Raw genomic sequence first — 119,693 nt, 5'->3', positions numbered from 1 at the left:
GCCCCGCCATCACTTTCCCCCTTCTTCCACCTCTTAGTGCTTCCTCTCCACTAGCTTGGTGTTGCTCTAATACTCACAGGTTCTCTACCCTCTCCTAGATGCTGGTTCCACTTCCCTAGTTGTTCCCCTGTCCATGATGCCATCTGCTCACCACACCCTTCTCCCCATCTCCTTCTTCCCCCTCTACCCTCTGGGGCCATTGCCCCATTGTCTTTTCCCCAAGCTTCACTCCCATGTCCAACCCATATAATTAGGCAAGCCATCAATGTCCTAGTCTGAACAGTAAGAAAACATACGGTTGAAGAAAGAAAAGGAGAGAGAAAAAGATGAGGGGAGAAGAAAAAAAACCCAACATTGGTCCAGGTCTGTTTGCTGGCCCCCACAAGTTCCTCTCCCCTGGTGCTGGGGGACATCTGCGGGCTGCCCATCCTAGTCCGAAGTCCATTCTTGGGGCTCCTCAGGGGCTCTGTGGCTTGGCTTTACTCCAAGTGCTGATCTCTTATGCTCCATTCCCCTACTGTCTCCCCGCCGTGTGTCCCCATTATTGTCCCCTGTCTCCACATGCTCCAGTTAGGGGACGTGTCTTGTGTTGTTGGTAGTCCCACATGGTAGCAGCTCCATGCAGGGACCTCATCCTCTTGGATTGGTGTACCTGTATGGAGTCTAGGCCGACTGCCCCTTTTTCCTTCTTGGTTTGCTTCCATCATGGAATGGTAGGTCAGTTCCTTTCTCCAACCTGAAGGTCTAGTGTCGCAGAACCAAGATTTTTATGACCAAACCAACATAGTGTTAAATGACTACCACTGGCTATACAGAATGACCACTCCAAGTCTCCATTCTACTGATAGAGTAAAAGGTACTTAAATTCCCAACATTTGATCGGGTCCTCAGGAGCAATGTTGTGATTGTGGAAAATAATAGAGACAGACAGACAGACAGCAGGACACAGGGCTCCTTGTCCCAATGTCAGGATCAAGAGAGTGAATGTATTTTCTATTGAGTGTATGTAATGGGGCTTCCAGATCTTTCATAAGGCACGCTCGTCATACAGCTAACATATACGTAGTCAATGGGCAATATCTCAAGCAGGTAACATAATAAACAATCAGTGAGGGGAGTCACCATCTTGACCTAGTGCTAGTTGGCCTTGAACCACCCCCCTGAGCCCTCCCCAGTGGGAGTAATCTCTGATCAGTATCAGCAAGTGATGTCAAAACATAGTTTGCTACCTTTTACTATGGCTTGGTTATAGAACCTGATTGCTCCAATCTACAGATACTCCTCGGGCATAATGAAGTAGCCACACACAGAAATGATTCATCGATGATGGTGGTTCCTTTAAGCATGTTCCTTAATGGGGTTGGGGAAGTGGGGGAAGCTATTGCAGGGGGCACATTATTTGGCCCGGAGAATGTGTATTTGAAAATATTTCTATCTCAGGACAATGGAGGGCTTTCTCAAAATAAGGCTAGTTTTCTATACCTGTGGTGGCAAGCATAGAAATAAGGTCAAATACTTTCTACCAAGTCCTCAGTTTACCACATCACTTGTTGAGTGTAGTGGGTGGGGTAGGGGTTGGTTGGTGGTTTCAGGAGGGCATCTGAATTTCAGGGTCCGTCCTCCATCTGGTTCAACTACCCAGAGATCCTTGGTCTTTTACAACTGAGAAAAATGTACCCCAGATATCACAGCCTGTAACTTTGCAGCAATTTCGTTTGGCAATGAAACTGTGATAGGTAGGTTTATTGTGACAACCTGGCCAATAGGAACATGTGGGATCACTTTCTTGCTCTCTGGTGATGGGACCAGCGTGCGGCTGCTTTAGTTAGTTCTCTGCCTCAGCTTGTGAGCTACACTACCTGTGGGACAGCTAACCTGTGGATTGTGTAGCTAGAGCTTAAGGTTCCTTCGAGACCTGCTTTGTCACATTAATGGTGTATACATTGCTTGAGCTTGAGGCTGTCGGATCCTGTTGTCTTGCATGGCTTGAGTTTGATATCCCATCCCACTTGCTTCCCTAAGTTCTTGAGCTGCTGACTGTTATTGACCCACCCTGCTGTCTGTGGGCTGACTGCCTACATTGACCTCGGGAAGACTCAGCTGTCTGCTTTCTTGACCTTGGACCCAGCAGCCCTCGTGAGATGAAGGACTTCCAATATATTAACTGTTCCACAGTGAGTTGAACTGAGCCCTGTGTACTGCTGTGTGGACTAATTAGCTGTTATATTCCTTTGTGCTCTATCTATATACAAAATCATACATGTCCTGGTTTTATTTCTCTAGAGAACCCTGTCTGACACAGAAAACAAATAAGGACCCTTCCATCTCGGTGCCGAAGAACCCTTCGTCTGATGCCATTTCCAATATATAATCACCAGCCTCTGGAGCCAGCAACTTTCATGACTAGGAAAAGCATGTGCATAAGCAGGTTTTAGCTCTTCACTGCGCGCTTCAGCACATTGCATTAAATTGAGGAAGACTTAACTAGGCTACCAGAGACTACCATTGAACCAGAGACTATCGCATTGTAAGGAAGAGGGAAAATACATCCAGTCCCAATTCCAAAAGGAGTTCATTTGAGTACCAGGAGTAGATCATGGATTCTTGCGTGTAGTAGGTAGCACCTCAGGCTACCTTAGAGTTGAAGAGGCTGTAAGTTTAGCTAATTGAACCTTTATCGTTCTGAATTTCATTCTTTTGACCCATTCAGAAGATTGCAGGTGATATGGACCACGCAATAGATTTAAAATGGGGGAAACATTACCAACTCCTCCAGGACCTTGCCAGTAAGATGGGGACCTCTATTGCTCCAAAATCAGAGGTGCTGCATGTAGGGAAAATACTTTCTTATCGCTTTTTAGCAGCAAAAATTGCAGTGACAATCCAACATGGAAATGCCTCCTCCCACTGAGCATACGTGCATATCATCACTATAACATATACATCGCGAGCTGCTGTAAGAGCCAGCCGCTCCATTTGCAGTGCTGATGTTTGCTGGGGTAAAAGACCAATTGACAGTACCTCTGAGATAGCAGTCACTGCATAGCCAAGTTGATAATTGCTTGAGGTCATATTTGGGCTCAAATAAAACCACCTATGAATAGAACTAAGACCATCCTGAGGTCTTCTCTTGGGCTTATGAGCTGATCTGTTGAGTCAGACCAGTCATGTGGTATTCCTCCTTAGGGTAAAAAGGTAGTGGGATTCAAAGCCTTAATCACTCCATGTTTTCATATTTGTGGCAGCCAATAGCAAGGCTTCAGAGTCAGCCTGCTGGCAGGTAAATCCTGTGTTGGAGCAGACCTGAGATTGGCAGCCCCTTGGTACAAAGCCGATTTAAACCAGGTCAGCAGGTCTCTGCTGTTGCTGCTGCTCTCAGAGAGGATGAGCCCGAGCCACTGGCTCCAACGGAAGTCTCTGCTTCTGAGTTAAAGCCCCCACGAGCACTCTCATTTTGTCCATTTACAGTCAGAGGAGAAGCATCATTTGGGAGGCCCCCAATCAAGTGTGGTTGAAAGGGTTTGGTGGAGAACATGTACAGATTCCGTATCTCCATTGGAGAGAGGAAAGGGGTCATTTACTTCCCCCTCTACAAATGTTGGGACAAGAGTGAAAAATTAGGAGGGAAATTATGACAAGTATCCTCAGAGAGCTAGAGACCCCTTAATTGCTGTTGCTGCTGCACCTTCTTCTTGTGGTAGGCAAGGGAAATGCTAATATAACTACTTTCCTTTTTTGAGCTATGGAAATACCTGCAGCTGATTATGTAAGATATCCCAGGTATTTCACAGCAGATAAGGCAAACTTCAGGAGCCCTGGTGTCATAGTAGTTACGAGTTGGGTTGCAATCCCCAGGTTTAGCAGTTCAAAACCACCGGCTGCTCCTTGGGAGACAGATAGGGCTTCCTACTCCTGTAAAGAGTTACGGTCTTGGAAACCCACAGGGACAGTTCTATCCTATCCTATAGGGTTGCTCTAAGTCTGCATCCACTTGATGGCAATGAGTTTGATCCTTTGGAAGGCAGAGTGCAGTTTTTCTTTTGACATGCTGTGCCCACTGTTGGCCAGGTATTGTAACAACAGAATGGTGTCTCCAACACCATGCTTCATGAATCTGGGAAGACACCATGAGGTAGTCTCTACAACAGCGCTCATACGTGGTTCAACCGAAGTGGGGCCAAAGCTGAATGCAATATCTGTGAAAAGTAGAATGTCACTGTACCCCTGGAGTAAAACTTGCCAACAATATAGATTCTTCCACGTAAAAAGCAAACAAAAATTGGCTGTCCTCATGAGCTTGGATGCTGAAAAAGACAGTGCAGAGATCGATAACTGTAAAGTAGGCAACAACACTGGGCACTAGGACCAAAAGTAGATGAGGATTAGGAAAAGCAACTTCAGGAAATTGAGTAATCTAGAGAATCTTATTACATAGCCTTCAACTTAAAAGGGAAAACAGGAGTAAGACAGGGACCAGTCCAGGGGCCAAGCAAACCCTTCTGAAGGAAATCTTCTGACGGAAACAATGGGTGCTGAACTTGCAATAGCTTTTGGCTTCACAGGATATTGGGCTATTCTAGGCAAAGGCTTGGAAGCATCTGTTTGAACCCATATGGGTTCACCTTCGAAAACTCTTCCCACATTGGTGGCTGTCTTTCCCAAATTGCACAGGCACTCCTTCGAGTTATGCTCTTCCTCCAGAACTTGTCCTAGAGTCCCCTCTACTTCCAGAAATCCGTGAGAAGGCATAGAGCATCTTCTATCTTTTCTTCAGCAAGGGTCATCTGAAGCAGGAACGTTCGACAGGATGTGTCAGTACACTCCATGTGGCAGCACCACTTAGATAATAAATCTCCTCCCAGGAGATTAACAAGGGAATCACTGCTAAGGAGGAAAGGATGCACATCTTCAATAAAGATATTGGCACTGTGGGGAGGGAGGGGAAAAGAGGAGCTGATACCAAAGGGCTCAATTAGAAAGAAACTGCTTTGAAAAGGATGATGGTAACATATGTACAAGTGTGCTTAGTACAATGGATGGATGGACGTTTGATACAAAGCTCCCGCCGGTCTCTCGACCACCGTATCTTTGCCCGGGAGTCTCTAACGCTCCAAGGGCACCAGCAATCACCCTGGTGGTCTTACTGCTCGACCTGTCAGGCCTCAATGTTGTAGCTTCTAGGGGCAGAGCTTCTTGAAGACAGAATGATCTCCCCTCGAAGTTCCAAGCTAGACCCCAAACTTTAGTTGATCGAAAACAACCCTTAATTGTCACTCCTTAATTAACAGGATCAAGCAAAAGCCTAGTCCGGTCTCCTCAGTTGAAGCCACCGGTTTTCAAAGCAATATGCTGAACAAAACATAAAGAAAGCGTGTGTTTCCCAAGATCCCTTGCCCCAGGTGTTGAAGGACACGGACTGTGGACGAGCAGCGTGCAGAACACAGGTCCATCCGTCTTTGCCTACTGGGCTTCAATGCCCAGGCAGTTCGGGATCAAAGGGGGTGCGCTGCTGAAGAAAGTCCTGCCAATTGAGCCAGTGAAGCCTCCTAGCGGAAATCATCACCAACTTTAAATAGTGGAGGAAATTAAAATTTCAGTCTGCCTTTGCGGTGAGGAGAGGTGGGAAACGGGAAAACACACAGTCCAAGCTGAGTCTGAGGCAGTCCAAAGCCCCAAACTCACCAATCGACAGTTTACAGACAGGACTCCTGGTGGTTTGATCCTCTCATAGACGAGCGAAATACAAACAGGAACTTCTCCGAAGGTCTCGGTTACAGTAAAGACAGGAAGGGTCTTCTGTTGATCTCTCAGAACAGAATTAGGGAGGACCAAGGAGCTCCTCACTGCCCATGAGTCCATTCTGATTACAAGTTGGGCTGTGAACCACAAGACTAGCAGTTCAAAACCACCAGCCGCTCCTTGGGAGAAAGATGAGGCTGTCCGGTTCCTTAAGGAGTTACAGCATCAGAAACCCGCAGGGGAAGTTCCGCCCTGTCCTCTCAGGTGAATGGGAGTCAGAACAGACTTCTGATAGTGAGTTTGGAGTTTTACAAAAGGAGAGTGCTCTCCTCTGTTCACACATCTTCATCTTCAAAGGGACTCCTGACGTCCATCCTCCTCTATTTTCTGTCTCCCTGCTCGCCTGACTTTCCCATAGGCAAACTGAACTGCCTGGCCACCCTAGGTCATCGGGAAGACTGCTCAGATTTACTGCAGCTCCCCGTGTCCTTATGAGGATCCCTGGTGGCAGAGTGGTCATGAGTTGGGCTGCAAACCCCAAGTTCAGCAGTTCTAAACCACCAGCTGCGCCTCGAGAGAAAGACCGGGCTTTCTTCTCCCATAAGGGTTGCAGTCTTGAAACCCACAGAGGCAGTTGCACCCTGTCCTATAGAGACACCGTGAGTCAGCATTGACTCAGTGATGGCTGTGAGACTGCTTTTTTTTGGGGGGGGGGGTGGAGGGAGGTCTCCTTGTGACTCCACCTGGCTGTTTGGTAACAGAACATCAATGAGGGGCACTCACGATGGCATTGGGTCTGTGAGAAGGCTTAGGGTGAGAACGGGGCTCTGTCAGGGGTGCCTGTGCTTTTAGGCACTGGCACAGGGGTCTGCTCTTTTGAAAGGCACAGCCCTAGACTGCTGCCTATCGCCCCTCCAGGTGTCCATTATCTGCGGGTCTCCTCTGCACCCTTAAGCTTAGTACCAAGACTCTTCCTGAGGAAGACAAAAAGGCACTAGTTTCAGCCACATACATTTTGTTTGTGTACAATTGCTCCTCTGCGGGATTAAGATGTGTGACTCTTTTTGGTTGAGAAGAAACTGTGAAATTGAGGCAGACTAACAAAAGAAACTCCTTTTTTTTTTTAAGCTGCTGAATGACCTGCCTCCTTCCCCCTCCCATCTTGGAAAGTCCCACTAGTGGTTGATTTTAGAATGTACTCTCATGTACCCAGGTTCTGGGCATATTGTTCCTGTTGATATTGTACTCTGAATGGTGTAGTTAACCTTGTTATGGTAACCAGGATGTTATAGTCAATTTTGCCATTGTTTATTTTATGACAAGGAATGTGCCTTGTAATCCATGCTTGCTCTTCTTGAAGTTACCAAATTGTTATAATCAATGCTGTACCTTGTAATGCTCCCTAACCCTAAAGAACAATAACATTAATTTTGCTTTATTCATCTGTCCACGCTTGCTTAAGTCTTAGACAAAGGATAAATGAGTGTTTCGCCTTTACAGATGAACTGTCATGTGAACTTGGGGCTGAAATCAAAGAATCACTTTTAGATTCTAGCAGTCCAGTTACAATCAGATAAAGACTCTTCTAAATTATCAAGACATTATAGTGGCTATCATTTATTTGAACCTGCAACAAAATAAAAATCTCATTTTGTATAGCCTTGATTAAAAGGAAATATGTAAGGTCAAGAATGTCACATAGAGAGCAAACTGTCTCCCTGGACTCAGTTATAACTGAAACTGAAAAGAGCTTTGACTAGTTGAGTGTTCACTTGATAAAAATCTCTTTTTATTTATTTATTTTTTTAGTGAGTGAGAGAGTGAGTGTGAGTAAGTGAGAGAGTGAGTGAGTGAGTATGAGTGAGAGTGAGTGAGAGAGTGAGAGTCGAATAAAAATCTCTTAAAACTAAATTTAATTTCAACTCTGTGGTCCAGTGTGAACAAATTTCCTCTTTTGGTGTTTCTACTTCAAGATAAATAGAAAGAATTGTTCTTATTGTCAAATTGTTTTTAGCAACCAGATCATGTTGAGGAGTGTGGGATTATAAAGAGACTTTTCCCCAGCTTTATCTCCCCCAAAGACATGGGGGGAGGTCAGATGCTTACAGACATCCTTCCTAAAGGCAATCAGTCGCCAGACTAAGGTAAACCCCGCTCCCTGCTGCTGGGGACTATGGGCTAAGGCTTGCGACCATTAGCTTGGTTCCTGTAGGTGGGGATTACACTCTACTAATAACGGTTCTTATGGAGATCCAGAGAACAGATCAAACCTGCTCCATGACATCCAAAGTTAAGCTGCCATCTTGAATCTAGAATCTGTCCATCTTGTCACATGCATACCCCCAATACCTCCTTTTCCTATTGCGTGTATATCCCTAGATTGTCCCCCTCTCATTGCTGTATAACCTATAGTGCAGCCCCTTCCTGTGACCTGTCTTTACCTGTAATTAGGGGACTTGCACTGCCCCCAAATATATATAGGTCAGGGTTAGCAATAAAAGGCCCCTCTCTCTGGGCTCCTCCCTGGACCTCTCCTCCGTTCCCCCTCTCCTCTCCTGTACTCACTCCCCTGTTCCCCTTCCCCTTGTCCTCTTTCCCTTCCACCTCTCTCCATTTGGACCACCAAGCAGGGCTGAGGTGAGCATGCTATCATGACATGTGTCTGACTCCATTATTTCAATATCTTCTATATCTCATGCTCTCGATGACTTTAATATAATATTTATATATCGCCACCGTACAATGTGCCTATTGAACTCGTGATTAGTGGTGGGGCAAGGCCCCTCCAACCAGAGAGGAGCTCTGGTAGCATAGCGGTTATGCGTTGGGCTACTTCTCCCAAGGTCAGCAGTTCAGAACCACCAGGTGCTCTACAAAGTGACAGCCCTGGAAACTCACAGGGGCCGCTCTCTCCTGTCTTACGGGCTCGCGGTGATTTGGAATGACTGCAGGGCAGTGAGTGTTGTTTTGGTGTTTTTCGATTGCTATGAGGTGGCGTCCACTTGATGGGAGTGAGTTTGTCTGTTGTTCAGAGCATCTTCAATCACCTCTGAGGTTATAAAGCAGCAGTCATGGGGGAGGGAGGGGGAAAATGACTGACACCAAGGGCTCAAGTAGAAAGAAATGTTTTGAAGATGATGAGGACAACCTATGTACAAATGTCCTTGACATAATGGATGGATGGGTGGATTGTGATAAGAGCTGTAAGGGCCCCTAATAAAATGAGTTTTTAATAAAAGCAGTCATGACTGTTTTTGCAGAAGATATTGATAATTCCTCCACTAAACATCCATAACAATACCTGTTTTCTTTTTATTTTCTTTGCCCGGAATGGGAAGAAAGCTGTTTGATCTGCTTATCTTTAAGCAGCTGACAGTGTTTTGAGCGAAGAAGTGATTCTGCTTTGTTCTGATTCAAACACAACGCAGAGTTTGTTACTTTCACTTATGTACTCCTCCGTCCTCAAACTCGCTGCCGTCACGTCGATTCCAGCTCGCAGTGCTGGGAGAGAACAGAGAAGAGCTGCCCGTGCGTTTCTGAGGCTGCACTCTTTTATTTTTTTTCCTTTTGTAAAAACAACGAGACGGTACTCTTTACCGGAGTAGACAGTCTCCTCTTTCTCCCACAGAGCGACCGGGATCATTCTCTCTAGCCTTCAGAAATTTCTGTTCTGTGAGTCTCTTGCACCTGGATCACCATTGAGGTACCACCCACATCTTGCTCCATTTATGTTACAAATCCTGATTTTGTAGACTTCGGTTGGCAGTATAAAACCAATCATGTTCCCTAAAGTCCACTTCTGTTCTGGAGGGTGGTTTGTGGGGGTAAAAAATGACCTCGTCCTTCGTGGGCAGGATAGATCCAGGACCAGAATAGCTCACCCTCCACTACTCATCATTTCAGAGCCATGTGGCCCAGTTGGACTCCATGGATTGCTATAGGGGCCAAGAAAAGACCATAGTTTGAATATCATTTATAGCAACATATTGATTGACTTCAACAAGACAAAGATAATGCATTCAGTGGATAGCTGCTGAATGGTTGCACCCATGAAGGCAGCAAAAACTAAGTACGAGTTTAATGAATGTCAAGAGAGACTACGGACAGACACAGAATAACACGAATCTCCCTAATTCAGCTAGCCCCCAAGACGCTTCCATGTTAACATGGGACCCGCAGAGACATGGCCCTTGTCTTTTTTGGAGCCTCATTCCAGATTCAGCTTAATAGTGTTGTCAGCCCCCACATACCTGAACCTAACAGAGGAGAGCTTCAGGTTCCGTTCTTCAAACACGCCTTTACCAAGGGCAGGGGTGGAGACAGTCCCCGCCTTTACCAAGGGCAGGGGTGGAGACAGTCCCCGCCTTTACCAAGGGCAGGGGTGGAGATAGTCCCCGCCCACAGGCTGAATAAAGTCCCAGAAATCATCTATACCAGCTAATATCACAGATCTCACCAAAGAGGATCACTTCCAGCCATCACATTAGGGGTGAGTAGATTAAGTGTCTGGCCAAGATGGCCTGTGAATGCTGTTACCTAAATATCCCAATGGCCCTTAGCAGGAAAGAGTTCCCCATCCCTGACCTAGGGTGATGGAATGACCACCTCCTTCAGAGGAGGGAGTGTGCTCCGCCCCACTCAGACCCCCATCTAAACAGGATCTCACAACTACAGTTTAATTATTGTGTCGGAGCAAAACACAGAAACTCACCGCCATCAAGTCGATTCGGACTCATAGTGGTGACCCCACAGACAGAGAACTGCGCCTCATTTCTGAAACTTCATGGGACTGGAGAGCCTCATCTCATCACTTGTGCAAGAGATACAGCCATCGTCCGCAAATTCACGAGGTAGTGATTTTTAAAATTATTAAACCATTTTATTGGGGGCTCGTACAACTCTTATCACAATCCATACATCCATCCATTGAGTCAAGCACATTTGTACATTTGTTGTCATCATCGTTCTCAAAACATTTGCCTTCTGCTTGAGCCCTTGGCATTAGCTCATTTCCCCCCTCCCTCCCTGCTGCCCCCTCCCTCATGAACCCTTGATAATGTATAAATTATTTTATCATGTCTTACACTGTCAGACATCTCATTTCACCCACTTTTCCACTGTCCATCCCCCAAGGAGGAGGTTGTATGTAGGTCCTTGTAATCAGTTCCCCCTTTCTATCCCACCCTCCCTCCACCCTCCAGGTATTGCCACTCTCACCACTGGTCCTGAAGGGATCATCCGCCCTATATTCGCTGTGTTTCCAGTTCCTATCTGTACCAGTGTACATCCTCTGGTCTAGACAGATTTGTAAGGTAGAATTGGGATCATAATAGTTGGGGGTGAGGGGAGGGAGAGACAAGAAGGAAGCATTTAGGAACTAGAGGAAAGTTGTATGTTTCATTGTTGCTACACTGCACCCTGACTGGCTCCTCTCTTTTTTCTATAAGGGGATGTCAGTTGCTTACAGATGGGTCTTGTGTCTTGGGTCCCCAATCTGCACTCCCCCTCATTCACAATGATTTCATTTTTTCTTTGATGCCTGATGCCTGATATCTGATCCCTTCTGTACCTTGTGATCACATAGGCTGGCGTGCTTCTTCCATGTGGGCTTTGTTACTTCTGAGCTAGATGGCCTCTACGAGGCAGTGATTTTAAGCCATGGTCCTCGTTTACACGTGAGAAAGGCCACACATTCTGCAGCCAAGCGGAAATAGCATCCCCAGGGCCATTCAGACATCGGAGCAGTGACTCCTTATCAGCTTCAATGGCAGTGCAAATCAAAACGGACGCGCCTAACTCGCTCTGGAAGCAAGGAGCGCTCGGGACTTCCTTTCCAACAGGTAGGTTGGTTCTGCAACTGCTGGCGCAACAGAACCTTGGTCCCCCGAGCCCCGCCCCCTACATCCGAGGGGGCGTGGGCGTGGGAGGAGCGAGGAACCATAGAGTTGTCATTGTCTAGCGCGCCCGAGGCGGGTGGGGGTGAGGAAGGGACTGAGCGGCCGGAAGTAGCGGTAACCACAGCTCGGCCTTGATTCTGGGGCCGGGCTGCCGACACCTCTCAGCCCCTACCGCGACTCCTGTGTCCTCTCCTGGGGGTTGGCTGCCAAGGCCACGTTCCTCTGGGCCGGAGGCGCCGCGGGAGCTCCGGGTGAGCGGGCCGAGCTCGGGGCGGGGGAGGCGGGCGGTCCTCGGCGGGCGGCCGGGCTCGCGAGCGCCCAGCATCCCGGCGCTGAGCCCGGGGCGGCGGTGCCCTCCCGGGGGCCGGCCGTGACCGCGAGGCCGCGGCCGGCGGACGACAGCAGCTCCTCGGGGTCGGCGCGTCTCTCGCGCTGGGGCCGAGAAGATCTGTTTGTTTTGTTTTGCCGCGTTGAGTTCTGCTGCTTCCGGAGCCGGTTCCTCAGCTCTGGCCCCCTTGCTGCTCCGTCTTCTTTTGAGTCCGCTGCTAAGTAACGGCTCGAGAGACATCGCCAGAGTAGGGGCTCCAGACGGTTTTTTTGTTTTTTAAGGAGGGCCCAGTTGCCATCTTTAATATTAGCAAGCTAATGAACGTACACCACCCAGGCAACTGATACCACCACAGAGGACTTGAACGCCCAAGACCAGTAGTAAGACCATACACTCAGAATAAAGGCCCGGTTTGCATTTGGAAACCGTTTGAGAGCCGTCACAATGACTGTGTCACAGCCACCGCGAGCCGGTTAGAGTCGTGCCCGGTAGGGTTTTCAGAAGTAGAGCACTACCTTGGGCGCGGTTCTCCAGAGTGCCAAACCCCTGGGAATCCTGGCCCAGCCTCCTTGATTGGAAACCTTAATCAGAATAATCAGGACACGCTCAGCAGCCAACCCGTTTGTACACCATTCACCCCCCAGGCACTCTGAGCTCTGGACCAGAATCAAACCTGTTGCCAGTTGGGGCGACACCCACTCGGGACACGTGTGTGTGTGTGTGTGTGTGTGTGTGTCCACAACAGACCATCTTCATTGGGTTTTCTTGACTGTGACCCTTATGGAAGTTGTTTGCCAGCCCTCTCTGTAGGTTAGCCATAAAGAAGCACACACTGCTTGTAACACGGAAGCTTGATAGCAGCGGGCTTTGGGAGTGGGAGGGGGTGTCTTTATGAAAGCAGGTCTCCAGACCTTTCTTCCATGGCACCTTTGGGTGGGTTTGAAATGCCAACCTTTGGGTCAGTAGCTTGCTGCAAACCCGTGCACCACCCAGGGACCTCCTGCTTCAGCACTTGCTGCGACTGAGTCTAAGTTCCCTCACAGCCTCATAGGATAATGTTGAACTGCCTCTGGGGGTTGACCAGACTATCTCACGAAGAAAGCCTCACCTTTCTCCTGCAGAGCACCTTGAACTTGGCAGCCCAATTCATAACCCCCTTTACCTCCAGGGCCCCTTTCTCTATCAGTACAGCAGTGGATCAGTTAATCTCCGATGGCACAGCTGTACAGCAATACCCTATAGCCATAAGAAGGTAGGAGAGGCCATTCCTTTTAAGTACTGGCATGAAAGATCTCTAAGGTGTATTGAGAAAGGTGCCACACGTTATTCGTGGTCTTCTACCTTTTGTGGGAAAAGTGAACTCTCAACTAACATTTGTACATATTGTCTACAATGTTCAGATCTGAACATAAGAAACTAAAGGAGAGGAAAACTTAACACAATCTGTATTATAATTTTGGATTTTTGAACAAAGTGAATTGATTACTGGTTAAAAAAAACACAACCCAACAAGTAGAAAACAAGGGAAAATGGAAAGTGAAAACTCTTTAAATAGTTGCTCCTTGCTTAGAGGAGGAGACTGCTCTCCTTGTTCTGATTCTTTTGACCTCTCCACACACTGACCCCAGAGGTTCTCTCTGAATCAGAATCGATAAATTGATGCTTGTGAGTTGGGTTTTTAGATCCTCCTGCTATAGCCTTGCCTCCAATGTTTCCTTCCTTCCTCTGTGTGCAAAGCACAATTCTTCTTCTGTTTCATTGGCCCTTCATCCACATGTCATATCATTCAATGATTCAGTCGTATTAAGAAGAGTTGTACAATTGTCATCAACTTCAGTGCTAGAATATATTCTTCCTTGTACTCGTTGTGATCCATGTAATTATTTTTTTTCTAATTGTGGCAAAAATATACACAATGAGACACTCTCCAATTCAACAACTACTATGTATAATTCATTGCCATTGACTATACTCTGTTTTGTACAACCATTATTGATATCCTTTTCCAAATTATTCCACCACCATTAGAATAAACTGAATGCCCCCTCAGCAGCAGATCTTCCTCCTTCACCTATGGCCACCATTTGTCATGTTTGGTTTCTTTGTTTTTTTTGTTAGTGTTCTTGATAGAGTATTCAAATATCATAACTTCCATAATTAAATTGCTTTTTTAAAAGTTGTGCACACATCATCACAATCAGTTCTTATGCTCCCTCCTGCCTTCCCCATTCATTGTTTCCTGCTGAAATCCCTTTGCCCTTCCCGACCCACCTGCCCACCATCCCTCCTAAACCACGCATCTGCTATTGTCTCTGCAGCCACTCCTCTGCTTCTGAAACTGGGAAACCCAACAGAAACAATAAAAAACAAAATGGCATGAAGAAAATAACAACAATATAAAGATAAAAAGAAAGAAAAGACCACCATCAATATTTTAAAAGCCAGAGTAGAAATTTCTGCCATGAAATAAGCAAGAAATACTTGAGCCTAGTGCAAATTCAGATTGAGTCAAGGGGGAGGTCAACTGACCAAATATCATATTACATCAGGTTTCAGCCACCCTGATCAAGTTTACCATATCCTCTGATAGTAAAGCTTTTACTTACTATCAGAGTCCTGTCCTCCTTGGCTCTTTCAAAATCCCTTTTCTTCCTGGAGCAGTGTTGCTGACACTCCAATGATCGTTTGGTTTTTCTCTTAAAGCTCAATCCAGGTCACCTTTTTTCCTCATCCATTCTGTGCTCGCTCATTCTCCTATTCCGCGTTCTATTTAAGTGGTGGTTTTTTTTTCTGCTAGGTTATAAGCAATCTTAGAAAGGGCCCGTGTCTGATGTCAACTTGAGGGTGTTGTCATCTGTTGCTGTTGGGAACAGAACTTTTATAATCAGCAACGTTTAAAAATAGCTATGCCCTTCAGCCCAACTATCTTTCTTCTTGGAGTTAATACCAAAGAAATCAGCAGTGATGTAACCAATACGCTAGCAAGGGCAGTCACTCTGGCCTCACTTGTAATAGTGGGACAGTGAGGATGTCTACCAACGGGGGACTACTTGAAGCTTGATCACTGTAGTACTTAAACCCAGCAGTGTAGCGGGAGCCTTGGTGGCCTAGCGGTTATTCATGGGCCGCTAACAGCCAAAGCAGCAGTGTAGTCAGTTGAACATGCTCACCTCATGCTGATGACTGAGAGCTGAGTGAGGTCTGGGAGAGCTTGACTATTTCTCTGGGCTAATTTTAGCCATGATTTCTTGAGCTCTTGTAGATGCTGCTGCCCATACGATAAAGAAGGAGTCAAGGAGTGAGGTTGGCCCAGAGAGGAAGGAGACTTCTTTGGAATGACAACAATGACAAGAGAGAACTGGACCCACAATGCTCCGAGACAGGAGACCCTTGTGAAAGGGAAGGATGACGTCTGCAAGTGGGGTGCCGGCCTCCCAGGGAACAGCTGCTCTGTGTGGGAGACCTCCCACTTACACTTTAGACAGCTCCGGTACCACGAGACGTCTGGGCCCCAGGAGGCTCTGAGCCGTCTCCGGGATCTCTGCCGCAGATGGCTGAGGCCAGAAGCGCGCACCAAGGCCCAGATCCTGGAGCTCCTGGTGCTGGAGCAGTTCCTGAGCATCCTGCCCGGGGAGCTCCGCACCTGGGTGCAGCTGCATCGGCCCGGCAGTGGGGAGGAGGCCGTGGCCCTTGTAGAGGAACTGCAGAGGGATCTTGATGGACCAGTACTAAAAGTAAGAAGTGGGGGTGGGGGTCCACCTGGGACAGAGGCAAGGAGACAACAGGCTGGTCTGAAGAGTGATCTTGTGGATTTTTTAAAAAAACAATATCACATTAGCAAGCCCAATGCTAATTAAAGTTGGCGCATGAGCCATTGGGACCCTAGAGTATCTGCAGAGAATAGATTTATGATGAGAGTCTTTGGACCCAACTCAAAATCAGCAAAAAGACATCGCCTCAGCGATGTCCATTCCCCTGAGTGATGCTCTCTACTGCAGAGGCTGGCCCGGAACGGGAAGAGCACGATGTTTATAGTGTTCCCTAAATAGAAGCCTTTGTATTGCTGTGTAAGCCCATTTGGAATGGTGATGTCAGCCCAGGTCTGCTAAGACCTCACCTTGTGGCCGGGTGCCCTTGCTGGAGATCCTGGGAGCCAGGGGATTGAATGTTGAAATGTTTGAATCTGAAACAATTTCATATCCTTGACCATTACGTGGGAATCTTAAGATAGCCTCTGGTATTGGAGAAAGATCCCTCTCTGCCAATGTGTAGGCTCGCTAGAAACCCATCTATAGATAAAATTTGACCCGTAACTTACACTTGGGAGTGGTACCAAGGATGGGTGTATTTGCTTGCTTTAATCGTAAGAATGAAGTATTTTAAAGAGCCAACCTCTTCCTCCGTTGAGGGTTAGAAAACAGGCAGGAAGAGGTGAACGAATTACTTCAGGTTGGTCAGACAGGTAACGTGCAGCAAGCAAAGTGTGTAAACTCCTGGTCCAGTGTTGGTTCTACTGGGGCAGGATGGGCTCCTTAACGGGGAAAATCGATGAAAGAGTTGGGCTTGAACCCAGGTCTGACTCTAAAATCCATGCTCTTAATTACTGCTCGTTACTTCCCATTCCCTCCTTAACTCACCCCCAGGTCTGGCTCTGTCCCCACTGTTCTGTCCACTGTCCTCTGGGTAAGGTCACCCGTGCCATAGGGCATAATGGCAGCTCCATTGTGCTCAGGGCAAAGCTTTACTGCTGCTGTGATGCCCCCACTGGAGGTGGGTAGCTCCGATCTCACAGTTCTGCACTGTGGGTAGAAGGAGGTCCGAGGTGGTTAGGTGAGTCCGTTTTCTGGAGGTACCAGAAGAGCCAGCTTATTTTGTCTTGTGTCCAGGTTCCGGTCCTTACGCAGGAGGGGAGAAGCTCTTCAGGAACACCACTTCCTCCTGCACAGGCTGGCTGTCACCGATCAGGGGGAGCGTGCCCGAGTCCTCTGAGTGACCCGGTGGTGTTTAACCCCCAGGATCTTCAACATGGTACTTACTCAGTGGCCCTGGCTTTGGACTTTCTTAGGACACACCCCTGCTCCCAGGTGGCCCTTTTCCGGGTCTCTCTGCCCCTTGACCGCTGGTTCTTGCTGTTCATTGAGTTGCTCTGGCCCTTCACTCGGAGTCCCTCGTAAATATGTGACTTGCGTGTAGGAGCTAAGGGGCTTGTGGCGGTGAGCAGGGCGGAGTCACCTGACATGCAGCTGTTCTCCTTCCTTAGAGCCTCTTGCCGCCGAAGCGTCTGCCCGTTCCCAGGAAGAGAACCCAAGAAATCAGTTAATGGCCCTCATGCTCCTCACAGCCCAGCCCCAGGTAAGGTCTGTGTCCTCGTCTCTTCCTGACGGAGCCCTGGGGGCAGAGTGCTTACGAGCTGTCCTGCTGACCAGAAGGTCAGCACTTAAAACCACCAGCCACTCCTCGGGAGAAAGATGAAACTTTCTACTCCCACGGGAAGTTGTACCCTTCCCTACGGGCTCGCTGAGTCGGCATTGACTCTGTGGCAGTGGGTTTAGCCCTCTCTGGACTTCCCAGTGGTCCCGTGTCCTCTTGCACCGAGTGCTTCAGAGTCCTGGTGGTGCCAGCTCGTACACAAGGTCTGTGCTGCTGGATGACAGACTACGTGGGGACTCATTTCTTATTTTTAGTTCCTTTTTCAAACCTTTTGTGAATTTGGTGGGGTGTTTAGATATCAGATCATTGTTCTTACATTCAGCAACTTAACTTCTCAGACCTTTACATTGCTGGTCTTATTAACCCAGCCCTCCCGCCTGCTTTTCCCCTAACTCTTTCTTACAGTGTAATATCTTCCCTTCACCCTGGGGACACCTGTGTGTCCCTAAGCCATGCTTGCTCTTCTCTCCTACCTCTCCCTGCTAACCACCAAGGTCTGAGTTTCGTTGTGACTCACTTCACTCGGCACAATGTCCTCCAAATCCACCCACGTCATGAAATGTTTCAGAGTTTCATCATTATTCTTCAATGATGTGTACTATTGGGCCGCTAACTGCAAGGTCAGCAGTTTGAAACCACCAGCTGCCCTGTAGGAAAAAGATGGGACTTTCTACTCCCGTTAAGAGTTCCAGTCTTACAACTGGATTATTAGATCCAAAGGGATAGACAGGAAAGGTTGCCAGGAAACAGGGAGCTCACAAATGCAATAAGGAAGAAATGTACTGGAATTTATTGTGGTGATTTAGCGACTGGTATGAATGTGATGGAACTATTGAAATGCATATGTGAACTCTATGTTGGTAGAGCTTAAAAATAAACCAATTGAAACAAGGAGAGTTACGGTCTTGGAAACCCATGGGGCTTTCCCACCCTGCCCTATAGGTTTGCTGTGAGTCGGCATCACTCGACGGTAGGAAGTTGTTTTTTTTTGCTTTATATGCCAAAGTTTGTTTACCCCTTCTTCCACCGATTGGCATTTAAGTTGTTTCTATCTTCTTGCCATTGTGAGTAGTACTGCAGTGACCATGCATGTGCATATGCCTGTGTATCCTGTGTTCTTTATTTCTGGAGGGTATGTGCCAAGTAGCTCCATTGCTGGAGCCAATGACATTTCCATTCCCAGTGTTCGTAGAGGCACCAGACTGCTTTCCACAGTGGCGGGACTGCAGGGCGGCGTGGGAGGCGTCCAGTCCCACTGCACCTCTCCAGCCGGTGCTGCTCTTTCTCTTTTGAGTGCTACTATCAGTCTGGGTGAGGAGGTAGCTCCTCATTGCTTTGATCGCTAATGATTCCATACTCTCCTTCGTATTCTGTTGGCAGCCTGAGTTTCCCCTTTGATGAACTGCCCCTGCGCCCTCTGCCCACTTCCTAAGTGGCTTATTCATTTTCATCTTGTTGAAGCCTTCAGCTTCCTCTTTTTGAATTGATTGTGGTTTTACTACACCATTCCGTAGTTCAGTCCCATCCAGGAGAATTGTGCATTTGCTTCCACAATCAGTTCCCAAACATTCTGTTACTGTGTGGACGCCTTGACGCCATCACAGGTTCACCCCGCCCCTCCCTCTGTGCCCCCTCCGCCCAAACCCCTATTCCACTTGCTGACTCTGTAGGTTTATAGGTACTGGTTTCATACACCCAAAACCGAAAAAACACATATTGCAACTTCAAGAGGGTGACCCCCAATGACATAACACTCCTGATATACTCCCTAATATGTACAACCAAAAGCCAAACATAGCAATAGAACCCCAAACTACAAAGGATTTTGGAAACCAGGTTAGACCCAGCACACATCCTTGGGGGAAACTACTGGCAAGTTGTAACTATTCAAGTCACTCTATGCCTTTGACCTTCTGCACTCAACGCTCCAATGCACTTCAGGGAGTTCACCAGAGGCCTCTTTCCTGTCTAGCTCCACCAATGAATGTGGGCTCGCACTGTCGTCGATAGCCTCCTGCACAGCGGACTCCCAGACTGCAGTCTCTGACACTCATCCTCCCTTCGACTCGGGTTATATGCTTTACAACCCTTCGGTGACTGATGATGCTGTGCTTTTCCATGTGGACTTAGTTGACATCTCGCTTAGATGGCTGTTTGTTTGGAGACAAGACTTTAGGACTCCAGACACTATTTTATCTGATAGCCGGGCACCATCTAATCTCTGCTGCATTTCCCTATAGCACACCTGTCTCCTCTGTGGTCCCTTCCTGGAGGCGAGTACTGAGCAGGGCCATGATGTAAGAGCTAATTGCTCTTTAGTTGGCGCTGGGATTTAGTGTGAGCCTGCGATAGTTTATTGTGCCAGCCTGGCCGATAAACACGAGTAGGATTAATTGAAGGGCAGAGAGATAAATGGCTCGGTGTGCCTTGCCTTGCTTGTTCTGTGCCTCAGTTTAAAGGGGTACACTACCTGTGGGATGCCTAGCCTGTGGACTGTGTCGCTGCAAGTTGAGGTCCCTTTAATCCCACATGATTGGAATGTTCGTCTCGAGCTGGGGACCGACAGTTGGTGACAGTTGGGGACCTGCCTTGCTGTTTGCTGCCTGGGTACATATAGCCCAACTCTCTACAGAAGGGGACTGGCACCTGGCAGTTCTCAAGCCTTAAAGAACTGCTAGTGTCTCACTGCTTTATAATTTAACTGTTAATTTCTTGTATCATCTATCTGTATATAATTTAAGGGTTCATTTCTTGTATTATATATCTATCTTTATAAATATATTTATATATAATTCCTTGCAATCTGGTTTGTCTCTCTAGAGAACCCTGTCCAACACAGAGCCCCAAACCTATACTTGGATTTATGGTTGTTTGTTTTTTCTTTCAATTTATCATTATTTTGGAATTAACCCATACGATATGTCATTGCATCATTCATTCTCATCAAGTAGACATTGTACCATTGCTTTCATAATCGGTTTCCAAACATCCGATTTCTCCCTGGGTACCTTAACATCATCTCCCTTTTATCGCAATCCCCGCACACACACACCCCACCCCTTTGTTCTACTTGCTGTCCCTATGGGTTCATTATTCTTGGGTTTCATTTACTGAAAAATAGAAAAACTTGTATCGCAACCCCAAGAGTGTGATCCGTGCCCCCCCTAGCATCTCTGAGATATGCTCTAATGTGGACAAAAACCAAATGCACCAGAATGATTGTCACAGGCTTGCAGAATAATACATATCTTTTTTTGGGGGGGGTATGATGTAATGTTATTTTATTATGATTGTTATGTTGAGATCTCTCTTCAGCAAACAAAGTCTTTTCTCTTCAGGTCATGGGAAGGGGAGTTCAGCAGCTCATCCGTGTTTCCCTCTTTCTGGGTCCTGGGCTGTTGACTGCAGTTGGTCTCAAGCCAGCAGGATAGAGCAGCATCCTGGGTCCCAGGCTGGTCAGCACAGACCAGCCCCTCCTAGACAGTCTGGGGTGCAAGCCCAAGCTGAAGCCAGAGAGGCTGGACCAGAGATCAGGGCTGGGAATGAGAGGGTGGCCACCCTGTTTCTAGGGAAGACTCTCTAACCAAGGCTAGTCAACAACCTAATCTTTTATTTGCTCAAGACCAGCTGTTGCCAGCACTGAGGCCCCACATTTCTCCAATTTCAGCAATGAGTGCAAAGGGAGGTAGTCTACATTTGGGCCATTGGACATCTCCCCAACGTCTAAATGGGCTAGTTTATGACTATAAATGTCCACACTGTGGTTGAAAAGGAAACTGAGGCACACTGACCCCTCCAGTCCTCCATGTGCTGGTCCAAAGTTCAAACGACTCCTTCCTCCTCCTCACCAACCGGCAGGATGAGTGGCAGGCAGCCTTTGGCTGGGGGAAGGTTCTTGGGAGCCCATCTGGTGCCCTGTGTTGGGTGAGGCCAGCCAGGGGCAAGGGCTAGGGGTCGTTGGGGGGGAGCAGGAAGAGGGGTGTGGGTGGAAGAGCAGCTGCTGGGTGGGGGTGGGGGTGTCAACACTGAATAAGGGACCCCAGCTGGGGTTCCATAATGATATTAGTGGGGGACAAGCAGAGCCCTCTGAGGTCTGGACAGGGAAACTGAGGTAGAGACTCCTCTGATCTTGAAGACGAGAGGGTCTTCTGCCAGTGCTTCAGTTGCTGGGAGAGGGAGCTGGGTTCTGTCCCGACCTGCTTCCCTGCCTGCCTGCCCTGCTCATGTGCATGTGAAAGACCTGTTTTTAGCACCTGGCCTCTTTTCCCTGCCTGGAGGGAGCTCAGGGGATAGAGCAGGGAAGAACGCAGCCAAGTGGGGCAGGGGGATGTGGAAGTAGGGCCCAAGGGTCCATGTGATGGCTCTGTTCTCCCCACTCTTCCGGTACCCAGGCGCAGGGAGGGGCCCTTAGCCTCCATGCAGTGTGGATATGAAGAGGACACTGTCCTGGTCCTGAAGCTGGTAGTCCAGCTCACCCAGCAGCTCCCAGTCAGCATCGTTAATCAGCACCAGAATTCCAGGCCGCACACTGTCTCCTTGGATGAACAAGTCTGGCTGTTCCCTTAGCAAGTTCTTCTTATTCCACATGTAGAAGCTTTTGTCGGTTTTAGACATTAGTACCCTGGAGGACTCCTTACCTCTGCTTGGCATCCCTTCCCCACTTCCTGCCTCACAAAGTTCCTTCCCGTTAGCAAAAGGGTCCTTTCAGTAGGAGAGCTCCTGAGCCTGGGTAGCTCCCACACACCTGTCGTTTCAGGAACTGGTGATGTTTGAAGAGGTCTCTGTCTGCTTCACTTCCGAGGAATGGGCCTGTCTGGGCCCGATTCAGAGGGCCTTGTACTGGGATGTGATGCTGGAGAATTATGGAAATGTGACCTCACTAGGTAAGCACCCCTTTCCCATAGCACTAATTTTTATCTTATTGATCTTTGCTTATTGGTTTTCAGACTATCATGGTAATGTGTATTTATGTTGGGAAAAAAAGACAATCAGAAGAAAACCATTTTCTCAGTGTTACTATTTCCAACAGCTACTATCAACATTTGACATTTTGAGTCAAACTTTTTTTATGTGTTTGTTTCGTGTGTGTGTGTATAGCCTACTTTCCTGTATTTTCTCCTTCCCTCAAAAAACCCCATTCCTGTAGAGGCTGTCAATCGTTCCAGGAGCAGACCGCCTCTCCTTCCTCGCCCTGAGGATCTTGGGTTCCATCTGCAGGCCTTCAGTTAGCAGGCCAGCATGGAACCAACTCGGCCACCCAGGGCTGCTGTGTGCCCCGTTGTCGTGTCTGTAGAATGCTGTGTGGTGTGTACCGTAATTCAGTCCGTGGTTTCCTTATTGTGATGGTAAGCACCTCTGCGCCGAGGCTTATTCTTTAGCAGTAGAGTTACTAGGCTAAGCATTTGAATGGTCCTAGGGCCCCTAATGCCAACAATGCTGCCCAATGCTCACTGTCTTCTCCCTTTACCTGTAGAGCACTACCTTGCTCCTTTTGCTCCCCCCTCATTGGTGAAGCAATTAGCCAGGCCAGTAGTTCAAATCCCCCAGCCACTGCCATGGTGTGTTTGCCCTTGTAAAGGGTGTTGAGTAATCCCGTGTCTGTGTGTGTGTTTTCGTTAATTTGATTATTAGCTCAGTTGAAATCTTTTTACATGTTTATTGGTCATTTTTCTTCCATTTATAAAATGTCTACAATTCTTGAGCAAGGAACTTAGTTTCTTTTATATAATACTCTTTCAGACTTTGCGTGTATTTTCCCCATTTTTTAACTTTCAGCATTAGCTTTTTATTGTCTTGTTTGCCATGCAGGGTTTATTTTAAAATTGTTATATTTTATAGCTGACTGTGTTTTAGATAAGAGTTTACAGAGTAAATTCAGGTCCTGTTCAACAGGTTTTGTACAAATTGTTCCATGACTTTGTTTACAGTTGTTTGCTTCGATGTGTCTGCATTCTCGGTGTGTCTGTTCTGTTTGTTCTGTCTCCTTTGGTCTAACTCCCTGCTCCTCCTTGCCTTCGCATCTCTACTGTTGGGTAAAGGTTGAGCATTTGGTGTCATGTCATTGACACTGATTATTCTATACTTTGGCTGAAAGGTGACCTCCAGGTGTGCCTTCTGGTCCCAGTTCAGAGGACATCTTAGGATGAAGTTTCCTTGGTGCTTTTGATCACAGACTGCTTGTACCAGCCAGTGTGAAGAAATGCCGCTGGTTTTGTGACTTTATCTTATAGCCTACATCTTGCTGAACTTTGTTACTTCTGCGATTTTTTTAGTGGCTTCACTAGGCTTTGCTATCATCAAGATAATTTTATGAGCGAGCATGGATCATTTTTCTCTCCATTCTTGATGGTTCAGTCCATTGCTCCTGCCTGGGGGCCCTGGCTGAAACCCTAGTGAGGAAATGTGGAGGTTCAGCACTTGATAACCCACCAGTCAGTCTGGGCTTCGAGCCCACCAGGGAGTCCGTGGGAACAAACATCGCAGGAAATCCTTTGTGGCCAGTTACCTTATCGTATAGGGGGTTATGACTTGGAATTGACCCTCCAGCATCATTGAATAGAGCTGGGAGCGCAGATGTCCTTTTCCGGTTGGCCCTCCGAGACGGATGCATGTAGTGGTTTCCCATTAAGTATGATGTCAACAACTAATTTTCTGTAGGTGTCCATTATCAGGTTGAGGAATTTCCATGTCTTCTATTTTTTGAATGTTTTTATCATGAATGTTGGGTTTTGTGGACTGCTTGCTTTGTTTCTATTGAGATAGTCGTGTGTTTTTCTCTATTGATATGGCGCATTCTATTCATGGGTGTTAGATTGTTCCGGATGATCTCCCACTCGGTTAATGTTGCATGATCATTTACTTATGTTGCTGGGTCTGCCTTGATAATATTTTATTGAGAATTTTTATATCTATTCATAAACTTACTCGATTGTAGTTTTATTTTTTAGTGTTTTTGCTGTTTTAATACTGACTGCATAGAATTTATTTTTGAGATACATGACACCTCTTATTTTGGGAAGAATTTGTAAAGAACTGGTATTCATTCTTTAAATGTTTGGTAGAATTCACCAGTGAAGTAATTGCCCATCGACTTTTCTGTATGGATAGGTTTCATCTTGTTTTGTTTTGCTTTAGCACTACACCTCAAGCTCTACTTGGTATAGGTCGATTCAGATGTGCTACTGATTTTTAGAGGTTAGTGGTTACACGTTTGACTGCTTACTATAAGGTCAGCAGTTCTAATCCACTAGCTATTCCTCAGAAAAAGATGTCTTTCTAGTCCCGTAAAGAGTTAGTGCCTCGGAAACTCACAGGGACAGTTCTACCCTGTCCTGTAAGGGTCTCTGGGAGTCAGCATTGATGTAGTGATAGTGAGGGATTTTTTTAGTTTGGGGGTTTCTTTTTTAGGGGGTAGTTGTTATATCTCCCTAGGAATTTGCCCATTTTGTCTCAGTTGTTTAATTCATTGTCACACAATTGTTTGTAGATTTCTTCCTTTATAAGCTATTGTTTCTGTAAGACTGGGAGCAGTTTCCAGAGGGGTGAGTTTTGAGCTTTAAAGATAGTGGTAGAGGGTCTGTATGGAGTTTGGAAGGGTAAGTGCAGTCAGGCAGAGAGCAGAGCGAAATCATGACTTCTTTGGATGACTGCAAGTAGACCAGCCGTGCTAGATTCATGGGCAACCACGTGCTGATAAGAAGTGATGTCAGAAAACCAAGCTGTGCTCGTCACTAGTGCTCTCTCCTGTAGGAGCCATCGGACTATTTTGTGCATTAATGTGTGTCTGAAGGTAACAGATGCAAGAGGAACGATGACTCTGACAGCAGAGGCTATGTGTCGGCTTGGCTGGGTCGTGCTGCTCAGTGCTTTGGCAGTCAGGTAATGCTGTAGTCATCCTGCATGTTGTGTGCTGAGGCCATCATCCTCATCGCCACTGATTTTCACATAGTCGCCTGGTCATGTTGATAAGTGAGGAGTGGGTGTATCAGGCACGTTGACTTATTTAGCGAGTGCTTTGTTATATGACGGAGGAGAGCTCTTTTCTAACAGCATCTATGTGTCATCTGTCATCGAGGGACACCGATGGCCTGTTTGAGTCCAGAGGACACTCCTTGATCTAATCACTATGGACAGAGAAACTAGATTTCACTAAGGAATGGGCCTACGAAACCTCCCAGTCCCTGCAGCCATGTGGAAGTGGAGTAGGGTAGTGTGATTAGCAGTTTACCAGAGTCTCCAAATATTAAAGCCTAACCAAAAATTGCCTATGGTTGAAGTTAATATTCATTGGGTATTGTCCATCTCTACCTTCTTGTGACCTGAAAGAAGTTTATAAATGAAATAAAAATAACTTCACTCCTTTCTTCTGCCTTTTCTCAACATTGATACTCAAATATAAGATACTTTTACATTTGTTTTTAATTTTTATCCAGGCATTTTACAGTTAAATTTTTGAAATGTTTTTAGAAAGTCAACTCTTGAAAAGCTGTTTGAACATGGTAGAGCAGAAGGCCCCTGAGATGGACTAACGCAACCTCACCGTCCGGCTTCTCCATTCAAACAGGGCAAAGAGCTGCCTCACTGCTGAGCTGGGAGCTATTACAGATACCACATCATTCCAGAGCTCAGTCACATCAAGCCATCGCTGCCAGTCAGTTGCAAAACATCCTCTTCCTTCTCGAACTCCTTGATATCAGCTCCCCTTTACACCCCTCCCAAATTAAGCTTCTTCTTGATGGATTTTTTTTCTCCTACAGGACAATTGCTTCCAATTAATTAAAAAGTACTCATGCACTTGACTCTTCAAATATTAGCAGTTGCCTTTCAGTCCTAAGGTATGTATTATCTCCATTAGGCTTTTAATTTTCCAGCACGGAGAAAAGAGGAAAGAAGTCTTGTTAAACCAAGTGGTTCTTCCACTTCCATCTAACTCCCTCATCCTCAGATCTTAACCACAGACATACGAGGAGGTATCCAAAAAAACCAGGAATTTTTTTTCCTCAAAGCTATGTATTTAATTTTTTTTCCCACAAAACAACCTTATCACCTTCAAAGTACTCTCTATTACACTTAATACATTTGTCAAATCTGCGATTCCATTCTTGGAAACATTTTTCAAATTTGTCTGTTTGGATGGCTGGCACCTCCCTCATTTTTTTCTTCTATGTCATCAAATTGCTGTTCTTTCATGTTCCTCTTTATTCATGGAAACAAAAAAGCCCCATGGAGCGAAGTCAGGTGAGTCAGGTGCGTGGTGCAAGAGAGGCCTGCTGTTTGTGCCAACAACTGGCACACTGAGATGGCTGCCTGAAGGGTGCATTGTTGTGGTGACAAAATCAGTCAGTCTCCTGTCTGCCACAAATCAGGCCTTTTCCAGACCTCTCATGAGAAAGCTTGATTGACAGTCTGACCTGGTAGAATGAACTCCAAATGCACTACGAGTTGACATTTTCGTCCATTCTAGAAGTTGGTGAATGTCCAGAATGAGGTTTGTTATCAATCGACATTTCACCGTTTTAAAATGAGAAAAACTCTTGTTTACTAGGGTTTTTCCCATAGGCTCTCCTTGTAAGTGTGTTCAACATAACAGTTTCTGCGGCATTTTTCCCAAGCAGGAAACAGTTTCACAGCTGCATGCTGTTCGTTTAAACCGGCCATCGCCAAGAATGAGGTTTGGTGAAACTGCTTTCACAAAGAAATTCATCGTGACCAGAGAATCTTCCTAGGTGACGCCACTTGGTGCACTGACTCAGAGCGAGTTGCTCGATGCTCGCCTAGAGGGAAAAATGCGTACTAAAAAGTTCTGTTCTACCCAGTGTAATTCCCCCTCGTAGATTCCATGTTTCTCTCCTGACCCTTTCTTGCATCTGTTTTCTCAGTAGCATTGGTATGTTTCTGTCGGCTCCCTGAAGACAGATCGTGAGCTCTGATAATGTATGTACCAGAGACTGTCAGTGTAATTCTGAGCTGTTTGTTATCTTCCTCTAATGAAACACGTCTACTTTTGTACTGCATATAAAAGTGTACCCTCCTAGGATGTTTTAAAGTTGTTTGAAGATCTTACTTTTTAAGAAAAATTTTTTTGAAGATCTTATTCTTACAAACATGGAGACAACACGGTAACATTTGTGTTTCCAATTCCTTTTACCAGAATGGGAGACCATGACTGAGGGTGAGGAGGTGACATCCCAGCCGGGTGTTTCTCCACGCTCAGACTCTCCTAGAGGAACCGCTAAAAGACTTCATCACGGTGTTTCCACGGCCGTTGACTCTGAGCAAGAGTGGGACTGGCAAGTGCTGGCAAGTCAGTGGGAAGACACCATGGGGGACAGGGCGGCCACAGTGAAGACAGGCTCCCAACGTGAGCGCGACAGGAAGAGAAGACCGGCACCAGACAAAGGGCTTCCAACGTGGAAGGAATCAGAAGAAAGCTTGGCTCTGGGTGCAGCTCTTTCTGAAAGTTTAATAGGCACGGAAGGAAAGAAGTTTTACAGCTGTGATGTATGTTGTAAACTTTTCAACAAGATCTCTCATCTGATAAACCACAGGAGGATCCACACGGGTGAGAAGCCCTATCAGTGTAAGGAGTGTGGAAAAGGCTTTATTCAGCGTTCAAGCCTTCTAATGCACTTACGGAACCATTCTGGTGAGAAACCCTATAAATGTAATGAATGTGGGAAGGCTTTTTCTCAGAGTGCTTACCTTCTGAACCATCAGAGAATCCACACCGGGGAGAAACCTTACAAGTGTAAGGAGTGTGGCAAGGGCTTCTACCGGCATTCCGGGCTCCTTATCCATCTGAGGCGCCACTCCGGAGAGAGGCCTTATAAATGTCACGAGTGTGGGAAAGTTTTCTCTCAGAACGCCTACCTCGTTGATCACCAGAGACTCCACAGAGGGGAGGAGCCGTATAAATGCAACAAGTGTCAGAAAGCGTTCATCCTGAAGAAGAGCCTCATTCTGCACCAGAGGATTCACTCTGGGGAGAAGCCCTATAAATGCGACGAGTGTGGGAAAACCTTTGCCCAGACCACGTACCTTGCTGACCACCAGCGACTCCACAGTGCGGAGAACCCGTACAAGTGCAGAGAATGTGGGAAAGTTTTCATCCGGAGTAAGAGCCTCCTCCTACACCAGCGAGTTCACACCGAGAAGAAGACCTTCGGCTGTAAGAAGTGCGGGAAGGTCTTCAGCTCCCAGTCACACCTCGCCGAGCATAAGAGGCTGCACAGCCGAGAGAAACCATACAAATGCAGCCAGTGTGGCAAGGCCTTCACCCAGAGTGCTTACCTCTTTGACCATCAGAGGCTCCACAACGGGGAGAAGCCCTACGAGTGTAACGAGTGCGGCAAGGTTTTCATCCTGAAGAAGAGCCTCATCTTGCACCAGAGGTTCCACACAGGTGAGAACCTCTTTGAATGTAAAGCCTGCGGCAAGGTCTTTGGCTCCGGGAGAAACCTCCTTGACCACGAGAGACTCCACAACGGGGAGCAGCCCTATGAATGTGGGGAGTGCGGCAAGACCTTCATCATGAGCAAAAGCTTTATGGTCCACCAGAAACTCCACACCCAAGAGAAAGCGTACAAATGCGCGGACTGCGGGAAGGCCTTCAGTTACAATTCCAGCCTGCTGGTCCACCGGAGAATCCACACCGGGGAAAAGCCCTTCGAATGCAGTGAGTGTGGCCGAGCCTTCAGCTCGAATAGAAACCTCGTGGAGCACAAGCGAACCCATAGCGGGGAGAAGCCGTACGAGTGCACCGAGTGTGGCAAGTGCTTCATCCTGAAGAAGAGCCTTGTTGGGCACCAGCGGATTCACACGAGGGAAAAGTCTTACAGATGCAGCGACTGTGGGAAGGTCTTTAGCTACCGCTCCAACCTGGTCGCCCACCAGCGGATCCACACCGGGGAGAAGCCCTATGCGTGTCATGAGTGCGGGAAAGGGTTTACTTACAATAGGAACCTCATAGAGCATCAGAGGATTCACAGTGGGGAAAAAACCTACGAATGCCACGTGTGCAGAAAGGTTCTCACCTCCAGCAGAAACCTGATGGTCCATCAGCGGATCCACACCGGGGAGAAGCCGTACAAGTGCAACGAGTGTGGGAAAGACTTCAGTCAGAACAAAAACCTTGTTGTGCATCAGAGAATGCACACCGGGGAGAAACCTTACGAGTGTGACAAGTGCAGGAAGTCCTTTACTTCTAAGAGAAATCTAGTTGGCCACCAGAGGATCCACACGGGGGAGAAACCTTACGGGTGCAATGACTGTAGTAAGGTTTTTAGGCAGAGAAAAAACCTGACCATTCATCAGAAGGTTCATTCAGATGAGAAACCCTACGAGTGTGATGAGTCTGAAAGAGAATTCTCTCTGGCTTCAAGCCTTCCACCCCAAAATCCATACCGTGGAGGAATTCTTTTGGTTACAGAATATCAGTGAGTCCATGATGGAGAGTCAGAAAATTGAGTTTGAAATCAAATAGAATCTCTGCTACCTACGTAACTGTTGACGGAATAACAGTATATGGCTCCTGGTGGGAAAGTTTTCAAATCTATAGCAGCACAACCCACTTTCTAGTTAAAGCTCTAATGTCACACCATCTGTTAGGACCCTTAACACTGAGACAAACTGAGTGTACTGTCTTATGAGATGTACTGCAGTTATAAGTGATAGCAAAAAATATCTTTGCAAGATATACACACACACACACATACATCTTTGTATTAGAAAGCGCACACACACACATCTTTGTATTAGAAAGCACACACGCACACACACATACATCTTTGTATTAGAAAGCGCACACACACACACATACATCTTTGTATTAGAAAGCGCGCACACACACACACATCTTTGTATTAGAAAGCGGGCATTGGTCCTGAAAACAGGTATCTAGTGCTGCACATTTCAAAGGTTCCATGACTGTTTGCAGAAGTCTCTATAGCTAATACAGTCCACACTTGTAAGACCTGGGCTTGTGTGAGCAAGGGTCTGCTGTTTGTGGACAATCTAAAAAGAGCACAGGTCTTGGAATCAAAAGACCAAGGTTTGGGTCCTGACTATCGTACGAGGTAGGTGATGGTTTTAAGTTGGACTGGTAAGTAAGTCTCAGTTGCATGTTGACATCATCCCCACCTCACAGGGTTGTTGTGAGAATTCAGTACATGGGTCTTTGTACATTTGTAATGTCACTCAGTTGTCAATAAAATGCAACAAAATAAGGTAAGGTCAAAATCTAGATCTTAAGTTAAATCGGTGTACCTTTTTGTTCATTAAACCTGAATATTGGAATGATTGCGACTCCCTGGATTTCAGAAGCGACTCATTTGTAGAATGAAAGGAAGCATGGTGTATCTCAAACTCGAATCAAGTAGTCTAAGAATAATTGTTTTAAATTACATCTTTAATAAGATTTAAGGAAGTCACAGAATATATCTACTTGGTCTTTCTGCGGGGGGGGGGGGGGAAGTATTGGGCTATTTTAAGAAAAAAATATCCTGACAAAACAGTGATGTCAAGGAATACTAATTTTCAACCTTCAGATTCAAAACTTGACAGATTTGGAGTGTCAATGGAAGGGTCGACCTATGTTGCTTTCCTTGCTCATGGAGAAAATGCGTGACCTTACCTAGCCCCTGACGGTACGCTGCCTGTCGCTGTCATTCCCAGTTTTACAGCCTGCCCTCATTATTTGACTTAAAAGGACTACAACTAAGAAACTGCAGCCAGCCTGCCCCATCAGGCTTCTGAGCCTCAGGGAGGACAGTAATTCACACACTGTCACTTGCTGATGAGACCACTTGGCAGAGTGAGGAACTGTAGGCTCCTGGATTGAGTCTGGGCGAGAAAACTTCCGAAATAATATTCTGCGCAAGCACTTAACTTACTTCCTAAGCTTTTCACACGGACCCAATGCATTATATGCCCAGGGCAGCCAGCACTGAAGAACCTGCTACAAACCAGTCATGTATTCCATCTCTGCCCTTGGACATCTGTAGATGTGTTCTTGAACTTGAGTTGGCAACAATATGTCGTTTTCAAAACTCCAGTTCAGCAGCCACACTCAATACCTTACGATCGAGGACTGTGTTTTCTAGTGGTAGCGGCCCTGCGTGCTGTGCTTCCTGCAAGTTTCACGACTTTAACCCCAAAGCGCCCCATTAGATGGAAAGGCACAAAGGAGGGAACGCTGCAAAGGACCTGTGGGTTCAAGCCCTAAGGCCTGGGTCTGAGTTAGGTTCTGCCACTTTTCTTGAACAAATCCCTTCACTTCATGGGACTTTGAGTTTCTCGTCTGTTGAGCAGGACTAACAGCATCTACCTCACAGAGCCATTCAGAGGTCATGAATACGAAGAAGCTTTACCAGGAGAAAAGCTCAGCGGTGTTAGCACTTTATTTCAAGCTGGCATAGGCATGGGGAGCTCAAGGGGAAAGGGTAGCAGTGACTTGTGGAAGAACCAAACCCTGAATCCTACAGAGACAGGAGTAACCCCCAAAGAACAACTGAGGGGAGTTGGGTCAGTGGCAGATTCCAGCGTGCTCTCAATGCCCATGTTTAAGTTCAGAAAAGGCTTTGGCAGAAGGAAAGCAGACCATCCCTTTGGAAGGGACTCTGAATCGTAACTAAGTGGATTGCTCTGTATAGCCCTTGGGAATGACGGCAGTGCAGAGGACAGATGAGATTCAGAGGAGACTGTTGGCCACCTGCTCAGCATACAACAAAAAGCCCCTTCAGCCTTAAATGCGGCCAGCCGCAGCTATGTGGTGTGAGCCCCATACAGGGCACACGGCACATGTTCTCAGGCTCATGAAGGCTATGGGGCACGCAGAAACCCTTCCAGGTCGCCTTGCTGTGGAAGTACCCCCCCAGACTGCACAGCACCTCAGGCTCACTGCTGTTGAGGGAATTCTAACTCAGTACCTACAGGAGAGGGTAGAACTGCTTCTGTGGGATTCTGAGACACGCTATAGAAGGAGCCCTGTGGTGTAACGGTTCTGAGTTGGGCAACAATCCCCATGGTTGACAGTTTGAAACCACCACCAGCCACTCCTTGAGAGACTGGGCTTGCTTCTCCTGGAAGTAGTCCCAGTCTCGGAGACCCAGCTAGGGTCACTGAGTCAGCATTGGCTCTGGGGCAGTGCGTTGGGTTTGGTTCACCCTGGTTTTGAACTGCTGATCCCGCCGTGTGCAGCCGTGTTCGTAACCACCAGGGCGGTTCTATTGGATCACTTGGTGAAGAGTCCAATGCCAGCTCTTCTCTGTGAAAGTGCATTTTCATAGATACAGAGGAGAGTTGTACTTCAACGTGGGGAAACCTGGCACTTACTCTTGGGCAAGTGATAAACTTAACGATCTTGAAGATGAGAACAGCCCGTATAATGTGCCTCTTTACATGAGGCACTAAGCCAGACAAATGTTTCAATGTAATCCAGCTCCTCACACCTGATAGGAAGCATAGGGCTGGGCGAACAAGATCCGTGACCCCCAAGAGCAGACATCCTGCCGAGTGTTGTATCAGTAATGACCCTGCACTCTAAAAAAGAATCAAGAGGGAGAGAAAATCGCTGAAGCCGAGTGAGGGTCCTGGGAGTTCATTATACTCGTCTGTATGTGTATGCAATGCCCTGTAAGAAAACACACAGCATGTAGATGAGGGGCGTCATTTACCAAAGATGCTGAAGAGCCATAGGACTCTCAGCACCCCAAGCACCCATACAGATGACTAGTTGGTGTGTGACAAAGGTGCAGAAGCAGAGACATCGAAGGGGAGCTGACTTTTTCAGGAAACACGATTGGAGCAATTGGATGGATAGCCACAGGCAAAACCAACATCAAACCTCTGCCCCGTTCAGAAGGGTAAGTGTAGAACATCAAACTAGACAACTGCTTGTCAGACATCAGCAGAACCCCCCAGGATTTAGATTTCAGAGTTCCAAGACATGACCCCGAAAGCATAACCCATGGAAGGAAAACATGGTCGGGACCTCATCACAATGGAATTGCTCAGTGTGAGATCCTGTGAGAGGATGAAGAAAACACGAGCAAGCAAGAGGTGATATGTCACATGTCTGACCCAAGACTTGTACCCAGTCAGGTAAAGAACTCAACACGTAATTTGCAAATGAGTCCTTTTAGAAAATGCGGGAGACATGCACAGACATTCCATCGGAAGGACAAATGGCAAACAAGCCCATTAAAAGATGTCCAGAATAATTCACTATCAGGAAGTCCCCAATGAAAAACTGAAATAACCACTCTGTGCCTCTCAGGGTAGCTGAAATTAAAATATGTTGATGAGGATGTGAGGGAATGTCTCTCATACATTGCTGGGAATGTCAAGCAGTGGAGTCATAATGGAAAACATTTTGGCATTTCCTTATAAAACCAAGCATGCACCTACTATATGCCCCCCAAATCACACTCCTGGACATTTATCCCAGGCAGAACTAATGTGCACATAAAAGCATGGATGTGAATGTATGTAACCCCTGTATTTGTAATAGTCAAACCTGAATCCACCCAGTGTCCTCAGGTTAAAACATATATCTGTACCATGAAATACCTGAAACAAATCAAATGGCCTTCCAGGGAATTATTTTGAATTAAATGTGTTCTAAAATGGCCACATACCATTCAAGGCCCTTCATATAATAATCTCAGAAGGACAAAATGATTAGAGGCCCTTGAGCTGGTTCCCATAATGTGCTACAGAATAAAACCACTGGCTGGTCCAGTACCATTCTCACCCTTGCTGCTATGTTTGTTACACCTAGGACAAAATGAGAGATGCAAAACAAGTGAGTTGTTGCCAGAGGTTAGGGATGGACCTACAGCTGTAAGACCAGAGAGGTTTGTGGTGATGGAACAGTTGATTGGGATAAAAATGGTCATGAAAACATACACATGAAATAACTCAATATCCTGGCTTTGATGTTGGACTATAATGATGTAAGATGTGAGCCCTCTGGGAATTGTACTGATTTTTTGCAACTTCCTGAGAATCTATAATGTCAAAATAAAAAGTTGAAAACAAAACTGAAGACACTTATTAAGGGCAAATACTGTATTTCTCTCTCTCACTCTCATAAAACTAGACCAAAAAACCAACTTGACCCACAGTTACCATGGGTGAAGGGGAAAGAGTTGTCCCTCAGGAGGCAGTGAGTTAATGGCAATGGTTGGGGAATAATTTGGAAAAGGATTTCAATAATGGTTGTACAACACTGAGTGTAATCAATGGCACAGAATTATACAAGAAGAAGTGTTGGGGGGCAGGTAGGGGATTAAAAAAAGTCTCGGAATTATAAAACGTTGTGTATATGTTTGCCACAATTAGAAAAAAATAATTACATGAATAACGAGTATAAGGAGAAAAAATATTCCAGAATTGACTATGGTGACAACTGTACAACTCTTCTGGACAGGATTGAATCATGTGGATTTGACATGTGGATGAGGTGCTAATAAAACTTTAAAAAATTAGACCAGTGTTGATTGGCGGTGATCAGGAATGGAAGTGAGAAAAGTATGCTTCCTAGTTATTTTTTAAATCATTTTATTGGGGGCTCATACAATTCTTATCACCATACATACATCCATTGTGTCAAGCACATTTGTACATTTGTTGCCATCATCCTCAAAATATTTGCTTTCTACTTGAGCCCTTAATATCAGCTCCTCATTTCCCTCCTCTCCCATTCCTCATGAACCCTTGATAATTTATAAATTGTTACTATTTTGTCATATCTCACACTGTCTGACATCTCCCTTCACTTACTTTTCCCCCAGGGAGAGGTTACATTTAGATCCTTGTAATCAATTCCTCCTTTCCACCCCACCCTTCCTGCACATTCCCAGCATTGCCACTCACCACTGGTCCTGAAGGGGTCATCTGTCCTGGATTCCCTGTGTTTTCAGTTCCTGTCTGTACCAGTGTACATCCTCTGATCTAGCCAGATTTGTAAGGTAGAATTGGGATCATGATGGGAAAGTGTCACCAATTGTGAGTGTTGTGAATACAGCACAAGCAAAGGAACTACAAATGTGTGAGCATCTTTGAATGGGTACAGACAAATTAGGACATAAGGAGTTACAGATGGGCACCTAAGTGAAAACGGACAGGTATTTATGGGTGTGTGCTGTGACACATTTGCTAGTGGGGGCACATACACACACATTCACTGGAGACACAAAGCCTTCAGTCAACCAAACACCTTTCACCATTACGTTCCTGAGTTCAAAAGCTTAGGGCCATAGTCTCTCGGGACGACTTGGTCATTTGGCATAACAGTTCACAAAAACCATGACCTGTGTCCTAAATGAAGTGATGGGGGTCTTGAAAGGTTTCAAGCAGCCCTCCAAGACAACTCCGGTTCCAGACTCCACAGGTGCAAAACAGAAGGTAACCAAAAATTCAGAGCAGATATAGAGAAGCCACAATTCCACTCACCCTGAGGCTAGAAGAACTAGACAGTGTCTGTTACTAGCACTTACCGAGGCCACAATAGCTGGTTCTGATAGAGTGGTAAAAAAACATGGAGCAGATCTGAAATTCTTATTACAGTTTATGATAATAATAAAAGGCCATATAAACTGGAACAGAAGACGCCAAGAGAATTATCACCCTGAGCCATTCTTTATGCCTAGAACTGAGGCATGGTACTGCTTATCATTTTAAAAATAAAACGACTTGGAGAAAATGTATCTTTAGGCTCCAGGGCGCACACCTGGCTTAATGCCCGCGCGCAGCCTGGGGAAGCTGCTCGGTGCTCACAGAATCGCGTAGCATCCTTCCAGCCGCTGCACCTAGCGCTTCTCTCCGCGCCCCTGGCCCGGGGCTTTATTGGACACCCATAGAGAAGAAAGCACCTCCGAGGTGCCTAGAGAGACCGGCCAGGCTATTTCGAGAGCCGGAAGCCCATCCCGAGGCACTTCCTGTCCGGTCATTGTTCTCGCACGAGTGGGCTGGAGGTCTCGGCCCGCTGCCCTCCTGCTTCAGAGCCGGTGAGCTGCAGCCGAGCTTTCCCGCCGTGCACGGTGAGCCCGACCGCGGCGAGGGGCGGGCACGGGGGTCGGGGGCGCAGGAGGGACCAGTCCAGGGACGGCGGTGCGAGGGGCAGCCCGCCGGGGACGGGGATCCCAGCGGTGCTGGCCCGGGGGCGGCTCCAGGGCGTACCCGCTGGGCACGGGGGCCGCTTCCTGGCGGAGGCTTGGCCCCCGGTAACATGGATGCAGACCCTCCTGGGGACCGGGCGGATCCCGGTGATGGGGCCGGGATGGTCCTGCAGATGGAGAGGACGGATTGCACAAGGGTCGAGTTGGAAGGGAAGCCTTTGATAATGTGCCACCTGCGGCTAGTGGCAGATTGGGGTCTGATGAGTCCCGGAGAAGGGCCCTCCCAGCGACGTAAAGTGGTCCGAGCCTCATGCGCCTTCCTCGAGGGAGAAGTCCACTAGGACGTGGACGGCACACACTCCCGAATTCAGATTTGACTCAGGAACGCGAGCATGACCTCATTCAAGCACTGCAGTGTATTCAGTAGGATAATGAGTACGTTAGGGAGGCAAAAGCATGTGATTTTCAAAGCAAGCTGCGGGAGAAGAGGGTTGAATGAATGTAAGCATCCTTTTCTAATACACGGTCTAAAGCTAAATGGAAGGAAACGTTGACATGTTTTTATAATCAACCACAATACTAAGACTGTTTTGTACCTACTCAAAAACAGAAAAGTGGAAAGGCTGACTCCTAGGCTCTGGGTTATTAGCACTGCCCAGTCCAGCTCACAGAGACTGTACAAAAGGAGTGTTAGTCTGGGTTGACTAGAGAAACAGCCCATATACCCAAAACTAGTCTATAAATCCCTCTTCAGACTCAAGCAACACATGCAATGACTCCGAATGCAGGAAGATCACAGGCCAGTGGGTGGAAAGTCCTGTGGATCCAGTGACGGCGGAAGCATCTCAGCGCTGGTGTGGGTCTCCACGTGGCTCCATCAGAGTATCTCCATGTGGCTTGTCAACAGGAAATGTCTCGCAGGGAGACAAGCAGAGAGAGAGTGTCTGGCCTCTAGTGAGCTGTTTATATCCTTCCGCCTCCAAATGAGGTTATCAAGCTGCGACCTAATTAACAGGCCAGACTCCACCCCTTCCTCAAGTTGACAGGCGATTGTGTAACTGCCACGAGGAGGACACACAGCTTACTGCTATAGCGTTGTCACAACCACTGTGGATCCATCTCTTGAGGGGTCTCAGCTGCCAAACATGGTAACAAGGTGAACCCAAACCACTGCTGCCAAGTCCACTCCCGCTCACGTGACCCTGCAGACTAACTCTACGGGCTCAAAGCGTGATCATCCTCCCGCGGTTGGAAGGGCGCAGCTGTGAAGTGGTGAGGTGGTTTGGTAGCCCTGTAGACCGTAAGTTGACAGTACGTATCGTTAGCGCCACCATGTGTACTGTTGAACCAGGAATCCTTATTTATTTTTAATTATTCATCATTTTATTGGGAGCTCTTAAAGATGTCATAACATTCCATAATTCAAATACAGCAAGCATGCTTGTACAATTGCTATTACAATCAGTTCCAAAATATTTTCTCTTTTCTTGAACTCTTTGATGCTAATTCCCTTTTATTCCCTCCCTCCTCCACCCTTCTCCCAGGAACCCCTGCTATAATGATATATTATTATTATTATTCTCTCTCTATGTATATTTGAAGCTGTATCTTACCCCATCCAATATATTCATTAATCTACAATTCTGTTATTTGCGCCCCTCGAGTGGGCTTATTATACAGTCATCATTGCTATCAGCTCCCCTTGCCCCCAATCCTATTTATTCTTAAAGAATGATATGATAGAAGGGAAAACTGCACAGAATGTAAAAGTACTAATTACTGAAAAAATAAACCGGAAACACAAACTTTTGCTAAAGGAGTGGTGTATAAACGGAGTCATTACGTAATATGTTGTGTGCTCATTTTCCTAGGGAAAATTCCCAGAGAGTTGCAGCACTGATGAGAATGGATTTTACTCATGGTAGAGGAGCCCTGGGGGCATAATGGTTACAAATTGGGCTGGGATCTGCTTGGTCCACGTTTGGAAGTTACCAGCTGCTACAGTGGAGAAAGACAGGATTTTCTGTGTCTGTAACGAGTTACAGTCTCAGAAACTCACAGGGGCAATCTCTACCCTTTTCAATAGGGCAGTGGTTCTCAACCTTCCTAAAGCTGTGACCCTTTAATACACTTCCTCATGTTGTGGTGACACCCCCCCCCCCAACCATAAAATTACTTTGGTTGCTACTTCATCACTGTCATTTTGCTAATGTTAAGAATCAGGTGACCCCTGTGAAAGGGTTGTTCGACCCCCAAAGGGGTCTCAGCACACAAGTTGAGAGCCACTGCTATAGGGTCTCTATGTGTCAGCATTGATTTGATGGCAGTGAGGTTGAGCTTTTGAGAAGCAACAAAGAGAACAGGTGGGAAAGGCCAGACCCTCAGAACAAGGTCTGCTGAACATCACGAAACCAACAGTGTACATAAAACTTACAAATCGGTAGAAGCAGCATGCTTCCATAGATAAGCAAAATACCATTGAATCATCATGGTTATTTTTCATGGTATCATCAATAAAAGTTTGGAATTTGCAAAACAATAGGAGGGTCATCTTTGGTTCCGAAAGGCTGGAGCAGGGAAGACAGCGATCATTGCTGTTCATCTAAATGTGTTTGTTGTGGAAGGAAAAGCTGAGGCCCAGCTGCAACCTCCTTCGTCCCCTGTGTGAACACTAGTTAGTCTGAGGCTCAGCTACCTTCCTGAGGGTGACCTGCCCCTCCCTGCTGATTGGCACTGTCCCTGTCCCTGGGTAGTCAGTGGTCAGAAGTGTGCGAGGCCTCAGGATGACCTTTGGACTTGTCTCAAGGCTCAAGACGGAGGTTGGGCTGTGGTGGAGGGCTACAGTCTTCGGCAGACCAAGTGTCTTGAGAGTTCAGGCTCCAGCGCACCAACACTTAGAACATGGTCCCAGAAAGCGGAAGGAAGACGAAGCTTTCTACTTCCCAAGAGAGTTCGGTCTCGGGAGCCCACAGGGGCAGTTCTACCCTGTTCTGTGGTATCACTATGAGTCACAACTGCCTCAGTGGCAGTGAGTTTGGAGTTTGATCCCAGAAAGAGGAAGATCTGTATGAATTGCATTGAAAGATTTCTAAGATCATTTTGGAAGAAGGGAATCAAGGTAGAAAACAAAACAAAAATATTGCAGGTGGCTGAACAATATGCAAACGTGATCTAAAGTTATATTTTTACAAAGCAGTATGTGTGCGGTTGTTCATATATGTATCTAATGCAGAGATAAAGGACTAGGTACATACCTAGACTGATCATGTATAGTGTGTGTGTATCTATGTTTGTGTGTGTTGGCCCTTTCCCTATGAGGACAGAAATTTATCAGTACCATAGATTATTATGCAGTTTTAAAAAACAAACACACATGAAGAACAGCACCACGAGCAGCCTATTTTCTTATTTTAAAAGGTCTCACTGGATACTTGGGGTGATCAGAGAAATACAAAGCTCAGGCGAACAAAAAGAAGATCACAACCTGGGCTGCAAACCAGTTGGTTCCTTCCAGTTGGACCCCTTCTTGGGGATCTGATTACACCGAATCACCATCTACTTTTGCGCAAGGTCCCTCGGCGATTCCGAGGTGGATTCTGATTCCGAGTATGTGCTGGAAAGGCGAATGAATGCTCAGCTGAAGGTAGAAGCTCAGTTCAAAACCACCTGTCATGGCCCCACCCAGAGATAACTCCTCCAGACACAGGAGAGCCCAGGCCCATGGGCTGGTTCCTGTCATTGTTCGCTCCATAGCATCGGGGCTCGGCAGTACAGCATCCGTGTGCTGTAACGTCTTCTTTAAAAGCACGCTAATGTGATGGGTGTGAAAATACCTATCCTCCGACGGAAACAAAACCAAATGAAACCATAGAATCATCGCTGTTAATGTGCACAGAGCCTTTCCCTTTTCAAAAAAACAAAAACTCCAAGCACACACATGTGAGAGGCCTTCAGAAAGTCCATGGAAACATTGAATGAAAAGACCATGGAATTTTCCCACAACCTATTTTTCCCTGTATGTATCTTAAAATCTATGGTATGTGGTGAATATCTCTGGAAGGGAACCTGAGGTGATTTTTCTTTTTTTAAAAAACGTTTTATTAGGGGCTCATACAACTCTTTATCACAATCCATACTACATACATCAATAGTGTAAAGCACCCTTGTACATTCTTTGCCCTCATCATTTTCAAAGCATTTGCTCTCCACTTTTTTTCCCCTCCCTCCCTGCTTCCCCCTCCCTCATGAGCCCTTAATAACTTATAATTATTTTGTCACATCCTGCCCTGTCCAACATGTCCCTTCACCCCCTTTTCTGTTGTCCGTCCCCCAGGGAGGTGGTCACATGCAGATCCCTGTAATTGGTTCCCTCTTTCTAACTCACTCTCCCTCTACCCTCCCAGTATGGCCACTCACACCCCTGGTCCTGAAGGTATCATCCGCCCTGGATTCCCTGTGCCTCCATCTCCTATCTGTACAAGTGTACATCCTCTGGTTTAGCCAGACTTGCAAGGTAGAATTTGGATCATGATAGTGGGGGGGGGAGCTGAGGTGATTTTTCTCAATCATTCCCCAACCCATTGAGTTTAAGTTGTATGATCTGAAAAAAAGCATGGTGTATATAAATCTATTTGAACTGTGACTGTTTGGGGGTGCTTTCATGCTTCTGTGCTGAGGGAGAAGACGAGTGTGCCCTGGGGCAGCGAGGTAGCTGCCTGGGCGCTACCTGGCCTCCCGGGAAATCAGCCGTGGGCTCACTGGGCTCCCGCGAAATCTCTGCTTGGTGCTAACAGTGTGTTTTGATTTTGCAGTGGACACTTCTCATCCTCGGAAGAAACTCGAGAAGAAGTTTTTGAGACGTTAAGATTAGATGGGGCTTGACCTCTGCTGGGCAGCCCCCAGCTGTAGAAGTTCCCAACGGAGCAGGGAAGATGACTGCAGACGTGAGAGAGACCGTGGCCCTGGCCCCTTGGGGCTCAGTGACAGTGAAAGAGGAGGAGGACAAAGAAGAGAGGCTCCTGGGTCAGGCCCCCAGGCCACAGCTGCGCTCTGACAACATCAAAGTCTGGGCCCCCAGGGAGGGTCTTCGTACAGGCCTGGATGGATCAGAACAGGAGGAGAAGGTACCGATGCCCTGGTAGGAAGGAGTCTTGTTTCCTGGCTAGAAGGCTGGTCCGTAGTACTTTGAGAGTAATAGATGCGCTCCTTTTTGGTTCAAGTGACGTTGAATCTTTTCTATAAACCTGTGGTTCTCAACCTTTACAGTAGAATTACCAGAACCTTTACAGTAGAATTCAGGAGATCCTGAGGCCTGGTGCCAGGAGTCCCCGAGTGGCACAGTTGCCTAAGCACTCACCGACCAATAGGAAAGATGAGTTGTTGAGTCCCACCCAGAACACCTGGGAAGAAAGGCTTGGAGATTTGCCTCCAGAAGGTCCCAGCCATGAAAGGCTCTCGAGGACCGTGCTGCTCTGTTGCGCCTGGGTGGTGGTGAGTCAGAATTGCCTCAAGTAGCCTGTGTTTCAGACTTGGATGGGTGTGCCAGAGGACATGGTGGTTAAATCAGAATCTAAGACCCCCCCAGGCATCTGTGTTTTATAATCAACTTTCCTGGTGATTCCAGTCAGGGTTTGTCATCTGACCAATATTTCTCAAAACTCTTAACATACATATAAATCACCTGTTCTTTTTTTCCCTTTCAAACCATTAGGACCTGATCCAGACATCGTGCCATTCCATAGTTAAATCATCTCAAGCAGTGTTGTGCACTCGCTACCACAATCGCTTTCAAATAATTTCTTCCTTCTTGTACTCATTGATGTCAACTCCCCTTACCACTCGCCCACCGCTGCTGTCATACCCCCTGGAACCTTTATTCTGCATTCTCTCTAGATTCACCCCACCTGCGTTTCATATAATGAAAAACATAGGAAAATACATAGCAAGATTCAGGAAGGTTACCGACAGTGACCAAATACAAAAGAGAGAAAGTCCAACATGGAAAAAAACAAACCCAGAAAATAGTAAAAATCAGATCAAGCACAAAGGATATCAAAAGGGAGATCTAATGACAAGGTTTTAACCAAGTCTGATGAATTGTTTCAACCCACCGTGGTCCTCTCTCCAGTACTGACACCCAGGCTGTTCCCATCCCCCACTTATGGGTAGAGGGAAAACACTGGAGGCTCATTCCCTATGTAAATCCTGCGTGTGTTTTGGGCTTCCACTGTCGTCCGTAGCCATCTGCACATGAGAATCTCACAATTTAAAGCTCAGACAATTCCTTTCATTGGATTTGGATCATGTAATTTATAATCTTTGATCACGGATGTTGGTGCGCTTCTTTCCTGGGACTCACCTGTTCTTTATAGATGATCCTAATCACCCCTTATTCCTGGGATCTTGCTAAAATTCAGATTTTAAGGGGTCTTCAATGTGGTCTGAGATTCTGCATGTTTTGCAAGTTTCCAGCGATGCTGACATTGCTGATCTGTGGACCACACGTGGAGTAGCAAGGCAGTGAACTGCTGCTGGCTTCAGACTGGGTCAGCCCAGCTCCACTCTGCTAAGAGTTTGCATTTCCACCTTAAAGGTACTGTAAAAGAACCTACACGTTAACAATAACCCCAGTGATTCTTAAAAGATCCTTTCAGGATTTTAAAAAAAATGTAGATTCAGATTCGGTATACAAGGGGGCTTCAGTAAGTTCATAAAAAAACTGTGCTGTCGTTTATTTGGGTCATTTCCCTGTGAGCTCTTTGAAGCCCTCTTGTGTCTGGGATGGCAGTGCAAATTCTCAGCATGAAGTCTAATCGGAATGAGTGGAAGCTCTGTTCTTAAACACCCCTCTTAACATCACGGCCCAAATGACAGCCGAGCTTCCTCAGAGCCCCTCCAGCTACAGGATCAGTACCTTGCTGCTTTATTCTTGAACGCTCAGAGAAACCTGTCTCTGAAAAGTCTCCCCACTGGATTGCTGTCATGTTGCCCCTGGTAAGCTAGATGCAGAAACTGGAGTGGCGAGTGAGGTGAGATCAAGGTGGCAGGCCTAGTTTCTGCCCAACTCACTTTGGGGATTACAGGTGACTGGCTTCCTTTTCCTTTCCTTTGGTGTTTTGTGACTGTCAGGAAAACCACGTGCGTACTTGTCCTCAAAGCTCCGGTGATGTAATCATTCCCCACCAGTCCCCTCATGAACCCGCGTGTGCTGCTTTTCTCTAGGGGCAGAATGTGTTCTGGGACATGGCAGTGATCCTGAAAGCAAGGAAGGACGCACCTGCTGGATCACCCCTTGGCGACTACTCATTACCTGGGGCCCACGGAGTGCCTGCTCAGGTGATCGTGGGCAAGAGTGAGAGACTGGAGACTCAGGGAGACATGACTTCTCTAGGTAAGGTGAACCCTCTGATCCACAATATGAATCTGACCATGGACCTTTTTCGGCTGTGGTGGGGTCGTCTTCCGGGTCTTGAAGCGTTGAAAGTATCGGGGAATGCTGAGAAGCCCCCATGCCCTTGTCCAGGGAAGTGCACATCATCTGACGTTACCAGCCAAATACGCGTGAACTCCAAATATCCACCTTTTTATCAGTCTTTAGTCAGTCGCAGGTTCCGTATCTATTCACACGTGGACCTATGTCCCCTGGCTATGTTTTGTGGTGACCGTAGAGGAGCTTGCTAAGGTGGGGCTGGTCAGCTCTGGAGGTGCTTTTGAAGAAGTGCCATGGGGAGTGTTTTGTTCCCATAGAGCTGTCTTAAAACTCGTGATATTCAGGAGTTGTCCCAACCATAATGAAGTTCAAAACTAGGTCTGATGGTAACATCTCATGTGCTGGGCGACAGGCAAAAGGAAGTGTGTCTGTCCAGCAGAGGCGGAAGCTTACTCTGGGAGGTCTGAGGTCTAACCCTGCGCCTTGGTGGAGAAGCGATTACCTGGATGACGGCCACGGCTCCTCTGGCACGCACGCTTCCGAATTTGCACGACTGCAGGACTGGGTCCACATCGTTTCAACCCACTCTGCATGCTAACCAGTACCGTGTAGGCCTTTGAGAACCACATGACTTTCCTTAACCGAGACTGGGAAGTTTGGGACTTCCACCTTTCATCTTGTTGCTGATTTAATCAGGTCCCTAGTTCTCAGGGGCTTGAGTTCCCCACTTACAGTTTCCTGAGCCTTTTCTCTGGTACTTTCTTTTATGTCTCCTTGCTTTGTCCAACAGCATCCCACCGTCCCTCAGGAGTGACCTCTATTTTCCTTCTCTGCCTCTTACCTCAAGACCTTATTCCCACCCAAGACTGACCTTTCTGTGCTGCTACCTATTTCCATCGTCATAGGTAATGGCAGGAAGGCTGAGCTCTAGGAATTCTGAGATCCTGTTTGAGTTGCTGCCTGCAGATGCAAACTCTGACCTGGAGCAGGCCCCTTCTCTCTTTACACATCCATTTTCTGTTCTGTGGACACGCATTCCATAAAAATGGGATATCTAAGGCCTACTTAATTAGAAGCCCTTGTGGCACTGTGGGCTAGGCGTTGGATTTCTAACAGCAAGGTTGGCAGTTCAAACCCACCAGCCAGTCCTTGGTTCCAATAAATGATTTCCCAGAAATCCTCTCTGTTCCAATAAAGATAAACGGTGTCAGGAACGCTATGTAGGGTCACTATGAGTTGGAATGAACTTGGTGGCAGTGGGTTTGATTGGAGGTCCACATACAGTGTGCTAGGCAATGTGATAGGTCCCAGAGATACTGTTATTCACTAATAAGACATAGCCGAGCCCTTCCTTGTTTCTGAGCTCCCATAGGATGGAGGGAGAACAATTCCAGCTTGATAATAAGGTCGCATGTACAGGAAAGGCCTTTGGAAAGCATTTATTAAAGTCTTTAAGCATGGCTTATTTTCATTTTATTTTTAAGCATGTATATATCCAATTTTCTTAAGTATTTCAAGATATAATTTTAAATATATCTAATCCTTTAAAACATTTAAAACATCTCACTTAGCCAACTTATAAATCCTGTAAATAAAATCTTGATAAACACACTGTTCTTCTAAAGCTGATGAATTAGATTTATAAATTGAATTAATCAGATTATATTATATCTCAGAATACATTAGCCAGCTATGCTAGCAGGCACGTTTGTTTAATTTCCTTAAAAAAGTTATTAAATGTATTACTCTTAACCTATTTTACATTTAAAAATTATATTACTGTGCTGTGTTATAGTTGCCCACATAATGATCTTTTAGAGTATTTGTTCATTATTGGTGTGCTTTCCTAGGAGTAATTTTACCAGGTTCATAAAAAATAATATTCAACTCAAGCCTAGGTCACGAGTCCTAAGTCATTCCTTTGGCCCAAGTTAGATTTGAACTTGAGCACACAGAGAATGAGTCTTTGTTTTCTTGTCTTTGATCCTGGGCTTTTGCTAAGACCATAGGGCTGACTTCATTCTTATGCTGAAATTGTTAAATAACCACTTACTTTCAGTGGTTGCAATTATACCCCGTTCTAGAATTATTGTGACTACAAACATTATGTAAGTATAAGAAATTATTTCCTTTAGTAGCTCTCGTCTCTCAGTAGTCTTTCAGATATCTTTCTAATGCAGGTCGTCCCTGGCTTTCATTCCAATGACTCATTTCTTGGTTGTTTTGAACAGTAAGCCATACAATTGAACATCAGTGTGTTAGTCTGGGTTGACTAGAGAAACAAATTCATAGACACTCATGTGAATTAGAGAAAACTTTATATCAAAGAGCAATTGTGCATTAAGAAAAATCCCAGCCCAGTCCAGATCAAGTCCATAAGTCCAGTATTACCCAATATGTCGATACTAGTCCATAAATTCCTCTTTAGACTCATGCCGAATGCAGGAAGATCACAGGCCAGTTAGTGGGAAGTCTTGTGTATCCAGTGGTGGTGGAAGCATCTCAGCGCTGGTGTGGGTCTCCACGTGGCTCCTCCAGCTCCAGGGCTCTGGCTCTACCAGCATAGCTCCATGTGTCTAGTCAGCAGGAAGACGAAGCAGAGTGTGTATCTGGCCTCCAGTGAGCTATTTATCTCCTTCACACCTCCAAATGAAGTCATCAAGCTGTGACCTGATTGACAGGCTAAACTCCACTCCTTTCTTAACAGTCTCAAGTTGACACCAGATTATGTAACTTCCACAATCAGCACGTGAACTTCTGAGAATGACAGCATCAGCAAATTACTTAGTGCAACATTGTGTGAGAATATGTACGTCTCTCCCTCAAAAGATGATCATCTATGCAAAGATGAGTCTGTTCTGTCTAATAGAGAGAACTAGGTTCCCACGGCTGCCAAGTCTTGACAGAAGCAGAGGGCCTCCTCTGTCTTCCACAGAGCAGACCTCTCGTTAGTAACCAAGTGCCGAACCACTGCACCAACGCTCCCAGTGGCCTGCATCCAAACCAAGAACCAAATCCACTGCCATTGGGTCAAGTAGGACAGACTAGAACTACCCCTATGGGTTTCCTAGACTTTAAATCAGTGGTTCTCAACCTTCCTAATGCTGCGGCCCTTTAATTCATTTCCTCAAGTTGTGATGAACCCCAACCATTGAAACTGTGTTTTCCAATGGTCTTAGGCCACCCCTGTGAAAGGGGATCATTCGATCCCCAATGGGGTCGCAACCCACAGGTTGAGAACCGCTGCTCTAACTCCCTGCAGAAGCAGACAACCTCCTCTTTCCCTGGTGGAGCAGCTGGCGGGTTAGAGCTGTTGACCTGGCGACATGGATCCTGAAGAACAACCTACGGAGGAGAGGCAGTACAAGAGGGACAAACTTGTTCAATTGTTTTCGTTAATGAAGTAACTTCTCAGAGATACCGAAGTTACATACTTCCTGAACTTTATGTCCTGATCTTACCATTTTTCGAGACCAGAAAAATTTTTTATTTGTATTTTCTGTTTCTTATTTTAGGTGCTGAAATCAGAAGCACACCATCGTCGGTTTTGAAAACCGAGATGTGTGATGAAGCAGAAAAACCCTTTATTCTATTAGGAAGCATCCAGAAAGCTGGCCCTGGAGAACCTGGGTTAGGAGAAACCTGTGAAAGGGGGAACACGTTAAAGAAACAAAGAATCAAGAGGGAAAAGAAAGGTTTCAGACAAGTGACAGTGAAGGAGTGCCACTCACCTGACAGCTTCAGAGAAGGAGCCCAGAAGTGTCACATCCCTAGGGAAAGACACAGCCTTAGTTCTGGCCCTGTTAAGAATCAGAAAAGTCAGCCAGGGCAGAAGCCTTTTACCTGTAGCGTGTGCGGGAAGGGCTTCAGTCAGAGTGCGAACCTCGTTGTGCATCAGCGAATCCACACTGGGGAGAAGCCTTTTGAATGTCACGAGTGCGGAAAGGCCTTCATTCAGAGCGCAAACCTCGTAGTGCACCAGAGGATCCACACTGGACAGAAACCGTATGTTTGTTCAAAATGTGGGAAAGCCTTCACTCAGAGTTCAAATCTGACGGTGCATCAGAAAATTCACTCCTTAGAAAAAACCTTTAAGTGCGGTGAGTGTGAGAAGGCCTTCAGTTACAGCTCTCAGCTTGCTCGGCACCAGAAGGTGCACATCACCGAGAAGTGCTATGAGTGCAGCGAGTGTGGGAAAACGTTCACTCGGAGCTCCAACCTCATCGTCCACCAGCGGATCCACACTGGGGAGAAGCCCTTTGCCTGTAATGACTGTGGCAAAGCCTTCACCCAGAGTGCTAACCTTATCGTGCATCAGCGAAGCCATACTGGGGAGAAGCCATATGAGTGTAAAGAGTGTGGGAAAGCGTTTAGCTGTTTTTCACATCTCATTGTGCATCAGAGAATTCACACTGCAGAGAAGCCATACGACTGCAGTGAGTGTGGGAAAGCCTTCAGTCAGCTCTCTTGCCTTATCGTCCACCAGAGGATTCACAGCGGAGACCTCCCTTATGTGTGTAATGAGTGTGGGAAGGCCTTTACATGTAGCTCGTACCTGCTCATTCACCAGAGAATCCACAATGGGGAGAAGCCTTACACATGCAATGAATGTGGCAAGGCCTTTAGACAGAGGTCAAGCCTCACTGTACACCAGAGAACGCACACTGGGGAGAAGCCCTACGAATGTGCCCGGTGTGGCGCGGCTTTCATTTCTAACTCACACCTGATGCGACATCACAGAACCCACCTAGTTGAGTAACACTGATGGAGAGACCTTCCTCTAGGTCAGGGGTTCTCAACCTGTGGGTCACAACACCTTTGGGGGTCGAATGACCCTTTCATAGGAGTCACCCCCTTCATAACAGTAGCAAAGTGACAGTGATGAAGTAGCAGTGTCACCACACGAGGAGCTGTATGAAAGGGCCGCGCAGCATTAGGATGGTGGAGGACCACTGCTCTAGGCTCTAATCATTGCCTACTGCCCCAAATGCCCTCTTTGCCATTTTCATTCCCCTTTGCAGGGGGCGTGTGTGTGTGAGAGAGAGAGCGCGCGAGAGAGACAACGAGGCCTTCCTTGTCCCTTAAGGTTATGTTTTCAGGAACGCAGCACAAAACATTAAACCAAGAAAGGCAAGGATTTGTTTTTCTAGACCTGTACCCTAAAACAGATTGTGTCCCTGACGTGGAATATGGCTTTCTGAGGATAGAGATGCTCATTTTGTGGAAGGCCTTTTTTTGTTAATTTGATTATTACAGATTTTGTTAACATCTTACGCAAATAAGCAGGTGACTGGTTGAGGTCAGCCTGTTTGAATTCTGGAGCCCTGAACCTTGTGTTCTAGCATTGAGTTCACAGGAGATCACTTGGGTAGCAGTTCTACAATCCATTTACCAACATTTGTAACTTCATGCCTTGAGGCAGTTAAGACACCAAAACCCATCCAAATGAACAAAAACACTGTGAACTGCTGCTCCTAAAAAAGACAAAAGCAGAGAACAGCCTTTTCCCTCGTCACGTGCCCTTAATGTTGATGTGGTCAAGCCCTGGGGCCTCTGCCCACTTTCTTCTGTCCCAGTTTGCATGGCCAAGCACTCGAGGACTTATGGTGACATCACAAGCTGACCACAAAGGCTGTTGGACTGTATGCATTTGCTGAGATCAGCAACTCCAAACAACATAACTCCCCAACAACCATCGTTGCATTTCATTTGGATGAGATGCTCCAGGAAGCCCCTTTCCCGGGTAAGAGTCAAAGAATAAAGCTTGCCTGGTGGCATGCCTGATTTGTCTCTGCTCATTCTGCACAGGCCCAACCAGGGCACACTTTTGAGTGTCTTTTGGATAGTCCTTAAAGGAAATAGTGGGGCTCTTCTAAGTCTGAGAGGACCAAAAAGGAATGCGAAAGAGGGAGTAAGTAGGGTGGGACTCCCCAAGGTCTTGGAGTAAGTTGGTGGTTTTGAGGAGTTCTGGGTTGGAATATAGGAATGTTCAGCATTATGAAGAAATTGGCTAAGGTCGTTTGGTAAGCCTTAACATTAAACCTGTACTCCTGGAGAAAAACTGATAAAACTATACAATAGGCAGTGTTATGGAAAATACTGCCTTGTATTGATATACAACTGTATTAATTGTTGTATACCTTTATGCCTCGCATTGACTTCATGCGTTCATGTGGCTCATGCCAGTAGTCCTTACAACACTTACCCGAGAGTGGCCTCCTAACTGAAGAGTAACTCACTAGCGAGTCAGCAAGCCCATGATCAAGGCACTGGCGAATCTAGGTCATCTGTTCTGCCACGTTGCTGGTCTATAGCTGTAATCACCTGCCACCCCCACCCAGACATGTGGAAGAGCCTCAGAAAGGGGTGTTCAGTCCTCATTTCCAGGTGACTCCTCTTATGTGCTTTACGCAATGTTACCAGAAAGCAACAAATCTTGGCTTGGATTTTGGGTCTCCTGACTCTGGGCTTCTCTACCATCCTTGTAACCCTCAGCAGGCTGGAGCTTGTACTGTAAGTGCTGTACCAGGAGAACGCAGGACCGGGTCGTCTGTCATTCAGTCAATAGGGTCTCTGAGTGAACTGAGTGGTACCTGGTGGTGAGCAGTCATGTAATTCTCATGCAGAAGTTTCCAGTTTTTGTTACATTCAATACTACTCAACATGGTATTGTTTATTTACAGAGCACTTTCACATACAGAAAGCATATGTTCAAATTCTTGTTAATTTCTCAACTCTTTCCCCACATTTACCATGCAGTTTTTATACGTGCACATACAGGCCCTCACAGGAATTAGAAGTGCCCATACCCTCCTCGACCTGACAGTTGGTGCCTGTGATCCTGTTACCTCTGAGTGGAGAGACCCAAAGGTAGCATCAGGAGTTAGTGTCAAGACTCGGAACAAGTTAGATTTTCTCTCTCAGTGGTCAGGAAGTTGAGAGCAGGAGAGAGGCCTGAAACGAGTAATTCTGACCTTGACCCACCAACAGACCAAAGGTAGGCTTTCCTGAAAGCTAAGGGGAACTTAAGACCATTGGGACTGGTAAACTCTTCTAGTTTCACTGTCCTATTCATCCTCATAATTTAATAATTAGCCATAGTTCCCTTAAATAATAGTTATCCAGTGGTTTCTGATGGCAAAGATTAGTTTGGGACCCACTCATCCAGCCCTTCCTTAAAGCACTGTATTTTAAAAGCAGGTTAGACTCACACAGGCACTTTAATAAATGTCCAAACAGTGTTTTTAAAAACAAAAACAGTGGCAGGTTGCATATTCAGCCAAGGACGTGAGCCTCTGGGTGTGTATGCAAATGGGGGTGTAAAGAACTATATGAAGGGACTTCCAAAAGAGGGTGGGAAATGAGTTAAAAGTGGAATGTTCCAGTAAACTTGAGAGCAAAACAGTATGCCACCTTTCTTGAGTGGACGGTCAAGGTTTCCGTTGGCGTTGATATTGTAAGACCAAACTGAACTGTTTAGTTGAATTCTAATGTACTAAACAGTTTCTTTATGTGAAGAGACCAGGTTTTGCACTAGCATACTTTTATGTTCCTTGTTCAACAAAATAATTTTACACATTTAGCTTTGTAGTCCATGTCTGTCCACAAACCATCCAGCTTCACCAGTCCTGCCCAGATTTAGATGTGCAGACAATCAGAAGCCTCGACCAGTTACAGTTCTTCCAACCTGACCTCTTTTCTAGCTCTCAAAATAAGTGGTCACCCCCTTCTTCTGTGTGGTCTCTAATGAGAGAGGTGCGACACACTGTTGGAGTTGACTTAGCTTTTCCTGTTGCCCTGGCTTGCTGCCCTTCTCGTTGGCTGGTCTGGAACCCTGACCTCGGGACCAATCCGTCTGGAAGGAGCATGGAGCTGTAATGCAGTCGAGTTCCCAAGCAGTTTTTCTCACAAGAAATAAAAAAGTGGATTAATCTGTTCTCAACCACCAGGTTTTTACCCATTTTTATAGAAAACATTACACACAAACTTCAAAGTAAACAAGCTCAGAGTTAAATAAAATTTAAATAAGAGACGCAACATTAAAAACGTTTTAACAACTACAGTCTGGCCCGTACTTTGAGACTGCGGAGGATCTGGATCTGTGGACACGGATGTGGAGAGGAGGTATGGAAAGTCATTGTCTGGAAGGGGAATCCCTTTCCATAAAATCAACTGTAGCAGCTTTTCAGGAGTCCTTTCTTGGCCTTTTTTCACTAGGACCTGGCTGACTTTCTCAAGGGGGGAAAAATCTGTAATGTGGTCTGCTGTTGGTGTTTCCTTAACTTTTCTAAAAGGGTTTACTAAATTATCAACAATATTGATAACACAGTTAACCAGTTCCTTATGATGATTCTTTTCAAAAAAAAACTCTTAGGACCCATGTTTTTTATCTAAAAACAGTACAAAGAGCCACAAAACAAAGATATAGAAAAAATGCTTGGAAAACAGCCGTAAGCGGTTTAAACAAACGTACTGACAACGTCAAGTGACCAAAACATGAACTGCTTTTGATTACAAAAATCTCACGCATCGGGTTTTGTTCGAGCTCCCATGCAAAATCTCAACAGTTTGAGTGGAAATCCGATTATGTCAAGTACTGATGTATGTGATCCAGTACCGGAGTTCTACTGTATCAGAGTTCTGGTGGGTGGTGACGGCTATCAGAGGCAAAGCCTGTCTTCAGTGAGACCAACAGCTGGGTATGAGTGGGGCTTAGTGGCGTGGATGGGACAGTGAAGTCCTGTACAGGTGCTTGGGGAGCACAGGGGAGGAAGATCACCACCACCACCCACACACTCCTCTGACATCGAAGCAGTTCATTCTTGTCAAGATGCAGTGTCTTCTAAAAGCTGGTCCCTTCACTGTGTTCCCCATCCCCCACCCCCCAATCTGTTACATCCTCCATCTTGCTGGCTCGTCACCAGCCCTTAGAACAGCGGTTCTCGTTGCTACACTGCAATTTGACTGGCTCATCTCCCTGTGACCCTTCTGTAAAGGGATGTCCAGTTGCCAATGATGAAACATAAAATTTTCCTCTAGTTCTTTCCTCCCCACCCCCTCTAGTTCTTTTGCTTCCCCTGCCCCTATCATGATCCCAATTCTACCTTACATATCTGGTTAGACCAGAGGATGTGCACTGGTACAGATAGGAACTGGAAACACAGGGAATCCAGGGTGGATGATCCCTTCATGAATCAGTGGTGAGAATGGCAAAACCCAGAGGGTGGAGGGAAGGTGGGGTAGAAAGGGGGAACCGATTACAAGAATCTACATATAACATCCTCCCTGGGGGAAGGACAACAGAAAAGTAGGTGAAGAGAGATGTTGGACAGTGTTAAGATATGACAAAAATAATTAAAAATTATCAAGGGTTCATGAAGGAGTGGGGAGGGGGAAGCAAATGTTTTGAGAATTGATGGCCCCAAATGTAAAAATGTGCTTGACACAATGGATGTATGTATGGATTATGATGAGAGTTGTATGATCCCCCAATAAAATGACTTAAAAAAAAAGATCAACAGCGGTTCTCAACCTGTAGGTCAAGACCTCCTAGGGGATCGCCCAATTCATCACAGTAGCAAACTTACAGTGATGAAGTAGCAACGAAAATAATGTTATACTTGGGGTCAGAAGTTCAAAACCACCAGGCGCTCGGACAGAGAAAGGGGCAGTTTTCTGCTCCCATGGAGATTTAATCCTCAGAAACCTACAGGGCCAGTCCTCCACTGTCCGTAAGGTTGCCAAGTCAGAACTGGCCTAGAGCAGTGAGTTCTTTTCACCTGAATGGACATGAATGGTCATGAAGAATGCCCTAATGCAGGCACCTTTCAAAATCAGCGAGAGACTCGTGGCTCTGGGGCAATTCGCTGTTTGAGAGAGAAGTACACTAATATGAATTCCATGTGAAGTATAAAAGGTAACAAAATAAAGGAATATAGACAATTCTTTGTTTGATATGGAGGCTGGGAATCAAAGAACAATGGAAATTAGACGGAAAGAAAGCCCCAAATCGCTCCATCCTTCAAAGCCATCAGTGCTCTGGGAGGAAGATGGGCTTTCTACTCCGTAAAGAGTCAGTCTTGGGTTTCCACAGGGGCAGTTCTATCCTGGCCTATAGGGGTCAATAGGAAAACACAAAAGTCTAGATTATAAATAAGAAACCTACAACTAAAGTACTGAAAAATGAACAAAAAGTTAATGAAAAGCCAACAAAATGGACCATATATGTATGAAAGTTTAGCCCCTTCCTAGGAGAGCAAAGAACTTGCCATTAACAGAAAGTATTCAATAACATTATACATCAAAATGCTAACAGTGACAGGGCTGGCACCAGTCCAAGTCCAGTGCAGTCACTGGGGTTGAGGGGAAACACGCTCGCAGAGGGGCATGAGGATATTGGGTGTACCTTCTCTAGGAAGCAATTTGACAGTAAGTTTGATGGCTTTCAAACGATTCAATTACGTTGAGCCAACTAACTCTGATTCTGGCTATTCTCAGTGAATCACGAGAAATACACTCAGATTTCTGAGGCCCATTCTGAACTGTTATACTAGCTGTTGACTACTGCAGTTAGGAGAGCATCTGGCTGCGTGTAACAGAGACCTGACTAGGCTTCAGTAAGCAGGGCGAATATTCTGGGTCTGTAGCACGAGGCCCAGAGGCTGACAGTGGATGCTGATGCCACAGCCCTCTGAGACATGCCTGCCGGGGCAACAGCTTCTTCAACCTTCCCACTGTACCTTCTAGTGCCCGTGCCGCTCTCCATCATCCTGACCCGGCTCTAGGACTCGCAGGCTTCCCTTCTGTGCTCTAGACAGGATGAAGGGAGAAGGGTAAATGCTTGTGCTTGCCGAGTCTGCCCCTAAACCCAAACATCAGCATAGTGCTTTCTCTTTACTCCCCAGGCCGGAGTCATGTTATGACCCAGCCTAGCAGCAGCCCGAGATTGTTTTCATCTAGGCACCTTATTCTCCCTCCCCACGAAGTGGGGTTCTGCTAATGAAGAAGATGCATGGGTGATCCACGCAGAATTAGGAAATCCCCTCTCGCTATTAATGTGAGGTTTTTGAATTTTATTGATGTGGAAAAATGGTTATAATGTTAAGTGAGAATCTAGACATAAAACATACACCATACAATGTAAATTGTTACACAAAGGATAACTTATATATACATCCTCATATATGTGAAATAATAAAATGTCACTAATTTTTTTTGTGGTTGGCATTTTGTATCTGAGCATTGATGAACAGTTTTATTAATTTTCTCCCACATTTTCTATAGTGAACTTGTCTGACTTTTATAAAGACAAAATGTTATTTTAAAAAATATCCCATAAACTAAGTCCAAAATATGTACAATTATTCATTTTCATCATCGTCAAAAGAAAGCAGGCTGCTGTTTCTGATTTGCTTTTGTGAGCTCTTTTTAACCGAGTCCTCCTTATTTATTTCATCTTCCTTCGTCTTCTTCTTTTTGGAGCTTGCTGTCAAACCCGAGTATTTTTCATCAGAGGAACGCTTGACTGGTTTCCGGTACATGATTCTTCCATCGGCTGGCGCAGGTTCTTCATCTAGAGCAAAAATAAAATGAAAGAACTTTCTTCCCTCTGGACCATTTTACCTTTGTAAAGGCAGCTGCTGTCAAGTTGATTCAAACTCATAATGACCCAGGGTGGGTCAGAGCAGAAGTGTGCTCCACGGTTAGGGGAAAAAAGGATGCCTGGTCTCCACTCTCTTAGCTGTAAGCCCCCCAGACATGCAGACTCAACACGTTCTCACTGCGGCATGCCATACTGTGTCAGTGCCTGGGTAACTACAACAAACTGTGGTTTATAAATAGTTTGAAAAGCGCATTGTTGCTGCTTGAAAACACTGCAAGAAATGTTTAGGAATTAAAACAAAACAAACACACAACCGGTCCCCCGATAAAGTGATTTAAAGAAAAACAAAAAAACCCCACACAACTGGTACTTATTATAATTAAAAAGACCTTTCTTGACTGGTTGTAAACCAAAGTACCTTATTTATTACAAGGATACATTTCCTTAAATTCACACTTGACCCTTCTAACTATCCAGTAAGTTATTCTAATGAGTGTCCCCTTGAAGGAAGAGGTGAAGTAACTTGCTCAAGGTTGCACATCTGTCTGCTAAGTGTCGAAGCCAAGGTCCCAGTAGGAATGCTTCTTTAACCCTGTGTTCCTCACACGTCCTACCACTGCAGCAGCAAAACCATCTCATACTTGAGGCTCCTTACACTTCTACGCAAGCCACCCTTCTTTCAGACATACCTGCTTTGGCTGCCTTAATCTCTGCTTTAATTTTCATGACTTCTTCAGCTGACAGATCTCCTTTTTTCAAAACCACGACTTGGGGCTGTTCGTCATCTTGGTCGCTGTGGTCGCCATCTTCTTCTGGGAGCTGAGGCTGAGTTCTCTAGAAGGGAGCACAGGCTGCAGGTTGCTGACCTTGACCCAAACACTACCTGCCAGCTTGGTGAGAAACTGATGAGATCGAGGGCTTTGCTGAACAAATATGGAATTCTCAAGAACCATAATCCCAAAGAACCCGAGCTCACCATCTGAGGGAACAGGCTCACTGCCAGGCATCAAGAGGGCTCATCTACTGGGGCCATTTCCAAGGACCCCGATTTGCTGCCGCTTCCGTATGGGGACGCTCTAGATTATGGGCTCCGAGCAGCTCGGACGCTGCTCCTCAGCAATGGTCTCAACAACACCGCCTCCCCCACCCCTCAGAATTAAACAGAAAAGAGACAAGCCGCAGGAAGTCCAAAACGTATCCTTCCTCCGACCTCTGCTCATCCGTCTCCCATCGAGCAGCCTCAGGTTCAGTTTGGCAGGCATCCTCTCCGCCACTTTCTAAGTGTGCACGAACAGGCAGGCAGAGAAAACAGTTTGTGTTCTCAAAGGAGACTACTTGGTTGACTTGCTTGTTCCCCCACCCACCCTTTTCCTTACTAGTTTACATGGTGAGATTTCTCAAATATTAAAAAAGCACCACATTTTTTGCATATAAGGAACCCATAATCATACATAGGAAACTAATGCCTGAGGGGATCGATTGTGTGGTTTCAGGGAAAAAGTGTAACCTTGTTTGTGTGAGACTACAGCATGGGGACTGTACATTATAAAGAATGTACAGTGTACACATCACAGTTACCGTGGACACACTGTGGATCTGCAACAAATGCCAACAGCCGATTCAGATTTTTCTGGAAAACTAGATACCATTAAAGCCTTACTCTCCTAACATTTTACATAAAATATCTGTTATTTTTTATAAAATACCTTTGATATTTTATATATCTCTATACAGATATCTATATAACTATATAGAGAATTACCTGATTTTTGAAGAACACTGTCCAGTATTTTATTACATATATTTGTTCGACCCCAACCAAATACTGCTATCAAGTCAGCTGTGCCTCAGAGTAACCCTACAGGACAGAGCAGAAGTGACCCACTGGGGTGCCTAGTTTGTCATCTTGGCAGCAGCAGGTGGCCACATTTTCTTCCATGGAGCATCTAGTGCGTTTGAACTCCTGACCTTTTGTTTAGCAGCCAAGTCTTTAAACCCCTGTGCCACTAGGGCTTCTATTTGTCTACCAGTACTCTGTAAATAAAAAATTTGGCTGTTTCTGAAGTTTTCCTATTAAGAGAACTTCTCAAATACAATCTGCTCACGCTTGTGAACTTACACATAAGAAACACACATGCAAGAAATGAAATTGCTGGGTCGAAAGGCATGCACAACAAAATGAGTTTTTGCACATTACTGTAATAGCTTCTGTTATTTCTTCTTTAAAAGAGCTTGCCTTGTCTGTCTCCCAACAAGGCAACAGAGCCCTGCAGTCCACCCGTAGCCTTAATCTCACAGTCTCTCTCAATTCCAGCCAGATAAGAGTATTTGGTAATCCTCTCTGAATAAGTTCTCAGTGTCTACACAAGTCCACGGCCACTGGCCAAATCTTATTCAAGTCTTCTTTAAGACAGAACCCCTAGAAGTGCTTGCCCAGGCGAACCTCCTCTTCATTCCTATACTGTGCCTAGTTCCCAAGTGTTATACACCAGGCTGTATTATAAACGGTTTTCTATTTCTCCACTAGGTGAGCTCCTTCAAGAATGATGCTACGTGTCTCACCTTGTGTGTAGGGCACAGAGCCTGGCACACAGTAAAAGTCAAGAAAAACTGGGTGATCTATTTACACGGGACCGGAGTGATAAAACGTCATGAACTATCTAAAGCCCTGGCAATTACATCCACCTATTTTTTCTGTACTCCAAAAATTCTTTTAAAACACTTTTAGTTAGTTGATGTTTTACAGAGCATAGTTTTTACATTTAGCAATTTATACCTATTCTGATTTAACTCAATTTGCAATCCCCTCAAGGTACCTTCACTTATCACCATTATCCCCTTTTCTCATTTCCAGTCCTCCTTCTTTCTTAACCTTTGAACTTTGTCCCTGGGCAAATGCTCCCCTCTTTAAGTGGTTGATTATTCTAAGGTGGAGATGAGTTCAGTTCTAGATCTGAAGGATAAGGGCCATGATCTTGGTGGTTCCACCGGTCTCAGCTCCACGAGTAAGTAAAGAGTTATATTGTCTAGGAACTCGCAGGGAGCATTCTACTCTGTCCTATCTGGTCTCTGCTATGATTCTGACTATACTTCTCAGTCACTCCACAAGTGCACTGCCTTTCATGGTGACTGTGTGCTCTGCCACTGAGAGTCTTCCCACCAACACTCATCCCTAATTTCCTGAACTCACTCACTGCCAGGGAGACAGGGCCGACTCACAGCGACCCCCTGTGGGTTTCCTAGCCGGTAACTGTTTAAGGGTGTAGAAAGCCCAGTCTTTGTCCCATAGAGCAGCTGGTGGTTTCGAACTGCTGTTGGGCATACGATCACAACCAACGTGTAAACACGACACAGGTCTTCTATTCATATCTAAGGCATAGTATAAGGTTTGCCTCAAGATCCACTATTCCTCAGGATTGCCTTTATGGGTATCAAATCAGAGGGCGGGATCCAGGAGCTTTCTCCCATTCTGTACCATTTTGAGTCCTAGTTAATGAAGTAACAGGGTGGCTTCAAGTTCTATCTGAAAAACGGGTGAAAGCCACATCCCCCTCCACTACCCCAGAGGTTTTGAGATACGTTCAAGAGAGAACGAAGAGGCAGGAGCGACATTTCTTAACCAATCTAAGAACCAGGCGCTCTGTGTACGATGATTTCAAAGAACAGTACCTAAACCAAACTTCCCGCCATCGAGTCGATGAGGAAGCACTACAGGTAAGGTGACCAGAGGTCCCGATTTTTAACAACTTTTTCCGCGTCCCGCAGCGTTTTTTTTTTAAAGTCCCGATTTTTGGAAAGAATGCAAGACAAGCTAGGGTATACGGTTTTCGGCTGCCATGTGGCTATTTCGCCAGGATATGAGTTTTATCAATGGTGTCCCGCTTTACCAATGTTAAAATCTGGTCACCTTAACTATAGGTCACCTTAACTATAGGTAGAACTGTCCCTGTGAGTTTCCGAGATGGGAGCTCTTTATTTTAAAAAAACAAACTTTTATTAGGCATCACAATCCATCCATTTCTCCAATTTGTCAAGCACATTTGCACATATGCCGCCAACACCGCCTTTCTCTCCCGGAATGGCTGGTGTTTTCGAACTGCTGACCTTGAGATGAGCAGCCCAATGCGTCAAAATCAAAGATCTTCCCGTGCCCAAGAGGACTCGTTGTTTGAAGGGTTAAGTTTTGGAAACAATCGGGGGCCGGGCTCGGATGAGAGGAGGGACCAAGTCACTAAACTGACTTCCAAGTCAAAGCCGAAGCCGGAAGTGGCCGGTCGCGCCGTCTCCTAGGTAACGCGGCGGGGTGGGGCTCACCTTGGTGTCCACAGTGGGCCCTTCCCTGTAGCCGACCCGCTCCTTGAAGCGGGCCAGGAACGTCGGTTCGGCTGGCCGCACGTAAGACACCTGATTCCGCTTGCTCATGGCGGCTCTGGGGGAAAACAAGCTCCCACGGCGCCCGGAGACGCTCAGAAGAGACGGCGCGGCCTATTGACGTCACCAAGCGCCGCCCCTTAGCGCGGGGGGCGGGGCTGCAGAGCGGCCGCCGCTGGGGCGTCAACGACCGGACGCGAGCGCCAAATTCAAACTCGCGGCCATCTTGACTGGGCGGGATCCTGGCGGCGTGGCGCAGCCAGGAGGCGGAGGCAGCGGAGGTTGGATTTGGAGCTCGGGATTGGGATCGGAGACCCTCGGTACCATGGCGCCGGGCTGCAAAAGTGAGTGCGGCGTTCCTGCTGCGTCACCCGGATCCCGACCCCAGATGCAGTTGGGAAGCGACTGCTCCCCACCCCCACCCCCGACTGTCGGGGAGGTTCCGTGCCGGATGTGACGGGCCCGGGCTGAGGGATCAGGGGTGTTCGGGATGCGAAGGGCCGGCGCAGACTGAGAGTCGAGGGGTGTTCGGAAAGTCCCCGTCCCTCGGAGACCATACACTGCCGGCCTTCATCGCGTCCGTCGGGGTTTGGGGCGCCTGCTTGGGACGGATGATCAGTGGACCGGAAATGAGAGCTCCCTTGGAGGCGGTGGGCACCAGCGACGCGCCCCTCCTTGCCCTGTTCTTTTTGTTTTGCTCGTGCCGCGTGTCCCTTGGCCTTTGCCCGTGCTGCCCAGCAGGGCTGCTTCCCCGGGGAGCCTTGTCTTAGGGTCGGGCACTGGCTCTCCCCGCCTTCTGCACCTTCCTCCAGTTCTGACTCTCTGGAAAGGGAATGGAGCGCCCCTCCGTCGAGAAGGGGGTTTTTCAAACACAGATTTCCGCCTTGTCAATGTCACAATCTCTTACATTTTCTCAAGGGAACCGTCCATTTTCCCCACCCACCCCTTTATTCCCCTCTTTTCCTGGAGGGGAGTTAGCGCTGTCATAGTACTCTCGGCTCGCTGTGGGTCCGAACTGACCTCGACAGTATTAGATTTGGCTTGGAGTCTCAAAGAGTCTTTTCTAAAGCTGAGGACCATTGTCTAGTAGTGAGCGGCTGGAGGGCACGAAGGTTAAAACGCTGCACTGCCAGCTGAAAGTTGGGTGGTTGGCAACGCCATCGAAGCCTGGGGAAGCCAGCCGGGGGCCCCCTACACCTTCGTCCTGCGGGGTCCGTTGGGAGTCGGTACCAGTCGACTCCTGGTGATCGGACAACCACCGGGGAGGGTCAGATGGACTTCTCTGACTAGGGAGAGTGGCCGTGAGGAGTGGCTTGACTCTGGAAGACTGAAAAACCTTTCCTTTGGGTTCTCCACCAAACCTTCCCATCCCTGTGTCATCGCTTGTCATTGTTATTGATGTGTTTGTTGTTTCGTTGATGGGTCCCCTGTGGTGAGCCTTTTAGATCAGACACTGCACCGTCTCCAGCAGGTTCTCAACCTGGAGGTCGAAGGACCCTTTCACAGGGGTCGCCCGATTCATCACAGTAGCACAATGACAGGGATGAAGTAGCAAGGAAAATCATGTTATGGTTGGGGGTCACCACCACATGAAGAACTGTATGAAAGGGTCGCAGCATTAGGAAGGGTGAGAACCACTAGCACACTTCAAGGCTTCCCCCCTTGTTGGCCTGTAATCTTTTTTTTTTTAAGATCATTTTATTGGGGACTCCTACAACTCTTGTTACAATTCCTGCATCAATTGTACATATATTCCATCATTTTCTAGACATTTACTTTCCATTGAGCCCTTGGGATCAGCTCCTCTTCCCCTCCCCCTCCTTCCTACCCACCTCCCAACCTTCGTGGCCCCTGATAGATTATAGATTGTTAATTATTTTCAAATTTCACACTGACTACTGTCTCCCTTCTCCTCTGGTTTCTGTTGTTCTCCCCCCTGGATGGGGGTATGTGGTTATGTGCCATTCATTGCCATCTGTCCCCCTCCCTCCCCACCTCTCCCCACCTTCCTTTTACTCTTTTGGTATCTCTCTTCCCATTCCTGTTTCTGGGTTCCATGTGTTGTGAGTTTTGTCTCTTGCCTATACCTATGCACATGCTCCCATCTAGTTCAGTGGCGCTTTTGTGGCAGTGGGGTCATGATAGTGGGGTGTGAGGAGGCCTCGGGATCAGAGGTATATTGCGGGATCCATTGGTGCTCTACTGCAACCTGATTGACTCATCACCTCCCTGCGACCCTCTGTTGGGGGATGTTCCATTGGCCACAGATGGACTTTGGGTCTCTGCTCCACCCCCACCCCACCCCACCCCCGCAGTCTCATTAATGCATTTTTGTTTGTTTATTGTGAATCTTTTAGTGCCTATTGCCCGGTCCCGATGACAACCCACGATTGCACGAGCTGGTGTGCTTCTTCCATGTAGACTTGTTGAGTGACTGCTTGTTTAACTTCAGGCCTTTAAGACTCCAGACACTATATGTTTTAATAGCTGGGCACCATCCTCTGTCTTCACCACATCTGCTTATGCACCCATTTTCTCTTCAGTAATGGGGCCGGGGTGAGCATCACAGAATGACAATTTGTTAGAACAAAGTGTTATTGTATTGTATTGTTATTGTATTGAGGGAAGGTATGAGGCCTGCCTGCAGCCTCAGTGTATTGCTTTATAAATATATACATATAGGTCAATACCTGTTTTTTGGATCAATGTATATACATAAGTGCACACCTCTGTTAGTATTCCTAGCTATACCCTTGCTTCCTAGAGCTTACCTCTGTTTTCTTTCAAGGCTCCCTGTTTTATCATGGACAATTGCCCGTCACCATTTTCAGTATTCAGGGAATTTGAGCACCCTTGGATGGAAACGTTGGGCTTGTTTTCCTGCCCAACCATGGTCTTGCCCCTTCCCTTCAAGTCTGTACCATCTACATTCAGAATTGACCTCTAGCAGAACTACCTAGCACGGCCACTGCCCTGGGGTGTATTCCGCTCACGGGGGCCCTAGTTAGGGTTTCTGACTCCGAGACTCCCGCAAGTGAGCAGGCAGAGCTTGAGCATCTCAAGTGGAAAGTGATGTTTGGATGTGATTGATTATTAAGGACTCTCGCCTTTCTGAACTTGAAAATCTTTCTGAAAGTGAGTTTGATTGTGTAAGAGGTGAAGTTTTACAGAACAGGCTATAGTTTTCTATTCAGCAGTTTGTATAAATGCTGACTCAGTTCATCCATTGCCACCCCCTCGATGAACTGTCCTTTCTCTTGGTGTTTCCCACTGCCATTCCTTGTCCTTTAAGCCTGGCCTTGGGTAGCTGCTGCTCTTTGATCATAAATGCTGAGTATTCTAATGTGGAGGCAGTTCCGTTTCAGACTTCTTTTTTGGATGGTGGTAATGGAGTCACTGGCAATGGATAGCTTGGACCCCCTCCTTGCCCCTCAATCCTCTTTGAATCTGTTGGTCATGCTGAGCTCGGTGGCGTGCTGATGTGAAGTGAGGCACATGCTGTGCTCTCTAGGGCTCTTACTTTTTTTTTTAAAAAAAACTAGGTTTTGCCAAAATGAAAATAATACTAATGAAATTGACTGCGTTTTAAGATGAGATTTCTGCAGTTAATCACCTTGGGTCAAATGGTCTATATGATCTGAATGGCGGCGTAGGGCATAGCAGAAAGATGGCTTTAACATTTTACTGCTTTAATGTGCTTGACAATGGATGGATGGATGGATTATGATAAGAGTTGCATGAGCCCCCAATAAAATGATTTAAATTGTTTTTCTTTTACTGCTTTATTATGCTGTAACTTATATATGGCAAAAGGCATGCATTTTAAGCACATAGTTCAATGAATTTTAACATTTAAACATACTCAAGTAATCCAGGATAAATAGAAGAATGCTTCCTCCCCAGAAGGTTTGTAATGCCACCTTCACAGCCAATAATCAATCCTCACCCCTAATCTGGAAACAGGAGTTAAGCTGGTGACACCAATGGAAGGGCTCACTGACTTTGTGTGCCTTATCTCAGGATCACTTGACCGTGCTCTCGTCCCATGTTAGACAACTTGCTGCATCTCTGTTGGCTACGTCCCCATGCACTTAGGACAGGAGGGCCAATCCAGCCCAGTTACAACATCATGGCTGAGCACTGAAGCTGGTTTTTGGTATCTTTATTCTTCGTTGCATGTCTTGGGCTCCCATTTGAAACGGAGGTGCATTTACCAGGTCCTGAACTTCATTTTCCGTCCCTCTTCACTCCAGCTTTTAGAAGCAGCAACACCTTTGGAGGGGAAAGCAGCCCACATGCTAGCTCACATTTTGGGGCTCTGCCCTCTCGGTTTGGGCTCCATATTTTCTTCCTGCTTTGGTTTCCAGTCCCTGTTGCTTTTCTACCTGTTTCCAGGCACCTGGACTGGTCTCTGGTTCTGTTTGCAAAATTCCTCAGTGGGAGCAGGAAGGAAAGCCTTGCTCAAATAAATTAGTTTTATTCCAGAATAGACATTTTAAAAGCTAATCTTTATCTGAAGAAGCAGAGAGAGTGGAAAGGTTGAAATAAGGTCTACTAACAAAGAAAGGCCAATTACTTTTTAGTGTCATCTGCCTCTGTGACTTTCCTACCTAACAACTCAAACCTTGGTTCTCCTCCACCTACCGCTCCAGTATTGACTATCTTGTTACCTGACACCTCACATCTGCCACCGTAGGGAAATAACTGTCGGGCTCTTTTGTGAGGGAACCACGCTTGTCTGGCAGTCACAAGTGCAGAAGAGCCACCTGGGAGTAACAGTGGCTGTGACTGTTACGGTTGTGTGTTGGTTGGGCATGGTTCTCCGCGGGTTGGCAGTTATGTAAAGATGTGATTTGATACTGCTGGGATTATATGGAGCCCCCCAGTTTTTTTGGCACCCATTTTCATATAATGACTTGCTCTTTGGAGCCTAGGAGTGGGTGTATTGCCCCAGCTGACAGGCAGGGACAGCATGAGGCTTATAGTGCTTGTAAATGTGCTGTCTTTTTGAGGATTCGTGGTTGTTTCGGATGAAGGGCCAGGAGATACCGTCATTTGTGTAGAATGCAGCGCCAGAGTAAGCCCCTTGACTGCTTTTAGCTTGGTCCACAGTTTTAAAGGATGGCTGAGGCTTAGTTGCTCCTTCTGAACCTTCGTCCCCCATGAGACCTCCAAAACACCATCTGAGTGAGGTCAACCCAAGTTTTCATTCGGTGCCGACCTTCTCTGGGGTGAGCTCTGCCGATTCTAAGCACAGATATCCCTAGTTTTCATCGTTCTCTAGCTTTTTGTGAGGCTGAGAACACCTTCCTATTGCACCTTTGGGTCTGCTTGCTGAGTTTGATCTCATTAAAAGCATGGGGAGGTTGTGCAGGGCCGGTGGGCGGTTAAGAGAGGGTGGCTTCTTTTCTGGGAACAACTCCAGAAATTGAGTTGTTGTGCCAGTGCTTGCGTCCAGTGCTTATGCTCTGAGCAGACTAGGGATCTGAACCCATGTTTACTGTCGCCTTAATATTCTTCGTCCAAAGATATTTACTGAGTGCCCGCCACTGCTCTGTGGGAGTGCCAGAGGACGCAGGCGTCAACATAAAATGGAGATAGACTGCAGTAACGTGGTCTTTCGTGGCAAGTAGGACCATGGAGAGGGGGTGAGAATGATAGATGCATGGGGGAGGGAAGAAATGGTTTCATTTCATGTAGCAGGTGGTCACGCAGTAGTTTATCAATAAGGTGATAGATGAGTAAGTCTCCAGAGAACTTAGGGAATGTTCTGGGCAGAAGCCGTAAGAAATGCGTAGGCCCTGAAGCGTGGCATGTGCGCTAGGAAAACGAGTAGTGTAGCTCAGCTGGAATAGAATCAGCCGTGTGGTCGGAAATGAGTTGTGGAGGTAGGGATCTAGTGTGAGGACTTGGCCTTTTACTCTGAGTTCGATAGGAAGCCACAGCTGGGTTGTCCCCCAGGAGTCCTTTGCCGTGGCTCACACACACCCGCATATATGCATCCCAAACCAAACCGCCAGTGGCGTGGACTCCAGCTCACAGGGACCTGATAGGACAGTGTTAGGGGCTCCACAGGTTTTCTCACTGCCACGGAATTGATGCCGACTCGTGGCGACCTTATGGAACAGGGTAGAGTTTTCCAGACTGTAACTGTGTAAGGGTGTAGAAAGACCTGTCTTTCTCTTGTGGATACACTGCTGGTTTTGAACTGCTGACCTTTCGGATTACAGCCCAAAGTGTACCTAGTACACTCCTAGGGCTCCTCTTAGGGTTTCAGACACCCTAAATGTTTGTGAGAGGACCCAGTTCCATATGCTCTTGAGGGGTGGCTTGTGGGTGTGACCGGCTGACTTTGTAATTCACAGCCCAAGACAGCCCACTATGCCACCAAGGCTCCCGTGCGCACAGTATAGAGGACCACTGCCATCGAGTCTTTGCCAACTCATAGTGAGCCTCTCTGGGGTTTTGGAGACTAAATCTGTACAGGGGCAGAGAGCCTCGTCTTTCTTCTGATGCTGCAATAAGCAGTCCACCGCTTAGCTTACAGTGGCCCCAGGGCTCCTTCAGCGTATAGGGATCATTTAAAACCAAGGATGGGTGCTGTTGGTTAGAGTGGGTGTGGCTAGGCGAGAGCTTTGAGGAGTTCTCCCCTGGCAGGGTGGGGGCGGAGGAGATGGGGATAGAGGAATCTGCGGAGGAGGCCCTGCAGCAGAGCCACAGAGACGGGCCATGTATTATGCAATTTAAAACAGCGTTAATGATTTCTTGTCTTATTTTCTAGCTGAGTTGCGTAATGTGACAAATACTAACCAGGCTAACCAGCCAAGGTAAGGACACAAATCTTATTGATGAGCCACCAAATCATTGTTGATTGTTCTACACAGAGCAGTTCTACAGGACGGAAGGGTTTCCTAGGTTGCAATCTTACGGGAGCAGATCAGCGGGGGTTTTTCTTGCATAGTTGCTGGGGAGGTTCGAACTGTCAACCATAGGGTTAGCAGCCAGTCACATGACCATTGAACCACCAGGGCACCATCCCAAAGAATTAAGCATCTTCGTAATATTCTTAAAACGGTGAAAGACAAGGCTTCCTATTCCCGTTAAAGTTAGAGTCTCAGAAACCCACAGGGCAGTCTGCTCTGTCCTATAAGGTCACTCACTCACTGTGAGTCAGAATCAACTCAGTGGCAGAGTTTGACTTTTTGGTTTATAGTAAGGGGGTGCTTTTAAAAAAATAATTAAATTTGGCTCTCGTAATCTGGAAATCTGGGGAAAACCCATCCTTCTCTGCCCTGAAAGGTGGAATTAATATCCTAACTCCCCCTGGCATGACTTAATTTATTGTTGCTACTAAGGGGCAATTGAGAAGCAAGCAGTGGCTTAGAGCGCCTTGAAATGAACCCCTGTTGACACAGAAAAGGGCATGACGATGCCTATGGGGAGGTAGGTCAGTAAAGGGTATAGGGCAAGCAGGAGTGGGCAGCTCTTGTTGAGAAGACTCCTTGTAGAAACAGTACAGGTGGCAGGAGACTACAATCCCATGTGTGCTCTTTGCTCCAATAAACGCCATTTTCCCACTCTCTCACTCTGCAGCCATGAAGGCGACGCCGTCAGAGTTTTCGTGCGAGTCCGCCCACTGGCGGAGGGCCCTGGGTCGGCCGAGGGAGAGCAAAGCCTCTGTCTCTCCGTGCTCTCCCCCACCACTCTGCGGCTGCACTCCAACCCCGAGCCCAAGACCTTCACGTTTGATCACGTGGCAGACATGGACGTCACTCAGGTAACGGGCATTTTGGAAACGGAACTTTTCACTCAGAATAGGCTTTGTGATTTTTAGGGATTGCATTTCTGGTAAACCTCAGGTAAGGAAAGTCAATGTGTTTGATTCAGATTTTATTAGTTTTTTTTTTCTCCATCAAACTTCGTACCAGAATAGCATAAGCCCGCCTTTCTTCCCCTTTCCCTGCAGTGATGGGGATTGGTGAGGGCATCCTTTTCAGAGCTACTGGGATGGTTGATTGGTGCTGGTAAGCAGCCTACTTTACAGAGACTAACAGATTCAGGATTACTATGATGTCAATGAATGAGGACCAGCACTACCCAGGAGAACTCTGCAGTGGTGGAAGTGTCTGTACCTGTGCTGGTCCATGCAGGGGCCTCCAGCCAAGTGTTCTGTACCTGTGCTGGTCCATGCAGGGGCCTCCAGCCAAGTGTAGCTATGCATGTAATTGAGATGAAGTCAGCTCAGCTCCTCAGGGATGCTTGCCGCCTGTAGCTACTAGTGAACCTTTAAAATGTGACGTTGGAACCCACGAATCTAGATTGATCCATAGTTGTTTTTGCTGAGACATTTAGAACTTTAGATAGTTCTTCCTCTCTCTTTTTAAAATTTAATCATTCTATTGGGGCTCGTACAACTTTTATAATAATTCATGTATACATCCATTGTGTCAAGCACATTTGTATATTTGTTGCCATCATCATTCTCAAAACATTTGTTTTCTACTTGAACCCTCTTCCTCTGTTTTAAGGCAAACTGGCCAATAACATTTTTTTTTACCCACCCCTGGCCAATAACATTTTATCCACATGTCATTAAAACATTGCTAGTTGTTGGTTGCCATCCAGTTGGCTATGACTGGCGACGACCTTCTGTATAATAGAGCAACTTCACTCAGTGCACCTAACAGCAACGATATATGACAAAGTATCATTTCAACATGTACTAAATACAAAAAACACATTCTGAAGGAGGAGGTCTTTTGTCCTCTTTGCAACGTTCAGTCTTCAAAATTTGGTGCTTATCATGCCCTTAAGCCTCTTGCTGTTGGGTTGATTCTGATTTACAGCATCCTCGTATGTAGCAGATGCTCTATGGCAGTGATTCTCACCTGTGAGTCATGACCCCTTTGGGGGTCAAACGACCCTTTCACAGGGGTTGCCTGATTTATAACAGTAGCAAAATGACATTGATGAAGTAGCAACGAAAATAATTTTATGGTTGGGGGTCACCACAACATGAGGAACTGTATGAAAGGGTCGCGGTATTGGGAAGGTTGAGAACCACTGCTCTATCGGGTTTTCAATGATTGTGGAAGCAGCATACCAGACCTTTTACTGCACCCCATTGAATTTGAACTGCCAACTTTGTGGTTCGTAGCCATGGTTAAACCATTTGTGCTATCTAGAGAACGTTTTTGTTTTTAATTGATGAGTCACATTTCATGAGCTGACTAGCCTCATTTAGCCCATGGCTTCTGTATTGGACTGTCACAGGTCTAGGATTCTGGCTTGGTTGGATGGTAAAGTTGTATCTACTTTTATTTAAAAATGAAAATAAATATAACATTGGATATTTAGTACAAGCTCCTAAGAAAGTTGATGGAGAAAATGTAAGACTCCCAGTATTTTATGCCAGCACCAAAATATTTTCTTAGAATATGCTACACAAAATCCTGTATGAAGTCAAGATGTGGACTTTTAACCTGTAATTATCGGAATAGGAGATTGATGGATATAATTAATTATGTTTCAAGTTTCATCTTGGATATTTTAGCCGTTTTCTGTAGTGGATGTAATTTTCTTGTTACGTTGGCATATTGAGATAGTTTATTGTGCCAGCCTGGCCGATAAACACAAGTGGGATTAATTGAAGGGCGGAGAGATAAATGGCTCAGTGAGCCTCGCCTTTCTTGTCTCTCGCTCTTTGATCATTGGACCAGTGTGCGCTGCCTTGCTTGCTCTGTGCCTCAATTTGCAAGCTACACTACCTGTGGGACACCTAACCTGTGTCGCTGTAAGTTGAGGTCCCTTTAAGACCACACGATTGAAATTTACATCTCTTGAGTTTTGGGGACTGAGAGTTGGTGACCTGCCTTGCTGTTTTGCTGCCTGTGGTGGGATAGCCTAGCTCTCTCTACAGATGGCCCTCAAGACTTGAAGGACTGACTGCCAGTGTCTCACAACTCTCTCACTGGAATGAATGGCACTGAGTCATTTGTACTGCTTTATAATTTAACTGATCATTTCTTGTATTATATATCTATATTTGTTTATAATTTAACTGTTCCTTTCTTGTGTTATCTATCCATCTTTATAAATATATATATATAATTATCAGCATTCTGGTTTTATCTCTCTAGAGAACCCTAACACACATAGATATTAAAGATATACACACAAATCCCTTTGTGTATCGTAAAATGGACATAGGAGAAATATTCTTGCTTTTGAACTCTTAGCATGTTTCTTTCATTGATAGGAGTCTGTGTTCTCCACTGTGGCCAAAAACATTGTGGAATCGTGCATGAGCGGTTATAATGGAACCATCTTTGCTTAGTAAGTTGTTTCCTCTCTCCTACAAAGGTGTTTGGTTTTTATGACAGCTCTCACAAATTATCACACATTTAGAGGTATTAAAGAATGCATATTTATGATTTTAACATTAATAACTTTAATTTTTGGAATAATTTTAGGTTTATAAAACAGTTACAAAGATGCTAGGGTTCTGATAAACTCTTCATCCAATGTCTCCTAATGTTAATGTCTTATATACATCTGTCAAGATTAATAAGATGATATCGGTATATTTCTATTAACTAAACATAAGTCTTTATTTAGATTCTACCAGTGTTTTTTTTCCATTAATGTCTTTTTTCTGTTGGAGAATCAGAGCCAGAAGCCACATTGCCATTAGTTGTCACATATCACTCTTGCTCTGCAGTCTGTGACAGCTTTTCGTCTCACTTTTTTATGACCTTGAGAGTCTTGAGGCGTCCTGGCCAGGCGTCCTGGCGTGTGCTCCTAGGAGTCTTCCTGATAGGAACCCGAAGCATTGGGATAGAAATGAACGCTTGAGTGACGGGGGAGGCTCACTCTGTGCAGTGTAGCTCCAGAGTCATAGTGTCCCCTTGACTCAAGTGTCTGTGCAGCAGTTAACTATGGGGCCACTGTTTGCGGAGAGCTCACTGATACCTAGTTCTATTCTAAATTACTTAGCAACTTGCTTTCCCCTCGTCCCACAAAAAGAAATAGATAAACCATGAGAGCCTCCTAAGAAAGAAATTATTGAGAAAAGTAAAAGTTGGTCACCAGAGTCCAATTGGTTCTGGTAAAGTATAATAAATATAACTTAAAATAAGGGAGAAAGAGGTTGCAGAGTGGTAGCAGGAATGAGATCCCAGTTTTCATATGTAAGAACTAAATGAAAACTGATGGGTATGTTTGTGTCATCTGGAGGCACGTGCCAGTGAACAGTGGTGAGTTTTTAGGGGTTGGATTGGAGAGAGGAGGCGGGCCATTGCTTTTTCACTCTGTGTAATTGAATAAAGAACATAAGCTTTTTCGGGGGATTTATGCACCAGCAGACTATATTAAAAGCTGTCTACATCTTATTGTAGAAATAACATGTACAATTTCTCTTTCCTAGTGGACAGACTGGCTCAGGGAAAACATTTACTATGATGGGTGAGTAAATTCAAGATAAACGTGCACTGGTGTAGTGTTTCTCGCATGATAGCAACGAGATTCAAGTTGAGAGGGAAGGCTTCACTTCCATATGTGATGTGGACCTGATGAAATTAATGATATTCCTCAGGCGCCTGGCAGAGTCCTAGTTCCTTGAGGTGCCCTCGAGCCAGAGTCAATTCACAGTGCCCCGTGTGCGAGAGATTACAGCCTGCTGCCCCCTCGCCGTCCGCACAGTCGTTCTCGTGCTCGAGTTCACGGTGGCAGCCACTGTGTCCGTCCATCGTGACCAGGGCCTTCCTCTCCTTCGCTGACAGACTGGCAGAAGAGGGGAGTTCCTCCATCGCTGTATGTGAATCGTGCTCCCACTCTCGGCTGGAGAGTCCTTGTCAGCGGCTAACCCCATCCTATCCCTTGACGTATTCATCGCTGACTTGTCTTGAACTACCACAAATGAAGTTATTCAGTATGTGCTCTTTGGTCTCTGGCTTTCTCTCAATATTAAGTTTATAAGATTCATTCATTCTTTTTTTTTTAATAGCCTTTCCCCCCATTTTATTGGGACTCGTACAACTCTTATCATAATCCATACATCCATCCATTGTGTCAAACACATTTGTACACATGTTGCCATCATCAGTCTCAAAACATTTTCTTTCCACTTGAGCCCTGGGTATCAGCTCCTCATTTTTCCCTTCCTTCCCCGCTCCCCCCTCCCTCTTCAATCCTTGATAATTTATAAATGATTATTTTGTCATATCTTGCACTGTCTGACGTCTCCCTTCACCCACTTTTCTGTTGTCCATCCCCTAGGGAGGAGGTTATATGTAGATCCTTGCAATCGGGTCCCCCTTTCCACCCCACCCTCCAGATTCGTTCTTGTTGCCTATCTTGCTGTTCGCTGCTGTTGGATCGATTGTGACCCTCAGTGACACTGTGTTGTGACTGAGGAGAACTATGTATCGGGTTTTCTGGGTTGTAGTCATTTGGGGAGGCCGAACACCGGGCTTTCCTCCCTCAGAGGAGTTCATACTGCCATCCTCTTGATTAACGGCGGAGTGCTTAGCTCTTGTGTCACCGCGTCTTACTGACTGTTGGGTGTGCTGTTGTGTGCAGGCAAGGTGATTTGACACATAGCGACTTGCCCTGAAGTCTCCAACACTGCTCCATCTTTCACCTGAGGAGTGGCTGGTGGGTTTGAACTGCTGACCTTTAGGGTAACAGCCAAGCACTTAACCATTGTACACCAAGGCTTTTGTGTTGCATATTGTAGCAGTTTTATTTCTATTGTCCCGCAATATATGTAGTATGATTAGATTAAACGTTTTTCGTTCTGTTGGACATCTGGATTGTTTCCAGATAGTGCTTCCGTGAGATTTTATTATTTTAAATGCTTCTGAGATTTTATTATTTTATATGCTTCTTTTGAAGTTTAATTCTATATAGAATGAATTGCTGGGCTGCAACATACACATATATTCAGCTTTAGTAGGTGCTGCCAGACTCTTTTCCAAAGTGGTTCCAGCACCGTATAGAAGCTCCATTTACTCTACATCCTTGCCCACATTTGGCATTGGCAGTTTTAGATTTTAGCCCTGTTGGCGTGTGTGGAGTATTATCTCATTTCATTTGTATGTATCTGATGCCTAATGACGAGAACATTTTTCAGGTTGGAGATTTGGCTAGGTCCTCTGAAGTGCCTGTTCGACTTTCTTTCATTTACTTATTTATTAATAAAGCATTTTATTGGGGGCTCTTCCAGCTCTTAAACAATCCATGCATCAATTACATCAAGTACACTTGTACGTATGTTGCCATCATCATTTCCAAAACATTTTCTTTCCACTTGAGCCTTTGGTATCATCTCCTCTGTTTTCTCCTCCCTCCCCAACCCTCCCACCCTTGGGAACCCTTGATAATTTATAAATTATTCCATATTTTATACCCTATGCTGTCTCCCTTCACCCATGTTTCTGTTGTTCACAGCCCACCTAAGGGGGGGCGGGTTGTACATCAATCATTGTGATCTGCTCCTCCGTTTTCCCACCTCTCCCCCAACTTTTCCCCCACCCCCATGGTATTGCCACTCTCATTATTGGTCCTGAGGGATTTATCTGTCCTGGGTTCTGTGTCTCGAGAGCTCTCATGAGTACCAGTGTACATGCTCTGGTCTAGCCAGACTTGCAAGATAGGACTGGGGTCATGATTGTGGGGGGAGGGGTGGAAGCATTAAAAAACTTCAGTAATGTGAGTTTTGTCAGTGCCATACTGCACACTGGCTGGCTCATCCCTTCCTTGTGGCCCTTCTGTGAGGGGATGTCCAAATGTCTACAGATGGGCTTTGGGTCTCCATTCTAACCCCCTGGTTTGCATAGAAATGGTTGTTTGTTTTGGGTCTTCTGATACCTGATCCCTCCGACACCTTGTGATCACACAAGCTGGTGTGCTTCTTCCATGTAGACTTTGTTCTCAGCTAGATGGCTGCTTGTTTATCTTTAAGCCTTTAAGACCCCAGATGCTATATCTTTTGATAGCTGGGCACCATCAGTTTTCTTTACATTTGCTTATGCACCCATTTTGTCTTCAGCGATTGTGTTGGGAAGGTGAGCATCACGGAATGCCAGGTCATTAGAACAATGTGTTCTTGTGTTGAGGGAGTATTTGAGTTGAGGCCCACTGTCCATCTGCTACCTTGATACTTAACATATAAATATATATACATAGAATCTATTTCCCTATCATTATATATACATATATTTACATATGTACATACCTGTATAAAGGTCTTTTGCCTCCTAGTTCCTTCCTGTATTTCAGTGGTTCTCAACCTGTGGGTCGAGACCCCTTGGGTGGGTTGCCAGGGAGTCAAATGACCCTTTCACAGGGGTTGCCTATCGCCATTGGGAAACACAAATATTTCACAGTATATAATTACATATTGTTTTGTGATTAATCACTATGCTTTAATTATGTTTTTATGATTATGTTAAAATTATCAATTTGTAACAATGAAAATATATCCTGCATATCAGATATTTACATTACAGTTCTAATAGTGGCAAAATGACAGTGATGAAGTAGCAATGGAAATAATTTTATGGTTGGGGTCACCTCAACATGAGGAACTGTATGAGAGGGTCACGTCATGAGGAAGGTTGAGAACCACTGTGCTAAGCGCTTTTCCTTTCTACGCTCAGCTAATCCAGCAGCCCCGTGAGGTAGTGGTTACCTTTCTCATGCCCATCTTAGAGTTGAGAATTCCAAAGCTTGTGAGCGATTAGCGTATGGTGCCACAGCCAGTACAGGCCTTAGCCTGTGCTGTGTTTCAGGGCTGAGTGTCCTCTGTCATAAAGTAAGTCCAATCGTTTGACATTTCTGTTGATTTTGACACCTGGCAGTAGGAGAAATGTCAAGCGTGGTGCCTCTGTGGCCTGCATTTGCTTTGTTAAACAACCACCACTTTTGACGTGGTTGCTGGCTGTAGCAGGTCTCACCCTTAGTCCCACCGACAGAATCTCACAGGCCCAAACCTAACTTGCTTTGAAGTATACACGAAAACTGATTATACAGTGTGTCAGTAGATCATCCAGTTGCTATATAAATGGCCATGTTAAAGTAGAAGAAAAATAAATGGTGCTTTTTTTTTTGTAACTTCTTTCAGGACCCTCTGAATCTGATAATTTTTCTCATAACCTGAGAGGAGTGATCCCACGAAGCTTTGAATATTTGTTTTTCTTAATTGATCGTGAAAAAGAGAAGGTAAAATTTATTGACGGAGAACTGGTTCTGTGAAATGCCTAATTTTGAGTAGTTAGTTATGGATGGGTACACAGAAGGGAATGGGTGGTACTCACCCAGCATTGTGGATAAGATAGTGTAGTAGGAAAAAACCTTCAGTTCTATAGATAAAATTAAGTTTTCTTATTTGTATTTTTAATTAGGCTTAGAGATGAGAACAGGTGCCCCACTCTATGACCTAGGTTTCTGGTTGGAAAGAAAAAAGAAAGTGGTGTTCTTTAGGCCGCAGGATTTTAGAGGAGAGAAAGTGTAAAGAAAACCTCAACTAAGGGAAGCAGGTACCCTGAGCTCCAGCAGCTACCTATACCTAGGCTCGCGGGTGTACTGAGATGCTCACGATGTCCTGTCGTGACAGGCCCATCCTTAGCGCCTGTGCAGAATCTGCTAGCACCTGACCGTGAACCCCTGCTCTGAGAAATGGTCGAGCTTCATGCTGGCCTCATGGTTGTCCCCGTGCCCCTGACTCCCAGTTTGGCCGTTTTCAATCCTGCTTCTTTAGCCTAGTGAATTCCGGGCTAGGAAAGCGCCCTCTGTCATCTGTCTATCACGGAAACTGATGCATAACCTTCAGTTACCAAGGTTTCTTCCTTGGTAGGTACTGTCTTCCCTGACCATTGCAGTTAGATCCACACACTGCATACCAGTAAAGTAGTTCAGTTTAGTGAGGCATCTATTTCTGTAGTTAGAAATCCTGTAGAGAGACTTCTTAAATTATTTTCAGTCTTTCAAAGCATGCGCGCTGCAAATAAACCCATGCAAGGCAGCCTAGAATAGCAGAGAAACATAAAAGTAAGCTGCCAAAAGGCCATCTCCCTGTGCAGGTTCCGAGGCACAAACCTCTGGTGCTTGCGACGATGGCTCGATGTTTCTTTAAAACATCATAATGCAGGTCGCCCGTAATCACGCCCCTAAGTAGAGAGAACCCTTGGTCAGCAATAAACTGGGGCTTTCCTGCTCTAGCTCCAGGGCTCTCCCCATGAGGACCACCAAGCGGGGCTGAGGTGAGCATGCTACCATGAAAAAAATTAGATAGATGTATATATCATGTGTTGAAACTGGTTACCTAGATTTCTCCTTCCTCAAATGGACCTGCGGGTATTTTGTGCTAAAGGATCATCTGGCAGGATACTGAAACCTTACGAGGAAAGGAAAGGTAAGCTCTTGTGAACGTGATTTACCTCATCTAGGCTTCTTGTTCACAGGCTGGGACGGGAAAGAGTTTCCTGTGTAAGTGCTCCTTTATTGAGATTTACAACGAGCAGATCTTTGACCTGCTGGACCCCGCATCTGCCGGACTCTATTTGAGGGAGCATATCAAGAAGGGCGTGTTTCTTGTGGGTGCAGTGGAGCAAGCGGTAACCTCAGCTGCGGAAGCGTACCAGGTATCCCTCCGAGAACTCGAACTCAATGCTTAGGCGATGCGGCATGCTGCGAAAGCAAGCCCCCCTAATGTCGAGAGTTTGGGGGCCTGGACAAAGTGCGGCCCTGCCCATTAGTCACTCATTGCCTTCCCCAGGGAGCCGGCTGTCTGTGGGAGGGATCCTGCATCTCTAGCCTTCAAACCCCACCCCCGTTTCTATCCTTTCTTACTTGTCATGTTTCAACTGTGAGCATTATGCTCTGGACAAACTCTTCGACAAAATAATTGATTTGCATATTTATGGACTCTGACCTGGCCACTGGATTTAAAATAAATTTTTATTTTGTAATATTTGATACATACAAATTATTTCCACATGCACACCAGTTACTAAACATAGTGTTAAAGTGAACTTTCAGGAGTCTGTTAGCCATTTTAAGACTCAAAACAATTGTAATTCACCTATGTTGCGTGCAGTGGTCATTTATCTTTGCTGCTATGTAATAGTCTATGAATATACAGGTCGTTAACTTTGTCTTCCATTTTGATTAAAATGTTTGCATCTCCTATTTAAACTTTGTAACTGTGACAGCTCCTGCAGTGGTAGATATGCATTCCAAGGACACAGCATGTCTGCACAGGTTCCAAACAGCTACGCATGTTGGGACTCTGATTGGAATTGATATCATTATAATATTGAGTGTTTCATACATGGGCATGGTGTGCCTCTTCATTTATTTGGGGATTTTTAAAAATGTTTTATTAGGGGCTCATATAACTCTTATCACAATCCATGCATGCATCAATTGTGTAAAGCACATCTGTACATCCATTGCCCTTATTTGGGTTTTGATACCTTGCAATATCATTTAATAATTTCCATGACAAAAATATTAAAAATTTTTCCTTATTTTTCTTAGCTTTATTCCAATATTTTGTTGTTGATCATGTAGATAATGTCTTTATAAATGACATTTACTGTTTGATAGTGCATAGGATTAAGGTTGATATTTATTGATTGCTTACATGTATGTTATCTTAAATTTATTTGGTTGGGTGCTTTTTCTGTCAAGATGATCATGTGGTTTGTTTGTTTGTTTGTTATTTTCTCCTCTTTCAACATGTTAGCATGATAAATTACTGGATTAGATTTGCTAATATTTTGTTTAGGTCTTTGCATAAAAAATCAGTACTAAATTGATCTATGATTTTCCTTTGACCATTGTCTTTGTCTTGTTTTGGTTTTACCTTTATTGATCTCTGGAAGTTTGTATGATTAGAATGGTCCATCCTTTAGAAAATACTATAGAACTCACCTGTAAAATCATCTGTCTTGTGTTTGTGGAAATATATTTTCTTAACTAAAAATATAAAATCATAAATAGTGAATGGCATTAAAAACCTCCACCCCCACCACCACCACCACCATGGGAGCATACAGTACTAAGTAAGAAATATCCAAATGATTTCAGTTTTATATTGTCACTGCTTAATAAGAGAGGGTCATAATGGCCACCATTTAGTGAGTGCTTACCATGTATGTGCCAAGTATAGTGCAAAGTTCTTTTGCCTATATTATTTTAATTTTCAGTATATTCTTTAAAACGTCGGCACGAATTTTCCAATCTTTCCTTGTGCATACAAAATGTTTCTGGAAAAATTGAAATAATGATCAGGAAAAATTTCCATGTACTTTTTGAACTTTTCAGTCCTCACACCATCAGCCTCCTCTGGGAGCTTTTTAGAAGCATAACCTCTGAGAACCCCCTTCAGACCTACTGACTCAGTCTGCACTTTAATAGGGTCCTGGGTGATTCATGTGCACACTTCCCTATTGGAAGGTACCTATGTTCCCATTTTACAGATAAGGGGACTGATCCTTGAAGGGGCTGAACTCGCCCTAGACCACACAGCTAATCAATGGTGACAATCAGGGTTTGGACGTAAACAAATGGTCATCTGATGGGAGAGCCTAACTTCGACACTGTCTAGTGTCTTGCTTTCATAGGGAGTAGGGTGGGTAAAAAGAGCTGGCAAAACTTTGGCCTTATCTTGTCCAAATTTCTCATTGTCTAGATAAAGAAATACATTCAGAGATTTTATGATTTGCATTTTAAAACAAAAAACTCTAAACTTCCTATCATGCAGCATAGGAGCATAGTAGAACTGCCCTAGTGGGGTTCTGAGATTTTAACTCTTTACAGGAGTAGAAAACCTCATCTTCCTCTCACCAATCAGCTGGTGGTTTCTAGCTGCTCACCGTGTAGTAGCAGTCCACAGTGTAACCCTCTGTGCCACCAGGCTTTATACAGATCGGGTGGCAAAACCAGTCCTAGGTCATAGTGTTCTGACCTCTTGCTCCCTCTCTTTCTGTATCGTGGAGTGGGAACAGAAAGACAGGGAAAGGAAAAGATTTGAGAATGTTCCTCTTTGGACTAGTATTCCTTCTCCCATCATTTCCAAAGATGATGTCAGTGTCTGTCGTGTTCCATTTGTCATACTAAAATTTCACTAATTGTGCCATGGATTCTCTACCTGTGTTCCTGAGGGTTAAGTAGCCATTGTGTAAGTATTGTATACGCAGATAATTAGCGACGTGGCACTATTTTTCTTATTAAAATGAGCGGTCCTCAAGCTCTTATTTTATATCTTAACTTTTTCTTTTAATGTACTTAGCCATGCTTGTTTTCATTTATTTTGCTTTTGCCTAGGTCTTGTCTGGAGGATGGAGAAACAGACGTGTGGCATCCACGTCAATGAACAGAGAATCCTCCAGGTCTCATGCCGTCTTTACGATTACAATCGAGTCTTTAGAGAAGAGCCACGAGGCCGTGAACTTACGGACCTCCCTCCTGAACATGGTGGACTTGGCCGGCTCTGAAAGGCAAAAAGATACCCATACGGAAGGAGTCAGGTTGAAGGTAGAGTGAAGTTAGGATCTGTAACTTGCGTGTGAATTCTTATTAGAAGTCAGGACCCAGCAAAAAGTGTTTCTCGGGCAGCAGAAGAATAAGCGTTTTCTTCCAGCAGAAGGGAGCAGATTTTCCTTGAGTGGAGAGTGTAAACACCCAAGGCTGCTAGCACCAAAGTCCAAGATTGAAGCATACGACCTGGACTGCTGGGGAAGCTGCAGAAAGAGACAGTCGTTGAGTCTCAAAGGGAACAGAATTGGGTAGGGAAAGAGGAGCAGAGCTTAAAGGAATGTATGCCCGTGGCAGGGGGATATCACGAGGGTTGTTGTGGATGCAAGTGAAGTGACATTTCAGCGTGTACCCAGTGGGTGGGAAGAATTAGACAGGCAGATAGACCCAGATCAGTGGGAGGAACTAGGAAGGCCACGCTAACTTTACACTGGGGAACCCTCCAAAGTTCTAAGTAAATGGTCTCGCGCTCTCGCTCTCTCTCTCTTTGTTAAAATCATGTCATTGGGGCCTTAAAATTCAACTCTTATCACAATCCATACATACATCCATTGTGTCGAGCACATTTTACATTTGTTGCCATCATCATTCTCAAAACATTTGCCTTCCACTTGAGCCCTTGGTATCAGCTCCTCATTTTCCCCCTCCCTCTCCGCCTCCCACTCCCTCATGAACTCTTGATAATTTATAAATTATTATTTTGTCATATCTTACACTGTCTGATGTCTCCCTTCACCTACTTTTCTGTTGTCCATCCCCCAGGGTGGAGGTTATATGTAGATCCTTGTAATCGGTTCCCCCTTTCCACCCTACCCTCCTGGTATGGCCACTCTCCAGTGGTCCTGAAGGGATCATCTGTCCTGGATTCCCTGTGTTTCCAGTTCCTATCTGTACCAGTGTACATCCTCTGATCTAGTTGGATTTGTAAGGTAAAATTTGGATCATGATAGTAAGGAAGGAAGCATTTAGGAACTGGAAGAAAGTTGTATTTTTCATCATTGCTACGTCGCACCCTTATTGGCTCGTCTCCTCCCCGTGACCCTTCAGCAAGGGGACGTCCAGTTGTCTACAGATGGGTCTTGGGTCCCCAATCTGTACTTCCCCCCTCATTCACAATGATTTCATTTTTTGTTCTTTGAGGCCTGATAACAGATCCCTTTGATACCTCGTGATCACCCAGGCTGGTGTGCTTCTTCCATGTGGGCTCCGTTGCTTCTGAGCTAGATGGCCGCTTGTTTATCTTCAAGCCTTTAAGACCCCAGATGCTATATCTTTAATAGTTGTGGCCTTTCTCTTTTACTAACATCGAACAGCAGAAGCTCTGAATTTAGTCATCCTGCTTTACAACTTTGATTCTGTTTTTCCTATATTGTCTAGAGGTGAAAGTGTTTGCATACGCTCTCACCATTGCAGACACAGTTACTGAAGCACACCACCTACAGGAAAAATTCAATGTCATCATTAAGCCCAAACGTTTGCTTGCTTGTTTGTTTGTTTGTTTGTTTGTTTTCCCAATGCACTGTTTCTCAAAGGGTTTTTTATTATACTTTACTGAGTCCATGCATGGTACAAATAGTTAATGCACTCACCTAACTGAAAAGTTTGAAGTTCTAGAGCAGTGGTTCTCAACCTTCCTAATGCCGTGACTCTGAGCAAAATGAATCGGGCAACCCATGTGAAAGGGTCGTTCGACCCCCAAAGGGGTCACGACCTACAGGTTGAGAACCACTGACCTAACGACACCTTACAAGAAAGGCCTAGCAATCTAATTCTGAAAAATCGGCCGCAGAAAACCCGATGGAGCTCAGTTTTACACTGATGTGCACTCCTTGCCATGAGTCAGTGGACTGCAGAAGCCACCAACGTCATTGTGGTCATTGTGAGGTGCTGTGCAGTCAGTTTTGACTGACAGTGACCCTGTGTGCAACAGAACAACACTGGCCTGCTGCACCTGCCCACAAGGCACTGTTGTGAGTGAGGATTTTCTGTAAAGGGTGTTGATAGAAATGTGTCCATGAAAGAATATCGTCAAATTAGTTCCTCTTTTTTTGGCCTCTCCATGGAATGATATTGAACAAGAAATCAGAAGGCTTGGGCGTTATTAAACTTTACAGAGTTAGACTGCTTTTTATCTACCTATTTATTTATTTTGAATAAGTTCATCAATGGCTTTGTGAGGCTTAAACCAAACTCACGGCCACCATTATCAACTCCAACTCACTAGACAGCCTCATCTTTCTCCTTTGGAATAGCTACTGCTTTTGAACTGCTGACTTTGCAGTTTTAGCAGCCCAGTGAGTAACCACTACATCACAGGGTTCCTTTTGCAAGACTGGGAACTGAGTGATTAGCTATCAGATCCTGTCATGTAGCAAACATGCACCACCAGGATTGAAGTTTTTCCTAATAACAAATATGCTACCCCAACTTAAAAAAAAATAAACATCTTATTGTGGGCTCGTACAACGACTGTCATCATCCACACACATCCACCTATTGTGTCGAGCACATTTGTACATTCGTCGCCATCACCATTCTCAATACATTTGCTTTCTGCTTGAGCCCTTGGTATCAGCCCTCCTCCCCGCTACCCCCAACTCCAACTCCTTTTTTCCTGTTCTTTATGTGTATCATTAGGTCAATTTCAAGCTTTTGCAGCAGGAATTAATGTAATCTTGTTGTTACACGTCGTTTTTGTGTTCTCTTTGAATGCTTAAATCATAGTGTGTATCAAATTGGGTAAGGGATAGCTGACCACATCTTTTTCCTGAAAAGTGAGTGATCCCTAACTAATTATACCACTGCTTCCCCTTTTCCTCTGGAGTCCTCACTCCTTCTTGGGATACTTTAAAACACCAAAAGGAACCAGTGCATCTCATTTTCCTTTTTTTGTTTCCCCCCACCAACACCTCAGGAAGCAGGTAACATCAACCGTTCCTTGAGCTGCCTGGGTCAAGTGATTACTGCCCTTGTGGATGTGGGCCACGGGAAGCAGAGACACGTCTGCTACAGAGACTCCAAGCTTACCTTCCTGCTGCGGGTACGCTGGGCTGGACTCGCTTCCTCTGCCTGATGGTCAGGTGCCTCTCGGTCGTAGCGGCAGGAATAGATACTTGCCTTTGCTTACGAAAGGTCTTGTGATTAGCTGCCTGAAAATGCCCACCATTCATGCCATTCAACAGGATTCCCTTGGAGGTAACGCCAAAACAGCCATCATTGCGAATGTGCATCCTGGAGCCAGGTGTTTTGGGGAAACACTATCAACTCTCAATTTTGCTCAAAGAGCCAAGCTGATAAAAAATAAGGTAAAAGTCCTTCTGAGTGTGCTTGATGAAACACACTGGAAAGCTACCTAAGCTTACTGCATCCCATTTTCCTGATGACGCTCAGGCCAACATTAACTTCTACTTACTTCCTGACAAAAGCTTGTCTTCAAGATTCCCACGTCTTTTTTCACAGCCCTCTGTCTTATGAGTTTATTTGGCGATCCAGGTTAGGTCTTTTTGCTGTAAATGTTTGACAAGGAGCTTGTTAAAAGAAGTCAAAGTGTTTCCTTTGTAATTGGTTTGGAAACGACATTTACTTCCCTGGACTGTGCTAGCAGAAGTCTGCGTATTCTACTGTTGTGGAGCGATACTCTGTGAAAATAACACTATCAAACGTCATCTTTCACCGTGTCCAAGGAGTCCACATTCTGCTTTGTAGCCAAGAAGTTTCCTTGGTGGCGGTTACTCTGGAGGTTGGCTAACCTCCAGTGGTCAGATGGTTCCTGTTTTAGACTTCTTGGGCCAGTTGGTGTCTGTCCCAACTACTCACAGGGCTTTGTAATGCAGAAAGCATCCATAAATTAGATGTAAACAGACGGCCTGGCTGTGGTCTAACAAAATTTTCTTTACGAAAGTAGGCAGTGGGCTGGTTTGGGCCTGAGGACAGACTGCCGACCTTCGGTCGACTGTCAGAGACCACAGAGCCCAGCCCTTTGGAGAGGTTGGACACCCCTGTGGGTCCACATCTCGGCTTCCCAAAGGGGGCGATGCTGCCTACTGTGGGGTGCTCAGACGATCCGGGGGCTGCAAAAGCAGTTCTCCACACTTTGTTCTGGATTCTGAGCTACAGTACGAACGTTTTTAATTGCCGGGGGCTGGAGGGTTGCTGAGTAATTTTTCTTCTGAGAAGGGGCAGGAGGTCAAATAAGTCTGGGAAACTGTACTGTAGTTAGAGTGATAAATTAGTTAATGACCTCATTTCTTCAGTGGGCAAAATTGGTCATTATCTCCTCAAAGTAAGCCCCCTGGTCATCTGATCATCTCATGATAAAGGTTTCCCTTTCCTCTTGAGCTAGGACAGTCTGCTCAGTCCTCGAGATAGTCACACATTGCATGGAGAGACGTTCAGTTGATTCTCATGGTTTGCATTTGTTGTATTTTATAAAGTTATTGCAAACACTGAAAAGGCAAATATTCTTAGGAGTAATTCAGTGCTAGTTTTCTACAAGCCTCTGTTAGCAGCGTTTTCTTCCACCCATGAATTATGAATATGTCATGACTGGTAAAGTGGAAGGTCATGAAGGCGATAGAGTGACACATGGCCCAACGGTGGACCTAACTGCCAGTGCACTTCAGGATGTTGTGGGCCTGGCATGGCTTCGTTCTGTTAAATGTGATGACATAATGAGTCAGAGTGGGAAACTAACAGCCACCAATACATAACTGTGTTATGTGTCTTTCTGCTTAACGATTTTAGAACTGTGTCTTGTTGCTTTATTAATCTGGAACTCAGCGGCAGCAGCCCTACTGCTGATGCCTGGACATAGCATCTCTAATGCACACATGTTCCCCAAGAGCCATTGCACAGCACGGGCTGTACCAACGAGCCCGTGGGAGGACACGGGGTCTAACTTGAGAGCTGAAATAAGCAGCCATGGGACTGCTTTGCTTGGCTGCAGCGTGGAAGTGTGTGCATTAAAGGCCTGTCCCTCTCTCTGCATGCCCACAAGGGACCATGAAAGCATTCCAAGTATTGATGTTAGCTCTGCGAGAACAGTGTTAGCCACTAGGCACATTTGCAAGTACACAGTCCATGAGTGTGAGGATCAAGTTGTAGGTTTTGTTTCTTTTCTGTTTAAAATTAAACTTATTCCAGAGCCATTCCTGGTAAATCCGAAGAGCCATTCATTTGATTTCGTTAGATGATGATCTATATATTTCTACTGTGATGAGAAAGAGTGACTAGGGCTTTCTGGCCCTTTGTCTGGGGTTTCTTGTAGTCTTTGGAAAGTAGAGAACGCAGTGACCATTAGAATTATGTTGTCACCAATGTGATCATGATGTCACAATGTACAGGCATGCTTCATAATGAGGCTGGCCATAAGTATTTGAAAAAACTGGGAAAAGTCTCTTGACATGCAAAACAGAAAAGCAAGGAGCCTTATACTGGTCCCTGCCAATGGTAAGTCCCTGTCCCCCCACTGCTGCCCAGCACTTGGCAATGCCTGTCAAGGCTCTCTGGGACTGCGTCCAGGCACAGAGGGGAGATCCACTGCTGCCCAGCACTTGCAGTGCCTGTGAAGGCTCCCTGGGACTGGGTCCCAGCACAGAGGGGAGATGACACATGCACTGAGGTGTGTGCTCCTCGGCCGAAGCAAGGGAAGTGTGAGGTTGAGTGTAACTAGGTCTCAGGGGTGACTCAATCCAGCAGTCTGCAGGAGTGGTTAGCGGAAGGGGAAAGTTTTAGTGGGGGGCAGGTAGCCTGGCTGGCACTGTGCTCTGGTTCTACATGTGGAGGCTCAGAGGAAGGACACTGGTGGTGGGGCCTTTGGGATGCTGGTGAGATTGACGTGCAACGTTCTTTGGTTCCCTCCAAATCACACAACAAATGTGAATGTCGGTCTGTAGAGCTCAGCAAGCACTCTTACTGCTTCCTTCAAACTTGTTTCTTGCATAGGCAGTGGTAAATGAAGACACCCAAGGAAACGTGAGCCAGCTGCAAGCTGAAATAAAGAGGCTCAAAGAACAACTGGCCCAGTGCATTTCAGGGCAGATACCACCCGAAAGCTCTCTGAGCAGAGGTAAGCCGAGCGGCAGGGCCTCTTCCCTGGGCAAGACCGTGTGTTCATACCAACAGGAGAACTCGCGGTGGTAGATGGGCACATAGTAAGATGATCCCAAACTTCCCATGGCCGTCTCTCCTTGCTGATCCCTTTCTGCTTATTTCCCTTCGATGGGAACCTAGTACTTCGTCTGGAATCAGTTACATAAACCATTGCCACTGAGTTTCGTAGCAAGAGGGATTTGAAATAATGTGGATAGTTCACCCCCAATATGTGCTAAACACATGCTAATATATTCTACTTAGATCTACTTCTAAGATTCTGTCATACAATATGTAATTTAGGTTTAATAAATAGAATTAAATAATTTTTCTTCCAAGAATAGTAATGTATATAGTGAGTTAATTCAAAGCTCATAAAACCCATGAGTGTGATTTAGACCACAAGAGTTAGGTGAACCCACCGCCAATTTTCAGCCAAACAGTAGATGGGTGTATAAGGAGAAGAGTAATCCTAGTGAGGTAGGCACACACCTGGAAGAACCACTGAGTTGAGGTCAAAGGGCAGCCTTTACCCAAGGGCAAAGTTCTGAGAGTTCGGGGAGGAGAACGACATAGGAAATGCAGGGAGAAACTTACATGGAGGGGACTGCAGTGAAGGAGGCGAAACAAACGTGTATCACTGTTGCCACCAATTTACAGTAAAAATGCTTGTTTATCAAAGAAAGACAGGTACACAACCCAATCAGGCTCCCCAGTTCATTTTGGATCCACTTCTAAGGTTCTGCCAGACCTTACGGAATCTCTATCTGTTTACTAAGTTTCTCTGAAGAATGGGTTCACTTGAACCCACAGTCCTATGATGCCCACGTGGTTTTTAGGTTAGTTCAGAGCCATCCACTAATGGCTGCCTACTTGGGCTAATGTCTTGATTTTAAAAGTTTGAGGAATAAACCTTTCTTTCCCATTCCTGTTTTCTTGCTGCATCAGTCACAGACGCAGGGAACACGAGCTATGCAGACTGTTTCCGTGAGGCGATGCTGTTCTTTAAGAAGTCTGAGCAGGAAAAGAAGGTAGGAGCAGAATCTGGCACCCCAGGACTGCGGCCGGCCGTTCACCGTGGTCATTGCCGCTGCCTCATGAAGCCAATGGCAGCGCATCTGTAACGAAGGCTATGCACAGTCAAGCTTGGCTTGTAGGATGAAATGCAATTAGAACATCACCGATTTGAGACCTAATGGTCAAAAATTAAAACTACGATGACAATCTTAGGGAACAGGGAAACAGTATTCATGGGCATTGAACTGCCAGACTAGAAATGGGAGTGTTGACCGGTGTGGAGAAGTTAGCAGTGTCACTGGACTCCGTGGCCTGGAATTGTCCAATGGGAGCCTAAACTGCTGTGCCTACACACTGAGAAACATATGTATTTTTGTGTCAAGGTGAAATGTAGGATTGTGCTGTGGCTACATCAGGGGCGCCAACAGCAGGAACTGTGAGGATGTCCCCAGCTGGGGTGCTTGGCTGTGCTTGTGGTACATGGGCTCAGTGTGAGGGGGACTGACAAGAGAGCTCCTCACAATAGCAACAACGAGGAACGCAATGATGTGAATATTAGTCTTTAAACCTGGTTTTGTTTAAAATAAAAAAGATGAAATGTCAAGTTCCGTTAATTTTCAGATTTAAGAAATTCAAGGAAGTGGAATTATTTTTGTTTAACCAAATTATGACTTTCTTAGGCTCTGATAGAAAAGGTTACTCAATTAGAAGACCTCACCATCAAAAAGGAAAAATTCATTCAATCGAATAAAATGATTGTGAAATTTCGAGAGGATCAAATAATGCGACTGGAGAAGCTCCACAAGGAATCCCGGGGAAGTTTTCTGCCGGCGGAACAGGATCGCCTGCTCTCAGAGTTGAGAGATGAGATTCAGACTCTGCGTGAACAAGTGCGTACGTGGTCTTTGGAGTCAAATACAGGGGAAGTGCAAGCGTGTCACTGAATCCTTGTAGTTTAGTAGAAGTAGCTTAAAATGAACTCAACGCACAGGCTCATTTCTTAGCTCCTTTCCCAGAATAGTACTGCCTGAAGGAAAAGGGAGGGAGGTGTGAGGATGTAGCTGTAAGAGAACTCAACCCCAGCGGGCCAGCCATAATTCAACCCAGTGCGCAGGGCAGTCTCTCTAGAATGTATTTGTGAGGCTTTCCCTTTTCCCTGAAGAAGATGATCATTTAATGACAGGCGGCCCAGGGATAAAAAGCAAAGGATAATCTGTATCTGATTTTTGTGTCTTTTTCCAGAGTTCTTAGATGAGTATTTAAACTAATGTGGCTGCTTCTATTGCATCTGTCCCCAAAAGCATACGTCGTGCACACTTCGGCATCTTGCCCGTTCCCTTAGTGTTGTGATTTGGAGGGCATTCGAACTTCCTGAGTGTCCGCTCCCGCTTCTCACCGTACACAGAGTCTGGCCCTTTTGCATGAAGAGTCTGCGTCAGTGCACACCCTTGTGTATTTCCTTGGGTGCTTGGGGGAATGTCGTAGGGCTCAGTGACAGTGCTGTTCTATGAACATTTCAACCCGATCACAAATGCCGTGTGGTCCCCACAGCGGTGAGCTGTGTGGAAAGACGTGCGTTAGGGAGACGTATGTATTGTGTGTGTATGTGTGTGTACAATGCCTGTGTTTGTGTCGCAGATAGAGCACCACCCTCGAGTGGCCAAGTATGCGATGGAAAATCAATCCCTCCGGGAGGAGAATAGAAGACTGAGAGTACTGGAACCTGTGAAAAAAGCCCAAGAAATGGATGCCCAGGCCATTGCGAAGCTAGAGAAAGCTTTCTCCGACGTCTGCAACACAGAGGGGAGCAGCAAAGGTGAGGCATGGTTGTACGCGTGCCTTGTAAAGAGGTTCCTTCAAAGCACCTTGCCAGTGTCTTACAGTCGGGCCTTCGCGTCAGCGTCTAGTCCTGGTCTGCGAACATCTTACGCTCGTAGCTTATCAAGAGCCGGTTTTTAAACTTGTCGTGCTTAGCAGCCATGCTCGCCAATGTAGGTACACTCTGTGCATGTCATTTCCATAAGTGTGCTTTTAGCTCTTTGAAAATTGGCATAGTCAGTCTGAGAATCTAATCTAACAAGGTCGACAGCGATCTGTGTTAGTCCCTGGGGATCTGGTTGCAAGGTGGTCTGTGCTTGCCTCATTCCCAGAAGCAATAGTATTCTTAAGGTGTTTTTAACTTTTTAGTGAACTGGGTGAAGCTGTCTGGAGCAGACCATCAGTTTCACATTCAGCACTTCATACACCTTTCTTTTCTTCTCACTCGTTACCATCCCCTCCATGTGCCATTGCCTAGCTCGCGGTGCTTCCTGTTTTCAGTCCTTCTCCCCTAACCCTTCTGAATTGTGTCCGCAGGCAAATGCTGCCCTTTCGGTCTCTTAGAGACCTGTGTATGACTGCACCATGGGGTGAATTCAGTTCCAAACTTGACGGTTGACTAAGGGTCCTAGTCTGAATGGCCCCACCAGTCTCTTTCCAACCAGTGAGCCTCTTCTATGATTTTGAGCTTGGTTCCACATTTCCTCCCACTCTCCCCAGGATGCCCTCAGGTGATCGATAACAGAGCAGCCAGGCACCTTGTAGTTCTTCTGCTCATGGTTGTGGAGAGTGCTGTGGGCCAGGTTCACTGGGCCAGTGTTTGTTTGCCGGTGTCTCATGTTCTAGCCTGGGGGGGGGGGGGGGCGGGGCGATAGCTGGACTTCGTGTTGCTCATGAGCTTATTTAAAACCCCACTTGCTGTTTACCACAGGGGAGTAGTATTATCTATATGGGTCTGTTTGTTTTTTGTTTTCTTTGCTTGAGATTTTTTCCTCTTAATATTTTTACCGTGTTAAGATATAAATGACAAAAATGCCATTTTTGTAGCTCATTGCCATTTCCTCACTACCTTCAAGAGATGCCAGTTTCTAGACCCCATCCGCTTTTAAACCGCTGTCATTCTACAAACTGCTTTTACTTGATGTTCCCCACACTGAAACTCAGTGGACTCTCCAGCAGATGCAGCGGTCTGTGCAGTTTCTGAAAACCAGCGTTCTGCCCTTTCTCCTTGTTTCCTTTCCTAAGTCATCTGTGAGCGGTAGCTGTCCTGTTGATCGTGCACTGCTCGGCCGTCTGCTTCCCTCGCCGTCTCCTCCGTCCGTGGCCTCTGCTCCTCGGGGTGACTCCTCGTGCTTGTGCATGAGCGTCTTGCTCTCTGTCCCCCGTCTGCCTGACTAGCATGTAGGCGTTGCGTTGTGTTCTTAGTCGCACTATGCTGGTCATTTCAAAGACTGAAGGTGCTTCCTTGTTATCAGGTCAGCCACGCTTCTCTTGTAAAGCCCCAGGAGAGCAGTGCTCCCTGGCAAACACGGAGAAACTGAAAGCACAACTGCTGCAGATTCAGACAGAGCTGAATAATTCCAAGCAAGAATATGAAGAATTCAAAGAACTGACAAGGTAACGTGTAAAGATGGGGGGCCTCCAAACCAAAAGACATTTATTTCGTTTTAGATATTGAACACCTCATTTTAAATATTAAACTTAAAGACCAGCAACTAACTTAGGTTTTGCTCTGAAAAGTCTTGCTTCTAGCTCTTTAATAATACATTTAATGATCTAGATGGGGTGTCACACTGGCGAACCACAGGCTGCAGGCGGCCCCCGAGGTAATTTTCTGTGGTCCACAATGCTCTGAAATAAAGTGTAATGAGGGAGTTGTGTGTATGCTATTGCCTTGTCCTCCCCTAAGCGCTATTTTCTTCATAACATTTTTGTTCCTATTTTCATTTTATTTTAGAGCATCGTGGACCACAAAAAATTACCTCTAGGCCCCCATGCGGCCTGTGGACTGCCAGCTTGACCCCTGAGCTAGATGTGAACGTTCATACAAAGCTTCTATTGAAATGACGATCTCTGGGATTTATGTTATACATTCTTTATCTGGTTACGTAATTTAAATCACTGTTACCATCAGGAATGTTAGAAAGTGGAGGTTTATTAATATCCATGTTCATTGTAGAGAAGAAAACAGAGATAAATCACATTAACGCTAACTCATAGTCTAACTAAAATCAGTCCTGTTGCAAAGTAGAAGCAGCCCTGGTGGTGCAGTAGTCGAGGACTCGCCTACTGACAGAAAGCCTGGCTTGTGACCCCCCCCTCCCCCCAGGGGCTCACCATGACACGACACACACTTAGCAGTCCACTTCTGCTGAGATGACAGCCCAGAAAACCCCACGGGCACTTCTGCTCGTGAAAGAGCTCACTATGAAGTCAGCATCCACGTGCATCCCATAACCAAACAGCGCGGAGCAGTCTTGTTCGTCATACACAGCTCAAGAGAGGTTCCATGTGGCATCGCTGTGGACTGCTGGGCTTTTGGATCTGAGAGCCACTATTTACTAGTCACATGCCTTAGACAGCCATCAACTCCTGAGCGATATGGAATCCGCTGGGCCCCGGAGGGGGCGAGGCGGAGAGACTGTCCCTGACTTAGAACGATGACGTTCAGGCGATGTGTTGTAAAGTGGTCTGCAGGAGCCTGCTGTTACTCTTCCCTGAAATACTCAGCCTTATCCTCTCTATTAGGAGAAAGCAGCTAGAATTGGAATCAGAGCTGCAGTCTTTGCAAAAGGCCAACTTGAATCTTGAAAACATTTTGGAAGCAACTAAAGTTTGCAAGCGGCAAGAAGTTTCTCAGCTGAATAAAATCCATGCTGAAACCATTAAGGTAGGTGAGCCGATGCAGTCCTTGCAGCTTAAGCCAGAGCCATCTCCGATCTCTGCCCTGGGTCCCAGGGGTCTGATGTGGACCCCAGAGGCAGGATGTGGACCCCCAGGGGCAGGATGAGGACCTCCAGGGGCAGGACGTGGACCCCCAGGGGCAGGACGTGGACCCCCAGGGGCAGGACGTGGAGTAGGAGGGAGGGAATGCAGGTTGAGGGTTAGAGCTGGCTTCCAATCCCGGCTGTCACTCCCTTTAGGGTGGTTTCCTGACTCCGGGCCGCAGATCGTGTCTCTGGTTTGAGGATCAGGACACTTTAGTGAGAGGTTTGCTAGAGCATTATGTGAAGCCAGGGATAAAGCACATGGCCAAGGGGGGCGCTCAGTCCTGCAGGATTCACTGTCCACTCCGCTCACCGTGGGAGAAACGGAACCCTCAAGATAAAGACCCCCCTCCCCTGGCAGGGTTCTTGGGAATAACAAGGGGATCCCCACCGCCACACCAAAACCAAAGTCCTGAAAAAGGAAAGAGGTGCTCTTCACCTCTGAGCGTGAAGAGAAGCCCTTTGCTGTTGAGCTGCTGCTGACTCCGAGCCCCAGGGAAATGGACAGGAAGGGCCCAGAAGCGGTGGTCACCGTGACGGTTTTCGTGCTGGCTCCTCATTCCCTGAGGCTGCAGGAAACTTCCTTAGACATCGCAAACCTTAAAAACCAAGTCAGTGCTTATGGATTTACAATAGTGCTTTTTCCAGAAGACTTCTTGTGAAAGTCATAGTCTTCATTGTCTGATTCAAAGGACAGGGACAAGCCTGCGTCTGCTGATCTTCCCGCCGTCCTGTCCAAGCCCTTCGTGGAGACCGAGCGTTGGCGGGCCTGCCTTCCTGTGTTTGCCTTTCCCACTTTGTTCCTTCCCTTCTTTCACACAAACGCTCTACGCGTTGGGGTTTTGTTTCATTTTGTTTTTCCTTCTTTCAGCCTACTGACGTTGTATGTTAGTCCTGTGCCTGAAGGAGAACCGAGGTCTCTTTTTGCTATTGTGTTGTGATTTTGTGCAAAAAAAGAAAAGAAAAGATTTTTCTTCTACAGATAGAATCTTTTACTTTGTTTTTTAAGTAACGTTTAAGATGTGCTGGTATCAGACATTATTTTAAAAGACTTGAAGAATATTACCAAGAATTTTATAGTCCCCTCTGTAACTCCTGGCCTAGTGAATTACAGGGCACTCGACCTGCTACTGCAGTCTGTGGGGCAGCGACCAACAGGACGGTGGGAACGGGAGGGTTTGCCAAGGGTGGCCTAGTAGTCCAGGTCTTCACTGCTGTCGTCCGTTTCCCTGGCATAATCACTCCATCAGTAGTAGGTTGTTGTTGAGTAGATGTGCCTTTGTGCTTAGTCAAATTGAAGCCTGTTTCTTTTGAGCTTCCATGCCCGGAGTTAGTTGGCCATCACCCCAGAGGGCTTTTGGTAGCTTTTTTGTATCGTGAGTGTACACTGGCTGAGAAGATGCATAGAGCCGCTTCATGGGTTTTGAACCGGTGATAGGTGGTCTGGCTGATGTGTAGCGTATTTAGAGGGTTTCCAGGTCAGGCATTTTTCAGGGTGGTTGCTCTGAAGGACATCTCGGTCCATCTGCTGCAGAGTCCCCTCTGAGTGACTGCCCCACATACCTTCTCAATGGAGGGGCCCATCCAGAACATCTCCCTGATGCTGTTTTGACCAGGTTTGAACTGTACGAAGCAGAGCCATTGATTCCTCTGCAGGCCAAGTGTGTAACCGTTAGCCACCAGCTCACTGCACATTTTTATCATCAGCATTTCTATCTGGGCTCTCTAAGCAGCAGCTCCCACACCCTCACCCCTTCGCTTCTAGTTGGTGAAGTGCATCTGTTGCCTCCAGACACCGAGAGGCGTGGAAGCCTGCCCTCTTTGTCCTGGAGTGTCCGGCTGATGCACCGGGTCTGTTTTTTTTTTTTTTTTGCCGGTATTTAGCCTTAGATGGAGTTTACCACCCGCTTTGGGCTGCATTCCCAAGCAACCCGACTCCGGGAAGACCCGAGCCCGGCGCGCCGGGGGAGCACCGGGTCTGTTTTTAAGGCTCTTCTGCGTCATGGTGTGTGTCAAGGCTGTGTTTTTCCTCGTGGTTGACGGCCTTTCCATCCTGCAAGGGGCACATTATGTTTTCCACTTGTCTGTTGCCGAGCACTTGGACTGCACCTGCCTTTAGGGCGCTGTGATGAACGCTGCTATGAACGTGAGGACGCGGCATGTGCTTGGGTCTCTGCTTTCAGCTCTCTGAAATGTATGCCTAGGGGTGCAGTTGCTGCGTAAGCCCATGTTCTCTGTGCTTTTGAGGAGAGTGCCTCTTTTCCACGGCAGCTGGACCACTGTAGTAAGCTTGTACCTCTCCTTTCTAGTCAGGGTGACCGTCTTGAATCTGTTGTCCATTTACATATCTTTCTCCATGGAAAAGAAAGAGTCCACGGTCCTGGTCGGTGTGCCTTGTTCTTTTGGCTCCTAGGAGTTGTCATGTATTAATCTCTATGGAGCAGGGAAATATGTTGGTGTACTCATTTCTCCTGTCCTGCTGCTCGTCTTTGGTCCTTGGAAAGTGCATGTTGACAGGTGTGTTTTTGTTACTTCTTCCATGCTATCTGAAGGTTTAGATCATCCCACGATCAGCAGTGTAGTCTATATTCTTTTAACGCTTTACATTGTTCGCATGAATGCAGCTGCTAATTTATTTTGAGTGGCGTGACGTAGCAATCTTTAAAAATAGTCTATTCTTAACACCCCCCCCACCCAAACTTGAGTGTCTCCATACAAATGGATGTTTGTGGACTTTGCACTTTGTCCCAGTGCTCTTACTCTGCTAGCACTGTGCTTCCGTGGGGACCAGAGCAGTGGTTCTCAACAGTAGCACAATGACAGGGATGAAGTAGCAACGGAAATGATGCTATCTATGGTTGGGGGGGGGGGTCACCACCACATGAGGAGCTGTGTGAAAGGGCCGCTGCACTAGAGGCGTATGTGTCTGTTGGTCTGGGAGGCCTCCTCAGTGTGTTCTTGGATTGTCTGTTGGTCTGGGAGGCCTCCTCAGTGTGTTCTTGGATTGTCTGTCGGTCTGGGAGGCCTCCTCAGTGTGTTCTGGGATTGTCTGTCGGTCTGGGAGGCCTCCTCAGTGTGTCCTTGGATTGCCTTGCATATGGAGCCTGTGGACGGGCTTTGAAATCTGCTTCTCAAGCTTCATTTTCAAGTGTCCTTGGACATCTGCTTGGAACTGCATTGAACTGATGAGTTTGTCTCCGTGTGGACATTTTTATGTGGCTTCTCATTTCCTTTTTGATGACTAGGATTTCAGTTTTATTGTTTCTTTTGATGAAACTTGTAAATATCCAACATTTCCCTTCTTTTTCATGTTCTGTTTTCCATAACCATTTTTTTTTTTGCTGTAGATTATAACTACACCAACCAAAGCTTATCAAATTCGGTCCCGACCCATTCCAAGATTGAGCCTGGAAACGCCAACTGGAAACACCAGTAAATTAGAGAACGACATCTTCAATGAGCCAATTCCACCTGCCATGAGTGAGCAAGCGCTTGAGGCCATTTCTGAGGAGCTCCGCGTGGTGCAGGTAAGAAAGGAACGTGGGTGGATGTTTATTTACATACATTTCTATGACCTCATCATTTTAACTGGAATCAGTAGTATCCAAATCTAGTTCATTTCAAATTGGTGTCTTCAAGTCAGTCCTCTCTCGTTCTTTTTTAGCCGATAACGCAGCTCCCTGGGGCTCTGGTGTCCTCCCTCACGTGTAGAAGGACCATTCCCCATGAGCTGCGGGTCCTACCACCAGTCTGTATGGCACCATGCCGTGTCTGCCACCAACACACAGAATCGTTCAAATAGTCTTATTACGCGTCAGATTGATAGACTACTTTCAGGGTATGTGAAAGCGAATCTGAAATTTGATTATCTCAGCATTCTGGTGATTAGGTCTTTTTTATTACTCCGCTTTTCCACCGCCCATTATTGTGGGATGGCTCCTCTCTTCCCCGCCCGCCTCTGAAAGCAGCCCTTTCAAGTGCACGGAGGCCTTCCTGGCAACTGAGAAAGCTCCATAGAAGGCTCTGGGTGAAGCTGTGATTTAATCCAAGGTTTTAATCATCGCTTTGCGTTTCAAATTGCTCCCTTTGATGGACCACACATGTGATCCTGGAACATGAGACCTCAGCAGCACAGCCTTGTAAAATGTTTCAGGCCCAAAGAGACCTCTGACGCTTTGTGCCTGTGAGGTGCTTTGTTTTCTTTACTTTTTCAGTGTCGGAGAAATGGTGGAATTGTTGCCCGAACAAGAGTCCAAGATAGCCTGTCACTGTGTCAGCCACAGACAGAGACAAGGTGGACTCAAGAAACTCAGATAATTCTGAGAGCTCAGGTCAGAAGGAAACAGTGGGGCTCACTGCCTCACAGTGGCTTCAAAAGCTCAGTGAACATCAAGGAAATTATATACCAAACCCAAACGAAGTGGCAGACATAGGTTTTGCACGGCTCAAAGACACAATAATCTGGACCTAGGTCTTTCCAAGGTTGCATCCATCAGGAGTTGAACATTCACTGGGCCACCATCCCTCACGTGGCGACTTTGCTACCCAGACAAGGGGGGAAGCTTCATGCTGGGCTCCCTATCTGAAGGCTGCTTTTTACCATCCATCCCTCTGGTTAAGCTAACGGGAATTTCGGCTGCACGGGATGGGGTGGCTGGTGCTTGCTGTTATGGAAAATCTCCGTTTTGGAGGCACAGGGAATCCAGGGTGGATGATACCTTCAGGACCAAGGATGTGAGGGGCTATGCTGGGAGAGTGGAGGGAGAGTGGGTTGGAAATGGGGAACTGATTACAAGGATCCACATGTGACCTCCTCCCTGGGAGATGGACAGCAGAGAAGGGGAGGAAGGGAGACTCCGGATAGGGAAAGATATGACAAAATAACAATGTATAAATTACCAAGGGCACATGAGGGAGGGGGGAAAAAAAGGACCTGATGCAAAGGGCTTAAGTGGAGAGCAAATGCTTTGAGAGTGATTAGGGCAGGGAATGTGCGGATGTGCTTTATACAATTGATGTATGTATATGTATGGATTGTGATAAGAGTTGTATGAGCCCCTAATAAAATGTAGAAAAAGAAAAGGGAAAAAAAAGAAAATGATTAGGGCAAAGAATGTACAGATGTGCATTATACAACTGATGTATGTATATGTATGGATTGTGATAAGAGTTGTATGAGCCCCTAATAAAATGTTTTTAAAAAAAAAAGAAAACCTCCGTTTTAGGTCTCTAACACAGCAAGTCTTAAATTACATGGTTTTCCTAGTGTTTGGGTTAATAGCAGGCCACAATCTGCATGGTGGCAGCTCGCAACAGAAAGACTGGGCTTTCTATTCCCGAAAACAGTTAGTCTCGGGAACCCCCCCAGGGGCTCCCTGTGAATCAGCATTGACTCGATGGCAGTGAGTGAGTGATGAGGTTATTTAAAACGTCCAGGATAGGAATTCCTGACTGTTGAAGCTTTTCTCCTGCAGGAGCAAATGAATTGTCTTCAAGTCACGTTAGATGAAACGGAGCACAAGAATGTAAGGCTGCAGCAGCAAATCGACAAGCTGGAACATCATTCTGCACAGATGCAAGAGGTGAGGGTGCGGGCGCCAGTGCGGCCCCTCGGGAAGCTTGGAGCCGGGTCCTCACTGAGAGCGTTGCAGGCGGAAGACTCTGCTTGAAACCTTCGTCGTGGCACATTTCTGTTTCTTTCTCTTCTGGCTTACTCGCCACACCTGTCCTGATACTAAGACAAGCAGGCCTGCAGATCTGGGGGTCGAATGACCCTTTCACAGGGCTCGCCTAAGACCATATTTCCGATGGTCTTAGGAATCGAGACACTGCTCCTCTCTCCGTCTCCAGGTGGGTCCACCCACATGCAGATAAGCCTACAGACAGGGTCACCCCAACATGAGGAACTGTATTTAAAGGGTCAAGGCATTAGAAAGGTTGAGAACCAGAGCCCGAGACAAACTGGGTGACTTCGCCAATAGTACAAATGGACAGATTCCTTGCTGTTGGTTTCTCCGTAAGCCACGTGGACAGTCCAGGTGTTTACAGTGGGCGTCCTCACGGCAGTGCATGGAAATGACCAGTTTCTTCTAGCTGGAGAGCTTAGAGCCCTACTGACCATAGGGTTACTTGTACTGCTATCTGCAAGGTCGGCGGTTTGAAACCATCAGCTACTCGGGAGAAAGAGGAGGCTTTCTATTTCCAAAAAGAGTCACGGTCTTGGGAGGGAGGATGGAGGAGGGGACAGAAATGAGGAGCTGGTACCAAGGGCTCAAGCAGAAAGAAAAGGTTTTGAAAATGATGATGGCCACAAATGTATACATGTGCTTGACACAATGGATAGATGTATGGATTGTGGTAAGAGTTGTATGAGCCCCCAATAAAATTTTTGTTTAAAGGGTCAGTCTCAAACTCACAGGAGCTGTTCTCTGCTGTCCTACAGGGTTGCTGTGAGCCAGCATTGCCTGGATGGCAGTGATTTTGGGTTTTGGTTTGGAGAAACCTTGAAACTGGATTAAAACAACAAAACCATTCAATGTCCTAACATGGTTATTCCTTTTCTAAGTAAGTGCGTTTCTTTCCCGAAGCTTTTCCTGTCAGAACGAACTGATTGGACCAAGCAGCAGCAGGACTCCCTGGAACAGCTGAATGCCCTGGAGAAGCAGCTTCGAGAGACACAGACTAAGAATGACTGTAAGTTTGACGAAGGGTGCTTTATGATCCTAGTGATCATGTCTTTCCTTCCCGTTGAGTTTCCTTAAAAACACAACGTGTGTTAAACCAGGTGTGTTTAACCTATGTTGGACCATCAGGGTGCATTTCCAGGAGTACGATCAGGTCACTTCAAATATCTCTCTCCCCACTCCCCTCGCCTATCAAGTGTTGGAGTCCACGTTGTACAGGCAAAAGCTGGGGGAGTCACGTGAACTTGGCTGCTCTGTTTAAACAAACCCAGGGAGGCAGAATCCCATGCTCCGGCCTGCTGCTCGGTGGCCAGCAGCCGGATGGAGAATGGGCTCTCCTCTCTGTTTCACTCTGAGGGGAAGAGCGCCTATCACATGCATGTGCTTGCTCTCTAAAATGCTTCCAAGGAAACCTGTTGAGGGTTTGCCGTTGTGTTTTGCAGTTTTGAAAAGCGAGGTGCACGACCTCCGCGTGGTCCTTCAGTCTGCAGACAAAGAGCTGTCTTCTGTGAAACTGGAGTACAGCTCCCTCAAGGAGAGGCAGGAGAAAGAACTCAACCAGCTTTCGGAAAGACACATGCACGTGCAGCTTCAGCTCGATAATGTCAGGTAGTGGTTCTGTTGTGGCCGGGGGCCGGGTGGCCTGTGTTTTGGTGCTGTGAAACCAATTCAGTGTAGCGCAACCCAAAGAAGTTCTTTATTGGCATTCAATATTGGAGGGACCTGGGGGAGATCTTGGTTCCAGGGACAAACCAGATTGGGTCTCGAATATAGAGTCCTTCAAAAGATTCATGGTAGAATGGTCTTAAAAGATGACGGTGTTCCCGTGAACTTGTTGAAGCCCCTTCGTTATATTATTGGGGCTCTGTTTTCTGGCAGCCCTGGTGCCATAGAGGCCACACAGGTCAGCAGTTGAGAACTCGTAGCCGCCCCACAAAAGAAAGATGGCGCTTCTGATCCTCTAATGAATTAGTCTCAGACACCCGTAAGGGTCGACTCTGGCAGTGAGTTTGTTTTTTATTGGGGACCCTCTGCTATGTGATAGGGAACAGATCGCAGGAAAGCAGCCCCCAATTGTCAGCATAGCAACCTCCCAAATCCTCTCCCAACGTCCGCATATCCAGGGAAGATCCAATTGGTCTGCTGGAATCACCTGCTCGCCTTTGGAGTGGCCACGTGCGAGGGGCGGGAGGGGCTAGTCACGCCTGCAGGCAAGGGCGTGCTCTCCTCAGAAGGAGGGGCTGGCACACTGGACCCAAACAGCAGCTGTTCCAAGTGCCCAGAAACCCCAGAAGTTGGCGGGGGTGGGGGTGGGCGTGTTAAACCCTGCAGCCGTGCAGCTTAAGTCACCCAGCATGGAAATGGGTGGGCTCTGCCTTTGATCCTCCTTGCTCATGTCAGCCCTTTGTGCAACGCCGCTGAAAACCAGTCACTATGTTTGATCCTGGGAATTGGACTGGACTGTCATGCAGTGGAGAAGTGGGAACAGGTGGCAGCGGCCAGCCCTCGCCTGTCTGGCCTCCTGTGTGCTCTAGAGTGGGCGCTGATGTTTCATACGGGGCAGGATTGGCTCCTCCTGAGCCTGCGGGACAGGGTCCTGTAACTGCGGGAGTAGAAAGCCTGCTGGTTTCGAACCCCTAACCCATCTCATCAGGGCTTGCCAGGAGTAGGTAAAGTAAAATGCAGATCATCTGGCTAGAAGAAGTACACTTAATGTTTACATTTACTATACATCAACTTTCTTTCCTGATAAAGACTGGAAAACGAAAAACTGCTTGAGAGGAAAGCCTGCCTGCAGGATTCCTATGACAATTTGCAAGAAGAAATGAAATTTGAAATGGATCAGCTTACCAGAAACTTGCAGACCAGCACAAAAGACAATGAAACTCTCAAGTCTGATCTGAAAGTAAGTTAAGAAGGAGCGAAGGCGACTGGTCGCTTCTGTTGAGTAGGCCCAGGGCTGCCTGCCTGCCTGTGCGGGACCATTGCCCCTCGCTAACCTCCGGCCCTGACAGTAATAAGAACGCCTTAACGTCTAATACAGTGTTGTCTCTTAGAATCTGATGGAGCTTTTTGAAGCAGAGAAAGAACGCAATAACAAATTGTTATTACAATTTGAAGAAGATAAAGAAAACAGTTCTAAGTGAGTTCTATTTATTTTTCCTATTGACTAGAATATTGTTTATTAAAATGTCCTTTAAATTGCTAATGCCCTGTGAATAGTCATTGTTCTAAAAGTATCACCAAATCAACACAAACTTTGGTATAAATTGTTAGATAGATAAACTTAATCTTTTCAAATACTTCAATAATTAGCTATGGCATTTTTTTAAACAAATAACATTTGGTGGTATGTCTGAACATGTAGAGTCTTCCAGGAGTAGTGTGTGTGTGTGTGTGTGTGTGTGTGTGTGTGTGTCTGTTGGAGAGAGAGGAGTTCTAACTGTTAGAGGGTCACTATTAATTAAATAGATGGCAATGAATTTGAATTTTGAAACTGTTTCTTTTATGATAGGAATGTGAGCCCTGACTTTTATTTGTATATTTTTGTCCCCCCACCCGACTCTTTAAAATGAATGCCATTGTCTATCTGATTTTCATTTCTTGGTAATCTCTGTCACTCTCGGCCTCGGTCAAGGTCACTCTGGGGGGAAACTATGTGCTCTGTAGATATTTGTAAAGTTCTTACCCGAGACGGCCTCTTCCTCACTCTCGTGGACATTAGTGAGCATGGAGAAGAGAGGTAGTTAACTTGCCCCTTCATTGAAACATTCAGTGACATCCAGCCCACCAGGAACTGTTCTCCTAAAAGCCCGAGCTTTGAGAGCTAACACCGTCCCCAGCATTCTAGCACTCCTGGATGTCGCACTCAGCAGAAAGACATGCCTGGTGCATGCGTAATAATACGCTGGGGGCAGCATCGAGCCTCGTAAGAAAAATCAACTGCCCTGGCACAAAAATGGGTTCGCACCAGAATTGTTAAGAGCTTTTGAGGTTCAAATTTCTGACCTCTACTGGACTACAGTAGCTGGTACCAAGTCACGTGCCCAAGAAAGCTCGCTGCATCGCTTGAATCTCTTCTGTCCGGATAGGCTTCGTTCCTGCTTCCTTTGAAGGAATTCCAAAGTAAAAACTAGTTATTCTCTTCCAGAGAAATCTTAAAAGCTCTTGAGACTGTACGTCAGGAAAAGCAGAAAGTGCTGGCCAAGTGTGAGGAGCAGGTATGTGTCTGATTCCTCTCAGCCGAGGGTGGGAAGCCTGTCCCTTTTACTCCTGGTGCCTGACAGCCTGGTCTAAGAAGAACGGTCACCAGAAGAGGATCTTCACTCTGAGATGGTGGGAATTGGGGTACAATGATGGGATTTTGTCTGGTTCTTTTGTTTTTCAAACTCCCAGTTGGCAACAAGCACCATCCTCGTAGAGGACTCCTCGGAGGGAGCCCCGGGTCGTGGTGGGGCCCGAAGGCTGCTGTCGAGCAGTGCTCGCAGTGAGGCTCTAGACTGGAGCACGGCGCTCCCCTTGTTTTTGCATGCGTGTGCTTCATTTTAATTTTGTTCTAAGAACTGCTACTTCGCCAAAATGCTCTACCTTCTTCACAGGGGGCAAAAGTCCAGAAGCTGGAAGAGAGCTTACTTGCTTCTGAAAAAGTAGTCAGCACTTTGGAGAAGTCTAGAAATTCCGACAAGGTAGGTCGACCGTCCTTTGTGAACTTTCTTAGGAAACCATGCTTTAAAATTCATTTGTTTTGATTTCCTTGTTGTTGGGAGTGTGCACAGCAGAACCCACTGCCTTTCTGCAGGTCCAGTCCACTGGCGGGGAGAGGTGAGCGCCTGCCCCCTCACTTCTGGAGACTGGCTGGCTGCCTGGTGGCTTGCATTTCTCTGTGTGGTTGGGCCTCACTCATGCCATCAGGCTGTTGGAGAAGGACGGTCCTCTGAGACCCTGACATAAATTCTCCTCACCTGTTGTCAGCTTTAACTAGGATGGTAGAAATCATTTGTACCATGGACCTGTGAAAGCAGGCAGCTGTGCAAGGTGGATATCTGTCCGTGGCGGAAAATGCAAAGATTCCCCTGCAGCCAGTGATAGAACTGTGGTGAGACTGCACCTTGGCGACAGGGAGACCACACGGTGCGGAGACAGGCAGGGCAGGGGTCTCATGGAGTTGCTTCTGTGTTTAGTCCGATTAGTTCATAAAGTCAGAGAAAATGTACAGACTAAAGAATAGGACACCACTGCATCTTAAACTGCTGATATTTTGCTAACGTATGAAGGCTTTGTGTCTGTCCTCCTTAGGAAGTTGTGGGCAGCCTCATGAGTCAGATCCAGGAACTGAGAGCGTCACTCGCTGAGCAAACAGAGACCGCGGACTCCCTGAAGCAGGAACTGAAGGACATTCATGTAAGGCCTTTATTTTAAATGGGAGCACGATCACACTCCACAGACTCGGTGACGCGAGAAGCTAATAAAGCTCCACCCTCTTGATTCGGTGGTCAAGGCACTTACAGTCAGGAGACGTCTCCATTTGCAGGAGCTGCCGTGCCTCTGAAGGTGTCAGCGTCCAGGCACCGGGTGGGGGTAGGAGGCGGGGCCATAGCGGCACCGGCCTTTCCCTGAGCTCCTTTAGGGAATGGCTGGTTGCAACGCGGACTGGTTGTTGCCGTGCCGTTCCTTAGAGGCCCCGGGGAGAACAGAAGCCATGCGTTGGTAGAGCCCACAGTGTTCTGCCAAGCGAGCTTATCTGCCCGCTAATGGACTGCAGCAGCGTCCATGAAGCCAGGGCTTGCTTCTCCAGCGTATGCCCCATAGGACTGATTGATGCCTGTGAAACGAGTCCCCTTGTACACACACACACACAACACACGTGTCCTCAGGCTTCCACCGCGGTTGGCTGCCCTCGCTGTGAGGACACGGAGCCTGGTGTCACCGTGCTCAAGGCAGGGTCATCTAAAGGCAGGCTTTCTTTTCTGCAGCACAAATACAACTCTGCTCTGGCTGACAAAGAAGAGGGCAAGGCGTTGATTAAGGCCCAGGAGGGGGAGATTCTGGATCTGAAAGAAGCTCTCAGACTGAGAAAACTCTCGGAGGACATAGAGGTCGGGGTTCCCACGGCGTCGTTTTCCCTTGTGTTCTGGGGGCGGGGGGGGGGGTGGCGTATCGTACTGAGTAGGCTGGATTCTTTTAGGGAATAATTAGATTACTTTTCCTTGGGATAATTAGGCGGTTATGAGCTAACACTAACCGTGCTACACCCATTACTGTTACATAACACGAGACTTGTTGTCTCTGTTTCCATTGATTTGTGCCAGCGCCGTGGTGACTTAGGTCACTCGCGCCAGCAGGGGGGCTTGTTCTGTGGGTGTGGTGGTCTCAGCAGGGGCATCAGTCGGCCTGGGATTGAGGACTGGCCCTGGGCCGCATCTTGCGTTTTAGCTTGAGCAGGTGTTTGGTTTTTGATGCTTTTGCTGTGGGTGTGAGTCTTATCTTTCTAGCATGGTTCTGTCCCACACGGGTCAACATTGAGACTATATGAAGCAATGTACAGTCCCTCTTTACCCCTCAGCTGCCCAGTTACTGATTTCTTGGGTATTCGCCTAGACGCCCCTGAGACGGAGCCTGCCGACGTTGTTTTCCTCTGTCTGCAGTGTCCAGTAGCCCCGGCCGGCTCTGCCGCCCTGCCTGCACTGAGCGGCCGGGTTCCTCATCCTCCCACGTTGCCCTCGAGACGCGAGGGCCAGCCTGTGGGCTAGCTTGTGGGTGAGGTGTGTCCCACCTGCAGTGAGCCCACAGACAGAGGAGGGAGGAGAACGGTCCTGCCTGGGGACTGGCCTCGGGCTCCCAGAGGAGGTGGCCTTTGTAGAGCACCGGGCTGGGAGCGTGCTTGGCAGCGGTGGCCGTGTGTGGTGTGCCTCGAGCGAGGAGCGGAGTGGAGGACACACGGAGACTGTAGTGGAGGGTCTTGAGGAACATCAGGTGTAGACTCCTACGTCCAGGCAGAAAGTGATGGGGGCCAAACCAAGACCCGTGCGTGAGAAGAAGGGATGAGCAAGTGTGGAGACTGCTTCGGGTGACGGTTAGGGGTGTGCTGTGACAGGCGGAGGGTGTCCAGACAGCCACTGAGGTTCCCGCTGGGGGACTGAGGTGGGTCTGGGGACGTGTACGATGAAGAAAATTGGGGTCTGGGGACAGTGAATGACATCAGTGTTCTACACACCAGTTTTGAATGTTAAGAACCCAGAAGGATGGAGATCCAGGCTGGATACATCTAATGCATCTATTATTTCCTGTTACATTCGCGTGTGTGTGTGTGTGTGTGTGTGTATTACAAGAAGAGTAAAACTGAAGTCAGAGGCAAGTGTTGGTTGTGCAGGTTGTGGAGTTGGGCTGCTTGTGGGTGTGAATTCTGGTTATGTGTCCTGGGGAAAGTGATGAGAAAAGGAGATGGTGTGTAGAAAGTGCTAAGAACCCTGCCAGGCAGGGTAGAAGTGTTGGTCGTGAAAAACTAAGATCAATCAAAGTACTCAGTGACGGGCTCAATCGTGGTCTAATGAAAATGAAGGACTAACAAAAGGTTTGCGATAGTGTCAAATATGGGATTTTTTTTTACGTATGTAAGAATGGCGCCATGTTTTAAAAACCTGAACCCGCTGTCATTAGCCAATTCTAAGTGATAGGCAGTCCCGAGCGGAGACCGTCACCCTGTTCTCATGGAGTGGCTAACGAATTTGAACTGCCAGTCCTGCGGTACCTAACGTACAGACCTCTAAGGGGTATATGCGTTATATGTGGTGTGCACGTAATAGATGCATGTTATATAGATATACGCACACATGCATTGCAGAGCAAAGGAACACTGCATTTGCCAATTAGTGGGGAGGAGGCACTTCAGAGCCCTCTGGTGGTACAGTGCCTAAGTGCTGGGCCGCTCACCCAAGACTGGCAGTTCGAACGCACCAGCTCCTCCCTCGGGGAGAGCCGTGGCAGCCTGTTTCTGGGAGGAGTAGAGCCCTGGAACATCCTATGGGGCTGTTCTCTGCCCTGTAGGGTCACAATGAGTCTACTGATCACGTAGCAGCAGGTGACATATCGGTAGGGCTTCTAATTCCCTCGCTTTTCACCAAACTTCTCCCCTGAAGCTTTGATGGTCTGTGACAAGGTGTCGCAGTCGGGTGAGCTGCCCAGCACCTTCCCAGCGGGGTGTGATGGCCTGTCTGTCTGTACAGCAGGGTATGAGGGCCTGTCTGTACAGCAGTCACCTCTCTGAAGAACCCATCCATTGGGGAGGCAGCAGAGGAATCAGGGAGGGGGTAGGTCTGTGGGTGGGCGAGGGGGCCAGACTACAATCAAACTAGAAATAGAATGCCTACTTGAATTTACTACAATATATCTAGACTGTGGCCCTAAATAGTGACACTTACTGTGCCTTAGAGTCCCTTGGTCCACGAACAAAAAATGTTCTTGGAATATCCTTGCCCTGAGAAGACTTGCACAAAGTACTGGTCTGCATGTCCTCATTGGAGAGCCATCATTGAGAAATTCTTCTTTGTGGGGTTGCCCCCAACAGAGGGATATGCTCTGTGAGGACCTGGCTCATGCCACAGAGCAGCTGAACATGCTCACGGAGGCCTCGAAGAAGCACTCGGGACTGCTGCAGTCGGCCCAGGCAGAGCTCACCAGGAAGGAGGCCCTCATCCAGGAGCTGCAGCACAAGGTGAGCCACGGAGAGGCGTCCCCGTTAGGCTCCTGACGGGCAGGCATACACTGTGGTTGGGGTCTTCGTGACTCATTGCTTCTGTATAAAAGGGGCATAGCGTGGCTGTCAGTCGTCTGGAGTTTGGAGTGTGATGGCAAGCGTAGCCGCTGGAGGACCTGGGGAGCTTGCTTGCCTCCTTTGGGACTTGCCTGGCTACCTCTTCCTGCTCTGCGTCTTTGACACAAAGCAGCGAGTTCTAGCCACGCCTGTGAGGCTCTGGCTTGATTTTTATTTTTGATGGTTTATTTATTTACTTATAGGTTTTTTATGTGTAAATTTATGCACAGAAAGGAGATACTGCCCATTTGTAGGCCACTGGATGTCCCCTTACAGAAGGGTCTTGGGGAGGAGATGAGCTAGTCAGGGTGGGATGTAGCAATGATGAAAAATACAACTTTCCTCTAGTTCCTAAATGCTTCCTCCCACTCACTATCATGATCCCAATTCTACTTCACAAATCTGGCTAGACCAGAGGATGTACACTGGTACAGAAAGCAACTGGAAGCACAAGGACTCCAGGGCAGATGATCCCTTCAGGACCAGGGGTGTGAGTGACGATGCTGGGAAGGTAGAGGGAGAGTGGGTTGGAAAGGAGGAACCAACTACAAGGATCTACATGTGACCTCTTCCCTGAGGGACAGACAACAGAAAAGTGGGTGAAGGGAAACGTGGAACATTATCAAGGGTTCATGAGGGAGAGGAGAATGGGGAGGGAGGGGAAAAATGAGCTGATTCCAGGGTCTTAAGTGGAGAGCAAATGTTTTGAGAATGATGAAGGCAATGATTGTACAAATGTGCTTTACACAATTGATGTATGTATGGATTGTGATAAGAGTTGTATGAGCCCCTAATAAAATGATTTTTTTTAAAAGGAGATACTTTAGTTAAAATAGCAACCCAAGTATATCAACCCAAAAGAGCCCCAGATGTGCATTGTCTTCCTTGAAAACATGTTAGGGTTGTGTTTCACGTTACTAGCGTAATGCTTTTGAAGTGATGATTCACCAGTTCCTGTGAACAATCACACCGGGAGCCTGTTCCCGCCCACAGCATGTGGGAGGCTTGCCTTGTCTCCCGGACGGGGTGCTGCCCACGCTGTGTTGTGATTGGTGGCTGCGTCTGTCCTCTCAGCTCCAGGAAAAGCGAGCGGAAGTGGAGCAGAGGAAGAACGAGTATAACTTGAAGATGAGGCAGCTGGGGCACGTGATGGAGTCTGCTGCTGACCGCCCGCAGGTATTTCTCCGAAAGAGAGTCACGTTCCAGGGGCAATAAACCGTGCTGTGAAGGAGGGCTGTGTCGCTCCGGAAATCACCAAGGCTCCTTTTCCTTCCTTCCTTCCTTCTTTTAAAGAAAAGGATTTTCATTAACATGCTCTTTCTTCCTACCTCTTTTGTTTGTTTCCTTGGACAAGAGTTAAACTAACAAGCTCATGTTCTGTGGGCATTCTGTGTGCCTGGCACGTACACCTGAGAGGGAATCTGGAAAATCACCCATCGGGTGTTAGGGTGAGATTTGATTTTATTCTAGAGCCCTAAAACACCACCTCACTTCCAAACACATTTGGCGAAACTCCTGGAGACCCAAGAACAAGAGATCGAAGACGGACGAGCCTCTACGATCTCTCTGCGACACCTGGTGACCCAGCTGAACGAGGACAGGGAAGCCAAGAGCGCCGCCATCCTCCGGATGAAGGTGACTGGGGAGCGGCTGCGGGTTTACAGCGAGTCACCAAGAGTTGGGGGAATAAGCTCTATCCTCATGGTTCCTGAGGATCCAAAATTCAAAAGACCCAGAACTGAAGGGCAGACAGCAAAGTCTTCCAAGCCCCCACCCGCCCTCGCCAATATCCCTGGGGCCTCCCTGTGTGGCCATTTCTCACCTCTCAGAGTTTGTCAGTGTGCCTGCAGCCGAGTCTGGAAGATGCTTTCCCCACTGTGCTCATGTGTCACCCGGTGGTATCCGAGCAGGCAGGCTGTCCACCGCGGTGCGCACTGTTAGCAGCCACTGAACCCTTTCGTCAGGGCGGCCCAGCTTGGGGCCATCACCAGTTCCGCAGGGAAAGCATGGAAGTGTGTTTTCCTGATTAGGAGCTTGCATGCCCCTGGCCCGCTGCTGGCCTGCTGTACCCACTAGAGAGACTTGAAGATGCTCTCATTTGCGTCTCTCCTTCCGCTCTCCAGATTCTCCCGGGGCTTCTCCCAGCTCCTTAGGAGTGGGGTGGTGGGATGGGGGCTCTGCGGGGGAGGGGGTGCCTGGGAGGTCATGGCAGTGGGCTGGTTTCTTTGCTTAGGACTGAAATTCACTCCCTTTAGCAGGGTGTGCAAAGCATCTGAGACGGCATTCCTGGTAAACTTCCTCTCTCCTGGCAGACGGCTGTCTGAGGGACGGGGCTGTCACACAGATTTCCTCAGGAAGAAATCAGGATGCGTGTGGCAGTTACCTGTTTCTCTTCAGGATGACTGTACTTAGGATTTTAAAATCAGGATCCAGTTAACTATGGGATGGGCCTCAGTTTTTAAAAAGTACCTACTAAATAAATCAAAGACTTGATCATCTTCCTCATAAAGGACTTTGAACGAAATAGGTGACAAGGAGACATGTTTAAGGCACTGTGGTGAGAACAGTGAGCCACTTCCAGGCCGCTGAGAGTCTGTCACAGTCGACTTCTTCCCCGCAGTGCTGAGAAGGGGCTCCAGGGGAGGCGTAGCTCAAGCCAGGGCCCAGGGGAGCAACGCAGTCACCGTGACGATGACGTTTCTGAAAGGACATTTGCTGTGTTGTCAGGAGCAGTTGCGGGAGATGGAAAACGTCCGCCTGGAAGTCCAGCAGCTGAGAGAGCAAAACTGGCGCCTTCAGGGTCAGCTGGAGGACATGCGGCACCAGGAGGATGGCAGGTGAGAGTGCGGCCTGCGCTGGGACTGGCCGGCTCATCTTGGAGGCGCTCGTGCGGCCTGTGCCTCCGAATCACCTGGCATGGGGGCTCCGCTGCACCCGCAGAGGGAGACGTGGCGTTTGTGCTCGCACCTGCTCTGCCAGCCTTTGCATGCTGTGAGGCTGCCGAAGTGAATGGAAAACGTGCTATTCTTGCACCGTTCCCACTTCTATTGGCAAGAGAGAGTAAGTCAGCAAGACAAGGTTGAGGAAGCTGTGGAGAAGGGAAGGATTTCCTGCCGTTGGCTTTGCTGCACACGTGACCCAGGGGAAGCCCCTGGGCGGGCCAGAGGAACCTCTGTTTACAGACCCAAGGAGATCTGTCTGGGGGATCTGTGCTCTGGCCGTTTAGTGGATGACACGGCAGGTATCGGGTAGCCACACCCAGGCTCATGTCCTGTTGTGACTTCTAGATCTTATCTATGGCTTCTAAGTCACCGCCTATCCCTGACATCAAAGTCATGTGACACTGGCCACACGTTGTGACCTCTTGATGCCTCAGTTTCTAAACAATGTGGGTCATCAGGACTGCCTGGCCAGGAGGTTCAGAAATTCTCGGTCAGGTGGTGACGCGCAGTGGCGGTGCCCACAGAGGAAAGGTCCTTTAGTCACGCAAACAGATGGTGGTTATTAAGTACAGCGGGGCCCGTGAGTGAGCCTGCTGATGGTGGACTCTGATGAGGGAGGGTCTGAAGGAAAGACCACCTGCAGACCTGCAGGCGACGGACTCGAATGCCGCGGTCTCTGTGTGGAGTGGGTCCAATTCTCAGAGCCAGGATGGGAGCCGGCTGCCCCTGCTCTTGGCAGAGTCTGGCAGTGGCCCTCCTGCTCACGCAGCGCTGCTCCAGACCTCAGGGGAACGTACCTGAAGGTGGCAATGGCGGCGCTGCTGAGGAGCAACAGGGATCTAACAGGTGTGCTGAGGAGACGTGTAGAAATCTGCATTTATGAAAGCAAGGCCCTCCCCCCTTGTAGATGCTTCTGGTACCAGTTGCCCACACACTGCTCACCTGGCTGGGATCCTCCTGCTCCGTGTGTCTAGCCACAGGGAGGTATTTGGTAGACTCTCTTCTTAAGGGTTAGTATAGGCAGGGAGTATAAGAGTGGGCCCGGGTCACTTGTAAACCCATGAGTGGAAATACTACTCCATGGTCCCGTGTCCCTTATATATGAGGAGCCACGGAAGAACCTTGAAGGAGTAGAGTAGGGCTTGGCAGGTGACAGCCTACTGGGACCAAGTTAGGCCATAGCCTATTTCGGGAGAGATTTGTTGAAACGCAGCCACGCCCTTTTGCTTAAATGGCTATGGCTGCTTCTGTGCTCAGATGGCCATTTGAAAGTGGAGACTAAATGCTTCCTGTCTGCTCCTTGACAGGAAAGTGTGCCAGCCCCTAGGTCAGCGCACAGGGCCCGGGGCTCCTGATGAGTTGGTGTGTTTGCTTTGCTGGGCTTGGTCTGCGGGTTCACTAGGGGAAGAAACTGAGGGCAGGTTCTGTTTTCCTTCAAGACTCAGTCTTCTGTCCTAGGCAGAGAGATGCCCCAGAGAGGCCTGCGGCACTCTTCCAGCAGAGTCTCCATGGGGGTGTTCTCCTTGGTCTAGGGGCTGCCCGCAATCCAGAAATTCAACGTATTACCTTGGTGGCTAGGCTCAGAAACGCAAACTCACGTGAATTAACTCACAAGAGACTGATGTACCATCCATAATGTAGCACTTTCCCATGAGGGAGATTTACGTCTGCTGCTCAGGGAATCTTTCCCTGCTGTCAGCACTCATGAGAAACTGGAGTGGTCCTCGGGGACTTGCCAGTCCACCCTGGGAGAGTCGTAGGCATTCTAGACACCCCTGTCCCCAGCTGTTCACAGTCATGTCAGACTCCTGGCTGGCGCGGGCGCTCAGACCCCTTCCTCACCTACTTCAGTGTATTTCCAACCAAGGTGCAGGTAGACTTCTCAGCTCTGCATCTTTTTGCCCTGGGGCCGCCCATCCAAGGTGACCGTGCAACGGTGAAGCAGTGCCGTCCTCACAGCGGTCATCACTGTGTACGTGTCTGGTGGAGCAGCTTCCCGCTGTCGCTGACCTCTGCCTGACCACGCACGATGTCCTTTCCCGGCTGGCTGCTCTCTCCTGACAGCAGGTCCAGAGTCCCCGAGACAGTCTCACCGTGGCCGCATCCAAGGAGCATGCTGGCTGTACTTCTCCTGAGGCAGCTTGGCTTGTTCTGGGAAAGGGCCTTGTGTCATCTCCATGTGGAGGTCCCATCTGTCAACTGTGCTACCTTGACTGGTCTCCGGAGACTCGCGTGTTCTTGGTACCACCTGGCGGTGCTGCAGGTCAGCAACGTGAACTGGATACTTCCGCAAGCTTGACGGGCTTGTCACCTCTCCCTTCCTTCCCTTCCCTTCTCTTCCCTTCCTTGTAGTGAGCAGGACCAGCCAGCCAGCCAGCCACGAAAGGGCGAACAAGACGAGGTCACCCAAGAAAGGCTCGATGAGGTCTGTGTGCGTCTTTTTAGCTAAATAATTGTTTCTCCTTGTCTAAAAAATGCTCTTACAACTTACTTCACGTGGCTAGTGTTGGTTCTGTAGAAACAAGTTGACAATTGAAATGCTTATATTTTCCATATTTACACTGCTGGCGTAAGTGTGTCTCCCACCAACACGTAGACATTGGTGGGAATTATGAGAGTCTGTCCTCCTGCATAGCTGGTCAGCTCAGCATACCCAAGAGAGTCCTCATTTTAAAGCAGCTTTGGCGTGTCTGTGGGAGGCCTTAGGCGGTGCAGTGGACAAGCCCTTGTGAGAGTCACCCAGTGTGTGCCGGCAGCTGGGGTGACGGGAAAGGTGGTGTGAGGGTGACCCAGTGTGTGCCGGCGCTGGGGTGACGGGAAAGGAGCTGTGAGAGTCACCCAGTGTGTGCCGGCAGCTGGGGTGACGGGAAAGGAGGTTGTGAGAGTCACCCAGTGTGTGCCAGCAGCTGGGGTGATGGGAAAGGAGGTGTGAGAGTCACCCAGTGTGTGCCAGCAGCTGGGGTGATGGGAAAGGAGGTGTGAGAGTCACCCAGTGTGTGCCAGCAGCTGGGGTGATGGGAAAGGAGGTTGTGAGAGTCACCCAGTGTGTGCCGGCGCTGGGGTGATGGGAAAGGAGGTGTGAGAGTCACCCAGTGTGTGCTGGCACTGGGGTGGCGGGAAAGGAGGTGTGAGAGTCACCCAGTGTGTGCCGGCGCTGGGGTGGCGGGAAAGGAGGTGTGAGAGTCACCCAGTGTGTGCCGGCGCTGGGGTGATGGGAAAGGAGGTGTGAGAGTCACCCAGTGTGTGCTGGCACTGGGGTGGCGGGAAAGGAGGTGTGAGAGTCACCCAGTGTGTGCCGGCGCTGGGGTGATGGGAAAGGAGGTGTGAGAGTCACCCAGTGTGTGCCGGCGCTGGGGTGGCGGGAAAGGAGGTCCCCGCCGTTGATTTGATCGCAACCAGGGAGGGCGGGGGGCGACTTTGAAGCATTCTTTCTTTTTTAAAGACTGTTGTTTAAGAACTTAAACTTAAGCTATGGTTTTCTGTTTTTGTCTTACATAGAGTAAACTTGTTGAGGAAATGCAGAAAATGAAAACACAGTAAGTATATTATTTTGTCGTTCAGATTCTTGATCTCTTCTCAAAAGGGAAGACGTACGAGCATTATCTACAAAGTCAACATCTTCTCCCTATTTTCAGCGACATGTGGACATGATAGATGCTTACAGTTATTTTACTGAATGCTACTTGCTGAAGGGATTTCCTCATATGAGGCTCCCTCAGTGGAAAATACTTCAAAAAAATAAAATAAAACAGGGCCCAGAAACACCGAGCTTCTCCGAAGGAATCGGCAGGCGACAGAGCAGTGTAGCTGCCTAGGTTTTCTTGTGCTGTTGGATTCCGATGTGTCACCTGGTCAGTATTAGCAAGTAAGGTGACCAGAGGAAATGGACTGAGAGTGGGTGGGCTCTGGGTCGACTCCTCAGGTGTGCCTCTCGTTGTGATGCACCCTCTTAGACATCCTTGAATTTGGCGTCAGGGCTGACGTTTCTCCATTGTGAACTTAAGTGACGACAGCAGAGAGAAACTTCTGCCTCGTGATCAGGGCTGGAGCTGAGCCACAACAAGTTCTAAGCAGCACACATTGGGAAGGAGCGGTGCCCCACTCTGTGAGCACAAGTTTATTGTGAATTGGGTGAAGGTTTACGGAGCAGATCATCCTTCTTAGAAGCAGCCTTCATGTTGGGCTTCAGCTCCAACACGGCAGTCCCTTCGGGAACCATCAGCCCCCTCATCGTCTGCGTTTCCTATGCCCATTCCTCTTTTCCTGGTGCTCTGAAAGTTGTCCCTGGGTGACTGCCGCCCTTTCCATCTGCAAGGGCTGAGTCCAGTTGCAGCCTTGCAGGGAGCCTGAGGGTCACTGACCGGCGAGCTGGCCCTGCTGTGCTGCTGAGTCTCTTGCATTGTCTCCCACTCCATCCAGGGCCTTGTGCTGCTCCTGTTCAGAGTGGTTGGCAGTGGCCACCACCGTCTGGTCCGGGGTTGTGGACTCAGTACTTCTGTCCATTGTTTGATTTTCATCACTCTTCTTGTCTCCACACCGACACAGCAACTGCACCTTAGACGGCTGCTCCCAACCTTGTGAGGTTTCACCTGCTATTTGCCCAAGAAGGGTGCAGAGCAGGGTCTTTGTGAACTGTGCTGCCAACAGACTTTGGGGTCCCCCGGGACGACAGATGAAGCCAGGTTTGAAAGCAGGAATTATTAAAATTGGGGGCATCAAACAAACCATGCAGGCTGAAACGATATAGTTAAAATCTGTACTTCAGTTGTATGAAGAAGCACACTTGTACATGTGTTGCCAACATCATTTCCAAAACATTTTCTACTTGACCCCTTGGTATCAGTTCTTCCTTTTTCCCCCTCCCTCCCCCACCTACCCACCCTCATGAATCAATGATATATTATTGTTATTTTGTATCTTACATCGTCCGCTATCTCCCTATACCCACATTTCTATTACTCATGGTGTTTCCCCTTTCCCTCCCTCTCCCTCCCCTCATGGTATCACTACCCCACTACTGTTTCTAAGGGGTATATCCATCCTGGATCCCCTGTGGTGTTGTGAGCTCTTATCTGTACCAATGTACATGCTTTGGTTTAGCCTGATTTGTATGGTAGAACCTGGGTCATGATAGTGGGGGGAGGAAGCATTAGGAACTAGAGAAATGTGTGTTTTGTCAGTGCTATGCTGTACCCTGGTTGAATCTTCCCTTTCTTGTGGCCATTCTGTAAAGGGACATCTAATTGTCTACAGATGGGCTTTGGGTCTCCACTCTGACCCCTCTAATTTGCATCAATATAATTGTTTGTTTTGGTAACCTGATTCTGTTGATACCACCTCATGATCACACAAGTTGGTGTGCTTCTTCCATGTGGACTTTGTTGCTTTCTTGCTAGATGGCAAATTGTTTAACTTTAAGCCTTTAAGACCCCAGACACTCTTTTGATAGCCGGGTACCATCAGCTTTTTTCACCACATTTGCTTACGCACCCAATTTATCTTCAGAGATCTTGTGGGGAAGGTGAGCATCACAGAATGCTGGATTGTTAGAACAAAGTGTTTTGTGCTAAGGGAAGCCTTAAGTAGAGGCCCAAAGCTATCTTAATACTTAACATATAACTACATGTGCACTGACCTCTATCCCTTTCATTGTAAATTAATATAGTTACATAGCTGCATGCCTATAGCTCTACCTCTATAAGTAGCTTTTTTTTTTTTTGTAGTTAGTTCAAGGACTGTTTGTTGGCCTTCAGGAGTGTTTTCCAGTCCAGTCTTTTGGGTCACCACGCCCTGGCCCCAAAGCCCACTTTCAGCATTCCATGGGGACCTTGCCGTTCCATTCCCTTGCTGTTCCGGTGCACTCCCCCAGTATAAGTAGCTTGTGCCTCCTGTTCTTTCCTGTACTTCCTTTCACCTTCCTCTTGTCCCACTATCATGCTTGCCCTCCATTCGGCAATCAGTCATTCCTCGTGGGCACACTGCACTTGATCAAACCCCACCAGGCAGTCTATACCTTCCTCATCATAGAGTTTAGGATCTCTTAGTCCCTTGTCCCTGAGTTTGTTGGCTCCCCGCTCTTCCCCCCGGCCCCCTCCTCCCATGTTCCCCTGGAACCACCAGTCTTGTATTCTCCTCTGGATTGTAATATTTCAGTTGTCTTTGATCCCCGTAGGCTGCATCTGAAATGATTTCTAAGTGAATTTGTATGATTGTTTTTAAGTGGTTTAGTTTTATTGTTGTTGTTGTTAAGTGTTTAAGACTCCTTTTACGAAATGAGTCTTAGATAGTAAGGCAGGCACCTGTCAGTACTGCACTCCTATGAAAATACACAGACCGGGGCCTGACAGCCAGCATTGCTCCAGAATGAAGCTCAGCGTGGAGGGGCCGGGAAACTCGATGAAAGGAGACGGAGCAGCCTAAACTGCTGTGAGCTCTCCCTGGAGACAGGATAAAATAACTCCGTGAAAACACACGTACGTCTGACGTAGCGCGATGCTCAAAACGGAAGGACTCAGTATTAGGGACCTTGTCTAATCAGAATCTAGGCTTGGAGGTAAACTGTGAATTTTGCTCACTGCGCCCCTTTGGTGGACGAGTGACGCTTGTGCTCCTCTGCAGCCTGGCGGAAGTCCAGAGCGCCCTCCAGGACAGAGAGAGGGGCTGCCGTAGGATGGCCGAGGAGGTGGAGCGCACCCGCACCCTGGAGTCGAAAGCATTCCAGGAGAAGGAACAGCTGAGGTCGAAGCTGGAAGAGATGTATGAAGAACGAGAGAGAACCTTCCAGGTGTGCTTGTGGTGGTTTTTCCTGGCACTAAGACTAGGGTAGGGTGGAGCTGCGCCTGTGAGTCTCCGTGGCTGTGGCCCACGCTGCAGCCCTGAGGCGAGGAGTGTCTCTGCTCTCCCAGGGAGCCGCAGTGGTGTGGGCTGCTGCCGTCCCTCTCTACGCCCCCAGGGCGGCCCATGGCGCTGAGGACACATGCATCACGGGAACGGGTCCGAGTGTCTTCCCTCCGTATTCCTGGAACGTAGTCGTGAGAGAAGGCTGAAGGCGGTTCCTCAGTCTCCCTGGTTTGCTTTCTGTGCAGGAGATGGAGATGCTCAAGAAGCAGATGGAGTGCCTCGCGGAGGAGAACGGGAAGCTGGTGGGTCACCAAAACCACCAGCAGAAGATTCAGTATGTCGTGCGGCTGAAGAAGGAGAACGTCCGGCTTGTGGAGGTAACCTTGGCAAATGGCCCCGAATAGCCTCTCAGTTTAAAAACCATGTTTCCTGAGCCACATATAGAAATTAATCATTGAATCAATGACTTCTTACTTCAAGGAACTTTCCTGAATTCAAAGAACTTTTCTCTCATTGCTGTCCATCCCAAGTGTACTTCAACCCGCCAAATTATCAACATCAAATTCTTTCTTCAATTGGAAGTAGTCTACAAATTGAAAATGTGATCCACTTAATTTGAAATATAAATTTATGAAGACTTTCTTATAAGGATTAGTCCTTATCATTTTTTCTCCCTTTTCCTGACTGCTAGGAGACAGAAAAGCTGCGGGCGGAAAATATATTCTTAAAAGACAAGAAGAGGAGTGAATCGTAAGGGTCTCAGTCCAGCAGGGCATCATGTGTTCTGTGTAAAAGCCAGGCCTCCTTGGGCACCTGAACGGGGACCTGTGTGGGTAAGCACCAGCTGGCCCTCCAGTGGGCGCTGGTGTTTACGTGTGTCAAGCTGCAGAGCAGCCGGCGGTGCTGGGAAGCCTGTGTGCCCTTTAAGAGAGCGAGCTTGTGGGGCTGCGTCAGCACAGACGTTTCTCCGTGTGGACTGCCATGCCCTCAACATTACCACCTCTAACCAACTAGAGCGAAAGTTCACCTGTTCATAGCGTTTATTTTTGTATTTCTCCTTTGACCATTCACCAAGACTGTAAATATGATGGGCTTTGTTTGAAAACAATAAAATCTTCGAAAAAGAATAAAAAATTTGATAAAGTGATTTACATTATTCATTCAACTCATTTACTCAGCACTTGGTGATTGCCAACTCTAGGCCAGACACTGGCCATTCATTCTCTGCCCAGAAGAGCCTCCCTGTGGCCCAGCCGCATCCATTGTTCATGCAAGTAATGCTCGACGGTATGGTACCCAGCCCTGCACGGTGACCGGCAGCTGCAGTGCTTCCCGGTTGAAGGCGCGGGGAGTCATTCTGCAGTAGAGTGTAAGTGGCCGTGTGGCTATGGAAAGCTAGGCGTAGAGCCGCTGGTATGGTGAGTGGATGCGTAACTGTCCAGGACAGGGCCTCTTCCGATGCGGGTAGACTGCTGCTTCCCTGCCAGCCAGGTGTTCCTGCTTTTCCACTACTTCTCCAGCACTTGTGCATTTTTGTGTGTGTGTGTGTGTGGGGGGGGGGGTATTAGAGCCACACTGCTTGATGGCTCTATTTCTTAATAAAAGATGCTGTGCATTTTTCTACAGTCTTGACTACTCTGGAATTTAAAAGGCCAAAGACATGCGCTACTGCAATGTGGGTGATCTCTCAAAAGCATGCCGAGTGGAAGGAGCCAGACACGTCACTGCGGGGGATGTCAGTTCTGTGAAATTCAGAACTCGGTCAGTTCCTAGAGGGGGAGAGCGGAGGAGCGGTGGTCGGGCCGGGACTGTGTTCCTGGGTACACAGCTCTACACGTACTAAAGCGTTGATTCTCAATGTTGAAGAAAAACATGTTATAAAGTGCTTCCTAGCTGCACTCAGAAAAAACGCCTGTAAGTCCTCAAGGACCAGGAACAAAGGAAGGCAGAATTCCGAGTGAGGTGAGAGCAGCGTGCAGTGCGCCTGCCCTGGGCCGGGGTGGGACAGGTTGAGTGCCAACGCTGTCTTGGGTGTGAAATGTCATCCGAGCAACTCCCGCTAGGAAGGGGAGTGGTGGCGAAGGGTTCATCTGTATCCTGGCTGCTCTCTCAGGAACTCTACATGGACCAAGGGCACAACAGTAACTCGAGAGAAAGCTTCCCACTGACAGCGCTTGTCTGCAGCCATCTACTGGTCACCACGTGTGGACTCATTTATTCGGAACGACCCTAGTAGCAATACTTTTTTACTTAGCTTTGCACGTGTATGTGCTTAACAACAGTACATTTTTAATTAAAATTTTATTTTAAACATCAAATATTTCTGGCCCTCCATGCTGTCCCAGTTCAGGGCAGTACGTTGTATGTTACTGCTAGAAAGTTCTTTTGTTGAAAATGATGAGGGCAAAGAATGTACAGATGTGCTTTACACAATTGATGTATATATGGATTAAGATAAGAGCTGTATGAGCCCCTAATAAAATGTTTTAAAAAAAAAACAAAAGAGGAAGATCGAAAAGTAGTCCATCTAAGCGGGCATTTGGAGTGAATATATGACTTGGTCACAGTATTGGCCACTGTGGAAGGAACAAAGAGAGGGAAGACATGTGACTTGTCTGTCCCACCAGCCCTGTTCGGGAGGCGCACATGTAGGGGGCTGAGCCCAAGTCCCTTAGAGCCTTGCTACTGTTGTGGTCTCCAGCCAGGGCATTGCTATCCTGGAGCCTGCTAGAAATGCTGAGTCCCAGTCCCTCTGGAGACCTCCCCAGTCAGGCTCATTTACCACGATCCCCAGTTGATTCGTGTGCACACAGGAGGCAGAGCGGTCGGTCAGGCATTCACGGTGTCATGTCAGTTCTCATTGCCAGAACCACGCCCTGGGCTAGGGACTGGGCGGGAGGAAAGATGCGTGTGGTCTCTGCCAGTTTGTAGCCCAGCAGATAGCCAACCAGCCAGCTCTGAACCATGAGGGCTGATGGGAAGGTAGGGAATTGGCACCGACTGCTTTATCGACGTGGCTCTGAAACCTTCCCGTCTCCATTCCCTTTACATCTTTGATCAGGTGCAACCCCATTTCCCCTTACTAAGCGTTCAGAGTAACAACAGCTTTCCGAAGAGAGCACCTTTGTGCAGCCGCATGGTGCACTGAAGCCTCTCTGTTTCCTCCTGCAGATTAGGACTGTTAGTACCACGCAGAAGTTGGATTACCCATGCTTTTTTTATTCGCGCCACAGAACCACTCTGGGAAAGCAGGGTGGTGTGGAATGATGTCATTAAAGCAGGTGTCCTCAAACTGGCCCGCTGAGGACCTTTATCTGGCCCGCCGGGTGTTTTTGCCCCGTTTGGTTTTTTACAACTATAGTCCGGCTCTCCAACGGGTCTGAGGGACAGTGAACTGGCCCCCTGTTTAAAAAGTTTGAGGAGCCCTGCATTAAAGTGTCACGAACGAGAACAAACGGATGCTAGAGAACAGTTAAGCATCGCTGGTGGTTGGGGGGATGGGGGTGGTTGGCATCGGGCTCCAACTGCAAGTTGGTGGTTGAAAACCCTGTATGGGATTCTGATTAGTCAGAATCAACTTGATGGACGTGGGTGTAGTTTGTGTGTGTGTGTGTACCAAACAATATGAAATGATTTTTGTTTCTAAAGTCACACGTGAAATATATAGGTATATTGTAGTTTACATGTACACTATCTATGATGGGAACCCCTGTGGCACACTGGTTACGAATTGGGCTGCCAACCACAAGGTCAGCAGTTCAGAATCACCAGCGGTTCCGAGGGAGGAAGATGAGGCTTTCCATGCCTGTTATTAGTCTCAGAAACCCACAAGCTCAATTTTCCTCTGTCTTAAAGGGTCCCGATGAGTCGGCATTGAGCCAATGGCAATGAGTTTTACTCTGAGTAAAGAGGAAAAGTATTCGACAGTTTTCCTGAAGAGTGGGAATAGGGGGAGGCAGGAAGAGAGGAATTCCATTCTTGTGGAATCCTGATACTCCCCATCTCTGCATACAAAATGCCCATGGGGGCCTTTCCTTTGTTGGAAGGAAC

General features: G+C 47.0%; 4 protein-coding genes across 6 annotated transcripts; 3 read left to right on the top strand and 1 right to left on the bottom strand.

The window, feature by feature from the left end:
* Positions 1-11,721: 11,721 nt before the first annotated feature.
* On the top strand, positions 11,722-34,441 carry ZNF197 (zinc finger protein 197). Its single transcript, XM_075555962.1, has 6 exons — positions 11,722-11,887; positions 15,227-15,698; positions 16,851-16,992; positions 17,225-17,316; positions 22,151-22,277; positions 27,545-34,441. The coding sequence occupies exons 2-6, from the start codon at positions 15,300-15,302 to the stop codon at positions 29,830-29,832; spliced, it is 3,048 nt and encodes a 1,015-aa protein (XP_075412077.1). The 5' UTR covers positions 11,722-11,887; positions 15,227-15,299; the 3' UTR covers positions 29,833-34,441.
* Positions 34,442-36,326: 1,885 nt separating this feature from the next.
* ZNF35 (zinc finger protein 35) lies at positions 36,327-55,116 on the top strand. 2 transcript variants are annotated; one of them, XM_075555970.1, is made up of 4 exons: positions 36,327-36,434; positions 41,324-41,635; positions 43,734-43,902; positions 47,457-55,116. In XM_075555970.1, the coding sequence occupies exons 2-4, from the start codon at positions 41,444-41,446 to the stop codon at positions 48,698-48,700; spliced, it is 1,605 nt and encodes a 534-aa protein (XP_075412085.1). In that variant the 5' UTR covers positions 36,327-36,434; positions 41,324-41,443; the 3' UTR covers positions 48,701-55,116. The 2 variants fall into 2 exon arrangements, with proteins under 2 accessions (XP_075412085.1, XP_075412086.1); XM_075555971.1 differs by lacking the exon at positions 36,327-36,434 and adding an exon at positions 39,936-40,155.
* On the bottom strand, positions 52,519-60,016 carry KIAA1143 (KIAA1143 ortholog). Its single transcript, XM_075555972.1, has 3 exons — positions 59,858-60,016; positions 56,233-56,377; positions 52,519-55,513 (listed from the first exon to the last, which is right to left on the bottom strand). Exons 1-3 carry the CDS (start codon positions 59,963-59,965, stop codon positions 55,302-55,304), a joined length of 465 nt encoding a protein of 154 aa, XP_075412087.1. The 5' UTR covers positions 59,966-60,016; the 3' UTR covers positions 52,519-55,301.
* A 100-nt stretch (positions 60,017-60,116) lies between these two features.
* Positions 60,117-116,801, top strand: KIF15 (kinesin family member 15). Of its 2 annotated transcripts, XM_075555960.1 has the most exons (35): positions 60,117-60,258; positions 66,696-66,741; positions 67,508-67,691; positions 70,173-70,249; positions 71,340-71,377; positions 75,039-75,136; positions 76,378-76,557; positions 79,247-79,456; positions 82,371-82,496; positions 82,639-82,761; positions 85,400-85,523; positions 86,495-86,577; positions 87,244-87,453; positions 88,202-88,379; positions 89,857-89,998; positions 91,130-91,271; positions 94,716-94,895; positions 96,843-96,950; positions 97,956-98,061; positions 98,495-98,660; positions 99,807-99,957; positions 100,109-100,194; positions 101,203-101,272; positions 101,651-101,737; positions 102,348-102,452; positions 103,025-103,147; positions 105,616-105,762; positions 106,936-107,037; positions 107,332-107,496; positions 108,589-108,698; positions 111,156-111,228; positions 112,302-112,339; positions 115,422-115,587; positions 115,889-116,020; positions 116,335-116,801. In XM_075555960.1, the coding sequence occupies exons 1-35, from the start codon at positions 60,240-60,242 to the stop codon at positions 116,395-116,397; spliced, it is 4,158 nt and encodes a 1,385-aa protein (XP_075412075.1). In that variant the 5' UTR covers positions 60,117-60,239; the 3' UTR covers positions 116,398-116,801. The 2 variants fall into 2 exon arrangements, with proteins under 2 accessions (XP_075412075.1, XP_075412076.1); XM_075555961.1 differs by lacking the exons at positions 82,371-82,496; positions 82,639-82,761.
* The last annotated feature ends 2,892 nt before the right edge of the window (positions 116,802-119,693 follow it).

Source organism: Tenrec ecaudatus, chromosome 8, assembly GCF_050624435.1.
Source record: "Tenrec ecaudatus isolate mTenEca1 chromosome 8, mTenEca1.hap1, whole genome shotgun sequence".
In the NCBI taxonomy this organism is placed as follows: Eukaryota; Metazoa; Chordata; class Mammalia; order Afrosoricida; family Tenrecidae; genus Tenrec; species Tenrec ecaudatus.
This window is presented reverse-complemented; position numbering and strand designations above follow the sequence as displayed.

What these genes read in the sequence shown, in the direction of transcription:
- ZNF197 (XM_075555962.1), top strand. Translation starts at nt 15,300, where the DNA reads ATGACAACAATGACAAGAGAGAACTGGACCCACAATGCTCCGAGACAG. An exon ending in CCCCCAGGATCTTCAACATG is followed by an intron (nt 16,993 to 17,224) that starts GTACTTACTCAG and finishes CTCCTTCCTTAG; the next exon opens with AGCCTCTTGCCGCCGAAGCG. An exon ending in TCCTCACAGCCCAGCCCCAG is followed by an intron (nt 17,317 to 22,150) that starts GTAAGGTCTGTG and finishes CTGTCGTTTCAG; the next exon opens with GAACTGGTGATGTTTGAAGA.
- ZNF35 (XM_075555970.1), top strand. Translation starts at nt 41,444, where the DNA reads ATGACTGCAGACGTGAGAGAGACCGTGGCCCTGGCCCCTTGGGGCTCA. An exon ending in GATCAGAACAGGAGGAGAAG is followed by an intron (nt 41,636 to 43,733) that starts GTACCGATGCCC and finishes GCTTTTCTCTAG; the next exon opens with GGGCAGAATGTGTTCTGGGA. An exon ending in GGGAGACATGACTTCTCTAG is followed by an intron (nt 43,903 to 47,456) that starts GTAAGGTGAACC and finishes TTCTTATTTTAG; the next exon opens with GTGCTGAAATCAGAAGCACA.
- KIAA1143 (XM_075555972.1), bottom strand. Translation starts at nt 59,965, where the DNA reads ATGAGCAAGCGGAATCAGGTGTCTTACGTGCGGCCAGCCGAACCGACG. An exon ending in GGCCCACTGTGGACACCAAG is followed by an intron (nt 56,378 to 59,857) that starts GTGAGCCCCACC and finishes GCTCCCTTCTAG; the next exon opens with AGAACTCAGCCTCAGCTCCC. An exon ending in GATTAAGGCAGCCAAAGCAG is followed by an intron (nt 55,514 to 56,232) that starts GTATGTCTGAAA and finishes TTTTTGCTCTAG; the next exon opens with ATGAAGAACCTGCGCCAGCC.
- KIF15 (XM_075555960.1), top strand. An exon ending in GAAAACATTTACTATGATGG is followed by an intron (nt 71,378 to 75,038) that starts GTGAGTAAATTC and finishes AACTTCTTTCAG; the next exon opens with GACCCTCTGAATCTGATAAT. An exon ending in CGAAAGCTCTCTGAGCAGAG is followed by an intron (nt 85,524 to 86,494) that starts GTAAGCCGAGCG and finishes TTGCTGCATCAG; the next exon opens with TCACAGACGCAGGGAACACG.